General features: G+C 39.8%; 6 protein-coding genes across 9 annotated transcripts; all 6 read right to left on the bottom strand.

Annotated features, from left to right (window-relative positions):
* Positions 1-3,522: 3,522 nt before the first annotated feature.
* Positions 3,523-5,579, bottom strand: LOC106422807. Of its 2 annotated transcripts, XM_013863604.3 has the most exons (8): positions 5,359-5,579; positions 5,077-5,179; positions 4,959-4,997; positions 4,797-4,894; positions 4,616-4,730; positions 4,472-4,554; positions 3,857-4,397; positions 3,523-3,785 (listed from the first exon to the last, which is right to left on the bottom strand). In XM_013863604.3, exons 1-8 carry the CDS (start codon positions 5,470-5,472, stop codon positions 3,724-3,726), a joined length of 1,155 nt encoding a protein of 384 aa, XP_013719058.1. In that variant the 5' UTR covers positions 5,473-5,579; the 3' UTR covers positions 3,523-3,723. The 2 variants fall into 2 exon arrangements, with proteins under 2 accessions (XP_013719058.1, XP_022559718.1); XM_022703997.2 differs by lacking the exon at positions 4,959-4,997.
* Positions 5,580-11,282: 5,703 nt separating this feature from the next.
* LOC125587748 lies at positions 11,283-19,967 on the bottom strand. Of its 2 annotated transcripts, none has more exons than XR_007324088.1 (3): positions 16,470-19,965; positions 16,303-16,387; positions 11,283-16,221 (listed from the first exon to the last, which is right to left on the bottom strand). XR_007324088.1 is itself a non-coding variant. In XM_048758813.1 (3 exons), the coding sequence occupies exons 1-3, from the start codon at positions 16,880-16,882 to the stop codon at positions 15,973-15,975; spliced, it is 747 nt and encodes a 248-aa protein (XP_048614770.1). In that variant the 5' UTR covers positions 16,883-19,967; the 3' UTR covers positions 11,283-15,972. The 2 variants fall into 2 exon arrangements, 1 of the variants encoding a protein (XP_048614770.1); XM_048758813.1 differs by having other exon boundaries at positions 16,470-19,967.
* A 923-nt stretch (positions 19,968-20,890) lies between these two features.
* LOC106422893 (phosphatidylinositol 4-kinase alpha 1-like) lies at positions 20,891-34,370 on the bottom strand. 2 transcript variants are annotated; one of them, XM_048758811.1, is made up of 27 exons: positions 33,162-34,370; positions 32,616-32,957; positions 32,279-32,440; positions 31,984-32,151; positions 31,722-31,880; positions 31,526-31,653; positions 30,890-31,193; positions 30,578-30,746; positions 30,260-30,477; positions 29,892-30,050; positions 29,331-29,513; positions 28,246-28,773; positions 27,779-28,138; positions 27,290-27,504; positions 26,743-26,923; positions 26,519-26,655; positions 26,270-26,423; positions 25,736-26,002; positions 25,219-25,296; positions 25,082-25,126; positions 24,377-24,549; positions 24,093-24,288; positions 23,797-23,937; positions 23,479-23,687; positions 23,237-23,398; positions 22,875-23,154; positions 20,891-21,479 (listed from the first exon to the last, which is right to left on the bottom strand). In XM_048758811.1, the coding sequence occupies exons 1-26, from the start codon at positions 34,110-34,112 to the stop codon at positions 22,896-22,898; spliced, it is 6,048 nt and encodes a 2,015-aa protein (XP_048614768.1). In that variant the 5' UTR covers positions 34,113-34,370; the 3' UTR covers positions 20,891-21,479; positions 22,875-22,895. The 2 variants fall into 2 exon arrangements, with proteins under 2 accessions (XP_048614768.1, XP_048614767.1); XM_048758810.1 differs by lacking the exon at positions 20,891-21,479 and adding an exon at positions 22,331-22,741.
* Positions 21,062-21,494, bottom strand: LOC106422884 (probable calcium-binding protein CML34). Its single transcript, XM_022704257.1, has 2 exons — positions 21,295-21,494; positions 21,062-21,203 (listed from the first exon to the last, which is right to left on the bottom strand). Exons 1-2 carry the CDS (start codon positions 21,492-21,494, stop codon positions 21,062-21,064), a joined length of 342 nt encoding a protein of 113 aa, XP_022559978.1.
* An 8,846-nt stretch (positions 34,371-43,216) lies between the features above and the next one.
* On the bottom strand, positions 43,217-46,736 carry LOC111209343. Its single transcript, XM_022709153.2, has one exon. The coding sequence runs from the start codon at positions 44,538-44,540 to the stop codon at positions 43,425-43,427; it is 1,116 nt and encodes a 371-aa protein (XP_022564874.1). The 5' UTR covers positions 44,541-46,736; the 3' UTR covers positions 43,217-43,424.
* A 10,030-nt stretch (positions 46,737-56,766) lies between these two features.
* Positions 56,767-60,442, bottom strand: LOC106419646 (3-hydroxy-3-methylglutaryl-coenzyme A reductase 1). Its single transcript, XM_048759481.1, is given in 3 exon segments — positions 56,767-59,008; positions 59,010-59,067; positions 59,164-60,442. Coding segments are annotated over 3 exon segments (366 nt in total). The 5' UTR covers positions 59,255-60,442; the 3' UTR covers positions 56,767-58,791.
* Between the last annotated feature and the right edge of the window lie 58,769 nt (positions 60,443-119,211).

Below are 119,211 nucleotides of genomic sequence, written 5' to 3'. Positions count from 1 at the left end.
GCTACAGATCAGTATGATAAGAGGCAAGAGCCGTGGTGACCATACTGATATATCCCACAAAATTATATATTTTTATGGCACGACTGGATTAGCCATCCTAGTCTAAAACTGGATGCAAAGATTGTTATTGAAAGGCACACAGAGTTATCCCATAAAGATCTCACGTTGTGTAACATGTACACAAGGGAAACTCATTAGGCTTGATTGTCCTAAGCATCACGAAATTATAGTATGTTCATGAGGGGGAGAGAGGATAAAACCCTAAATCCATGACCACACTACAAATTCGTGTACCATGGTCTATGACCATGCTATAAACGATTTGGCCGTGCAGGCCATTACCTATGAGGTTCGGACATCCATCCTAAAGCTTAGGGACATCATGAATTTACATGTACATAAGGATAACATGCATCAGGCCATATAAGTGAGCATAGATATTCCCATCTCAGATTGAATACGGGTCATAAACTAGACATACACCATCTTAAGAGACTTTGAATAAACCACCACAAACATATGTGCTGTCTAAGATGGAACCTCAGAAGAGGATTGGGAATATATGTTGGATAAGAATATGTTTTTCTCCCACGATTTCTAAGAGACCTTGAGCCAAAACATGGGTGATCAGATTATGGCTAGGTACACGGATTGCATGACAAATGAATCCGACTGTCTAACATTAGAAGGAGAAAGTTATAAGCTGGTACAAAGAAAAGAATGATAAAGAGAAATAGTATGGTATCAACCATCATTGTCTTGGCAAAGATCCTCGGACTAGAGAATATGATTATAGACGTCCAAACAAAGAAAAGAAAGATTATACAAAGCTAGCTAATCGAGATGCCAGACACTGACCCGAAAAAAAAGAAAAGAATGACTAAGTCATAACCAGCTTAGCACCAAACGAAATATGATGTCCTAGAAAGAGACACAGTCAAGTTGCTACAGAGTCTATACAAGATAGACCAATGTGTTCCATAAGATAAGGAACCTCGGAAAGAAAAGAGAAAGGTGCACAGAATACAGATCCGAGGTCATAAGGGAAACCATACCAGACATTGAGAAAAGGCTACGCAGCTAAACATCTAAGGTACCAAACCATGTAGCTTGGGACGCCAAGCTGCAAGGTAACAAAGGTTCTGGATAATGAAATCTCAAATCGATTAGATCATGTCTGGAACACAATGGAACCATATACATAAGTGTCGACACATAAGAGATATAATTGTATAAAGATACATAAGAGAGTAGCACTTGAGTTTAAAGATATAAACGAGGATCATGAACCCACGAAAGAGTACTCATAAAGATTAAAGATTAGATTGAAAAGATAAACGTGGGGTTTAAAGTATCTAAAGAAGAGATAGGCGTATTGCCCATACATACATATACAGAAACGCCATCTGATATAAACCAGTGAAATAGATGGATCTTGTGAGGGAAAAGAAACCGTGAGATATGGTACATGATCACGTGGTCTAAAGGTGTTCATGTTTCCTACTAACAGCATACAATCATAGCTTGTTACACAAGGATACTCACAGAGACCATGGAACAGATTATAAGGAGATAAACTCCTATGTGGTGGATGCTGCTATATATTTTCGAAATTGATAAAGGTCTGGTCATAAGAAAAAAATTAGATTGACATATAATGATGTAGTAAGCAGCATATGGATCACTGGATAAAGAAAAGCTTTGTTCCTAAGCTGTTCATGGACTGAAACAAAGCAGCTGCATATAGTATGAAATACTAGTAAAGGAATTGTATAAGAACAATCCAATTCAGTCCACACACATATACAAAAGAAATTCGAAATTCCTTGTGTTTACTTTATCAGCCTAAAGAAAGGTAATTTGGATTAACTCAGCTTGCTATCTCATATAGCATGTTCTCTGGATAGACAAATCCGACATCAGATCCCTTAGATAAGGATCCGGCATAGCAGAACAGTTTGCTGCTGTTGTATAAGGCAACTACTCCCACGAGACTCTGTCACGAGGCTGAGAGGAGATATTTAACCTATCTCGATCGGGTACCAATATGTTGCAGTCTATAAGCTCGTGTGATCAAAGTCCATGACCTAATATATATATATATATTCAATGCGTGATATGATACATGGCAAGAGAGGTCATGGGACGCCATCAAGATAAATATAGGACTGCAATGTCTGATGTATATGGCATTACCGAATGCAAGAAAAACCGATAGCCATGTATGAAGTCCACGAGTGTATTTGGCCGCAGAGCCATAGTTTGATAAGATCGTAAAAACTCGTTGCAGCAATGATCATTTGTCACATCATGATCTTGGACACTCATGAGACGAGTTGTGGACATGTATAGACGAGGTCTATGACCCGAACATGGATCGATCAGATTAAAACATTGCCGATGGTAGTGAAAAGGAGAAGTTCATATAGTCCACACTTTATCATCGTCACCAATCATAATAGCCAAAGGGAGCATCCGTGGGCTTGTGTGGTTGAGATCTATGACTCAACATGAATCAATTAGAGTAGAATATGGCTGATGATGATAATAAAGAAAGATCAATGGACAAAGACATTGGTACACATCTGTGTATAGAAGATACACCGGATCTTAGGTTTACGACCTGAGATTATAAATTCATGGTACCATACTTAGTATATTGTCCATAAGTATGTTTAGTCTGTCCGACAAAAGTATAGACAAGTCAACAGCAAAGGTTCACTTCTTGACCTTGCACACACGATGTCAGAAGACATGAGAAAAGACCGGAGAGGTCGAAGTGGTCCAATTACGGTTCAATAATAAACTTGGTCGATTTGTTTACTTCCTACCTGCACGTTCAGGAAGCTCACGCATAAGATGCGTAGACTAAAGAATCTCCACTGAGGTTCACATCAGGGGGAGTAGTACGTGTTGTACTCTTTTTCCTTCATCATGGTTTTGTCCCACTGGGTTTTCCTGATAAGGTTTTAATGAGGCAACATTAAGCGTATTACAATCATGTATGTTTATGGCATCCAAGGGAGAGTGTTATAAATCATTAAGTGGATGGCCCATAACCGGCCCGGTCCATAACCGGCCCGGTCCATAACCGGCCCGGTCCATAACCGGCCCGGTCCATAACCGGCCCACACCTAGAGAGACATGGCCGAAACCCTAGAAAGAGAGAAGAGAGAGAGGCGGCCGACTAAGGAGAGAGGCAGCCGACTTAGGGTTTCTATTTACTAGTTTTCCTATTTCTTGTTGGTTTATGATTTGTAATCTTTTCATTTATGTATTTTCATTTAAATTCCTTTGTAATCCTTATACAAAGGGATGTATTATTCATTAATAAAATACACAGAATTCCCCATTCTTATACAACAGTTTCTTCTGATGACTTTGGTCATATTAAAACTGTGCTATATTTTATATACCAAATTCAAAACCGGTTAAGTTCAAGTTTTTCTAATATGACTATTTTTATCACCATCGATGGTTGGATGAGAAAAGAGATTGACTGAACGTGTTACGACAAAGACATGTAAGAAATGATCTCTCATACACTGATTTAGTAATAATACTAACAGAGAAACAGTGTGGTTTCTCTGTTATTACCTGGTGCAGTAAGCCCTACTAAACAAATGGTCTAAGTTTATCTATTTGACAGTTCACTTATTGATGGAATAGTACACAAACAATAAACAAAAACCAAGCCAAATAAAGAACAAACAAGATCATTCTTCACAGCATTGACTGATGAGCCAACAACATCCTGGCGCCACTGTAAACCAACTCCGCATCATCTGTATCCAAAAGAGTAAACCGGCTCAGACCCAACCAAAACATAATTCAGACAAGAATTGTTAGTCCATACCAGTAAGAAGATCGAGGTTGAACTCAGGAGGCACATTATCATCTGACTCAACCGCAGCTTTAGCAGAAGCAATGCCAACCGCTAAACTCTGGAACAGATCTAAACCATCGCTCAGCGACGCAACCGTACCGCCTACTAGGCAATCCCCTGCACCAGTAAGCTTCTTGACTTTGGCTGGGACGGTTGGGAAATGCATTGCAAAAAGACTCGAGCCGTGACTCAATCCCGGTTCAGAAAACCGGTTCGGCGAACATATAAGTTGTACCCTTCTGAAAATCTCTCCACTAAACTTCCGGTTTATGTTGAGAGCCTTATTCGGGTTGCCCTTTGAGCACAAGAGAGCTCCATTGGAGCCAAGGGTTACAATAACAACTTTAATACCACTTTCAAGAAGAACCAAAATAGCTGGCCTCAACGCACAGAATACATCTTCTGGTAAAAGCTTGTTGTCTTCTGGTTTAAGGGTTTTGAACATGTTCCTTGCGCAGAGAGTGTTGGCCATCGCTATGAGCTCGTGTTGGTTTGGTGATACTACAGTTACCTATTCAGAAAACAAAACATAAATCCTTTTTTATTTCAAGTTAACATTGACGAGTATGGAGACATAACACTCACATACATGGCGATTGAGGCGATTCTCCGGGACTTTGTGACTGAGACGGGCTCAAACCATACAGGAACATTGAACTCTGCAGCCACTTCAAGAAAAAATCATCGTTAGGAAGAGAGACAATCAAACGGAGGAAGTATAAGAAGTACATTTGCAAGATGCTTCCAAAGCAAGAGTGCTAAGATTTGCATCAATCACAAGGACAGGAGCGGAGCTTATGTTTGGTTCAAACCGCTGGATCCACTCAGGTGTCAGAAACTTCTCCTGCCAGAGGAAACATTGTAAGCGAACGATAAAGTCATAACTGGCTGAGAATGAGAAGATACGTACAACAGCATCCACACGGGCAACGCCAGCAGAAACTTCTCCGTGAATGTCATATACAAGAGATACAATGGGAGTAGTGATGTCTTCACGTCTCAAGATTCCTGGAAAGGTCAAAAGACTTTTCAACTAAATCATGCATCAATCGATTTGCTTATTTAATCTAACCTTCAGTAGAGAGTTTCCAGTCTTTCAATAATACATTGGCTGTGAAAAGAAGCCATGTTAAGCTCTCAGAAGAAACAGTTCAATGAAGAGAAGAAAAGAAGAGAGTGCTCAAACAGACCTGGGCCACCGATCCCCAAAGCACCAATCATGAAGGGTCTTATTCCAAGCTTGTAGATGCATTCAGCTACATTTCTCGCTACACCACCAGGTGTAAACAACACCTTTTACAAAACATAAGAAGCATATATATAAACAACTATAGTCACACACATGAGGTTCGCAAGATCATTGACTTATGATTTGTTTTTCTTCCTTCAGATTCAATCATATGCATGATTGGATATTTGATTGCACACGAGAAATGAATCAAGAGAGACAGAGAGACTTATGAGAACCCAACCTGGCCTGGGACGGTGGTTCCGGAGATTGGTGCGGTTGAAGAAGGCTTTGCGTGAACATCCAGAATCAGAGCACCGACTACGACTGGCGAACCCACATCATCTCCCCCTCCCATTTTCCTCAGATTCTCTCGCTAATTGTTAGTATGGGAAAATTAGTTGATTGGCAACTTTTAATTTTGGATTAGAAATTTGGGCATGTTTTTAGGGAGAGAGAGAAGAAAAAGTGGACAGCAATGTTTTAAAACCGGACCGGATACCGACTCGGCGTACTCACTGGTTCACTAGTCTGACCGGTTCAACCGGTCGAGCCGGATTTTTTATTTATTATATATATATATAATCATACATATAAATCATCTAATGAATAATATCTATAAATAGTATCAAAAATAGAAATAGAACAATTGAATCTTGAATACATAATGAACTAAATGAATACATGACAAATTAAATTTAAAAAAATCTGTTGAGGAATGATAAAATATCTCAAACTTATTCAGTGGTATCATTTCATCTTAATGCCTCCACCTCCGCTCTCTTTCCGACAAAAGTCACAAATCAAATTTCTCTTTCCATTCTGCTCAGTGCGTTCTGTTACATGTCTCCAAGCTATGTCATCTTTTTGATGTACTGAACGTTGAACAAAAGAATAATACATTAATATTGTTATATCAAATCTTGCGGTTAAAGAGAATCAGTGAACCAAACGATATTTACTTTTTCTTACAATTGTGCAGTCCCAAAATCTTATAACCATGGAAAATTCAGATGATGAGAGGATGGTGTACGAGAGACAAAGAGAAGATGTTTGGGGTTTTTTTTGGAGAAATTATTAAAAAAAAGACGGCTATTAAGTATTATCAAGGATTAGCCTAATATAAAACCCTAATTAAAATTTAAAATGTACTAGAACCGGATTTTAGTGTCGACCCGGGTTACTGGTTTTGCCGGTTCTGAACCGATTTTTCTGGTTTTTATCTAATCCGGGTTTTGAACCGAACCGGACTCGGCTTACTTAACGAGTCACGGTCGAACCGGTCCGACCGGCCGGTCCGGTTCGGTTTTCAAAACCTTGGTGGACAACTTTAACCTTTTTACCCCACAATCTTGAGCTGAAATTCGTGGGACCAGGCTGTCTTTTGCCCAGAAAAACTTGCCTCAGGAATACCGACACACGCGCGCCGGATGTGCGTGTAAGAGACGAATTGAATATTATATTATTTTAATTTCAGAAGGAAACATGGTATTGGGCTTCGTTTTTGGGCTATTTGACCCCAAAACTTGAAGGCCTTATATGTGATGATTTCTCGCGGGAAACAACGGCTTCAAGGTGGACGAATGGCTATTAATGACTGGTGACTTTGGAAAACATGTGTTTTACTTTAATTTATTAATTAAAAACAGGGCAACTATTAATTATTTAATACAAAAACGTACGAACCCTATCTCTTTGCATGTCTCCTTGTTGAGGAGTAAAAAAGGCTACCGAACAAGGGAACTTGAGGCAGCGAATTTTACACACAGAGGCATGAGCTACATCCGATATGGTGAGGGAGGAAAGGGTATGGCGGATGGTGGGTGTTCTGTATCTAGCATCGAAGGTAAATCATATATAAGCCGTACACCATTTCATTTATGACATTATAGTTATTGCTGAAATCATTTATTACAGATTTGAGGGTGTTCGGAATTCAGGTGTTTTTTTGTACGAAACTATATTTATTGCTTCTGATTAGCACATTGAATTTTTAAATAAATTTATGTTTTATTTTTCGTAGGTGTTCACGATTCATACATCGTTCTAATCTCTGGACGGTGGATTATGTATGACACTGGTGACTGGGATTTTAAACTTGATAGCGACCGTATGGGGAGGGCTGTCTATGCGAAGTTGATAACTTCTGTTGAAGACTTGAAGCGGGCCATTATTGAGTCATACGGTCTAGTTGGAATGTCTGTTGCCGTTGAGATGTCATATTGGCTTGGTGAACACGGATCTTGTGCTGTTGGTGAAAGAGAAGCTCCTGTTCAAATTTCCAAAGATAAGGATTTCGACTTGTTTACTTCGGCACGTAAGGTGGACAAGTACATCAACGTATTTGTCACATTCAAAGAGGAAATAGATGGGAAAATCCATTTTCTGAGGCCAATGGGGAATCTTTTGAAGTCCAAAGAAGTTGCCAGCAGCAACGAAATGCAAGTTGGGAGTACGTCTGCTGATGTGCACACCCGGAATGAAGTTAATGACGGTGAGACTGATTTGACCGAAGATGAAATAATTCTGATGGGAGTTGCGGAAATTGAAGCAGTTTATGCCTCAAATGGTTTTGGGATGCGTGAAGTGGATGGAACTGCATGTGAAGTTCAGAATAAAGTGGAGACGACTGAAGATGCTGCGTTAGGGGAAGGCGAAGATGCCGACGATGAGGATTATGATTACAATTTATGGCATGATTTTGTTGGACGAAATTGCGAATGGGACGATGATAAGGATGAGGATGGAGGGGTAGGTGGTGGTGGTCGAACGAACGTAACATATGGAGGTGTACGTGGTGAGGTGGTGACTAAAACGAGGAGTGGACGAACTAATCCTTCTTCAAACAAAGGCAGTGGTTCATCTACAAACAAACAGCGTACCGCAAACCCACCATCAACTTTTGAAGATTACGTAGATGAGGGTAGAGATTACATAGGCTCATCTAGGATTTCGATGGAGAATATTGAAGAAGCAAGTAACAATTTAGGTGTCAAGTCAAGTGATCAAGTGGCCGACACTGAGAATCATTCAGATCCAAATCAAGAAGAGGACCCAAGTTTGGACAACAGCTCCCAAATGTTGGTTCTCCAGACTCCTCCAAAGCCGTTCAACATGCATACTCGGGAAGTTGACGACAGTGATGATTTCGTTGGGCAGGTCCCTCAATGTGTTTCGTCTAGACCGACACATGATACATCTGATGGAGAAGACGAGGATGACGACTTTGTCGAACCGGTACCTCAGTGTGTTTCGGGTGGTCAGACACATGAAACCCTGGTTGGAGAAGACGAGGATGACGACTTTATCGAACCGGTACCTCAGTCTCGAAGCCGTGAGGAAGACGCAAGAAGACGTCGTGAAAAGGATAAGGCTGATGACGAATCACTCATGAAATCCGTTAGAGCCGTTGAGCTATATGGATTTGAGGATGTAGAAGCTTCGTCTAACAACGAAGCAGTTAACGATTATACCGTCGATGATATTGACTTCACTCTAGCAGATGCTGATATGTACACTGGGAAGCTATTCAGTAGCAAGCAAGAATTCAAGATCAGTTTGCACATTTATGCCTTAAAGCAGGTGTTCAGGTTCAAGTTCCACAAACATGCGTTTAACTACGTCGCAGCGAAATGCATTGATAAAAACTGCAAATTTTATGTTATGGCTAAGCAATTGGGGGAATCTTCGACATATCAGGTGAGGAAGGCGCAACTGAAGCATGTCTGCACATCTGATGCTAAAGCGCAATATAAGAAACATGCGACGTCGAAAGTAATAGCTGCACTAATGAGATCGAAGTATGAAAGGCTCCAAGCTGGACCGCGCGCATCTGAATTACCCGAGATGCTCCGGAGTGAGTTCTTGTTTACGGCCACATATTGGAAATGTTGGAAAGCAAAAGAGTTAGCAACTGTGGCTGCACAAGGAACAGAAGAGAGCTCTTACAAGCTCCTGCCGAAATATTTTTATGTTGTAAAGTATGCAAATCCTGGGTCCATTACTAATATCAAAACTGAAAAAGATGATAAGGGTCAGACAAGGTTTAAGTACGCGTTCATGGCGCTGAAAGCTTGCATTGACGGGTGGAAGCATCTACGGAAGGTTATTGTGGTGGATGGTACTCATATGTTTGGGAAGTACAAAGGGTGTTTACTAACTGCAAGTGGGCAAGATGCCAATTTTCAGGTATTCCCTATAGCGTTTGCTGTTGTAGACAATGAAACAAACGAGTCTTGGAGTTGGTTTTTTGAGAAGCTGACAGAGATCGTAGAAGATGGCTCCGATTTATCTATTGTGTCTGATAGAGCAAATCAAATATGTGTTGCTAAAGATAAGTGGTATCCTCTTTCACACCATGGGTGCTGCCTCGTACACCTACAGAGAAACGTCGACGCAAAATTCAAGAAAAGGAATCAGAAGCAAATGGTTGGCAGGGCAGCCGAGGTATTCAAGGTATCCCACTTTAAGAGACTTTACGCGGAGATCAAACTTACAGATAAGCGCTGTTGGGATTATCTTGAGAAGATCGATCCTAGACATTGGACAAGGTCACACTTTGAGGGCGAGCGGTACAATCTAATGAGCTCGAATATAGCTGAGTCTCTCAACAAAGCACTAGTTCCTGCGCGCGATTCCCCGATAATGGCGCTATTTGAGTTCATCAGACGCATGATTAGTCGTTGGTTTGTGAGTAGACAGCGAAAGATATCGAAAATGAGTGGTGAGATCCCCCCGGCTGTTGACGAGTTGATGGAGAACAATCTAGAAGACGCAAGAGCGTACGCTGTGATGCCTCTGTCTGCTTTTGAATTTGAGGTAACTCTAAAAACAACCGGCTTCGGGAGTTCTGTTAATTTGGAAACCAGGTCTTGCACATGTCTTGAATTCCAGAAAGTTGGAATACCATGTCGACATGCCATTGCTGCGGCTATGTTTCGGGACTTGCAGCACTCAGAGTTCGTTGCAGACGCCTATCTAAAAAAGACATGGAATGAAACAACAAAGGGTGTTACACTCCCGGTTCCAGATCCGCAAGATCTTTTCATACCTTCGGAGGTTAGTGACCTTATCATGTTACCACCAAAGACGAAGAGACCACCAGGACGTCCACCGACCAAGCGTAAACGTTCTGCAGGAGAAATACCGGTACGACCTAATCTCATCTGACTGTAGTCATGGATATTTTCTGAATAAAGGCTGTTATGTTTTTTTCAGGAGGGGCCGAAGAAGAAGAAACTAAACACATGTAGTCGATGTCATATCTCAGGTCACAACAAAAAGTCTTGTAAAGAACCGCTACAATGATGGGTTATGGATGGAGGAGATTTTATGTATTGTTGACAAGGGAGTTATTGTTTAGGTGTTTCCTAATAACACATCTATAATGCTATTTTGCGAACTGATGAGATATGGATTACGCAGTGCTTCTTCTTGAATTTATTAGATATGTATGGTTTTATTGTCATTCCTAAATATGGTGTTCATGTTTATGATTTGATGTAACTTGTTTATAACTTGAGGTGTACGATATCTGTGTAGCCAATCTAGCCGTTAGAAAGACATTTAAATACAATGTAGCCGTTGTATTGTGGTCCAATAATAATATAGCCGTTACAATCTCAATCTATTTAAGTATGACTGCTTGTGTCGTCTATATTTCAGATTTTTAGCGATTCTCTCTTTACTCTATTTTTATACTAAAGATGGGACTTGATTATAGCTATAGCCAGCCTTCCGAATCAGAGGACTATGGTGGGAATGACTCCAGCCACACAGAAGACCGTGAGGTTGAAGATCTTATTCGTCGGGACCAAGCTGAGCTAAATTACAATTATGCTGCGACGGTTCAGTACCCTCCGCAACCCGAGGTCGAATTTGGATTCCCGCAGACATGCTACTGTGGTGGTCGGCCTAAGCTAGCAACATCTCGCACTGTAAATGATCCAGGTAGAAGATACTACACGTGTGATTATGTTAATGATGGAGACTGTCATGTTCATAAATGGTGGGATGAGGCGGTTATGGAGGAGATGAGAGCCAGGGATACGCACACACTTCAATTGTCTGAAAAGGTAGATTATCTTACCTTTTGGAATGACTATGACCCACAACTTAACAAGTTTAAGGATCTCCAGAATGAGACTGAGCAGAAGCTGGTTAGGCTAGAGAAGATAGTGTCTGAGTTAGCTGAAAACAGAACAAGGTTAACCAATGGCTTCGAATACTTTGTTGGTGGAATGGTTATTATATTAGTTTTACTTGGGTTGGTGATCATATTCAAGTAACTCTTTATTTTGTAATGTAATAAATCGGATGAGTAATGAACTCTTGATGTGGTTTTTTGTAATGTGTCATTTTTTTATGATTCTACTAAAATTCTATGAACCAATAAACACGTTTGAAAAAAAAATGGTGAATATATCCCTCTCAATATTATATTCTACTATTTAAGTAGAAATGCTTTTGAAGCAACTTACCGTTAGAAATGCTTTTGAAGTAAAATATAGCCGTTACAATCTTGCACTATTTAAGTAGAATTCAGAACACCCAACAATCTCTCTTCACAACACTCAACAATCTCTCTTCACCACACTCACCAGTACCACAAAATGACGGATCCTTACTATAAAGAGATGAAGCATCACAAAAGGGAGTATGACTGGGTGAGCAATTGTGTCTATGCCAATTACAAAATTCCAACGAAGTGTATCTGCGGTGGAGCTATCACCGTGGAAGCTGATGACAGAGGAAGAAACTATTACGTATGCAAAGATTTTAAGGTAATATTGGAGTTCACAATACTTAAATTTGCCTCCATTGTTAACGGAAATGGTATTGTTTTTAGCTAACAAATCTAATATATTTTCTTGTAGAACGATGGTTTGCACATCCGTCATGACTGCCTTACCGCCCTCGAGGAAGAGCTGGATTGCTTGAGAAGTCAGTATGCTGAGGAGGTGTCGCTCCGCCGTGAGCTGCAATTTGAACTTGCGCAAATGCGTGAGGAGATCAAAGAGCTTAAGCAATTAATTATGGTGGATCGCTGATCTTAGCATTTGTCGGATCTATTATGTAATTTTCGTACTCTTCTATCAAATTTGTACTCTTTATGTTAAGGTTAAGGGATTCTAAGGTTAATTTGTACTCTGTTATGTAATTTTATATTAAGGTTAATTTGTACTCTTCTATCAAATTTTAACTGTTTATCTCATAATGGGCCTATCCATATCCAATTAAGAAGCAAACCCATTTGAATTAATGTAGTTTCATAATGTGTACAAAAGTCATCATTATACACCCTCGGTTAGGGTGTACGAAGTCATCATTATACCCCTCGGTTACGTAAGCTTCATAACGTAGTTTGAAATTAGGGCAACCTTCTGACACGGAAAAGACATCTTCTTTATACATATTTGTACTAATGAATGTATGAACTTAAGGTATTCTCATCTCTCTCTTCGTTGGTGTACGAACACGCGTACACTTATGGTTTTAACACGCCAATAAATTTAAGTGAACTCTGTCTACGACAAGAAAGTTTCCTACTTCATTTCATATGGTCTAATCAGTCGGAGATTTAATTCTACCGAGGAGTCGCAACGATTTAATTCGCATGGTTTAAACCGAGGAGTAGTAATGGAACGCCGCGTCTGTTACCAAAAAATTAATTAATTATTTTCGTAATATATATACTACTCTGTTGTCATTTAATATCTTTTTCATCTTTCTAAACACATTCTCTGCAAACCTCTTTCTCTGCAAAACTCTTTCATTCCAAAAATGGTGTCTGATATCAGCCAGGGCAAAATGACCGTCGCAAAATACAAACGATTCTTTTACAGTTTGCCTATAGTCGGCGAACGCACCGAGCAGCAGTTGATCCTGTTGGCCAAGGCCGGTTTGAAGGAAGAGATCCGCGACGGTCTGGAAACTGAGGAGTTCGCCACACTCGAGGCCCTGTTCGAGGAGGCGGAGGAAGTCGAGGAGGGGTTAAAGGAAACACCTCCATCCAGCCCTCGCAAACGCCGCCGCACAAGCCCCGATCACCGCAGTAGCAAACGTGCTCGCAAGGCGGAGAGAAAAGGTGACCCGGAGGATGAGGGTTATGGATACCCCGGCGAAGGAGAGACGGGGTTAAAGGACGATGAAGAAGGTGACTACTGGGAGTGGATGCAGATGGACACGGACGTGGATGACGACGCTTCCGACTGGACCGACGACACATTGGGTTCTGGGCAGTTCAGGATGGACAACTACCCAGACAGCTCCGGCACCGACTCCAGCACCTCCGACTCCGACTAGGAACCTCCTCCTCTTTTAATATTATTAAATATTTTGAATTTTATTGTTTTTTGTAATTATGTTGATCTCTTTTTTTTTTTTGAACTCTTTATTATATTATATAATAAAATTTATGATTTCTGTTTATTATTGCTGTCTTTTTATGCATGTTTAATATTAGTAAAATTAGGAATTGCTAATTATACGAATACTGACGGTATACGAATACTAACGGTATTCGAATACTGACGGTATATGAATACTGACGGTATACGAATACTAACGGTATTCGAATACTGACGGTATACGAATACTGACGGTATTCGAATACTGGCGGTATAGGAATACTGACGGTATACGAATACTGACGGTATACGAATACTGACGGTATTCGAATACTGACGGTATTCGAATACTTAAGGTCTACGTATACTGACGGTATTCGAATACTTCAGGTCTACGAATAATTCCATTAATTACTCGTTTTTATTACGTAACATTCATAACTAGGGATGTCAAATGGACTGAAACCTATTAAGTCCAAATTAGATGGGCTAAAACCATTTGGACATGGACGTCCAATTTGGAATGGTTTATGGTTCTATTTGGAAGGGTCTGTTTTGGAATGGTCTTTTTTTGTGTTTGGACAATTTGGACTAGGTACAATTTGGACTTAAGATTAATGTCCAATAAACTGCTTTGTCCAAAGGACATACCCATTGGACATGGACAGCCCAATTGACATCTCTATTCATAATTCTATTAATATTTATCTTTACTCACTTTTCATTGATTAAACGGTATACGAATACTGAAGGTATACGAATACTGAAGGTATACGAGAGAAAACATATAACATTGACGAATACTTTAGGTCTACGAGAGAAAACAGATAACATTGACGAATACTTAAGGTATACGAATACTTAAGGTCTACGAATACTTAAGCTATACGATAGAAAACAGATAACATCGAGGATAACATAAATAAAGTCCTAGAGGATGTGAGAAATGTTGCAGCATATCCAAAATAGCCTGCAGTTTTTACAAGAACCTTCAAAATCGACTGTGTAATCATGGCCATAAAGGCAGCTTGGTGACTTGATTACCTCATCATCCGGAAATTTGAAAGATGCACCATATCTGTTCATGTATGGCGCTCAAAATGATATCAATCGCCACTCTAGATCAGCTCCCAGTCCAACTATCGCATCCGAGCGAAGGGTGATTAGCTTCGAACTGCTGAAACAGTTTACTGGCTTCCTTGTCATTGCCAATACACACGTTGAAAATGCCGACTGCTAAAGTTGATAAATCATGATTTGGGACATTTGGTTGCAATATTCTAATACATTTCTCAGGACCTACGATCAGTGCTGCATAGAGCCCTTCATAGTAGATAGCGTTTGTGTTGCCAGTTGTTACGCACTTGGTGAAAAACTCTCGAAACTGACCACCAGTGCAGATTTGACATGTTGCAAAGGTGACCATTGGCTGAACATTACACTTCCTTAAGACGGAGGGTTCGTGGACAAGTGCATAACCGCGTTTCCCAGCCCGCAAAATACCACCAAGGTAGTAGAATGAATCCGCTCCCACCATCTCTATTATTTTACACAAAATTTCTTCTGGAAGATTGGGGATGTTTAGAGATGCCATACTATTGAGTTCTATTGGAGATGTTTATCAGAAGCATTGAATATGTATATATAGAATAAAGAAATAAACAAAGGAGTTTTATGAGTTACTAGGAAAGTTATTGTCCTCTCCCACATTTTGTACCTAACACTCAGAGAAATAGTTATTCCAATCAATTTTTAAATTTTACACTAATACTTATTAAATGAAACAGTAAAAACACCAACTACTTCTGAAATTGTTTTCCTTTGAAACAAATAACTAACACACTATGGTGAGATCTTGCATGGATATTATACTCTAATAACCCTAAACCCTAAACATGCAACCCTAAACCCTAAACACTAAATCCTAAACCCTAAACCCTAAACCCTAAACCCTAAATATATAAGAAATACGATATAAAACCTTCAAAGATAAATTGATCTGTTTGAATTATAGTGTCTGGATGAATGAAAAGATACAATAACCGTTAACAATTCGGTTTAACAAACGAAATGAAGCAGGCAGTATACACGTCTTCAACCATCGTTTTGAACTTTTGCGTTTCCAATAAATTCTTCATAGGTATCCATCGCGTATTTCTGACAGAATATGTCCACCTTTTTGTCATCGATCTGCCCCATATCCTCATAGGAGTATCCCGCTGCATGCATTTCCAGAAATTTGACCGCGCATGGTCCACAGTCGCCAGACCTTTCGTTGAAGTAAATATTGTCTGGACGCACCCATGAAAATGCTTGGTCTTCTTCAGGATGACTACTATCGGAAGGAGGCGAAAACGCAGCTAAGACATGAGGCAATGCGCGTAGAAGATAAGCCATGTGCTTGTTCACCTCATTATCGGACTCATTAAGGGGAATGTTGCAGTCCAAAATCTCCACTTGTCTGCATGTCAAGTTGATCACAAGACCAACCCAATGATCTTTTCCCCACATCATTGGGGCGTACACCCTGTCCACATCAACCAACAACACCTTCTTGTCATTCCGACGCGGCGTTTTTCGGTGAAACTGAAACTGACAAGCCCTCCCCAGTTGAATCCCAATTTATCTGAGGCCTTCTCGAACTCTGCGAACTTTGATATGATGCCCGCAATACTGAAGTAGTCTACAAATCTGCACCTCCGACTCAGATAATTGCGTCCATGTCGCCTTACTAGCATACTAATTAGCACAGAAATGTGCTGAAAAATATGTACAAACCATTAGAAAAATATGTACAAACCACTTGAATAAAACGGATTAAGTTCTGATGAATGGAATACCTCGGTACTGACCCAATTTGTTGGCCGCGCCAACGACAGGAAGAACTTATTTGAGACATGGATCCCAATAACAATTTCGAATTCCCTGAAATTTGAGAACAAACCAAAAGTCAATATTAAACATTTGACAGTCCAAGAAATTTATACAGTATATCCAAACAACTTACTGTGCCGGTTTCTCGCGGAGAATTGACTGAAACTCTTGAAACTGCGCTTTCTCCAAGTCTGCTAAGGGCGTATATTTGGGTTTCTTGCAGCTTTGGAAAAGCTTCTTCAATCTCTTGTCTGGGGTGTACACTCCTCCAATCTTTGTTGAACGTCTCGGAATACGCTTCGTCTGGAGGTCATCTTTTTTGGTTGAGCTTATTGGAATACATTTCCCTTCTAGCTCTGCTTTTTTTAATGACCTAGTCAGATATCGACTCAGCTTCGAATTCCCAACGTCTGGTGTGCGACATTCAGTCATCGGATCATCCTCTGGCGGTGTCTTGTAATCTTCAGAATTTGTCGGTGACGCTTTACCACCTTGTTCCTCCGGCGGAAGGACGTAAGATTCAGGATGAGACCAAACGGTAAGCATCCTACAAGTGTTCTCCTGTGGATCTTTATAGACATTGTCACTCCGTGTCCCCTTTTCAACCTCTTCTGCTAACAAATTTAGCCCTGATATTGGAGACTCATCTCCCCCCTCGCCCTGACAACGTTCAGATATAGCTCATTCAAATACTTCGATTCAGATGTAGTTTAACATTAAAATACCTAATCAACATAATCTGTACACCTGGCAAAATTATCTGAACACTTGACTAACTAATATGAATACCTCTGATCTCTCACCTGAAAACTATCAAACAGATCAGTATACCTGACTACTTAAGCTGAACACCTCTTAAATTAACCTGAATACCAGACCAAACAAATGAGTATTCCTGTAAACCTCATAAATTAACATGAATACCTGAACTATTAACCAGAATACCAGACCAAACAAATCAGTATTCCTGTACACCTCAAAAATTAACCTGAATACCTTAACTAAATAACCTGAATACCTGACCAAACAAATCAGTATTCATGTACACCTCACTAACTAAAACGAACAACTGATAATCTACGCTGAATACCTGACCAAACCAAGCTGAACAGCAAAACATAATATATCTAGAGCCTATATTCATTGTTATAATCTATTTACCTCCAACGGTTCCGGGAGAGTCGGTTTTGCTGGCTTTGATACAATTTCTGGTCCAATAGGCGTTGAAACATCGACTTCTGGAATGTTTGCTGACTTCGAGAAAGAGGGGCCTTCGCCCGCCATTGAATCTACCTACACGTTGAATTTTCCTCAAAAAAGTTAGACCGGGATTCAGGCATTGTTTATCATTAATTACCTTTTCCCAGAAGCGAGCATTTGGCGTACGGCCATCACAATGATTATCATGCATTCTCATCGTCTCATCGTCGCTAAACCCATCGCCGTTGTTCTTCTTGTGTTTCTTACTATCAGACCAAAATATTTCAGCTTCATCATTACCATCACCACTGAACGGACGTCGCTTCTTTAGACCTTCCATGCCGGTAGGGTCAGCGTGACTGTTGTCTCTGTTTGTTTTACCGGCTGCTGTGTTTTGCGGAACCGTGAACGAGCCTCCCCTATCATGATGCAACCAGTCAAAAATCTCGTTCCGCAATTTACCCAACTGGGTTTTCAGTTCAACTCGTATCCACTCTTTCAGCTCTTGCTCCTTATCTGATAAGTTTCCTGGTTCAGCCTGTTTACATATCCCACGACGAGGTCGAATAGGACGCTGAGGCGCCTGAGTCGAACTTCCAGGTTCATCACATGCTTTCCCAAACCGCCTAGACGGCTTTTGACACTTCTTTTTGACACCAACACCTTCAGCCTTTTCGGCTGGCTTCAGAGGTGGAAGGGATGAATCACCTCCTCTAAAGTCTGTTGCTTTGAACTCGTGCCCTTCCCGCATTCGACGAACTAAGTTATCTATTTGGGGATCGATTACTTCTTTCTTCCACTTTGGATCCCCACCTTCATCTGGGATTGAATACGTAACAATAACCTCAAACAAAGAACACAAACATTCATAAGTACACAAAGTTTGAGCGTCTTAACTTCTGTTTTGCAAATAAGATAGACAACAGCATTGTACCTCAGTTTGGGTTTCCACCAGAAGTATGTCTTCAAAATTCAGAAGTGCATTTGTTGAGTCGCATCCTTCTGGTTCTTGCAAGAAAGAAGTGGTTTTATTAGGTTCGGGAATTTTCTCAAGCAATGAGGGGATAGCTTTAAAAGCAAAAAGTTGCAGCGCCAGAGGGAACCCATAACACGCTGTTGACTGCTGTTTCAAACGAAGGCGCATGACCGAAAGGGATTTATCCATTTTAGAAGGATCAGAAGGTTGAGGTGGTCTCAATCTAGACAGAGTGCTGACGAATGCCTCTCTCCCCCATGGATATTGAAGAAATGATCTGGTGTCTTCCAGCATCTCGACGTAAGCAGGCGTCACACGAAGAAGTTTGTGACCACAAACCAGGAGCCCATCTACAAGCGCAATGAGAGCTAGTGGCAACCGCTTCCACTCAGGAAGACTAGGCTGTTCAAGCATACGAAGAACATCTGGTACAGTCACGTCTTCATCTTCAGTTTCAAACAACTCTTTCCACATACGTCCAGGTGTGGCATCGATAGATTCTGACCCGTTTCCAACTTTTTCCCTTTCAGGCTCGCATTTCAGCCCCGTGATGTCTCCGAACTCACGCAGAGAAAAGCGTAGTGGCTTGTCTGCAAACAAGAACCAGAGCTCATATAGGCGCATCGTAACCAGCTGACGGCTGAGGAGAGAATGTACAAGTTTCGCAGAGTTTGAGCAGCGCGATACAGGTAAGTGGAACAGAGCTCCAAACTGACTTCCTAGCAGACAATTCATTTCAGGGGAGCCTCTTAGCAACTTCACTAACGATCCAATGATACTCGCCTTTGAATAGATGTTCAGTCGAGGTTTGCCAGGATAGCAATTACGTGCGAACAGTCTTTCCGGGAAAGTCGGCGTGGTGACAATAAATTCCGGCTCGGTGGATGCAGCTTCGTCTTGTTCAGTGGATGCAGCTTCTTCTTGGTCGGTGGATGCAGGTTCCTCTAGTTCGGACTCCGTGCTAGATACTGAAATACAATGACCAAATCCAGACATTTACCCAACGCTTTATTTTTAAAAACTTTTTCCAAAGAATTTCACAGCGAAGCTTAGCGAAAGGAGATACCTGCATAACGAGACGCAGTTTTGCCTAGTCGGGGAATTTTCTTGGGATTTGCTTCTCTATCACTGGCGCATTGACTACGAGTCACCCTCCTCGAGGGCGTTACGCTGGAGGGGGATACCATGCCGATCTGGGTACAGTCGAGAGTGGTTCTTATGTGGGATTCTTCTTATGTTTGGTTCTCAATTGCAGCTGTTTAGAGGTGGTTCTGGTATATTTTGATATAAGGGATGTTTTGGTTTTTCTAATTTCCTTCTTTTTTATTCTTTTATTAGGTCTTTTTTTTATTTTTAAATAAAAAATCAAGAGGTGGCACGGTCGTAATATCAAGAACCACGCGCGTCCTCTGTCGACATTTCACAAGTCTGGAAAAGACGATTCGTCCAATCTTCTAATTTAAACTCGAGGTCGCCCAACTCCCTAATATCAAACTTGAAATTTGCCCAATTTGCCAATTTTTTCTTGTTAGTATCCAGTACTCAGTAGCCTCTTCCGACAAAACTGATCTCCTTTTTTTCTCTTTTGTCTTTTTCTATTTGTCTCTCTTGTAAAAATGTTATGCTAGAAATTTTTAGTCCAAACAAGTAGGCATTAAATTATAATGGGATTGCCGATAATTACTTAAAACTTGACTTGATTTTGAATCCAAAAATATATTTAATTCAATCGAGCAAACTATATGTATATCCAAAATTAAATTTCTATTTGAAAAACAAAACTTTAATTTTTTACAAGAATAATATTTCACTTATAAAATATAATTACATATATAATTAAATATAATTCATTATTTTCGATAAAATACAAATAAATTAATATACATATATATTATAAATATAATATAATTATATTATTTTGAAAATAAATAAATTATATATCGTATACTAATTTTATATGATAAGTTTATAAATAAATTATTTACTGCACATCCATCATTTTATTAAATACATTTATGAAAATATACTGATTTTTAGCATATTACTACTACTTTGTCATCAACTTTGTCAATCAAAAGCCTAATTTTATTTCTTAAAACATAAACAATAAATCATCATAATCAATAATGTAATTATGCATGAATGCACGGAAGAAACATTTGGTCAAGTTTGTAAGTTGCAATATAAAAAAATCAAATCTCCAAATATTAGAAAAATATAAGTGCATGCATGGAGGAAGCACCTAATTAAGTTTTTAAGTTGCAATATAAGTAAAATCAAATCTCAGCATATTAGAAAAGTACCAAGTACCTACAACAACATGCACTTGAATTTGTTTATAAAGATAAAAGCATAGATATCTACAGTTTGTTTTAACATCTTGTAAACTTCAAAGTTCATTTCGTAATGATATTTACTTTTTAGCAAAAAAAAAAAGATAAAAGTACGGTGGAGAAACCTCTAAACCGATGATAATAAGCATCAATAAGCCTTGCTAATTATTATATAACCAAACACAATTACTACTAAGCAAGCAGATAACTCAAATCTTAAAATTCGCCGATTATCGTAACCATAAACTCTTCGAAGCTCAGATAACCATCACCATCTACATCAGCGGTTTTAAGCATCTCGGCACATTTCTCTTCAGTGCACTCCTTCCCAAGCCCAATCATGGCTGCATGGAACTCACTGGAAGTAATCTTTCCGTCACCGTCAGCATCGCATAAAGCAAAAAGCTTCTTTCCGGCACATTTTTTTTTTTTTTTCAAAAAAAAAAAACATTTTATCAACGGATGAAGCAAACTCGTCGGAGCTGAGCTCGCCATCACCATCCACATCAATCTCCTTGAACATTTGTGTGACTTCTTCCTCAGAAATGTTTAGGGAGAAAGCAAGAACCGCTTCGAGAAACTCGTCCAGCGAGAGTTTACCGTTTTTGTTCTTGTTGTTGAACTTCTCGAAAATCTGTTTTGCAAACATGTTTTATTATATGCTCTTCTTTTGTTTATAATGTGATGTGTGAAATGCGACATACTATGTTCTTGTATTTATAGGATTTGACAACCATAAACCAAGAAAATTACAAAATCTAATAGTTTAAGCCATGATTAATTAAAACAAAAATATTATAGAAAATACTAAATGAAAAACTTTAAAAATAGGAAATATTAGAAAAGATACGCAGATCTTATCCTACCAAATGGATTTGTTTCATCTACTTTTTATGACGACAGATTTGTTTCATCTACTTATTATTAAAAGTTCACTATATTCGTAATAACATATTGGTATAATTTAACTGATGGGGCCAACCTAGAACAATATTAACCTCTACCTTCTTATAAAATAAATATAGTAGATAACAAAGTGTTCATATTAAGGTTCCTTTCACCAAATTAGATGGATTTTTAACACACGGTAAGTTTGTAAGTTGCAATATATAAAAAATCAAATCTCCAAATGCTAGAAAAGTACTAAGTGCAAATTACAAACTTAATAGGGCAATTCTATCAAATAGCAATTTTTAAGTTTTTGTCACAAAAATAGCTCTAAAAAAATAGTCTTTTTTATTTTGAAAATTTTAATATATATTTTTAAAATTTTAAAACTTTATCCCTAAAACTCCACCCCTTAAATCTAAATCATAAGTCTAGATTAGTTTAACCTTAAGGTAAAAAAGTACTTTTACCCTTTAATAAAACTTAATTAGATCATTTTTCATATTTTTGTAACAAAAACTTAAAAATGCTATCCTAGAAAATTTCTCAACTTTAATGTGTTTTTAATATATCTTAGTTATGATAATTTTCGAAAAATGGATGAAAACATATTCATATATAATTGTTTTGAGTAGATATGAAAACGTGTCATGCACATCTCGTAAACGTCCAGAGGAAAGGAGGCAGGTTAGCCCGCTGACCAAGGTTATAAGAAAATCAGAGTAACTGGGGAACAGAGGGCAAGCGATAAAAGAAGACAAGAGGAGGGGACAAAGCTTGACGAAGATCCTCGTTAGTGGTGATTACTGATTAGGGTTTGGGAAGAATCGTTTTTTTTTCCTCTCACAAGCCAACACATGTTAATAATATCATATCCTTTTATCACATCATTTTCGAGATCGTCTCATTAGGGAAATAACCAAACGGGTTATCGTATCAATGAATCAAGCTTGCACCTCAAGTTATCGAAAACTCCCACACCAACCTTTCTTTTGTGCATATCAAAACCTTAGAAACCAAAAAAAAAAACAAGAAACTCAAATGTTCACCTTAAAATAACTACCATTGGGAAGATTCGAAGAGAGGGAGAGGAGAGAAACAAGAATTAGCAAACAAGTAAGATAATTCTGATGAATTTTACCTGCAAATTATGCAACTCTGGTTACTTCTCGATGCCTTGTTGCAGATACTGAATCAAGTCGTATCCAGCAGTGGTCCACTTGTTATACGCATCGGTACAAACATGGATCATGAAATGTGCAGCTTCGCGTTCGCTCATCTCTGGGTGAAATCTCTTCCTTAGGTTTCCAATTGGATCTCCTCTGCTAAAGCAAGGTAAACCACTCTCGAGCATCATTTGCACCGTACTTATGATTCCGTCCATGTACCGGCGAGCAGCTAAGTATCCTTTCACGCACAAGCTTTTTATGCAGACAAGAAAATACATTCATCTCTCACAACAAACATGTTATAAGGAGACAGAGGAGGATTAGAGAAAGTTACCTCACAAATTGATGCCATGTTTTGCTTTTCATAACACCTGAGGGATCTAGCAGCTGAGTCATTTCGTGGCTCAGTTTGAAGTGAGCACTCTCGAACCTCATGTTTCCACCAGGTGAAGTTTCCAATATGAAACCAAAGTCGATATGGACAAGTCTTCCCACGCTACATTACATAACACACATTGTAATGTCCATATCACCAACTGAAAAGAACAAAAGGAGACCGCAGGAGAGGAAACATACTCGTCAAAGAGTAGATTTCCGTTGTGTCTGTCTTTGGGTTGGAGTAAAAGACTAGCCACAGCATAACCGGCACTGCTGATGAGGAAGTTCTCTCGTGCTGTTTCAAAGGTGGCTGAGCCGACTGGTCCATAGTCTTGTTGAAAAATCTCATACAAACCCCCGTCCGTTGTTTCACCCATTTGACTTCTGCTTCGTGTATTAGGCACTACCTGTTGTCAAAGGAAAGAAAAGAGACGTGAAATTTTCTGATGCCACCATATCTAGTTTAACCAGCAAAAGAAATAAGTTTCAGACAAACACATTTTAGCCTGAGTTTACCTCAATTATTCCTCTCTCGTCACCAGTTGGGAGTACTCCATATGGAAAAACATAAAGATTAAGACCAACCGCTTGAAATATGTCTCTAAGAAGAGATATCACTTGAAGCGCAAGAACATCTTGTCGGCAATCATCTCCGACCTGAATACAAGATAGAATCAGACTGACAGTAAATAGATTTATCCTTTTGGGTATTTTGCAAATACTATACGAATCAAGAAACACATGACAGTACAATAGGTTTCATGTCGGCCTACAAATTTAGTAAAATTGTATGAAATCATACAAGGTCTTACCTTGAAAATGCAAGCCTGCGGTTTTACATCACTATGGTCACCATCACGATCAACAACGTTAAAAGTAATCATGATAGGGACTTTGGCAGCTGATTGCAAGGGTATCCCACTGTCTACACGGATACCCCTTACAAGCTTGTTAGGAGCAGTAGGCAAATAAAGGTCATCTCCTTGCATTTCAATTTTCTCTAACTCCCTACATAAATAAGTATTAGATTAATCGTGCTTCTAACATATGCCGACCCATCCATAACATGATATGATTTATAAGATAAAAATTCTACCTCCTGATACCCGCTCTGCGTTCTTCTTTTGGAAGAGGAAATAGCACCCCGGAAATAGATGTAACCTTGTCAAAGAAGTCAAACTCTCTAGTGAACATGTCCAAAGCACTGGGAGTGAAACCATCAATGATATGCTGCCGAACCTCTGGCAAAATTTCATGGAATGCTGCATTCTGTAATTATTCGGAAGAAAATAACAGGTGAGCTCAGAGTTTTACAGCCGACCAGTTCACAGCTATAGAACAAAGTTTCTACCACCATCTCTGTCCAAACAACCTACTATCTCTCTCACTACATCTTTTTCCAAAATATACTACCCAGGAACAATCTCATGCTAATACAGGGCTATGATCAGTCATGCAACCCATTTTAGAGATCTTGGAGTTATGTGCTTATAAGCAGCGGTCAAAGTGCCAAATCGAGAATACTTGCTGCTTTGTGTAACATGTGAAGAATAACCTAACCAGAAGACTTTGCAGATGTTTTCTGCAGGTCACCATATATTGCAACTCGGAATACTGTTTTGCACAATTATGGCCAGTACATTGTACTAGATGGCAACGCTTTTTAATAGTGTGAAAGATTTTTAAGCAATATATCAGCAGTAATATAGATACTCTACTAGCCAACCAGTGTAAGATGCTGACTCCACGTAGAAACTAAGACCAATGAAATATAAGTAGAAAATATAATAATGGGCAAAACCTTATCTATAGAACCCTCCTTTGGTGTTTCATGAACAGCCTCACCCTGGCATTATAAGAAATATTTTAAAATTAACAAATCTCCGCAAAAATTTCAAGCAAAATTAACATCTTGCAATGTCACTATATTAAACTTACCTGCAAATGCCAAATGAGAATATGGGCAAATATGTCGCTTCTTTGGGTAGCTCGAAGAAGATACCCTTCAACCAACCTCTGCATTTAACAAGATGAAAATGTTAAACATCTTAGAAACCAGGAAAAGGGAAAGAACTCAAGCGGGCATCACACAATATCCAGCCCCACTAGAGGTGTAATTTCCGTAGAGTTTGAGGATACTGCGACAAGAAAAACCGCGAGCAATCAAAGGGCCCAATTAAACAAATGACTAGACATGGTTTCTGAAAAGGTGAGGTAGATAATCCAATACTAATCTAATAATAAGAAAATAGTCAGTTTAGATAAAGACCAACACACAAAGGTTTTGATGGTAATCCTTTTTTAGTACCATGGTTGGATAAATTATTCTAGGAAATGGTGCAGTACTCCAAATACACACAAACCGAATGATATAGTTTAAATAGTTTAGTCCCCAAAATGCTTAGAGTGAGAGAGGAATGGGGAGACAGAAATATATATTGTAGATAAGACTTACCCCTTCATCATAGCGCAGAGACTGCACCAACTGCGGCATGAAGAAAGTAACTCGTTCAGGAGGGTAGGACTCCAGAACTCTTAGGACATATGCCATGACACGTGGATGCCCTTTATAAGCAGGAGTGAGGAATTCGAGAGCCTGTGTAATTGAACAAGCAGCCCAGTGTGGTAGCTGCTGCAACAGCACTGAGTCCTCTTCAACATTTTTGGGTGTAACAAAGTATGGCAATGCCTCAGGAATTGTACGGAGATCTACAATATGTGTCTGCATAAAAGAGTTCCAAGTGTGAAAGCTCATATAACATCAGTCATTCAAATAAAAAGAAAACTACATTCCCTTCAATAAATTATTCAACTAGAAGTACCATGGCCGACTTTTCTCCAGTTGCACCATGCCTCACTGGTTTTGTGGGATGGTGCAACACCAGCTCAAGTAAACTTAACACCAGAGGTAACGTATTATCCCTCAAACTATAAAATCGTAAAAGATCCGTCTTTCTACAGTCTTAGAGTAGCATCTGTAAATTCATACCTGAACAAGCTGAGTGACTTCGGATTTCACAGCAGCATTTGCCGGAAATCTTGAAGCGACAGATATAGCAATGCGAGGGTCCACTGAAAAGGCGGTTTTAGCATGTTCGGTCCATTTTTCAGCGCTTACTTTTAGCCGCGAATATGGACTGTCCCTGTAAATACGTTGCCAATTGGAAGAATATCAAAAATGTACGTCAAAGAAATCAAGTTAGAAGCGAAAGCGTCATGAAAGGAAACCAAGTTTTACTTTGAACTAATAGGTTGTGCCCATACGTCAAGCCTGTCAGCTTCATGCTGGCAGAGCATTAAAAGCAACTGCTTCCTTTTTTCTTTTCCCACTGTGTAGTTGTCCATCTCACCCCAGACGGGATGATAGTGATCAGTCTGTAGACATGCAGCCAAAATAAACATCATATCTTGCAGAAAACTGTTACCCGGTGAAAGTAGAAAAATCATGGATGGTTACTGTACCACATCAATCAAGTTTCCACTTTCACGAGGCTTTCCTTTGGAATCAGAATGACTTGAATCTGATAGCTCGCTTGACAAAAAGTGAACAAAAACTGAAACAGATAGAGCCTCGCTTTGACAAAAATTCGGAATGTTTACATCATACCACTCTGGCTGATGAGCAAACCAGCCTAAAGAAGTCCTGGAACAAGTAGAAAAGACGTCATTTGTTATTGACGTGCACAAAAATAAAACAAAGGTAAAACAGAGATGATAAAATCGACCTAAGCAACATTAGAAATTTTAAAACTCAACCTAGAGATAATAAAACTGCCATGTTAAATGACCATAAAAATAACAGACAATAGCCCGGACAGTTCATGCATTGTGCAAAGGCGGTTCATGTTAAATCCTAAGGTGGACAAAACACTTAGAGAGCCAATGATAGTACATAGTCAAGAAAAGAAAGTAAAGAAAAAAACAAATGTTTGCCGCCATATCAAAGATGTATGGTGCAACACTCAATGCCTCATATGAAGGAAAAAAAAAGGAATTAGCAAAAGATAACCTGTATATTCGATCTTCCAATAGCTGAAGCCCAGATCTAAATTTCTGCATATTGCCTTGTGTTTGGCATGAGCAGAACTTCAGTCCAAGGAGCATTAAAGAGAAAAAGGTACCAGCAGCAGCAGGGTGGCGAGTAAAGCACCAGTCAAGGTCTGTACTCCGTTGTAACATCCTACCAAGCAGCAATAGTTGCTCCGTGCTATTATGTCGAACAACCTAAAGAGGCATTGGATAAGAAACTCACTCAAATATCCTTCTATGATTCCTTATTGATCAGTTAGCAAATTCTCAACTGAAACGAAATCACTCCAAGACCACAATTTTGACACCTGAGGTCTTTCATAGATAGAGATATTCGATTTAACTAGTATACTAACGCAAGTCAGCACTAGTAACACTCTAGACCGACTTAACGAATGACTATAAGAATTGAGGTGAACCACCTACATGTTCCTTCTTTATAAGAAAAAGTATAGAGATAAATCCTAACCTCAAAACGGTCAATTAAAAATCCAAGCCATAGTCTGTGCGCGACTATTTGGTCAACAGGATCACTTTCAGGTGATTCTTCTGGTTCCCCAGGGGCAAGATGGGGCCTTAATTTTGCAGCTGGGCCAGAGTACCGCACATCAGACGCAAAGAGTCCTCGCTTTGTATCAATTGTCCATATCCATGCATCAACAAGCTCGGAAAGGACAAGAGATACCAGTTGAGGAGCAGCAGAAACCAACCAGGTCCAAATAAAAATTCCAGTTTCCATAGCATCTGGAGTAGATATATAAGCTGGACACCAACAAAGGAGACGCAGTAATTGAGAAAAGCCTTCCACATTTGTTTTTGACTCAGCCCCCTGATGCAACAATAAGAGAGATTAGAATGTACAACACATAGTAGCTGGTTGATACCCACATACATGTGCTCCTCCACCCATCTATATTTTTGATTAGAAAACCTTACCAGGTTTGACAAAAGTAGTGCGGTTGCTTGAGAACAAGTTTCTCGGAATTGCGACTTGTCCACCTCTCCGCCTTTTTCAGCAGTATTAACAAATTGCTGAAGGAGACGCACAAACCGCGCAATTAACATCTCATTAAATGAGTCATCCTCTGGTTGTGGTGCCTGGGAAAACGCCCCAGATATTAATCTTTGAAGGCCACCACCAAAACCACTAGGCGTCGAGCTAGATTGAAAGCCACCAATACTGTTGTACAACCTTCGCATGCCAGCAATTTCTCCAGCATGGTTGCACTTTACCGTTGCACTGACAACACCAGTACCAAGTACCTCCAAGTTAAAGGATTCAGAAACTTTTACGTTTGCCCCTGATGCTGCAGCTGCTGCAGCCATCACCGCTGGAATATTTGCAGTTCTTATCCCAGACCAAATTTCATTTTTCCCAGTTCCAATCATTATCTCAGATAAAAGAGAAACGACGTCAGTTGTAGTTTGTGCTCGCTGCCATGTGTTTGCCTTACACAGCTTATCCTGAGGTGCATATTAAAACTCAGAGAAGTAACGTGAAACACTATTGTAACTCAAAAGGAAATTGCAAGAACAATTAAAAATAAGCACAAACCACTGAAAAGATCCCTGCAATGAGAATATTTGCAAAATTAATCCATAGAACAATAACTTAAGAGTTAAGCCCCTAGGTCCAAAGCAATTAAGAGTTTGTACGTGGAACAAGAACAGACTCATGACAATCTCAGAAACTAACATAAGAAACTGTAAATGTAAAAGGGACCATGGTACAGAAATAATACAGTAATTACGGTAGTTAAAAAGAGAAAAATTGAATCCGAGCTGCTTGAATCATTTCGAGAAAAAATAGTCTAAAACAAGAAACAAGTTCGTTAAAGACAGTAGAAGGAAGTAAAACATGCCACTGCAAGAGAACATAGACAGGAATTATATCTCCACATTAGGTCTCTGTTTGAAAATGTCAAACTAACAGATTGAACTGGAGAAATAGAAAGCTGTCTTAAAAAGGAAATTTGAATGTGCAAATAGAGGACAGTATGAGTTGGTAAAAAGAAGGAAACCTGAAGCAAACCCTGACTGGTGCATGGAGCATATGAAAGCGATATTATGATCCATTCTCGAACAACTTTCTGGTATAAGGATCGAACAGCAGCAGTCCAAGCGGGATCATTGACAACTGTTGAAGGTGTATTATTATGAACAGAAAACAGTAAACTGTCCAGACACGACGAATGCCAGAGGACCTGCATTTTCTCATTGTCAGTCAACAACGTAGCAGATGGAAAAATTCCTAAAGAACAGTTGAAGAAGGCAAAAGGCAAACATACAGCGCACAGACAGAAGGCAAACACAGAAAGTCAGTAACAGTAGCAAAATGCAGTAATAAAAGAAACAGAGGGAGAAAAATAAACTACTGGCTGTACAACGGAGAGGGATATGTAGAGGACATTAAACAGTTAAATATATATATGATAGACGTTGAAACAGAAATCACAAAATACTTGAAAATCCACATTAAAAACAGACTACACCACTGGTGTATATGAGGAAATTGATCATATGTTAGAGATAGAAAGAAACAGGAAACAGAAAAAGAAACCAGAAAATGTACACCCATTTACCTGAGGAAACTTGTCCCGTAGCTGAGTCAATAGGTTCACAGAGATATCTCGAACGTGTTCATCTCTCTGTGACATACTCTTTATGAGGAAACAAGCATGTGCATAGGTTGTCAGTTCTCTATTACGAGCATCTTTCCCAGTATGAGATATTCGATCTTCCTGAAACCAGATGAAAATTGGTAACATTATACTGTTAGAACTTTTTAAGTGAAGAAGCAGTAAGAAAACAGAAAGGCAGAGCTGGTGTTGGTGACAGAAAGACGAAAATGCATATACAACGGGATAGAAGGAATGAATGCAATAGAGTTGCAACCAAAAAAAACTTGGCCAAAGATGAGCTCAAATAGTACGACCAGGTATTTACATACCAGCCATGAGACAGCTGTTTCAAAGGATCTATGCACAATTGCCGTCAAACACTGGGAAACAGCAGGAGTAAGATTTGGAGTTTTCAGATATTCGAAGACACAGCTGAAGGCACTTCTAGAAGCAGATACACTTGAGTCACCGTTAAGGATACCCCCGTTGCTAATAAAGCGTATGATTTCTAATAACGCAACAGCAAGCAAATAGGTAGCCTTCACTCCTGAAAGAATTTAAAGAAAGAGAGAAATTCTGAGTATCTAAGATAGCCACACTAAAATCCATCAAGCAGATATGGAACAATAACTCCTTGTTTGTTTTACCAGATATGGTGTTCATTGCTGCAACGTCAACTCGGCCACCTAAGGCAGTTGAAAGAGCAAGTCTCTGTGTTGAAGCTACTTTCTCATTTCCATTTCCTCGACGACTACCAGGATTATGAAGGGCGTTGAGTTCTAATTCGTCTTCAAGCCATTTTACAGAACTAACAACCTACAAAGAGCAATGCTCGAATAGTTAAAATTATATTAAAGAGCAAAAGGATCTCCTGGGAGATGTAGACCCAATATTTAAAAGGCTTATAATCGGGTGAACCATAAATTAAACTCTAAAAATGACCTTCTAGACTGACTTACAAGGGGGGGAGTGCCTTGAGAAATCCGCTGAACAGCAAGAGCCCACTGAGTATTCCACATGTAAGGCCCTCCCACAGCTTGCAAGCCACTCATGCTTCCCGAACTGTTCGCTGAATTGGAGGTTGACTTTACAGCTGGTGTTGGAGCTTTCAAAATAGGAGGTGCTAGACCAAAAAGGGCTATATAGAACCAAAGATTACGGAAAAGCTTCAAAAGTGAGGGTTCCACATCCAAAGTGGGATCAAAATCCGAACATATCTCCGCCACAGCAGGAAGAAGAGGCCCTAAAAAATCCACACCACTCCTGGAAGAAAAGGAAACACTGTATAAATATTCCAGTCAATATGAAGAACAAAAAAAACTTTTGAGGTGGAGAAACATGAAGTGGATATTGTCCAATTATTCTAAGCTTTTAGGAAAATTGTGGAGTGAAAAATGATTATTTTATCTATGATGTTAACAGCATGACCATAACATTGATCATCCCTCATGCAATACTTAGCCCTTGCTAGGAGCGTATAGGCCAGCATATTTCTCGTAATTTGTACAGATTTTCTTATGTACAAATACTTTATTAGACTAACCATAAACAGTGAAAAAACTCTGTGTTTATACAAGCTAAGATGATATAATTACCCGCCACTTTTGGACTCAGCAGCCAGGCCTACATCTGAGCATAATGAAAGCAAACGATGGCGGTAGTCCGATCGCAATTTTGTATCCGTAAGACCACTGGCAATTGTAAGAAAACCTGCAGGAAGAGTCTACAGCACAACTGGATCTGTAAGAATCAATGTAATAGTTAAAACCAAAAACATGCACAGTAACTTACCTCTACACGCTCAGTAGTGGCTTCTGGTGCTGATGTTTTGCTTTCTACAGATCCTACACTAGACAGTTTGCTCAAGTAACTTCTGGTCATCAGAACTACTGTCTCACGGTAAGACTTCTCAAACCCTAATGTTGCTATGCGAGAAACAGCATCAAGAAGCTGCACAAAATTGGCAAAGATGCATAAATAAATATGTCAAAAGAAATATAAAGATATAAAGTTCGATAAATACAGTATATTATAGTACAAAATGGAACCATACTTGGAGTCGTAAAAAGCTAGGAGTCGAAGCATCACCCTCTTCCAGGCTTTCAATAAAAAGTGGCAAAATCATGTCTGCTACGTCGGGTTTCTTTACAGCAACATTGAGATCAGCAAGCAGCCGTATCACATTCAGCTGCACAGCAGGCACATGCTTTTCTTTATCAACCTGGACACCAAATTATGAGACTTAGTGGAAAGGTAAAATAACAATGAAACATAACGAATGTAGATAAACCAGCTAAAAGGCAAGGTAAAATGATTTTCTCCACGTTAGGAGCAAGGACTAGAGTTACCTGTTCTTCATAATCATTTCTTTCACGAATACTTGACGCTAACCCCATAATGAAGGTATCCACTGGAGCTCGGTCCTTGTCCCAGCCAGATTCAATAATCTCACAACTAGTCTTGAATATGCTCTCAATCATAGCCCCTTGGTTGCTCGCCCAAGTATCAGGCTGTTCCAACAAACAATTAGAAATACATAGAAACGTTTTTCTGTAATTTAACTTAAAAACGAACTATAGTATCTGTCCAAACTTGTGACAGGATGTGTTCGATTATGCTTCTATAGAGCTCCAGGCGCACTATAGTAGAAAATGCTGCAGGTTTGATTTTTTTTTTTTTAATTACCTGTGAACAGACTGCCAGTACCAATGGTTTAAGTCGGATGAGCAACACACGAAGTGGCTGCCCTCCTCGTGCCACTGCAATCTTTGCAATCCCAGAAAGAAGAGAACCGAACAGCTCTTCACAGGCCTTCATTTTCCGCCAAACAGATGTCAAGCAGGCATCTGCAGCATCTAATAGCAGTGCAAGAGTCTCCAGGACCAACCTCTTAGAAGTTTTTCCATCTGTTTCGAGAGACACTAGACTCTTGATTTTCATTTTCGCTGCAGCGTGATAACCAGACAGTTTGGCATTGACTCTAGTTTTCAGAACCGGGCCTTGTTCGTTCCAATCTCGCTTTCTTGACTGTAAAAACAGAAGGCAAAAACAGAATCATCATCTCTTCCAAGAAAACGAAATCCATACTCCACTCAAGATCCACCGTCATGCTAACCCTCGTGAAAACATGCAATTTTTGACAGTAGGAAGGATTATCAACTAGCGGTTACTTCACCTATAAATCTTGTCTAATAAGGGGGCCCTAAATCTATAACGCGAGAAAAGAGATACCTTGAGAAATACAGACATGGACTGGAGCTGCTTCTTGGCTATAAACCTCACTTGATCCTGAAGTTTAGAATCAATTTTGACTTTATCCAAAATATGAGTGATCAGTCTAAAGGCAATCTCTTGCATCTCCAAGCTCTGGATGGATTCATCCTCAAAAGAAGCCACGTGTTGTCTAAACACAGGGTTAGAGCCACCACTCCCTTCGCTAAATTCGAAACTCAGCTGATCAACACCGCTCTTCCATACGATACTGCCCCCATTAACCACCACCGAGGAACTCTTAGAGGAGACGGTGGAGCCAGGACTAGACTCCTCAGTTTGGCCAGAGGGAAAACGGTTCGTGCTAACTGGAGAGCTCTGGGCGGAAGAAGTCTCGTCCGAGTTGTGCTGCCGCTGGTGTTCCTTGGGAGCACGGCTCACAACAAACTGATCGAGCAGCATTGTTATCAACTTATCGCCATCAGACTGAAGAATCGAGGGGAAATTCTGAGAGAGCGCGACCAAGAAAGCCTTGGAAATCGAGGGATCACCATCGCTCTCGCGGCAGCTCGTGGCGGCTATCACGACCTCCCCTGTAAACCTAGCAACCTCGGTGCCGAATTCCGGCGATAGACCGGACGCACACGAAAGGTAGCTCAAGAAATCACAATAGAAGGCAGAGATGGACTGGGAAGGGAAGGAATGCGGCCAGAAGGAGCGGCGGAAGGACGCGGGAACAGCGCTGAGGAAATCCGTCACGACGGATTTGGCGCGATTGTCGGTTGATTCCGGATTCTTAGAGATGATCCGAGCAACGGCTAATACAGCGTTGAGATGGCTTCGAGAAACTCTGGGGGATTCGGCGAGGAGCCATTCGGTTTGGGGACAACGGCCGCATATCCAAGCTAATTTCTCCGAGAATTGCTTTGGATTCTCCGCTATAATGTCGCAAAGCTCCGTCAATGCCTCCATCTCTGATCAGATAACAACGAAACGCAAAGGAATAACTAGCTGAAAAAGGAAACTTTCGCGATCCGATCTGCGTGAAGACGGAGTCAAAATCTCGATCCACGAACGACGGAGGAATCATAAATGTGAGTGTAAAAATTATAAACTGGAATTCGTGGCTCGGTGTAGGAGGAGGAAGATGAAGCCATGGAAAGGGTTTGAAGACTCATTGTGACGTCACCATTTCTGTTCTCTACCTCTCTCTCTCTCTCTCGTTTAATCATTTTGTCCGTTGCGAAGGATATTTAAAAGGGGTAAATACGTAAAGATACTAAAAGGTTCGTAGAGAAAATCGGTACAACCAAAAAATCTGAATCGACGAGGGATAATGTAATTGAGATTATATATTCGGTTTGCTTATGAACAATGTGGCTATATAATAGATTCATGCATGAATCATGGCCTGCCTTAGATGAAAGCTTTTATCAAAGAATAAAATTACGATATACGGTGTAATTTTTCCAATATGTAAAAGATCTCCGATGTTACACATTTGTTGTTTAAAAAATAATGCAGCCATTTTCATAAGTTGGGCTGAAGAGAATGAAAACACTTCCATTACAAAGATGCATTTTAACAAAAAATTGATTTGATATTTCAAATTTCGAAATTAAAGTCTAATTAATTGTTCTTCAAACGGAAATTATTATGACGGAATTTTCAAATTTATCAAATATTCTATTACGTTAGCTTTTTGAAAATCATCTTCAAACCTCACTGAGCTGACTACTTTTTCTGTGGATTGAAAATTTAAATATGTCCATGATCACATATCTACTGTGTAATCTTCTTATTTTCGTTTGCTGGAAATTTAATCTATTATGGACTATCTAAAATAATAACTTTTTAGAGACTATTCCTTAAATGTTAAAAAAAAAATACATTTACTTAAGTTGAGATACTTAGGAGAAACACTACAAGAAAACACAGGCTTAGCGAGAAAATTTAACGAGGAAAAACAATCCTCGTAAATTTACGTCGATTTTACGAGGAACTTACGTGGAAAACTAAAGTCATCGTTATTTCCTCGTAACATAATGACAAAAGTGTTTCGTCGTAAAGTGGATGTAATTTAACGAGTATTTTACGAGGAAAAACTATTTCCTCGTAAATACGACGTAAACTTTGCGTGTTATTTACGAGGAAATAGTTTACGTGTATTTAGCGAGGAAATTTTGAATCCACCAACTTTGTAGGTGTTACACGTTTTTTTTTGCCACCTAATTAATTTTCGTCGTAAATTCATAGGAAAATTACAACTACCAGATTCGAAATTTCCTATAAATATGGATGTTTGAACATCATTTTAAACACACCAACAACAAAAAACGTGAAAGAAAAAAAATGGCTGGCTCCGGGACTATTTACGAGTTGCGGAAGTGGATGTATATGCATAGAGATGCTAACGGGAGAGTGACGAAAGAATACCTTGCTGGTCTGGAGACATTTATGCATCAAGCAGATTCAACACCGCTCGCCCGAGAAAATGGTAAGATGTTCTGTCCTTGTCGGAAATGCAACAATTCGAAACTGGCAAACCGTGAAAATGTTTGGAAGCATTTAATAAATAGAGGTTTCACGCCAAATTACTATATCTGGTTTCAACATAGAGAAGATTTTAATTATGATCAGAATGAAGCTAGTAGTAGTAATAGCAATTTTCAGGAAAAAGAACCGGTTGATCATCATTTGCATAATGAACATAGTTACCATCAGGAGGAGCTGGTAGATTATGATAGGGTTCATGATATGGTAGCTGATGCATTCGTAGCTCATGATGAAGATGAAGAACCTAATATAGATGCAAAAAGTTTTACGAAATGTTAAACGCGGCGAATCAACCACTTTACAGTGGTTGTAGAGAAGGTCTCTCTAAATTGTCGTTAGCTGCTAGAATGATGAATATTAAAACTGATCACAATCTACCTGAAAGTTGCATGAACGAATGGGCGGACTTGTTTAAAGAGTATTTGCCGGAAGACAATGTGTCTGCTGATTCTTATTATGAGATTCAGAAACTGGTTTATAGTCTTGGGTTGCCTTCGGAGATGATAGATGTTTGCATCGACAACTGCATGATCTATTGGGGAGATGATGAGAAGCTAGAAGAATGTCGATTCTGCAAGAAGCCACGATTCAAGCCGCAAGGACGGGGACGTAATAGGGTACCGTACCAAAGGATGTGGTACCTACCAATTACAGACATATTGAAAAGATTGTATCAATCAGAGCAGACTGCTTGAAAGATGAGATGGCATGCCGAGCATACTCAGACGGATGGTGAGATGACTCATCCATCAGATGCAAGAGTCTGGAAACATTTCAACAAAGTACATCCGGATTTCGCTAGCAATATCCGGAATGTGTATCTCGGACTATGCACAGATGGATTTAGTCCGTTCGGAATGTCAGGGAGACAATATTCATTGTGGCCAGTCTTTATTACTCCATACAACCTGCCACCGGAGATGTGCATGCAACGGAGTTGCTATTCTTGACCATTTTAATACCTGGTCCGAACCATCCAAAAAGGTCCCTGGATGTTTTCCTACAACCACTGATAAAAGAGTTCAAGGATTTGTGGTCAACAGGGGTGAGGACGTATGACTGTTCAACGAAGACGAATTTTACGATGCGAGCGATGCTTTTGTGGACCATAAGTGATTTTCCTGCCTATGGGATGTTGTCTGGATGGACTACACATGGGAGATTAGCTTGTCCATATTGTAATAGAATGACAGATGCGTTTCAACTGAAGAATGGTAGGAAGACAAGTTGGTTTGATTGTCACCGTCGATTTCTTCCCATTGGCCATCCTTACCGAAGAAACAAGAATTTGTTTAGGCACAAAAGGGTTGTGAGAGACACTCCTCCTCCATATCTAACTGGAGAACAAATTGAAGCGCAAATCGACTACTACGGAGCTAACGAAACAGTTCGTTGGGGTGGTAATTGGCATGTCCCTCGTAATATGCATGATTCTTACGGTGTTCATCACAACTAGCACAAGAAGAGTATATTTTGGGAGTTGCCATATTGGAAGGATCTTCTTCTGCGCCACAACCTCGATGTGATGCATATAGAGAAGAATTTCTTTGAGAACATCATGAATACAATATTGAATGTCCCAGGGAAGACAAAAGACAACATAAAATCGAGGTTGGACTTGCCGGATATTTGCTCAAGAAGCGAGTTACATATTAAAAGCAATGGACAAGTTCCCGTTCCGATATTCAGATTATCTTCAGAAAAAAAGTCGGTGTTGTTCAACTGGGTGGCATCAGAAGTGAAGTTCCCTGATGGGTATGTTTCGAACCTCTCTAGATGTGTTGAAAATGGTCAAAAGTTCTCCGGGATGAAGAGTCATGATTGTCATGTCTTTATGCAACGACTACTGCCCTTTGCATTTGCGGAGCTACTTCCAACAAACGTACATGAAGCACTTGCAGGTACGTAGTGTATTATATCACAATAATTTACAAAATAATATAAGACTAACAATGTGTTTAATTTTTTTTGGAATATAAAAGGCATTGGAGCATTTTTCAGGGATCTGAGCACACACACTCTTAAAGAAGAAGTTGTGGAACGGCTTCAGGAGAACATTCTCATCTTATTGTGCAACTTGGAGAAGATATTTCCTCCCGGATTTTTTGACGTCATGGAGCATCTAGCTGTCCACCTCCCATATGAGGCATTGCTTCGTGGACCTGTACATTACGGATGGATGTATCAGTATGAGCGAGCCATGAAATATTTGAAGGGAAAAGCAAAGAACCTCGCCAAAGTTGAAGGTTCTATAATTGCTGGAAGTTTGATGGAAGAAGTTTCTCACTTCACATCGTACTACTTTGCGTCAAAAGTACGTACCCGGAGAAGAGCTCCAAGAAGATATGATGATGGTGGTGTTGCGCCAACATATGCAGTTGCTGGTGTTACAGACATCTTTAGCCAGATTGGGCGACTCGGTTGGAAGTCTAAAGAGGTTTGGTGGTCGAGTGAACAAGACGCTCATAGTGCACACACCTATATTCTACTCAATTGCGAAGATCCAATGATGCGTTATTTTGAAAGGTAACATATATTGACACTTCGAAACACATATAAGTATAATTAATTGTATAATTGCAAGAGATTCATTCCTATAAAATGTGATTTTACAGCCTATTTGTTTCTCAAGTCGAAGAAACATTTCCTGGTATATCCACAAGTGACGTAGACAAAAGAAAAGATCAACGCTTCATTAAGTGGTTGCGGAATCAGGTATTAACTCAAACTCTTTTTTCATACATGATATGTATTTCATTAACATTTTCTTTATTTTTGCAGGTTGATTATGACGACGACGATGCAGATTATCCTAAGTGGTTACACGAAGTAATTCAATCTCCACTTGTAAAGGTCACCACATCACAGATGTATTTCACACGAGGCTATACTTTTCATACATATGAGTATGGTAGACAGCGGGCGACCAGTAACTATGGAATATGTGTGAAAGGGGAAACAGATTTCTACGGGATCTTGACGGAGATTATTGAAGTCGAATTTCCAGGGATACTGAAGTTGAAATGCGTCATCTTCAAATGTGAATGGTTCGACCCCGTCGTCAACAGAGGTGTTCGGTCTAACAAATTCGGTGTAGTTGATGTCAACGGTGGACGAAGGTACAAGAAATTCGAGCCTTTCATCTTAGCTTCACAAGCAGACCAAGTTTGCTTCCTTCCATACCCTCGGATGAGAGATTCAGGTATAAATTGGTTAGCAGTGATCAAAGTTACACCTCGAGGACGAATCATCAGAGGAGAAGAACCACCATTGCAAGAAGAACAGATAAATGAAGTCGAGGAACCTGAACAAGAAATTGATGACATCCTTCTCATTGATCTGCATAATCACGAGTATGAAGATCTTACCGATGATGCCACAGACGAAGCTGTTGAAGACGAGTTTAATGAAAATGATGATGTTTCTAGTGATGACGAGAATGTCGATGTATCTGATTGATGTATTTGTTTTATGAATAAGATGAGGGAGTTTGTTTTATGAATAAGATAATGTGGGGTTTGTTTTATGAATAAGGTAATGTGGGAGTTTGTTTTATGAATAAGCAAATGTGGGAATTGTGGTTTGGAATAGAAATAAAGATGGGGTTTGGAATATATGAAGTAGAAAATAAGGAATATGGGATTTGGGGTTTCGGATTCTAGGTATTTAAACATAACACTCGTTAATTCAACGTAAGCCAACGAGGAAATAACGACGAAATATTAAAATAAAGAACGCATGCTCGTTAATTCCACGTAAGCACAAATCGTCGTAAAGACCACGTATAAGAAATAGTCGTAAATTCCACGTAGGCAGAAATCGTCGTAAAGACCACGTATAGGAAATCGTCGTAAATTTCACGTAGGCAGAAATCGTCGTAAATACCTCATAAGCCAACGAGGAAATAACGACGAAATTTAAAAATAAAGATGGAGTTTGGAATATATGAAAATAGGGAATATGGAGTTTAGGGTTTGGAATATGGGGTTTGGGGTTTGGGGTTTAGAGGTTTCGGGGTTTGAGGTTTGGGGTTTGGGGTTTCATCTTAGCTTCACAAGCAGACCAAGTTAGCTTCCTTCCATACTTCTCATTGATCCGCATAATCACGAGTACGAAATTTAAAAATAAAGATGGAGTTTGGAATATATGAAAATAAGGAATATGGAGTTTGGGGTTTGGAATATGGGGTTTGGGGTTTGGGGTTTAGAGGTTTCAAGGTTTGAGGTTTGGGGTTTGGGGTTTCAGGTTTGGAGTTTGGGGTTTGGGGTTTCAGGTTTGGGGTTTGGGGTTTGGAGGTTTCGGATTTTAGGGATTTAAACATAATACTCGTTAATTCCACGTAGGCAGAAATCGTCGTAAACACCACGTAAAAGGATTTAAACAAAATACTCGTTAATTCCACGTAAGCAGAAATCGTCGTAAAGACCACGTTGGATGAAATCGTCGTAAATACCACGTAAAAGGATTTAAACATAACACTCGTTAATTCCACGTAAGCAGAAATTGTCGTAAATACCTCGTAGTGTAAAAACTAGAAAAAAGGAAAAATGATAAAAATACCAGATTAACATGTGGCAAGACTTCCAGCAATTATAATACGTAAGTCTCGCCCACATGAATTCTAATATCTTATCATTTTCCTATTTTTTTTTAAATATTTATAATTTGAATAGGATTTTACTGAGGAATGTGATTTCGGATAGAGTGTGATTTGGGAGTTTGTGTGTAGTTTGAGAATGAGAGTTGTGGGTATATTTATAGGAAAGCAAGGCTCGTTAATTCCACGTAAGCAAAATCGTCGTTAATACCTCGTATATAAAAACACGGGCCTTTGCGATTCCTCGTAATTTCCTCGTATTGAAAAACACGGGCCTTTGTAACTGCCCGCTATTTCGTCGTAAACTTACGACGAATTTGCGACGATATGTAATCTTATATATACCCCCGAGCGCTCACTCTTTCTTTCCTCTCTACTTCCTCTCCACCTCCTCTCCATTTCGTAGCAATGGTAAGTCTCTCTAATTCCTCTCTAATTTGGTTAGTTTAGGATATATTAGGTGGTTAGTATAGGGAATTTAGATAGGTTTACGGATTTTATGTTATTTAGTGTTCATTAGGTGGATAATGTTGGAAAATATACTGTTGATGTTAATTTTAAAAATTTAATTTTTTTCTCAGGTTAAAAAAGCAAGACTTACTGCCCATTACAGAGAGATCTTCGGTGAGCCGGGTAGTCGTTTAGACCCGGCCTCTTCTTCAGCCCCCGGTTCTTCGGATCAGTAGACTGTCCCCAAGACTCAGTACACTCAGAGAGTCCCTGGGTCTACTTCTTCTAGTGCACCATCGGCTCCTCATGTGCCTTCCCCGATGGCTCATCCGACGATGCCTCCTCCTGTGCCTCCTCCGATGGCACCTCCGATGGCCGCCGATATTCATCCTGATTTGATGGTGCCTCCGAGTGCTCCTTACTCGCAGTACACTGTAGACGACATTCTCCGTCTGCCAGGCAGAGAAGGTTTACCAGTCATCGACCCCGACCGACCGGACGGAACTTTGTCGTATGTTGCATTAATTTTTTTTTAATTCGTTTAAAATTCTTTTATAACATTAAAAAATAATTTATATTTTAAATTTGTATTTCCAGGTGGGGGGTTGACGGATGTCTTGCATCGGACGTAACCGACACGATCAAAGGTTACTTCTCCATGGCACATCCGAACTGGAGTAAGACGCCTCACTACGTCAGAAAGACATGGTTCAAAATTTACGCTGTAAGTTTCTATTAATTAATTATATATACTTTAATTTTTTCATGATTTATATATATACTTTCTAAAAAACTAATTGTTAATTTATTTTTTCCAACAGCAAGAATATAATTGGGCCTTGGGGATCACTGAGAGGGTGAGGAAGAAGTTTAACGCGAAGGCGAAAGTTCGCTTGTTGGATACGGTCTCCAACTGGAAGGGTGACTGGATCATGAAGGGGTATGAGTGTGGCAAACCCGCTGAGCTCACCACGGATGTGTGGGATGGCCTCATCCGTTATTGGCGCCTTCCTGATTCCATTAGAATCGCACAGACTTGCTCTAACTCCCGTAACACGGTCGATGAGCACGGAAACGGGCCGATGCTTCACACTACGGGCCAAAAACTCCACGCCGGTGTCCGTTTGGAAATGGTAATTAAATATTTTATTAAATAAAATTTTTAATATATATATTTTTATTCTAACTTTCTTAAATGTTTTTTAGGCCAAAGAGACGGGACATCTCCCGTCTCTTATGGAACTTTACGAGAGGACCCACAAGAACAAGGCGGGCGTATTTGTAGATGGCAAGTCCGAGCAAATCTACAACGACGTGGTTGCTCGGGTTGAAGACCGCCAGAGTCAGCTGACCCAGGAGTCTACCGACGGATTACCCGTCACCTTATCCACACTTGAAGTGGATAAGATTTACGAGGAGGTAAATTTTCAAAAAATTTAGTTTTTTATTATTCATTTAATATAACTTTAAATTTTTACTAACAATATTTATTTTTTGTTTTTAAGATTGTCCCTAAAAAAAGGGACGGACGTTGGGGATTGGTTCCGTCAACGATGTTCCGAGAGCGACATCGTCTTATGGTCAGCGACGGGATGATGAAGTCACTGAGCTGCGTAGAGAGTCCGCTCAGCTGCGTAACGAGTTGGCCGCGACAAAATCTCGTATGGGTGGAGTCGAGGGCTTCTTGGACGTTATAGCGGCCACAAATCCGGAATGGGAGTCCATGTTGAGGAACATGCGAAAACAACATCCCATTCGAGGCGAGTCATCCGACGTACATAACGAGGCGGATGTGACGAGGAGGAGTGATGAATTCTACCAGGCGATGAACGACCCTTAGGTTTTTTTTTTCCGGTTGTTGTATTATAAATTCAAAACTTATTTATATATAAAATATTTTCATATTGATTTATTTTTATTTTAAATTTTAATTTTATTAATAAATTAAATAATTTTAATTATTTTTTAATTATATTTTTAAATTCTGTAAAATAATAAAAAGGAAGTAAATTCGTAGCTAAGGTACGACCTATTTACGTGGAAACCTTACGAGGAAATGACGAAAAATTATAAACGAGTATTTTACGAGAAAACATTTACGAGGAAATAACGAGGAAAGATAAACGAGTAGTTTACGAGGAAACACTTTCAAGGTATTTACGTGTAGTTTACGAGGAACTTGTTTCGAGGTATTTACGAGGAAATATAGCGACCTCATTACGTGGAATGTTGACGTGGTCTTTACGACGAAATGATCTACTTCGTCTTTACGACGAAATATATTCCTCGCTACGTTACGACGAATTAGCGAGGAAATATGTGTTACGACAGATGAGTAACGAGCAAACGTGGTTCCTCGCTAATTCGTCGTAAAGCCTCTTTTACGACGAACTCACGAGGAAAACGCCCTCGTTAAGATTATGTTTTCTTGTAGTGAAAGAAATCATAACCCATGCAGTTTTAGACATCGTAGAACTATAATCCCTTAAAATATATATTAATGAGATATTAAGTCAAAATCCAAATAACACACAACAAAGAAACGACAAAGGGATCAAATCCATGCAATACAATTGCATTTTTCACCCAATTATTAACATAAAATGTACCGAATTAAAAAAGCAACAATCCAAGTAGAAGAAAAAGATAGAAACAACCTTACCACCTTACCAGTTACCAGCTTACCACCTAGAGGTTTCACGGTTAAAGAGCTCACGGTTAGGCTCAAGCATCCTGCAAAGACCCAGATACGTCAAGTAAAGCACACGATCCTTAGCTCCGGTCCGGTGACTCCTGGAGTGTTTGCAGAAATTCTTGAGTTGCTCCAACGTACAGTAACCCAACATCTGTCCGAGAAGCAAAAACAACCAATTGATCTGACTCTTCCGTTCAGCAATGACCGGCTTCACGGCCTTGTCACGGCCACAAAGGTCGCATCTCATCGGGTCTGGGTTAGTCCAAAACGTGGGAGCTCGTTCTCTCATGAGCCTCTTGCGCGTCACGAAGACGTTCTCTACTTGGGAGAACTTCTCCCTCAGATTGTAACTTATCTGATACACTTTATCACAGTGCTTGCATTGTACGTCGCCGGTGATGGTGGTGATCTGCTTCGATTCGAGATTCTCTAGGCTTTGTATCGTTCCACGTTTGTTAGTCGCCCATGGATACGGCGGCGGGATTGTTTCGTCTTTTCGGTTACGGCTTGATTGCGATCTGTAACTCCGCCGTGTACTCTCAACCGCTGTGGCTACTGGTCTTGCCGGAGTGAGGAAATCAAACGACGGAGCGTACGGTGGCTGAATCGGTGTTGACGATCCTCGAGACAGTGTCGAGTAGCTGAGCGACGATGACAACAGATACGACGGCGATGTCACGAAATAAGGCTGAGACGACGGAGGGAATCGCGTCATCAAGTAACGTGGCGGCCACGTTTGCATCACAGGCGACGGTGGTGCTAGACGAAGCGGCGGCGGCGACGTCATCGGCGCGATCTGAGAGGAGTACGATGTTGGTGGTCGCAGACTCAGTGAAAGAGGAAGGAGGCGTGCGTCGTCATCGTCACCAGTCTGTACGCCGTCGTTTCGAGGCTCGTTCATCACCACCACTTGATTCGTTGCCCGATCGTCTTCCCAAACTCTTCTTCCGTTCCAATTGTTGTTGTCATCTTCAGACTGGACCCGTTCGTTTTGAGGCTCGTTCGTCACCATTACCGCTGGGTTATTTCGACGGCGTTGATTGCTTGTCTGATCGTCTTCCCCAATAGCTCTTCTCCTCTGGATGCCGTTGTTGTTGTCCATGTGGAAAGGGAAACGACGGAAATGGTGAGAGAAATTAGGGTTTCTGTACGAAAACGAATGAGACAAAGCGTCAGAGTGCGTGTGCTGGTTGTTGGTCTATGGGGAGTAAAGAAAATGACGAGAAAGGACTCTGAGAGAAAAAGAATAAAGACAGCGAAGAGAGGAGAATCTTTTCTGTTATGCAATCAACTTGATTTTCTCTCCGCTTTTTCGAGTATTAACAGTATTTTTTTTTTTGTTTTTTGGATAATCAAGTGCTCAAATTATGATAATTAAAACTGTATTAGTAATCATTTGCATATGTTGTTTTCCGGTGAAAAAAATAGATATAAACTAGTGGTATTCCGACGCTACGCGCCGCTACGCGCCGGATTCGTATGTTTTATTCTTACATGAATTGTAAATTCATTTTATGGTTTTAGTAAAAAAAATGTTCAAAAATGTTTAGGAATATGAAAATGAAAATATGTTGAGAGAAAATGATCTTTTTCTGATCCAATTGATACTGGTTAGCGATCCTAGTGTATTACTTTTTTTTAAAAGTTACTTAGTTCAAAGTGAAATAGCATAAGTGGTTGTAACTAATTGATTCAATAAAAGTATAATAAAAAGCCGATAGTCGTAACAAAGTTAATTTAGTTGGAATTTAAATATAAAGTAAAATTGATGTTTTATTTAGAGAACATACTTATACTGTTAAGTACCATGTGGACAATATATAGAAGGAACGACATTTGAAATTTTATTTTAGTGACTAATCTGAATATAAACATGTGTAATGAAGTTTTGTTCATATATGTTTTTATCTGATTTTTGGTTTAAAAAAAACTAATTCTGGTAATGGAACATATTAGGAAATGAAGAAAAAACATTTATATATTATATTGTTTAAAAATTTAAACGAAAATCAAAAGCAGTATGTAAATAAAACTGAAAATTGGAACATAAGAAACCCCCATATAAATTGTAATAATGCTGAATCATAGATGAATTTCCCTACATATGGGAAATCTTATATTTGTACGAAGCCATTGATCAATGCAGCGGAAATGGAAAGTACGGCGTAAAAGAGCAAAGATAGTTCCATTGTTGTAATTTCTGAAGTACACCGTGCATGTATCATTTTTTTTTTTTTTTGTAGTTGGAGGCCTATTAGTTGTGTCAAGATCGGTGATGATAAGGTTGACGTCATGTCTTGCAGTCACGTTTTGGTTGTAGTTTGTGATGGTAAGAGTAACTTGAAGATCATCAGTTACGTTATTCTCTTTGTCTGTTAGTAATTTCATCACGTATTGGGTTGTTTCTTGAATAAGTAGGGTTGAGTCGCGTTGCTCGATTTCATGGTATGTTAACATGAATTTCATGCCATCAGTTGTGGAGTCGTTAAAATTACCTTGATAGTCGGTGATAGATGGTAGCTGGAAATTAATAATAGATTGTTGTGTGTTGGGTCTGTTGATGTAGACTTGAACTGTGTTGGTGTTCGATTTCATGGTATGTTATCATAAATTCTATGCCCTCACTTTTTGAGTCATTAAAATTATCTTGATGGTCTGTGATAGATGGTAGTTCGAAATCAATGATAGATTGTTGTGTGTTGGGCCTGTTGATGTAGACTTTGAGTGTGCGCCGGGGATTTGCTCCTTAAGATCTTGTTTGGTGTGAGAACTCATAAGACAAAAGTGGTTCGTCATTCATTCTTTGGTTATTTGTATGAGTTCAAAGTTGTAAGAAGTATAAGGTGTTATAGCTATATTTTTTTTATAGATGGTGAGTTTAAATTATCGATTTTCTTGATTTCTTGTAACATTTTGTTTAAAGGAAATTTAATTCAGAAGCGTTTGGTCTTTTGAGTCAATGGTTTGTAATGAATTGATTGTTTGTTTTATGTTAGACTGTTATCAAGATTATCTATAAGCGAAGATAAGAAGATACAAATCAATCATTTTGCAACCTTAAAAGAGTAAAAGTCATATCAATAGTTTCTATACCAAAGTTCCTAAACCATAAACCTATGGACAAGTGAATAAAAGAAAAGTAACAAATTTTTTTATTAATTTTGATATTCTAATATTTAATTTATCCAGTTGATATTTTAACAATCTGTATTTGTTGATCTTGTTAAAAAGGCATAGGTTTTTCTCACCACTAAAAAAGTTATCCTGTAATTGTTTTACATTTTTCAATATTTATTATATAGTGAATAAAAATAAATTAATATATTACAGTTGATATTCAACACAAACATAACAAATTATTATCTCTGTTTATATTTTGAATTTATTGATATTTGTTTTTAAAATATTGTATTTTAAACTTATTATGTTTAAATAATATGAAAAAGAGGAATTGATTCCTCGTATTTTTTGTAAAAACATTTCCTAGAACCATACAAATATAATATTGCTTTTAGAAATATATGTACTCATTATTAAAATGTTATTATATTATAAAAATAACTTCTGATATTGATTTTTCTATTATATTATGAAAATAACTTCTGATATTGATTTTTATATTATCTTATAAAAATAATCTAATATTTTATATTGAGGTAACTTTATTATAAATTATTATTTAAATAGTTTTATTTATTTATTTATTGGATATTCTTCTTTTATCTGAAATAGTGTATATAATGTTTCAGATTATTCTCAGTTAAATTATGTGCTAAAAAAGTTCTCTTGTGGAAGTCAATAACCCGTCGTTAACGATGTGTCTGTTCTGAATGTTTACTTCTAATCAGATCGTGGTGGTGAAAAAAATTCATCAACTTCGACCTCTCAAGAAATAGAATGTAAAGACAATGAGTTGTTTAAGGTGAACGTCATCCTATAATACATATTCAGGTCTATACAGGTGGATGTCTTACAACCTTAGCGAAAGTATGGGTGGGCCTTTTGGTCCAGCATCAGTATGCCGTATAGATGAACGTTCTCATGATCATCATTTTCTTTATATTGTTGTAGTCTGTGTATCAAAGTAAAAATGGGTGCAAGAGGTGGCAGTCAAAAATAACTGGGCTGCAGAAGAATTGTATCAGTGATGTGGTTTATGGAACTCGCATTTACAGTTTTTCACAGTCTCATAATGGTTGCCATTGTTACGATTCAGTAGTGGTAGAAGGAGAATCACCACCAACGATTTTTGGGTTAATGCTAGTGGCTACAACTACATTAGGAGCAACAATAGAACTGTCTTTTTTTCTGAAACGCGATGGCTAACTTGTGAAAGACCTGAAGACAAACAGAAAAATCCATGTGACGTGGAATTACGTTATTCATAAATGCGTAATGTTACACATAACTGTGGAAAAGCACCTGTCAAGGCGAATGGTTGCATTGTATGTTGAGTTGTATGTGTTTCTTCGTTCAATGTGATCCTGAATTCCTGATGGCGCACAACTCACCAGTAATGTCTTGGCAAGAAAAACATAGTCATCAATATTGATAATGCTTGAAAGCAGAGGTTAACATACAGAGGATGTGAGATTAACCGGGTAGGTGGGTGTTGATATTTGCCAACGGAAGTAGTTTTCGTGGTTGCAGAATATAAACATCTTCTCAAGTATTATAATATCCGTATGTCAATGAACGCCGCAACATCTTCTCAAGTATTTATCAAGGTGGTGATTCTCCGTGCTACGTCAAACCCACTTATTGAGTAAATAGAACCTTCCTTAAACAGATCTCAAAAAGTGTTCAGGCTTTTCATATTGATGGAACCCTCTGATCAACGTTGCCGGTATAGAACATTCATATTAATTTCTGGCTATAATTAGAGAGTTGATGGTAGACGGTCATTGTAATCTGAGAAGCCAAAATATATTGCCTTGAACTGAGATGTGTCTTCTAGACCATCTCCTGAAACTTAAGATTTATCTATCTGTTGCATACATATATGTAACCTCTGTATTCTGTATTCATACCTTTTGCATCCAAAATCAAAGGGAGTAATGGTAGGGGCATCATCACCATCAAACTTGAATTCTGCAGCTCCTTGAAGTTCAACCATGGCTTCACCCACAATTTCGCTTCGTAAAGCTTCTTCTTCTTAGGATCTCCAAGGTCAGATGATGTATCATTGCTGCTACAACTGGCTAATCACATTCCTAAATACGATCCGTAAACATGCACACAAGTTTAAACATTGAACTTAATTTCAAACAACATATCACAGAATATCTAAATAATTCTACAGGAATTGGAGAGGCCACTGAGAAAGTATATATATATGGTTAAACACTGGAAAAAGGTTTAAGAACAATGGATTGGTTAAGTACCTCAGATACATTTGAACCGAGATCCTTAGGATTGTAGCTAATGTTGAAGAAGAATAACCACACTGGACCCAAAAGATACAAATCAGTCACAACTTTCTACAAATGGAAAAGAAAAAAGTTGAAAAGGTTGGGAGTTTTCTTCTTACAGTGAAACTGAATGGAATATGACCAAGAGCAACGATTAGAACACATGGAAGAACATGGATAGAGCTGTCTCTGATAACTTGAGACGAACCCATCATACTCGACTGTCTTGAACCCATCCGGTACCAACTCCCTGTGTGAATGAAAGGTCATCGCAGATCATTCTTAGCCTCCTCTGTATCACTCTTAATCCTAATCTATATATCAAAGCTTCAAGCTTTAGCTTAATTGTCTGCACATGGAAAGAAAAGTTTACTATTGTGTAGAGAAAGAAGTTAAAACTCTTGGAAAAGAGAAATACTTACATACTAAGCATCTTCCTCACTAAGGAACTCAATGAATCCATAACCTTGATGAAGATTTGTCATCCTATCTTTGGGAAGATAGACATTAATTGATAAAATCTAAAAACAAAAAAAAGAGCCTAATGTCAGAGGAAGACCAGTTCTTCTAAGTATAACCAAAAACCATAAGATAGAGAAGAAGAAACTTAGCGAAGATTGTTCATATGAATCAAAGCGTTCAACTTACCAACAGGGCATGCTTGTACTAACAATTCCCAAAGAAATTCTTCAGATAGCTACGATTCACAGATAAGAGAAACTGGGAAACACATAGAAAATCTCCCGAATCAATCTGAAATCTAAGGTTCGTGCGAGGGAGAGAGAGAAAGGAGAAGAACCTGGGGGTCGAGATTCCCAACGTAAACAGTAGCTTCTTAATTCCTCTCAGCGAAGTGTTGGCCTAGAAGATTAAATCCTACTCCAGGATATATTAGAGTTGTCGTCTGCTTCTCGTCATTTGTTTCCGCTACTGCACCAACGTCATAAATATCAAATTATGTTTTACAATTATAAACAGTGTTAGTAGTGGGAGGGTGCGATGGATCTAGTCATTTACTTGTGTTCTCGAACCTTCCTGCTTCCTTTGTTCCTCTTTGGAACAGTTCAGATTGCAAAGTAGGGTGAAGAATTCACCATTGTTGTAGCTTTGTATACGCCGGAAAAAGTTTAAGAACAATGGATTAAAGGTACAATGAAGAGATGATAGTGGGATTAACGGGTTTTGTTGATTGAATGCCATAACTATGGAGCGTTATTTCATCGGGGGAAGTGGAATGGGATCGTTATGTTGCAGGTTAGACAATAATGTCGATTAGAGAGAAGAAAGGGCATCATTTGATGGGCTTTATTTGAAGAGAAACAAACGAAGCCTATAAAAAGGTTGTTTTACTTAGATCCTACAAACTGAGATCTGTTAAGTCAATGAAGCAAACAACGTAAATGAGAGTGGACAGGTGTCACAAATAGCCTCATTCAAGATGATGAGGTGGAGAGCTGTATGAAAAGCACAACTCTACTTTATATATATAAGATATTAGGGACTTTTAAAACAAAATATCTTGATTACTAAAGATACATTTCGGTGGAAATAATCTCGTTTTTGAGTTTTGAAAATAGTACTGTTTTGAGGGGAAAATGATCATTTAATTCCTGAAGTATTTGAAATTAACACTTTTATTCTTCAACTATCTATTATGCAATTTGATCCTCGAATGTTTGTTGACTTGGCAACATTACACATAAGAAAAGTCCACGTTAAAAACAAAACGGCAAACGTTAATTTTAAAAGTGATCTCTATTTATTTCTTTTCTTGTCACCTTCTTCCCCAAATAAAATCTTAAACTCTAAATCTTCTACAAATCAAAAGCCAAACCCTTTGATTCATTTCCCCCTAAATCAAACACGTACATAACCTTGAATCTATTTTGACAAAGTTCTACCCGCTTATTTTCTGATTTCAAATTTTTCTTAACCAAAGTTTTCAAATTCTCATATGAATATGAATTTTAATAAACAGATTGAAAATTTTGTTTCTCAGATGTCTTGGAAAACAGAGTACCAAATTAGAAATCTTAAGAAAGAAAACAAACAAATCGTTAAGAAGACAAATGAAACCTAAATAGCTTTGGGGGAAATCCCGGATTTTCAAGCAAAACTAATCAACAAATCTTTCTTCTTTCTCAAGGTTATGTGTTACCAACATTTTTCTCAATTATTTGTGTTCAAGTACCAAGCTCAAGAGGTATATTGTCTCTGCAACTTTTTATTCTTGTTGTTCCTCTTATTTTACATCAGAATCATCTCTACCAAAAAAAGCTACCATAGAACATCTCACTTAGCTTTGTTTATCATCACTTCCTTCCGCTTGTTTCATTTTCTCGGTTCAGATTGGTGTTCCTTCAGTTTACGTCGTCGAAACTTTCGACTTTGAACTACAGACCGTAATAGTGTGGAAATGATTTAGGATTCTGAGCTTCTTATTTGGAGTAAATCTATTTAAACATTGAGGTTTTGATTTGGTGAAGAAAATTGGAAGAAGATAAAAAAAATTATAGAAAATTAATTCTAACGTCTACCTTTATGTTTTTAACGTGGACTTTTCTTAGGTTTAATGTTGCCAAGTCAACAATCACTTGAGGAGTTAAATTGCATAGTAGAGAGTTGAAGTATAAAAGTGTTAAATTTGTTATAAAAGCGCCGTGTTGAAAATGGAGGAGGCGCAGAAGTTTTTGACTTTATAATCAATATGGGTCCCGCTGTCACTATGCACGCATAGTAACTTCAACTTTTTCACTTCTATATAAATCGATCATTTCGATCGATTGTAATACACAATTCCTTCTCCTTCTAATAACAAATCTTCTCTTGTTATCAGTATTATCTTCTCCTACGGGTATAAATTTTACTCTTATTTAAATTTCTCAATACTATAAAATCATAAGTTATTTTATAACACGTTATCAGCACGATCACTCTGCGATTCGGTAAAATTTATTTGTATCATTTATACCATGTTATAATGGTCGGTATACCGCCTCTACTATTATTTATATCATGTTATAATGGCCGGAATACCGCCTATATTATTTACTTGTAATTTAATTTATTTATTGGTCGGCCGAGCCGTCTTATATCCTGTTTATTATTTATTGGTCGGCCGAGCCGCCTTATATTCTGTTTATTATTAATTGGTCGGCCGAGCCGCCGTATAATTTATTTATTACTTTGCATTGATCGGCTGAGCCTTCGCATGATTTGTTATCATAACATAAATATTTCATTGTCATAATTTTTTTTTACTTTTATGAAATTTTATAGATTTGATTGACTGTTTAATACGATATTTTCGGACTGATTTTTGAAGCACTCGATTTAACACCAACGGTCACAAAGAAAATTTTTCAAAAATTTCCCCTTTCTCCAACGGTCATGAACAGTGATTTTCATCTAGAAATACAACTCATTTTCACTCCATTTCATCATCCAAAACATTTCATCTTCTCTCAAAAAAAAAAATTTCAAATCGCTCTCCTCCGATTTTTCATTTCAAGAAAGATGATTCGCGCACTTTTGTTTTTATGTGCCATTTTTATTTGTGTTTCTATTTATGGTTTATTCGTTGGAGAATTTACTCAGAGTGAATTTAAGATGAATATCGGTTTAATTTTCTTTACATCGCTTCTCCTTGTAATTGCGTGTATTATCAATATAAATGGTTCGTTTTAAAATTACGAAATTCTAATAAAATATTTTATTTTGTGTTTTTTTAGAAATACAAATGACAAACATCGAGAAACTCCAGTTCCCGGCCCTGAAAATAACTGGCGAAAATTACGTCGGGTGGGTCACAAACGTGAAACCATATCTGGTGATGAAAAAGATAACCGAAACAATTGTAATCGGTAACAAATCACCACCCGAACATATAGCCGAAGCGATAATCTTCCTGAAGAAGCATTTAGATGAAAATCTAACGCACGACTATGCAAACGTCGAGGACCCAGCTGAACTGTGGCAAACTTTAAAAGAAAGGTTCGATAACCAGAGACAAATCAACCTCCCTCACGCTCTAGAAGAGTGGAAAAATCTGAGGTTCCAAGATTTTCAAAAGGTTGAGGATTACAATTCCGCTGTCCTGAGGATAGTTGCACTCCTGAAGTATTGTGGTAATCCTGTCTCTGAGGCAGAAATGATGAATAAAACATATATCACTTTCCACAAACAGCTTCACTTCTTGCCCGAAATTTACAGAAAATGCGGGTACACGAGATTTTCTGAACTGATGGTTGCGCTCATGTTAGCTGAAAAGAACAATGAGCTCTTGATCAAAAACCACAATTCCCGACCTACGGGAGCCAAAGCATTCCCTGAAGTGAATGCTACGGCGATAGAAAATTCGGAAAGGAGAAACCAGGCCAATCGAGGTCATGGCCGCCGTTTCAACAACAAATGTGGAAAAACTTACAATCCCAAATGGAGGGGATCTAACAAGTGGGTTAGACCCGGGCAAGTTTCCAAGGGTAAAGAAACTCAAGAGGATACCACCCAGAAGCGTGAGACAGTGTGTTACAGATGTGGTTGTAAAGGACATTGGTCCCGTACCTGTCGTACTCCTTCACATCTCTGTAAGTTATATCAAGAGTCCACGAAAGGCAAAGCTAAAGAAGTGAACCTCACTGAAAACTTTGAAGGGACATCGTACCTCGATGCCTCCGACTTCGCTAATGAGCTGGACTAGATTACTCCTGAAGAGAGCCGAAATGTTTATAATAAGACTATTGAATAGTTTTCAATATTGTCATGTATAATTATTACATTTCCTGTTTTAAACAAATAATGATGTTTTAACATCACCTTAATGTATAATTATTGTGTGTTTTCCTTATATGAATGAATTTTATGTTTCTTTTTATATTTATGACAATTTCAGAATTGGATCAGAATGCTAATGGAGCAAAATCTAAGAAACGGATTCGTGAAATATGCATACCAGATAGTGGAACGACGCACACTATTCTGAGACAAAAGAGATATTTCTCTGATATAAAACCGACAAGAATTGTCGTCAATACAATATCAGGTCCTGCAGACATGATTGAAGGAACTGGTAAAGCAAACTTTACGTTGCCAAATGGAACAAAATTTTCCATAAATAATGCTCTATATTCTCCAAGTTCTAAAAAGAATTTGTTGAGTTTCAAAGACATATATCTTCACGGATATGATACTCAGTCTGCAACTGAGGATGGAAAGAAATACATGTATGTAAGTTCTGAGAAATGTGGCAGAAAACACATATTGGAAAAGTTTCCAGAGCTTCCTTCGGAGTTACATCATACTTATATCGATGAGATCGAATCAAATCTTGTAGTAGAACGGAACCCAGAAGAGTTCACGTTATGGCATGATCGCCTTGGCCACCCAGGAACTACAATGATGCGTAAAATCATAGAAAGTTCACATGGTCATCCACTGAAAATCCAGGAGATTTCTCAAGGGAATAAAATGACATGTGTTGCATGTTCTCTAGGAAAATTGATCGTAAGGCCATCGCCAACCAAAATCGATAAAGAATCACCAAAGTTCCTTGAAAGAATTCAAGGCGATATATGTGGACCTATACACCCACCTTGTGGACCATTCCACTATTTTATGGTATTAATTGACGCATCCAGTAGATGGTCACACGTTTGTCTATTATCATCTCGAAATGTGGCATTTGCGAGATTTCTAACTCAGATAATCAAACTGCGAGCACAGTTTCCTGATTATACTATTAAAAGAGTTAGACTAGACAACGCTGGTGAATTCACATCCCAAGCATTCAATGACTATTGTATGGTAATGGGAATTGAAGTTGAACATTCGGTTGCTCATGTTCATACGCAAAATGGTTTGGCTGAATCTTTAATTAAGCGTCTGCAATTGATTGCAAGACCATTGATCATGAGATCAAAACTTCCAACCTCTGTATGGGGACATGCCATTTTGCATGCAGAAGCACTCATTCGGATCAGACCGAGTGCATACCATAAGTATTCCCCACTACAGTTAGCGTTTGGTCGAGAACCAAACATTTCCCACTTTAGAATCTTTGGTTGTGCGGTATATGTGCATGTAGCACCACCACAACGTACAAAGATGGGACCACAAAGAAGATTAGGAATATATGTTGGTTTTGATTCCCCATCAATTATAAGATACCTAGAACCACAGACTGGTGACGTCTTTACAGCACGTTTTACTGATTGTCATTTTGACGAAAATGTATTCCCAGTTCTAGGGGGAGAAAACAAAAATGTTAGAAGTGATATAAAATGGAGTGTACCATCATTGTTATATCTTGATCCTCCCACTAAAGAGTCAGAACTAGAAGTTCGACGAATTATGCATTTACAGAGTATAGCTAACCAGCTACCTGATGCATTTGTAGATACCAAGACAGTAACTAAATCTCATATACCAGCTGCAAATGCTCCTGCTCGTATCAAAATGCCAAATGAACAAGAAAAGGAGGATGACACACGAGAGCCAAAAACACGCCTGAAGCGTGGTAGACCTGTTGGTTCTAAGGATAAGAATCCTAGGAAACAGAAGAAAGCTGAAATATATGATGCACCCAAAATAGCAGAAAATATTTTGGAAGAAATAAATGATAAGGATTCTGATGAATCAGAGCATCATGAATCAGAGCATCATGAATCGAGAGATAATCATGAGATTTCTATTAATTACATCCATAATAAAAGGATATGGAATAGAAATGAACAAAATGACCTTGATGATGCTTTCTCATATATTGTGTCAAGTGAAATAAATGAAGAAATCGATGATCCAGAACCAAAATCTGTCTATGAATGTCGAAAGAGACATGATTGGGAACAATGGAAAAATGCAATACAAGCTGAACTTGATTCGCTTAATAAACGAAGAGTATTTGGATCTATTGTGGTCACACCTGCAGATGTGAGACCAGTTGGGTACAAATGGGTTTTCGTTCGAAAGCGAAATGAGAAAAATGAGATTACGAGATACAAAGCTCGTCTAGTGGCTCAAGGTTTTTCTCAAAGAACTGGAATCGATTATGAAGAAACGTATTCTCCAGTTATGGATGCCATCACATTTAGATTCCTGATGAGTCTAGCAGCTGATAAAAATCTAGAGATGCGTCTCATGTATGTTGTTACAGCTTATCTATATGGATCATTAGATACTGATATCTACATGAAAGTTCCTGATGGATTTAAAATGCCAGAAGCATTAAGTTCCAAACCTAAAGAGTTATGTGCAATAAAATTGCAAAGATCATTATATGGGTTAAAGCAATCTGGACGTATGTGGTATAATCGTCTCAGTGATCATTTAACAAAAGAAGGATATGTGAATGATCCTATATGCCCATGTGTTTTCATCAAGAAAACAATATCCGGATTTGTAATAATCGCGGTATATGTTGATGATCTTAACATTATCGGAACTCAAAAGGAAATACAAAAGGCATCAGACTATCTCAAGGGAGAATTTGAGATGAAAGATCTTGGACAGACACAGTATTGTCTTGGCCTACAAATAGAACATTCACAAAATGGTATATTTGTGCATCAATCCACATACACTAAAAGAGTGTTGAAACGATTTAACATGGATAAATCAACTCCTCTTAGCACCCCAATGGTCGTTAGATCACTTAATATTGAAAGTGATCCATTTCGACCACCTGAGGAGAAAGAAGAGATACTTGGTCCGGAAGTACCATATCTAAGTGCAATTGGAGCACTGATGTACCTTGCAAATTGTACACGGCCTGATATATCATTTGCTGTGAATCTTTTGGCAAGATTCAGCTCATCCCCAACTCGAAGACATTGGAATGGGATTAAGCATGTTTTTCGTTATCTCCAAGGGACCATTGATTTAGGCTTGTTTTATCCTAAAAGTTCAAAAGGTCAAATGGTTGGTTTTGCAGATGCAGGATATCTTTCAGATCCACACAAAGCCCGATCGCAAACAGGATACGTTTTTACGATCGGAGGCACTGCTATATCTTGGCGTTCTCAGAAACAAACGCTCGTGGCTACTTCTTCAAATCATGCTGAGATCATTGCACTCCATGAAGCAAGTAGAGAATGTGTATGGCTAAGATCAATAAGCCGACACATCTGTTCAAGCAGTGGAATTGACGAAAATATAGAACCAACTATTTTATATGAAGATAATGCAGCATGTGTTGCTCAAACAAAGGATGGATATATCAAAAGCGATAGAACGAAGCATATTCATCTGAAGTTCTTCTCATACACTCAAGAGCTCGTGAAGAAGAAAGAGATTGAAGTAAGATATGTCCAATCATGCGACAATGCAGCTGACCTCTTCACAAAATCACTTCCGACTTCGGTATTCAGAAAACATGTTCGTAACATTGGAATGCGTCATCAAAAGGATCTATGACTGCTCATTCGAGGGGGAGCTTACGTAGTTGTACTCTTTTTACCTTACTATGGTTTTTCCCATTGGGTTTTCCTAGAAAGGTTTTTAACGAGGCAACATAGACGTCAAGCGAGAGATAATAGCGACACCGGTCCCCAAGGGGGAGTGTTATAAAAGCGCCGTGTTGAAAATGGAGGAGGCGCATAAGTTTTTGACTTTATAATCAATATGGGTCCCACTATCACTATGCACGCATAGTAACTTCAACTTTTTCACTTCTATATAAATCGATCATTTCGATCGATTGTAATACACAATTCCTTCTCCTTCTAATAACAAATCTTCTCTTGTTATCAGTATTATCTTCTCCTACGGGTATAAATTTTACTCTTATTTAAATTTCTCAATATTATAAAATCATAAGTTATTTTATAACAAAATTCAAATACTTCAGGAATTAAATGATCATTTTACCCTGTTTAGAGACTGCTATTATATAGACTAGGGGTATAGCCCCCGCGCAAGCGCGGAGCCGGATAAGTTATTGATCGTTGTGTAGTTTTGTGTACGAGATTTTGTCGTTTATTTTTTTCCACTTTTGTTTTTCCGTGTTGTATATAATGGTGATGAACATAACATTTGGAAATCACACATTTTGATTAAGTTGATATAAGAATGACTGGCGAATTCATATGCATTATTTTCGTAATGATTTGATCGATCATTAGCGTTATTAGCGCTTTCATGTTCAAAAGATAAAGTTTATGAAGTTGTTTAGTATTTACTTAGGTAGTTGTTAGTATATAAAACAAATAGTGTAAGGAACAAAATATAAAATTTGAATTCAAAAAATTAAACAATTTATCGAACAATAAATTAAATTATTTTCTTATTTTACCTAAATTAAATTCAAAAATATAGAACTGTAATAAACTATTTTTTTTAAAAAAATTAATAACTCTAGAAAAATTTATAAAATTATACGGTTGCAAAATTATTTATTTTTAGAGTTTTACTCGACTTTATTAAAAATAGTTTATGGTGGACAAAAAAAATGTCACAAATAGGTAAACCAAAAAAATACACCACTGACAAATCTTGTATGAGTTAGAACCCGTCGACGTTTCATTAATAATCCAAAATAGAAATAAAATCTCCGAACAGAGAAAACATGCAAGCGAAAAAATATCCAAAGTTTATGATGGGAAACAAAGATAATAGCAGTTTTTAAAAATGCATAAAAAAGACGTTGACGGGCTGATAGGAATATAATAGATATTTCCAATCACTCACGGTAGCGCTTGCGGTTGTTCTGAGCGTCTGAATTCTCTGGAGGATCTGCTGCAGCACATTCCTCATCGACCTTGTCTCCCAAAACAGACGGGCCCGATGATGATGTCAATCCTACGTCACCTTCACTACTTGGAAGAATGTTCTCACTGTGCTCCTGAAATACATGAACGTGATGACAAGTAAAATTAGACAGCCTTGCAATGGTTCTCTATGATGGTATCTTCAGTGATGGTGGAGATAGTGAAGGTACGGTGATTGCTATTAATGGCTTCCATCAATTTGAGAGCTCTCCATGTTTTGGGCTGGATTTTGGCAAGTAGCTATGAATACATCAAACACTATGTTGCTGGCATGAGATTTGAATCGACCTAGAGAGCCTGAAACAACATAGACGGTGAGGTTCTTGAGTATATTGAGCTCCACCAAGCCAGACACACTCATTTTCAACACCTTGTTCCCTATCTCTCTTCTAATTACTGCCATGTCCCTCGATGCAGTTCACCGCAGCAGGTTTGTTAATGTCGGAGAAGAAGTTATCTGACCAATAAATTTCAAGTTTGTAAGTATCAAGATGACACTAAGCTAAAAGACATTATTTTAAAATCAAACCAATAACATACAAAAGGAACTCACCAGAGATTCCGATCACATCCATGTCAGGGGAATCATCGCTGAGGAACTCAATAACATTATGCACACCTTTGGTTACCATGTCCATCCCCATTGCACCACACCGGTGTTACAACTGAACCATACATATCCATTTTTTCCCTGCCAATGTACAGTGTACAGTTTGTAGCCTCGTAAATCTAATTGACATGCATCCACAAAATCATTATTTCATCAGCAAAAGTTTCAACCTTGAGTCGAACCACACCACAAACATAAAATTTTTTACATCTTGGTGGTACCTGTTGAAAATGACAGCTGACGTTTCGAAGTGATCTGGATTCTCCTAGGAAGGCTTAAGTTTCATAGCACGTTGGCACGACAAAAACCGGACAATAGGCGCTCTAGTTGTACCGTCCTTCAGCTCCGCCTGAGACGTACCCAGCCTTGCAGCCTCTGTTAGTCCTAGCAACCAAATAACTTTCCGTTATAGCCCATCAAAACAGAGTTTACATCATATTAGTTAATCGGACAACTTCAAAGCGATCAATCAACTTTCACGATCGACCCCCTATCGTAGCGATGAATGGTAGTGATTCACACGAACTGGGATAGAACCGTGGATCTCAAAATTCTGCCCAGAGAAACATACGCTTAAAGTATTAAAACTGATAGCTTGAATATTGATTAAACAAATATGATATATAGTATTCCATAGAAAGTCAAATTGTCAATACTTTTTCCTGGGTACTATGTTCTAGGCGGAGGGGACAACGACCGATTAAGCAACAACAACACTGGAGGCTGACATCTTCGAAGGTTGGCTAAAAGCTGCGACAGTTCAATTTAGGAGTAATTTAATAAGAGATATGAGCCTCAAGGTTTGTTTGAGGAATTATATATACTGAGACGGATCGTTTCAGAGGTGAAACGGTACCATAACTGATCGTTGGAGATATAGAGAGGTGAAGATGAAAAATTTTAGAATTTTTTTTGATAAGCTAAAAGGGTAACGCTTCGCTTTATCGGTGGAGAAAGAGTACTATAAAAATCCTAGATATATACAAAAGAGATTTAGCCCACTTATAAGTTTTATTGGGGCAGAATGTGGATTTTACTAAATAGGTTTCGATGATCAAAGTTACACGTGAGTATTGAAACATTACAGTTATGTGTGGGATCCATTATAAGAAATCCTTCATAAATATATATTAGTTTCGGTAATCAATGTACTAAGTATCCTTTAGTTTAGTGGTATAAATGTTGATGTTTATATCACAGTAACCCGGGTTCGAGCCACAGACTTGACAATTTTCACACTTTTTAAAAATGGGGTCCACTTTCCTGCTGACGTATCGCATGAGGGCTCATTATAATGTAGATTTTTCTACGATTATTTCTCACTTCATTTACGCATATGTTAATGACCCAGTTGTTGTAATCAAAACTTATTGTGCGTTCCCTACAGATATATTTGGTTTACATTGACTTCGAGTCTTCCAAATCTCTCTATGATTTTCCATAATGATAATTTTATGATTTTTATAACTTACACAAAATTTTATATATACAACTGTGAAAAATAATTGCAAACATACAGCATTTGATTAGTAATAATATTTTTTTTTGATTAACCAAGGGTTTCCGGCGGGTTTTAGTAATAATTTGCAATCGTTTCATGTGAAAAATATAAATTAGGGATTTTACCTATCATGAACATTGATAAATCAGAAATTGTGGAAGAATTTTGACCCAAAAAAAAAATTGTGGAAGAAACACTAATTTCGTTTCAAATTCTGAAAAACTGTTATGTCGACATATTTTCTCAAAAAAAAAACTGTTATGTCGACATATATGAGACTTCTATTTTTTAGGTCTTGTGTGCGATTATTTCTTAGTTCAATTAAACATTCAATTATAGCCCAGTTGTTATAATTACATTAATTGGATATTTCTTACAGAAATAGTTTGTTTACGTTTACTTCGAATCCTCAAAATTCTATGAGTATTCTATGCTTTTCCAGGTTTTCATTATGAGAAATTGTATGATATTTTTATAACTTATCACAAAACATATAGTTCTAGAAAAAATACTTGAAAATGACTTAGTGAAACACTTAGCCCACTCGCATATCGGTAAAACTTGTTTCTTGTTATTTTTCACCTTGGTTGACTAATTTAAAAATTTTGCATGGCGGATATATTTTAGAGATGCGAATTTTGTAGGCAAAGCTTTTCAATAATATTTTTATTATATAAATAAACTAATAACACATTTTCTCAACTCCTTTTCAAGTTTTTTTTTCAACTATATGTTTTGAGATAAGTTATAAAAATATCATAAAATTCCTGATAATGAAAACCTGGAAAAGCATAGTATTACCCATAGAATTTTGAGGATCGGAAGTAAACGTAAACCTAATATTTCTTGTAGAAATATCCAATTAATGTAATTATAACAACTAGTGGCATAGCCCCCGCGCAAGCGCGGACCAGGTTCGGAGTTGATGCATTTGGTAGTTTTGTGGACCGATGTTGTCGAGTTTATTTTTTGAAATGTTTTGTATTTTCGTGTTGTCTATAATGGTGATGAATGAAACATCGTAATGAACACACCGACACTTTGATTCGGTTGATATAAGAATGGCTTAAAATTCATATGGTTTGAGTTTTTCAAAAAAAAAAAAAATTTAAGTTTTTATTGCCCAATAGCTTCATTAACGCTATCAACTTCATGAGATTAGGTTTATGGGCCGACATGTGTTTACGTAGGTGGTTGTAAATTTATATTTTTTAAAAAATCAAAGGGAAAAGATATTTAAATTGTTTCATTTAAATTAAAGATTTATTCGAGCAATAAATATAATTTACACTTATTTTTTCCATAATTAATAGGGGTGAGCACTTCGGTTATTTTATTGGTTCAATTTGGATTCGTTTCGGTTTGGCTAAATCGGTTCTAGAATTTTTAAGTAAACCATGATTAGTTTAGTTTGGATCGGTTTCGGTTCGATTTATATTCGATTCGATTTGTATTCAGATTGGTTTGTGTTTCAGTTCAGTTCAATCGAGTTCCCTTATTTAGTTATTTTAAAAGGAAATCTTATATATTAAAACAGAAGTCACAATATTGATTCATGTGTGATTTAAAAAAAAATAGAACTAAGAGCATCTTTTTTTTTTTTTTTTTGATTAACCTGGGGTATCCCAGGCCCATGGAGAGGCCCAGACTAATCCCCAAGGGGAGATGCAGCCCATGGATAGACCTTCTCTTCGGGTATTCAAATGGGCCCTAAAGCATAGGCCCATATCCGTGTTAGGTGACCAGGATAATTGTGACTTAGTTTCGCGCAGCAGGTGGATCGAACCTGAAACGTGTTGGCGTCTCAGTCCCGTCTCCTTACCACTCGACCACAATCACCCGGTCAACTAAGAGCATCTTTATCGCTCACTTTTGAGCGTCTGTAAAGAGGGGGGGGGGGACCACGTTTCAGAAAAAACCGTATGCTAAGTGTGGAAAATAAGAGACGTGTGCTGTGTGCTTTTTGCACTGTTCGCGGGCCCCACCGACACGTGGCGGCCCGCGATTTGTGCGCTTTTTAATTTTTTTTTTAATCAGAAAAAAAAAGAAAAAAGAAAAGAAAATAAGAAACCTTAGGGATAAAGATGCCCTAATGGACCTACTCCTAGAAAGTCATGTTACATTTAATCTCTAATCTTATCATTTAAATTTTGGGTCTAACAGAAATTTTTATTGGGCTATCAATAATTGAATTTAAACAATAGATGATCCACTGAATTTATAGATAGTATAAATTAAATATATATAATTTAATGTTGTAATATTGTACCTCCATATGTTAAATATTTAAATATTTGTCGATGTTAACTTTTAAAATTATAAAGATTTTTTTTAAATAACAAAAATCATATTATCTAACAATGATTAATCTTTACTACCTTAAACCAATGAAAACAAATTTTAAACTATATAGTTTATTTTAAAAATTAAACAAAAACTAAATGTTTAATTATTTACTCGATAATATAAATCTATGAAGCGAAAAGTTTAATTTTTTAAAAACTTTCTAAAGTTGTGAAATGTTACAATATTTTTGAATATGACAATAAAACAATATTTTACTAATTTTTATATATATAATTACGATTTTAATAATGAAATAATAATCCAAAAATATATATATAGAAGAAGATACAAATACATGTGAAATTTTGAATAAATTTATTCAATGAAAAAATATACCGTAAACTTATTATGTTTTAAAAATTGATAGACACATATATATTATAATATATACCAATTTAGAATTGAAAACAAAATATTTATATAAAAATAAATGAAAACAAAAACCCGCGCGGTTGCGCGGATCGAGATCTAGTTATGTTTAACATAAACGCATGGTCATGAAATCATCGCGCTGGTGACTATGAAAAAATAAAACATATAAAGTAATTCCAATATAAAACTGAAACAAAAACTTTTAAAAAAACTCAAAATTTATAATGCCTCTTAAAAATTAACTATACAAAAAAAATCTATATAATTATAGATGTCACAACTTCGTGGATTTACGGATAAAAGTTTTCGTGTATGCTGATCAGAACGCTTCTCAGATGTTGGACCGGAAACAGGCACCTTCAAAAGTGTTTCCTTAGTATGTGGCACTGGGTGACCGCTGGCAGTAACTTTACGTCTATACGTACTCATCTGTCCAATTTAGAACCAGCAAGAATGATAAAGATAACATGGCAGAGATAACATACATACATCCAGTAACAACTCAAAATGTAGCAACAACAACCTCTTGTTGAGCAGTGTAGGAGATGGATTACATCCCTCCACAAGGCCCATCAAATAACAGGCCGCAGCCCGTCAATTTCGACTGAGTTTAGTCGGCTTAGCGGCTAAAGACGTCGGCTCGACTCTAGAGTACTTTAAGCCAGTCGGCTAAGATGATCAGTTGTACTCGGCTTGGACGAAATAACACCAAGGCCCGCATACTCGGCCTTTGGTGACAGGGCCCAAAGGATAAGTGCGATTAGGGCATCACGAACAGAGGCACTATAAGAGGGGAGGAGGAGGCAACGAGCCAAAGGACTTTTGGACAACCTACACACTAAGCGGCTAGATCTAGGGTTTCTAAACGATCATTCTGATCTTGTTGCTTAGACCTCAAATCTTGTCTCCTTATTTCCCATCAATCTTGTAACCCTTTGTCGGATTCTAATAAAAACGTCTTTAGTCACCCATCTTGAAGTTCATCATTCCGATCAACTGAATCCCGTACGAACAATTGGCGCCCACCGTGGGGCGACTAAAGTAACGTTCTAGATCTACATGGCTCAAGACGACGCCGCCTTCGGCGCTCCGGGCGAGGAACCGACCCCTACTCCTGCAGCCGCGCCACCCATTACCTCAGATTTCATGAGCTCCGTCATGGCTCGACTCGCTCGCCAAGACGAAGTCCAAAAGACAACCAACGACCAACTCGCTGCGTTGGTCGCGGCGCTCACAGCTCCTGACGGACAGACGAGCCGTTCCCAGCAGATACGACGCCGCCTCTTCAACACAAACCCTACGGCCACCGGAGCCGACCATGTCTCCGACGACTCGGAGCCCAACGAAGCCCTTCTCGCAGATGCTCTCCCAGCAGGTCCAGATCTCACTACAATACGCGAGCTCGCTGAGCTCAAACTCAGCCTTCAACAAATGGGCGAAAAGATCCACCAAGTAACCAGCGCAGCTCCCCAAATAGAGAGTGTACTCGCCGCAACCTCACGTACTCCTTTTACTCGCGCGCTGACTAGCGTGCAACTCGGGAAGATAGAGAAGCTGCGCCTACCCGAGTATAAGCCCGGCGGAGACCCAGTGGAGCATATGACAGCTTTTAACATCGCGATGGCGCGAGCTCGACTCCCTAACGACGAAAGGGACGCAGGTTACTGCCAGATGTTCGTTGAGACTCTTCACGAGCAAGCCCTGACTTGGTTCTCCCAGTTGGAGGAGAACTCGATCGGATGTTTCCGCGACTTATCAGCAGCTTTTCTCAAGACTTACATTATGTTCACCAAGCGCAGCGCCACTGCCTCTAGCTTGTGGAACCTCAACCAAACTAAAGACCAGAGTCTTCGCGACTACATGGAGAAGTTCAAAGCCGTAGTCTCCAGGATTGACATTCCAGACGGTATTGCCATTGACGCCTTGCGAAACACTTTGTGGGTTCGTTCTAAATTCCGGGAGGATTTATACCAAAATCCAACTACGTCGCTTCAGGACGCTATCGCGCGATCCGACAACTTCATCCGAATGGAAGAAGATACCAACGCCATTCTCAGCAAGATGAACGCACCCAAAGCGCCAGCGGCTAAAAACGCCAACACGCGACAAGAGCCGCGCCAGCACGCTCCAAACGACAAAAACGGCCGCAAAGACGGATACATGTATGTCGTCAACGAGAATAACGAACCGATCTCTACTCTCGTGGTTCGCGGAGAGGGGTGGAACAAGTGGGTAAGAGAACTCGAAACATCCGACAAACAAGTCGACACTGTTTGCACCACCCAACCTACGGCGGGAGCCGGATCAGCAGCGGGGCCTTCCAGGACCATCGATCTCACCAAGCACTGCAAATATCACGACGTCAAGGGACACGATACAACGGAATGCAAATCTCTCTACGCACATTATCTCTCTTCTCTCGCGAGCGGCGGGTTTAAGTTCGAGCCCTTGAAAACTAAACCAAAGAACGGTAAAAGCTGGAGCAAGAATAAGGAAAGAAGAGCCCAACGCAAAGCCACAGGAAAAGGACAGCAAAACGATGCTTCGCGACGAGATGACGAGGAACAAGCCCCGAAGGATAACGGCGAGGGAGATTCCTCAGCCGACGAAGAGCACCCGGCTAACCGCAGACGCATCGAGGTGATACTCTCTCAGCAATCCTTGTCGTCCGATGAAGAGAACGACGATGCTCTTGTATTCGGAGATCTGAGAGACGTCCTTAAACGGAAGTTCGAATCAGAAAACGAAAGCACTTCCAAGCACAGAGATCTCCGAACAATGCTGGATGCACGGAAGTCTCGACGCATCTCGGCAAGCGACGCTAACGACAACGAAAGACCAGTTAGCGATCTCCGAGATAAACTCAATTCCGGCGCATGCGATCTTCGCGTAAAGCTCAACCGTTCAAAACCAACAGACTTACGACGACAGTTGGAGCGAGTTAAAGGTCAGTCTCAATCTTCACCACCCGAGACCAGCATATCCAAAGACCTCCGCGCCCTACTGGACTCTAAGCGAGTACAAGCGGGGCAGTCTTTGAACGTTATCATGGGAGGCTCCCCCCCTAACGGGGACTCAGTCCGTTCCGTGAAAGATTATCGTCGACAAGTCGCGACGTCCCAGAAATGGCCGACTAAACCGACAAGTCATCCTCCGATAACCTTCTCACCAGATGACGCTGTGGGTGTCCACACGCCCCATAATGATCCACTCCTCGTCGTCCTTGGAATTGGAGAGTACGATGTCACCAAAATCCTTATCGACACCGGAAGTTCCGTCGATCTCATCTTCCGAGAAACCCTGCAGAAGATGGGAGTCGACCTCGATGACATAAAAGCGTCCTCCAGAACGTTAACCGGATTCAACGGGTCTTCAGAAACTATCTTGGGAACGATCCGCCTCCCGGTGCGTGCATGCGGCGTTACTCGAACAGTCAAGTTTGCCGTCGTAAGCACGAAAGCTCCGTATCACGCTATACTCGGTACCCCTTGGTTACACTCAATGCAAGCCATTCCTTCCACTTACCACCAGTGCGTCAAGTTCCCTGGCACGGACGGAAAGATTAAAACGTTGCGCGGGGACCAGAGAGCCGCCAGAGATCTCCTAGTCGCCACAGTCAAACTTCAGCGGTCGTCATTATCCGTAAACTCAGTATCTACTCCAACCTCAAAAGTCTGCTCTCAAGAAAGCGAAGTCCTAGAGTTACCTATTGACGACGTCGACCAGAGTCGAATTGTGAGGGTTGGCGCGTACCTTTCTGAGGAAATGCAGCAGTCAATTCTGGATTTTCTCAGAAAGAACATTTCCACGTTCGCATGGTCTATGGCAGACATGAAAGGCATTGATCCGACTATAACGACTCATGAACTAAATGTCGATCCAACTTTCAAGCCCATCCGCCAGAAGAGACGCAAACTCGGTCCCGATAGGTCTAAGGCTGTAAATGAAGAAGTCGACCGGTTACTCGGTGCAGGTTCGATTGCCGAAGTCCGCTACCCCGAATGGTTGGCGAACCCAGTAGTCGTCAAAAAGAAAAATGGCAAGTGGCGCGTCTGCGTCGACTTTACCGACTTAAATAAAGCCTGCCCAAAGGACAGCTACCCTCTTCCCAACATCGACCGTTTAGTCGAGTCTACGGCTGGAAACGAGATGCTAACCTTTATGGACGCTTTCTCTGGATACAACCAAATAATGATGCACCCGGACGATCGCGAGAAGACAGCCTTCATCACAGATAGGGGAACCTACTGCTATAAGGTCATGCCGTTCGGCTTAAAGAACGCTGGAGCAACCTACCAACGGCTCGTAAACAAGATGTTCGCAGATAAATTGGGTATCACCATGGAAGTATACATCGACGACATGCTGGTTAAGTCTCTCCACGCCACTGATCACCTCAGTCACCTGCAAGAATGCTTCGAAACTCTCAACAAGTACGGCATGAAGCTGAACCCGGCAAAGTGCACGTTCGGAGTCTCCTCTGGCGAGTTCCTCGGCTACATTGTCACGCAGCGAGGAATTGAGGCGAACCCGAAACAGATATCCGCGGTCCTGAACCTCCCGAGTCCAAAAAACAGTAGAGAAGTACAACGACTCACGGGGAGAATAGCCGCTCTAAACCGGTTCATTGCCAGATCCACTGACAAGTGCTTGCCTTTCTACGATCTCCTGAGAGGAAACAAGAAGTTCATTTGGGACGAGAAGTGCGAGGAGGCATTTACTCAACTCAAGCAATACCTGACAACACCTCCTGTACTCGCTAAGCCGGACGTCGGTGACGTCCTGTCTCTCTATGTCGCAGTATCACAAGCTGCCGTCAGCAGCGTCCTGATAAAGGAAGACCGCGGCGAGCAAAAGCCCATCTTCTATACGAGCCGGCGCATGACCGGGCCAGAAACGCGATACCCGACTCTGGAGAAGATGGCCTTAGCAGTCGTCGAAGCAGCGAGAAAGCTTCGACCCTATTTCCAATCGCATTCGGTAGAAGTGTTGACTGATCAGCCTCTCCGAACGATACTCCAAAACACCAACAGGTCTGGAAGACTCACAAAGTGGGCCATTGAACTTGGCGAGCTCGATATCATCTACAAGAACCGCACTGCAGCAAAGTCACAGGTTCTTGCGGACTTCTTGGTCGAACTGGCCCCAGAGTTGGAACAAGATCTCGCACTCCCAAGTTTGAACTGGACGCTGCACGTCGATGGATCGTCGACCAACAAAGGAGCAGGCGCCGGAGTCCAATTACAGTCTCCGACCGGAGAGCTAATCAGACAGTCTTTTAGCTTTGGCTTTCCCGCTTCAAACAACGAGGCAGAATACGAATCTTTGATCGCCGGACTCCGCTTAGCAAAAGCCGTAAAAGCTAAACGACTAAGCGCCTATTGCGACTCCCAGTTAGTCGCCAATCAGTTCAGTGGCGACTACGATGCCCGCAACGATCGAATGGACGCCTATCTCAAAATAGTGCAAAGCCTAGCAGCAGAGTTTGAGTCCTTCGAACTCATCAAAGTTCCCAGAGGCGAAAACATCTGCGCCGACGCCCTCGCAGCCCTTGGTAGCAAGCTTCATGACCAAGTTAAACGAACAATCCCGATACATCGTATCGAGAAACCAAGCATCGATATTCTGACCGACAAAACCCTCATCGCCCAGGTTGTCGAGCCCATTGCTCCAGACGACGACGGATTTGGCCCAGATTGGAGAACTGAGTTCATCGACTACCTCTCGAAGGGGGAACTCCCAGCAGAAAAATGGGCAGCCCGCCGGCTAAAAACCCGCAGCGCCCATTACGTCGTTCTCGACGATGAACTGCACAGATGGACGGCGAGTAAAGTCCTCCTCAAATGCATCCATGGCGATGAGACAGCAAGGGTTATGGCAGAGACGCATGAAGGCGCTGGCGGAAATCATTCGGGCGGACGCGCGCTAGCAATCAAAGTAAGGAGCTTAGGGTTCTTTTGGCCGACAATGAACGCTGATTGCGAGTCATACGCGAGAAGCTGCGACAAGTGCCAACGACACGCCCCCAGCATCCATTGCCCAACCGAGATGTTGCGCACAACCACCGCCCCTTACCCGTTCATGCGATGGGCGATGGATATCATAGGACCGCTTCCTTGTTCCCGCCAAAGACGCTTCATCCTGGTCCTCACCGACTACTTCACTAAATGGATCGAAGCTGAAGCATACGCTCAAGTCACAGACAAAGAAGTCCGCGGTTTCGTCTGGAAAAACATTATTTGCCGCCATGGTCTACCTTATGAAATTGTCACCGACAACGGATCGCAGTTCATGTCAGGTAATTTCAAGGAGTTCTGTAGCAAGTGGAACATTCGATTAAGCCCCTCCACCCCTCGCTACCCGCAAGGTAACGGACAGGCAGAATCCTCAAACAAACTCATCATCGATGGCATTAAGAAGCGTCTGGACCTGAAAAAGGGTCACTGGGCCGACGAACTCGACGGAGTCCTATGGAGCCACCGCACAACCCCGCGAGGATCGACTAAAGCGACACCTTTCTCCCTCGCCTACGGAGTCGAAGCAATGGCTCCTGCTGAAGTTAACGTTTCAAGCCTTCGACGTTCCAAGATGCCTCAATACGTCGAGCTCAACAAGGAGATGCTACTCGATGCCCTCGATGAGATAGAGGAACGACGAGACCAGGCTCTGCTGCGCATCCAGAATTACCAACACCAGATCGAAAGCTACTATAACAAAAAGGTTCGAGCCCGACCTCTGGAACTCGGCGACCTCGTCATGCGCAAAGTGTTCGAAAACACTAAGGAGTTAAACGCCGGCAAACTCGGCGCCAGGTGGGAAGGACCTTACAAAATCATTAAAGTCGTCAAACCTGGCGTATACAGACTCCAAACGTCGCGCGGCGAAGAAGTCCCACGTTCATGGAACTCAATGCACCTACGACGCTTCTACCCGTAGGAGTATGTCTTAAAAAAAAAAAAAAAAAAAAAAAAAAGACACCGAGTAGATGCACCCTATGGTCACTTCTACTCGACCGAGTAAATGCGCCACTCACGGCCACTTTTACTCGGGAAAAACGAACTACGAATGGCTTGATCCTCAACCGAGGTACGTAGGCAGCCTTAAACAGGTTCAGCTGTAACAAAAAAAAAACCGAGTAGATGCACCCTATGGTCACTTCTACTCGACCGAGTAAATGCGCCACTCACGGCCACTTTTACTCGGGAAAAACGAACTACGAATGGCTTGATCCTCAACCGAGGTACGTAGGCAGCCTTAAACAGGTTCAGCTGTAACAAAAACAAAGTCAAAATCTTGTTCTTTGTCTCAACTTCCACTGAGAGGATGCCTGTCATCGAACCCAACGGCTCCCGTGTCTCCAGCAGGAGACACGCGGACACTATCGTTCCATTTCCCGGCTATGTCCTGATCAGACATTTAGCCTGAGAACCCAACAGTCGCTGGTCACCTATGCCTAAGGAGCATTGACCGACTAAACGGAGTGAATCTTCAACCTTTCCTCGACTAAACGCGTAATGGACTAGCTACCCAATTACTCGACTGTCAATAGTGAAACGGACAAAAGAACCTTCCACTTTTAGACCCAGCCCCTTGTTCTCGATACAGAACGACGCGTCTAAACGTCGTCTCAATCGAAACGCAACAAGAGCTGAATAAACCTCCCGCGGATCATTTCCTTGTCTATTTGCAAAGACCAAAGTTGCAAGTACAGACGAGAAACACAATTCGCAAAATCAAAAGATCGCTTATATATATATATATATATATAAATATGTCTAAACATACAACAACAGGGCCTATCGAGACCACAACGGACAAGACATAAGTCATACATCAAAGAACAGAGTCTTGGTCGCCACGATCCTCGGCAACGGCGACAGTCTGGTCCTCCGCCCGAGTAGGAATGGAAACGGTAGAGTCAATAACGGGACGTGAAGAAACGTCTATATCCCCAGCTTCATAGGTCGTCTCCTCCTCAGCGGGACGCAGCAGCGACGCTTCCTCGATCTCGGTCTCTCTCTCTTCCTCTGGGCGCTCGTCAAAACCGCTTCCCACCGGGGACTTGACAGGCTTGGTAGGGACAGACGTGACATCAACAAGTGGCTCCTCTGACGGCTCCCCAATAACTTCAAGCGAGGTCACCAGCTGAGAAGCCGTCTCTGGCCCGATCGAATTCACGTTCGATCCATAGGGATCGAATGATGTTCTGAACCTGTCCTCGACAAAACGGGAAGAGAGGACCAACGGAGAAAGAGTAAGGTCGCTATCTGACAGCGGCTCTACTCGGAGTTTCTTAACCTCCGCCTCATAAAGTTTCTCCTGCTCGGCGAAGACATCGATCATTTCTTGGGGAATCTCCGTTCCACTCGCCTTTATGGCCTCGAGGCACCTCTTCGTTCCCAAAGCTTGACCATACAGGTTCTTCGCCTTCTCATAAGTCTCCAGACGAGTAAAATGGTCGCGCACGCGATCAAAACGGTGACTTTCCTTCTCAGCCATGATAGCCTCGACTCTTTCCCTCTCTCGAGTAACCTCCAAACGCCGGGAGTCCCTCAAGCGCTGCCCCTCTCTGACAAGTTTGTCCACCGCAGCATCTCTCTCTTCGATTATCTCTGCCTTCTCCTTCTCCAGACTCGCAGCCGTTTGCTCCAAGTGACTGTTTTCTCGAACGAGCTCTTTCCTCGCCGCGCTAGAAGACTTAAGCTTGCCCTCCAGTTCTTCGAATTTTACTCGAAGAATCTCTTTCTCCTCTACGGCCTTCTCGTTGGCCTTCTTATGCTCCGCCCTTACTCTCTCGATCACCTTCAACCGCGTCTGGGCAAGCTTCTCTGAAGATCCCAACTGGATCATCGTCTGTTTCAGAGCGCTGTCGTATTTCTCAACGAGAAAGTTCATACTCCCATCACTCTGCAAAACGACAAACATGAGCCACGTAAGACGAGTAAAACCCGATGGATCGAATGATGAGGTAAAGCATGAAGGATAGCGCAGTTACCCGAGCTCTCGAAGAAGCAGCGTCTATGTATTCGTTCCTGAAGTACAGGTCGTCCAGCTGTGGCATCTCCTTCGTCCCGCCACGAATCTGGCGCGTCAGCTCCGCACAACTAAGAGGGTTAAGGATTAGGGGGGTCGTCTCATTGTAGGAAAACTCGACCCGATCAGGGAACTCTATCTTCTTCCCCCTCGCAGTAGAACCCTCCGAACGAGACCTTGCTCTTGCGGACGGATCGGGAATGGGTCTATCATCCGCAACAGGATCACCGCCTCGCGCTGAGACCTCTCTCTCCGCGGAAGGGGTCTCAAGGGAAATGTCTCCTCCCGCGACAACTTCGACGAGGCCCACCTCCGCATCGGAAGGACGCGGCTCAGTCTCAACGGACTTCTTCTTCTTTTTCTTTCTGGGACGATCTTCAGGCGCAACCTCGGAACGGTCAGCCTCGACAGAACCCGCTTCGAAAGGCCTCTTCCTCCCTCTCTCTCTCTTCCTCTCCTCCAAACCTTCGGAGGTTTCGTCAAGAGAAGCCATCTCTTCAAGAGGAAGCTCTTCGGCTGCTTTCCTCCTGGCTTTCTTGCTCCTCTTCCTCTTTTTAGGACTTGAAGCAGGAGGCTCCGCCTCAACGTCTTTGTCGACTAAACCAAGGGTCCCTTCCAAGGAAGCTCGACCTGCGTCAGAACTAGCCGCCCCTTGCATATCCGTAGTAGTCGCTTTCTTCTTAAGACTTGAAGCAGGAGGCTCCGCCCCAACGTCTTTGTCAACTGAACCCAGGTCTTTGTCGACCAAACCAAGGGTCCCTTCCGAGGAAGCCCGACCTGCGTCGGAACTAGTCGCCCCTCGCATATCGGAAGTAGTCGATTTCTTTGAAAGCAGTTGCAGCTTCCCCCTCAGCAAAGCACTCAAATCCGGTACTCCGTCCATCTTCCTAGCTTCGTCTAAAATTTTCTGCTGCTTCCGAGTGAAAAGAGACAGACGCGACTTGCGGGGTCTGAGTACGACAGGGAGCTTCGATTCCCAATCAGCTGTAAATAAAAAAAGGAGAAGAGAGACTAAGTGTTGCTACAACTTCTCGGAGAAAGACCGATGAACTCACCTCTAGCAATCCGAGCTTCTTGACGTCTTATCCACTCTCTACTAAGGTCAGGCCAACGGAGATGACTGTGAGCCGCAATCGCATGGGCACTCTCGAAGAAGTTCTCCGGGTACGCGATCGTATTCGGGTGACGAACTGCAATAACAAAAAAAACACATGCCGTTAGGATACTCGAATAGAGCGTGGCGACAACAAACACTATCTACCAAGTGCTTTGTTCCACAGAACGCGGTAGTCGTCCCCAGGAGGCTCTGCGAAGGCATGCTCGTCAGATTTAACGTAAAAGTACGAGCGTTGCCAGTCCTTCGTCTTGTTCGGGTGTCCTGACAATACATTGTAGACCGAGCGCATCTTCACCGAAAATATCCCATGTGGCTCCGCCTTCGTGAAAGTCAACTCTTCGAATACTCTCACACTCATCGAAACGTCTATCTCCGCCGCCATCACCATTAGCATTACCGCGGTGCGCAATGACCCGTTGAGCAACTGACAAATGGCAATGTCCCGACGAAATGCGTACGACGTGATCAGTCGGGGAATTGGAAACCAGAGTTTCGTTTGGTCCCCAAAATACGACTCATAGACGCACTGATAGCCAATCGGAGGCGACCAAGGACGCTGTCCCCTAGAAGGAATGACGTATGTGACGCCGGCACCTCCACTTCGCCTCAATAAGTCCTTCACCGTCTTGTGGGAGGAGCAAGAATCGAAGACATTCTCCCATGACTGAGCCTGCGGGTCACGAAGCAATTCGGACGGGAGAGGCCCGATTTCTTCGAAGATCCCACCAGGATGATAGATCGTCGGCCGGCAGTCTATCCGATCGAATGGAATCTTCCGACTAGATCGTCCCGACAACCCTGAGGCTTGGCTAGATGCTTCAGAGCCGCTACCACCCCCTTCACTGTTCCCGACTTCAATGCGACCTGCCCTTTCTTCACGAATCATCTTATGAGCGTCAGCGACCAAAAGGCGTTGAGATAGGGTCATGTTGTCTGAATCCCGAAGAGCGTCGCGATGAATCAAGTCGAAATCATCCAGCGGGCTGTCGGCCACCTGCTCGTCTCTGGTCGGACTCGGAGAATCCGCGACCCCTTTTCCTTTTTCTTCTCGCGACAAACGACTTCTCAGGGACATGATTCGGATTTAGGGGACGACTACAGACGCCAGACGATACCGACGGAGTCTATGCGGAGAAAGACGTACCTAGATAGAGAAAGTAAAAGTAGAGAGAAGGGAGAGAAAGCGGAATACCTGAGTTTGCAGAGATGAATGATGAAAGTGAAGGAAAGAAGCCTATTTATAGCAAAAACGAGGCGCATTCTTCGAAGCGCCATCATTAGGTCTACAAAGGCCTAAATGGGCCTCAAAGGCCGCCTAAATGCCCAGAAACCTACTCGCGACGGTCCAGTTTCTCGCTCAAACCGGTTTTCAATTCAGAAAATCGGACTGAAGTTAATCTCCGGTTCTGGTCTAAACCGACTCAACAGAATTAATCATCCGAAGACCGCCCGGGCTCTAAACCAGAGAACTTTACTTCCCGAGTAAAAATACAATGCTTCATGAAAAGACGCAGCTCGGAGCGACTAGACGCGACAGGCGACTAAAATCACACGCTGGCAAAACAAGTTGTCACTGGCATTAGTTCCCGCCCGGGCTCTAAAACCAGAGAATTCTACCTCCCGAGTAAAACACAACGCATCATGAAAAGACGCAGCTCGGTGCGACTAGATATAATAGGTCACACACTGGCAAAGCAAGTTGTCGCTGGCATTACGTCCTGTTATATGAACGAACCTGACCCACAAATTCACTGAGACCGACAAGCCGCTCACAAGTGAACTGGGGGGGGACTTATTGTAGGAGATGGATTACATCCCTCCACAAGGCCCATCAAATAACAGGCCGCAGCCCGACAATTTCGACTGAGTTTAGTCGGCTTAGCGGCTAAAGACGTCGGCTCGACTCTAGAGTACTTTAAGCCAGTCGGCTAAGATGATCAGTTGTACTCGGCTTGGACGAAATAACACCAAGGCCCGCATACTCGGCCTTTGGTGACAGGGCCCAAAGGATAAGTGCGATTAGGGCATCACGAACAGAGGCACTATAAGAGGGGAGGAGGAGGCAACGAGCCAAAGGACTTTTAGACAACCTACACACTAAGCGGCTAGATCTAGGGTTTCTAAACGATCATTCTGATCTTGTTGCTTAGACCTCAAATCTTGTCTCCTTATTTCCCATCAATCTTGTAACCCTTTGTCGGATTCTAATAAAAACGTCTTTAGTCACCCATCTTGAAGTTCATCATTCCGATCAACTGAATCCCGTACGAACAAGCAGGTTCTTCTGTCATATCTTTCATGAGAGATGTATTCCGAGAAGATGTTTCTGCGGCTGCAGTAGCAGCAGCTAGAACAGCCTGGGCTTCTTTGTGTCTTTTCTCTTTCCTACCTTGCTTTCTTGCTTCCCTGACATCATGGAATTATTTATTGACCAGAACATCATCCCATCTTCGTCCATGCTCTTCATCAATCTCCAGAGGCAGCTTTTTGGTAACTGCGTAGGCTAGATCGTCTGAGAAAAAAAAGGATCAACTTTAGAATAATATAACATAAGTTATTATACAGGGCATAAAACAATGGGATAAAAAATCACCTGACATTTGCTTTCTTGAAACTGCGGTGCCAAAACTGAAGTTGATAATATAGAAGCTCTCCTTCCACTTCATCTTTAGGAGACATATCTAGTATGCCCACTTTTCTAGCTTTAGGTAACTGACAAAAAGTGTGTCCGCAGTCTGCACACTTTGGTAATCACAGCAGATAGTGTGATCGCCATCGTCCTGCAGATGTTTGGTTCCTACTTCAGAGCCTGCCAAAAGTTTGTAATGTTACCAAATGTCCTAAACGCTGTGCCATAAATTATAAAGTCTCTACCATCAGGTTCGGTTGTCATCCTATCCATAGAAGGCTTTTCACGGTCTTTCCCTTGTCCATCTCTGACAATTCTTTGTGTAGAAAAGGATGAGGACTGAAACCAGGATATGCTTCATGACCACTTAATCATCATAGAATAAAAAGTGATTAGTAGGTAAGAATGTTAATGTAGCCAAGAGAACAACCAGAGGCTGTCACCCAAATGTGTTTGGGAGCTTACAGGAGATCCAAGATAATAGGACTTGGACAGTTAAAAATTCCACGGTTTTGAGAACTATTTGGTCCTGAGGAAAAGGCATCATCCACCACTCCAGACGAACTGGGTGACGACGGCATTAGCTAGTCGACTTAGTAAAAACCCAGAAAATCTAATATTTTTTTGTAAAAATTGATTTACTTTTTAATCCCTGTTAAGATTTGAGAGAAGATTTGTGAGAATGTGTTGTATATTTCTTATTGTTTACACCACTATATATAGTGGTTCATATAAGGTGGGGTCAAATGGAGAATTGATTACAAAGATACTCTACATAATGACTTGGTCAAACTCATAATGACATAAGGTTGAATGGTTCTTCCATGTAGCTGGATGTAAACCCCCAATGGACTCTAGTCTTGAACTTGTATGGTCTAGGTTATGGATCATCCACTTCATGATTCATAACACTCCCCCTTGGATGCCATAACCATATAGGGTTTGTAACATGCTAATGTTGCCTCATTAAAACCTCTCTTGGAAAACCCAAAATCCAATGTGGTAAAAGGGGAAACCAGAGAAAGGAAAAAGAGTACAACACACATTACTCCCCCTGATTTGGACATCACTGAAAGTCCTTGAGTCTACGCGTGCCAATCTTGTTGCGTGAACTTCCTGAATGTGCAAGAGGGCAATGATTTGGTGAAGAGGTCGGCTGAGTTTTCACTAGACCGGATCTGAAGGACGTTGACCTCTCCAGCTTTCTGCAACTCATGGGTAAAGAAGAACTTGGGTAGAATATGTTTGGTTCGGTCACCTTTGATATACCCGTCTTTGAGTTGAGCAATGCAAGCTGCATTATCTTCATATATGATGGTCGGACCCGTTGGGTCGCATATGGACGCATAATGTGGTCCTATACCTTTTGTTCAAAGATGAACTTCGATCTTTTAGCTTATCTTTATGATAGCTTATTCATTCATACCACAGCTTGGTTGGTTCATGCTGAGAATTCAACCAACCATAAGTATTACCAAAATTTGGCTAATTTGTGGTGATGGTCTATAACCTTTTTTAAAGTTTAATGAATAACCATTTAACCTATCTTAGGCTGGTTAGTATAAAACACAAGGAATTTAAAATTCCTCTATGGACTGATTTGAACTGTTCTTATAGAACTCTTCACTTGCTTACATGTAGTAATTTAATTCAGTCTATGAACAACTTTAGGAAAATGTTGTTCAAGAGAACTTCTTTTCTCATCTTTTGATTCTGAGCTCAATACCGTTTAGTAAACTTTTTGGTACCAATAATATTATCATCATCATCCAGTGAGTCATATATAGCATACTACATCTTTTGAATTTCTTCCAGACATCATATGTAGTGAAATATGTAGTAGCATCCACCACATTGGATTATATAGACCTTTCCCGGTCTGTCTCACGATTTATCCTTCTTTCAGGATTTTTATATTCACTGGGCATCATATGGCGTTTACATATTCATGGCCAGTACAATACGCCTTTTAAATATCACTTTAAACCCCACGTTTCTTTCATTATTCATTATGAGTACTCTTGTGTGGGTTTATGATCCTCGATACATATCTTTGTATTCATGGGCTACATACTTGCGCATTTTCTATGAATGTATGTGTCGACACACTTATATATATATATATAGTTCCTTTTAGTTCCAGACATGGTATAAATCAATTTGACATTTCATTATCTAGGACCTTAATAACCTTATAACTTGGCGTCCCAAGCTATATGGTATGGTATCTAATTGTTCAGCTGGTCAGCCTTATATCTCAATGTCTGGAATGGTTTCCTTTAATAAAACTCGGATTTTATCTCTTGCACCTTTCTTTCTTTCCGAGGTTCCTTAGAATTTATGGAACTTTATTTGGAACATTTATTTGGTCTATCTTATATAGACTTTGTAGCAACTTGGTTGTGTCTTTAAGACATCAAAACCGTGTGGTGCTAAGCTGGGATGACATAGTCATTCTTTCTCTCGGGTCAATGTGTCTGACATTTTATTTTGCTATCATTGTAGCATATGGACGTCTATAAATTATTTTCTAGTACGAGGATCTTTGCCAAGACATTGATGGTTGATACCAGATGGTAGATATCATTCTTTATCATTCTTTATACCAGCTTATTACTTTTCTCCTTTCATTGTTGAATATTCGGATTCATAAACCTTATGTAATCCTTGTTCCTTGGCCTATAATTAGATCACCCATTTTGGCTCAAGGCTTCTTTTAAACTTATGGAGAAAGTATATTCATAATATATATCCAACATATATTCCCAATCCTCTTTATGAGATTCTAAGATCACATGATCTTAGATGGCACATATATTTGTGGTGAATTCTTTCATAATATCTTAAGATGATATATGTCTGGACTCATGACCCGTATCAGTCTGAGGTGGGAATATCTATGATCACTTATATGGCCTGATATAATTACTATGGCCTGATGCAAGTTCATTCTTTTATAACTCATGGTGTCTCCAAGCATATGGACTTTTAGAATTTGAACCTTATAGGTAATGGTCTTTATATCAAATTCAACCAATATGTAATATGGTTGTGGACCATGTTTCACGGATTTTAGTATGGTCATGTATCATGGGATTTGTCCTCACTCCCCCTCATGAACATACTCTAATTCGTGGTGCTTGGGACAATAAATTTCCTTGTGCATAGATATATTGCACACACGTGAGATCTTATGGGATAACATTTGTGCCCTTTTAAATATTTGCATCATAATCCGAATGGCTAAGTATGGTAATGCCATCTAAGTTATAAATTTCGTGGGTTAATCAAACATGATTGCCCTGGCTATTTGCCTAATATCATATTGATCACTAGATCAATAGAGAATGTAGTCTCGACCACTTAGGCGATTTTAATTTAGGTACTCTTATTCCCTTTTGTCCATTGTTGGAAACCATTTTCTCTACTTAATTCAATGGACCTTATAGGGTGAATATAATGTCATTTAGGCAAAGCCTTGGTCGAGCTTCTTTTCCTTTCTTTCAAAGAATGTCCAGTTGAGTTCAAGAGTATTTTATAACTGAGCCTGGATGGCAGAGCATGTCGTGCCATTTGTGAAAGGCTTCTTTGAACTCTTTGGAAAAGTGAGTTGGGGTATTAATCCTCAATCATATTTATCTTGGCACAATAAAGGCATATAAATATAGTTTCTTATCAAATAACAGTTTGAATAAGATAATGATCATGAACTCAAAGCAATTCATTTTATTAATGAAGTCATGTATAAAGCAAAGTATCAAAGCAATTCATGAAACTTAAACTCAGGAAACATGAAAATAAGAATGTCAAAAGACAATTATATAATATGGCCTTCACAATGCATGTGTTGCCATATGGCGCTCAACTTCAGCTTCATCAGCTATAGGAGGCCTCATCTCATTATTCTTTAGCTCAATGTATCTTTTCTGAAGCTTGTCAAATCTGTTGATGGTATCTTTGATTTTCTGCTTTCTTTGTTCAGAAGCCAAAAGATATGACAAAAGGTCATTATAAGTGGTGAACTTCTTAGCCGTGTGTAGCAACAGAACATCCTTTGGATGGAATGTGGAGTAGGTCTTATATAATAAAGAATAATGTGTTATCCTTTCACCACATAGTTCAAGACTATAAGCAATATCCATCAGAGCAGAATTATATTTGTCCACGGATTCAAAATCCTGGAATCTGAGGATCTCCCATTCATGGTTGGCCTTTTGCCACGATACCGGTTTGAACCTTTTCCTTAACTGTAACCAAAGGTCACAAGGATCCTCAACATGGAGATACATGTCTCTTAGTTCCTCAGTGAGATGATAACGAATAATCGTTATAGCTCTATGCCTTTCACTGTCAATGATATCATTGTACTCATTGATGCATTTTCCGAGTCCTCTGGATCTCAGGGCAACAAGAGTATTCTTTACCCATTCTAGGTAATTATCTCCAGAGAGATTTATGGCAGAGTAATCTGAGGGTTCAAATCTCGACATCTGAATATTTAACGAGTAATTCAAGCACTCAGAATTCTATGTAAGCAATAGAATAAATCAATGTATATGATTTCAATAAGGCTTTCCCCCAAATCATATAATCTATTTGCTTAAGCAATCTTAGTATGAGAATGATCAATTGATCATTGCATCTAGTAATCCTTTTAATTATAATTCAAATTGGATTGATTATATATATAGGGTATTAATGCCTTTTAGAATTTGAATAAGGATCAATCATCATTTTATAAAATGAGATCAAGCAAGATGGATGAAATCAAGCAAATGCATGGATCAAGAAATAGCTGAATGCATGTTCAGAACTAAGCATTGGACTTAAACAATCTATATGTGATTCCTAATGCATGAGGATATTTGGTTTTTAAAGAGCATAAAATAAAACTGATTCCTTCCCCCCTTTACAGGGTAAACAAAGACAAGGAAAAATTATAATTTTCAGGATATGTCTAAACCAAATTCAATTAGATTTTCAATCAATTTGGTTTCAAGGCAGGTTTATTATTTTAATTAAAGCAAACATGCTTAGTTTAAACAATAACCGATTTAATCTAATTAGATGCAAGCAATATGAATCAATTAGATGCAAGCAATATGAATCAATTAAATTTTAAATGCACCATGATCAGAATAGTCAATGATATGCAAGCATGCATGATCGGTTTTAGCAAAATGACAATCAGATGCATGGAAAAAGGTTGGTTCAAAATAATCCAAGTTTGATCTAATGATTTACTAATCTAATAGATGCTACCAGGTATGCATATAAGATCAATATATAATTCAATCATCACAAAATCAGTCTTCAAGGATGGTTTTAGATCAAGATTAATTTAACAAGCAACTATGTGATCAATGTTCAGTATATGATTTAATCATCACAAAATCCGGTTTTAAGGTTGGTATTAGATCAAGATAAATTTATATCATTTGTTCAAAGTATAATGAACCGATTTCAAGGCCGGTTAAGATATAGATAAATTCTGACAAACAATAATGTGATCAAATGATATCAAACCATAATTTATTTTATCTTATGACATATTAATTTAAATCAAGACTATAGGTTATAATATTTAAAATACTACCTAGTCAAAGATATGCATTTATTAAAATCAAATATGCATTTATAAAAATTAAATATGCATTTATAAAATCAGAAAAGTTTTTTATAATTTTATCAGTTACAAAAACAAACATCAATGGTCAAAGATATGCATTGATTATGATTTATTTCGATTTTATTTGGTTTGACTGATTTTCAAAGAATCTGGCCGAATATGGCTCAGGATGTTTTTGATTGTTTTGAATTTTGGATTTGCTGGTTGAGAAAACCAAGCAAGAAGGATTTAGGGGATTGATATGTGTAATGGCCATCAAGATACATATTTAGATTTAAGGATTTTGATGGTGAGGTTTTTGATGGCCGGCTTATTCATCCTGCTAGAATAGCTGGTGATGCGGATGATCAAAGGGTTTGATTATGGGTTTTGATCCTTTAGACAATCCGGATTTAAGGTCGGATCAAATAGGAGAAAAAGGGAGAGCCGATTTAAAGGCTTATGATTTTATGATTTTCTCTAATATTTTTTATGATTCAAATAGTTCTTAGAATCAAGATTCATATAGATCTTTAGATGATTAATAAGTTTTATAAGTTTTTTTTTTTTTAGAGATACTTAGATCTTTAGAGATTTATAAGTTTTTAGGATTCAAATAATTTTAGAATCAAAATTCATATAGATCTTAGATTCAAGATTAATATTTGAGATAATTTTAGATCTATAGATTTTTATAAGTTTTAGGATTCATATAGATCCAAGATTCAGATATATGATGTTCCTAGATCTTTAGGTTTTGATTAGTTTACCTTTTACACCACAAGGATTCTGAATGGACCACCGTGAGAGAGAGGGAGTGATCCGCGGATTGAGGTGGTGGAGAGAGAGGTGGAGGAGCTGGCAGGAAAACCGTGAGAGGGATAGACTTGGCCGGCGGAGCAAGGGAGGGCCGGAAGAGATGGCTGGAAAAGAGATGATCGCCGGCGGATGGGATTGCTCAGGTGGAGAGAGTCTCGTGCTGATAACGTGTTAAGATTTGAGAGAAGATTTGTGAGAATGTGTTGTATATTTCTTATTTCTTATTGCTTACACCACTATATATAGTGGTTCATACAAGGTAGAGTCAAAAGGAGAATTGATTACAAAGATACTCTACATAATGACATGGTCAAACTCATAAAGACATAAGGTTGAATGGGTCTTCCATGTGGCTGGATGTAAACCCCCAATGGACTCTAGTCTTGAACTTGTATGGTCTAGGTTATGGACCATCCACTTCATGATTCATAACAATCCCCTTCTTATTATTTGAGAAGCATTTTAAACAATTAACCTTTTCACCAAGTGTGATTAACAAAAATGTCATTTCCTATGTGTCATCATTAGAATCATTCTCATAGCATTTGTTAAATAACTCTTCATTGTCTAGACTAATTACATATAATGCCATTGTTCATTAAAATTTAGTAGTATGAAGAGATTATATTACTATAATATATGAGTCGTGATTGCATTGCTAAAAACATGGCGTAAGCTGACGGTTATAAACAATACCCGAGATAACCATTGCGTGGAAACATCGGTTAGCTAACTTCCGTTCTTCTATTACGTCAAAGTGAGACGTAACCGATGGTTCAGACATACAACATTATCTCTCTTTGATCAGTGAGAAGAAACCCTACATAACATGAAACATTTCATGGTATAATTACTCACTGCAATGGATTTTAATCATTATCGAACAAAACACATATAGCCACAAAATGAACAGCGAAATATAGTTATCTATATTCTTAGCATAATATTAGTGGATTCTTCGATGTGTATGCTATATTATTTCATTTCATAGAAGTTATCATACATTATGTTTTTTAATTAAAACTGATGGGGTTTTGACTATATACAGACGATTCATGTTTTTATAAGATTAATGTTCTTTACAATTCATAAATGATACATGACATTTTTTGGGACTGGGAAAAAGAAACAATTCATAACTATGTTCTTCTATAAAATTTCCTTACGTGACATTTTCTTTGATTAATGTTTTGGATTTTTATGGGATACATGACACTTATTTTGGGAATCATCAATATAAACGGTTTTATATTGTAAAATCAAAATGTTGAAATCTATGGAATATCTTGCGTGATTGTAAAATACATCCAGAAAGGAATTCCATATAAATTTTTTTTCAATCGCTTAACTTTTGCAATAAGACTTTTTGATTTTGAAATTATCTTAAATGACGACAGACATTAAATTTGGAAATTTATATCATTATTTTCTGATTAAGTTTAAAGTCAAATATCATTTTATTATGGACTTCTTTTATTTTCGCCCCTTGCATATAATACTTTCTATAATTGTCTGAAAATCTACGATTATAATGTTATACAAAATTAATAGGATTGTCTGATATTTATATTTACAAGTGATAGGGTTTTGACTATATATGATTCATATTGTTATAATATGAATCTCTTTTATGATACATGACATTTTTTAGGGACTGGAATGCTAAACAATTCATAATTATGTTCTTCTATAATTATTTGGTTTGTGACATTTATTTTGGTTAATATTTAGAGACAATTATATATGTGAATAAAATTTATTTTCAGACTGGACAATATAAACTGTTTTATTATTGTAAAATCAAAATGTCGTATATAAAAATTTATAAGCAATTCCACAAAATACATTCAAAAATGGTGACACACATTAAATTTACAAAATTTTTAAATTCTTTCCGATTCAGTTTAAGGAAATATCATTTTAATGTAGAATTCCTTAATTTTCGCCCTATGCATATAATACTTTCTATTTTTGAATGTATTTTAAATGACTATCATTTAATATGACTATCACCCGTATCTCGTGTCCCCTCGAGATTTTTTAGTAAAAACACTTTTTTAAATAAAAGATAAATTAAAAGAGACCCATATGTATTTTGAATCATAATATTAAGGTTCAATAATGGGTCTCTTTTACAAATTTGAGTCCTAATCAGCCCACTAAGTCTGTAAATTCATATTATTTACTTTTTTTTTATTATTTCAATTTATTTTTATTCTCTTACAAGTTTTATGTACTCCAGAACCAGTATAATTTTAATAAGATATAATGATAAAACTTCGATAATAGGACAATTACTATTTCTCTACCATAATAAGATTATCGTCACCAGGATACTCCATTATTATTTTTTTTTACTGAAAACTCCCGTAAACTTCCAATCCCAAATTGTTTTTTTTTGCATCAATCTCTATATTAAACGTGTACTTCTGCTAATCTATACCATGTATAATATCTCACTTTTTCTTTTACCTTTTCAATATTTATATATTAAAATTTATAATATTTTTAGTTCATTCACTCCGCGCAGGACGCGGGTCATCACCTAGTAATACATTAGAATTGAAGAAAATAGTTTATCAAGTTGTTGATTAGCTTAGCTTGTTTTAGTATGTAGTCCATACACTTATTCTACATATATAATAAAGATTGGTAGGCTGTTACTCCTTAATTCGATAAATATCCGAAATGAGTAAGCAACCCAATTTTGTATTTTGTAATCGTAATTAAACCAAACCTGCCAATTTTTTATTTTGATTTTTAGTGTATCGATATATGGTAGGCGATTTTTTAGGTAAAGAGAAAAATCAGATGATCATTTTGCCATTAATATGGGTGCTATTAGTAATAATCTTGTATAGTTAGAGATAAATAAGGTAAGACCAAAAATTAGTTAGCTAATGAATAGGTCCAACAATCTTATATAAGTAGATATTTTAAGAATCTTTCTCTTTTAATAATATAGATTAGATAAAATTATGAGAGAGAAGAGGAAAAAGTGCTCTTGTTAACAGTTCACTAACACCGCAAACTGCCTCCACTATACGAGAAATTTGAACTTTCTTCGGAATCGACTTGTTTCGGAAGCTCTTTCGATAAATCGTAAAAAGTGCTTAAGTCGGAAAACGGCCCGAAAGGGTCCAGAACACGGCTAAAAACTCACGACTTTATACAAAATCAAGCCCTATCGTTATGGCGGTTTATCTTTTATTCTGCAGGAGAAGATAAATGTCAAGTTCGGAGGATAAATGTGAAGTTTCCAAAGATAAACACGAAGATCAAAGGAAGATGGAATATTTCCGCGAAGCGATAAAATCGACCGAGGGCAGAAAGGAAAGAGCAAACCGCCTCTAGAAAGAGTACATAAGGACATCGATGTTGAAGATACAGAGAGACGCATAATTTCTACCCACAGCAAAATTAGCACTTAGAGCAATAGGCAACTTTCCGTTTTCGTTATCGAGCTGCGACTCAACTAGGTTTTGCAGTCTTAGGTTATTAGAACTAGGGAACTCGCCAGCAGCTCTTGCATCCAAGGCTCTTACCTTGTTGTAATTCTCATACGCAGATTCGGAATAAGACATCCTTTTGCTCTCTTTTCAATTCTCATATTTTTCGTCTATATTTTCGTGTTTCTGATTGTTTGGCGTGTGGTTTAGCAGATATCTGGGACCTCTGGGAAATTAGAATTTTCCTAACTTTCCTAATTTCAACGGAAATCGACAGTGCGGATTTTGGTTCCCACAACGTTTCTACCAGATCACAGTTGGCAGGCATTTTTGCAAAATCTTTGGGAAACAAGGCATTTGACACTTTATCTCAGTAAGAAGAGTGTATATCCATTGAGAGAAGGTATTGAGATTAAGCTTTAGGTCTGTTTTTATCGTTATGTAGGTTAATCGTTGTATTACTCTTCTCTTAAGACAAACTTCAATTGATATCAATAAAAATCCTCTTAACCACTACTAAAAGATCTTACAATCTGCCCTCGTGATCCCTATGAGAATACACAATGGATCAGTGGTCATATGACCCATGTGTTTAAAAAAAAATTTACTTGTATTTTGAAAAAGCGGACAATATTGCAAATTTAGCTGATTGACCTCTATAAAAATAAGCTTAATCATAAGTTTGACCCATGTAAACAATTAGGCTGGCTCCGCCACTGCAATGGATGTGTTCTTCCAAGTGTTCTTAGATTTATAATAAAGAAACTAGATTTTGACCCACGCTTCAAAAACGCGGGTTTATTTTTGGAATTAAATAAATACTTCTTATATGAATTTCTATATAAGATAGTGTATAAGTCTAAAAATATATATCCGGAATCGAAGAACCGAACCATGCCAAACCGAAATATCAAAACCAAAACTAAAACGAATTTCATAAATAATCGACAAGATCCTATATTTTTGGAATAAAAAAACTGAACCAAATCCAAATCAAAAACAGAATGAGTACCCAAATTATAAACCTATAAATATTAATTATATTTAATTTCTAAATAACCAAATATCTTAAAATATTCTTTATAAACCGAATTACCCAAAAACTAAATTACACAAATATATTTTATCGAAAATATTAAAATTTATCCAAGTTATCTGATATTTTTATCCGAACAGCCCAAATTCCCCCCCCCCCCCCCCCCCCACAATTATCTGATGTTTTTACTTATATTTTATGAAATTACTGGGAAACCAAACTGGAACCGAATTTGACCCATTTTCGGATATTACATGGTTTCTAAATTTACTACCTGAACCGAACCAAAATAACCAAACCGAACTTTGTAAATATCCGAATTGCTAAACTTAATGGTTCCTAAATATAAATAACTGAAAACCCAATAAAACAAATACCTGAACATAAACTAAATGCTGAGGCGTAATTGTTTATCTACATTTAAATGATGCGAAGAAAGCATTCTATTCGTACAAATTATTTATTTCGTTTTAGTGGAGTATATAAATAATTTATAGATGAATTAAGATATAAGAAATGTTTTCATATTCGACCCAAAGCCGCAGTCAAATTGCTAAACCCGATGATCCATATATAATCCGGTTTAGATTTAATAAAAAACTGTTAATTAAAATTTTGGGAAAATCTAAAAATCCACCTTTTACTTGTGACATGATATGATGCTAGTCGACCTAGTAAAAACCCAGAAAATCTAATATTTAAAAAAAAATTGATTTACTTTTTAATAATACATTAAAATTGAAGAAAATAGTTTATCAAGTTGTTGATTAGCTTAGCTTGTTTTAGTATGTAGTCCATACACTTATTCTACATATATAATAAAGATTGGTAGGCTGTTACTCCTGAATTCAATAAATATCCGAAATGAGTAAGCAACCCGATTTTGTATTTTGTAATCGTAATTAAACCAAACCTGCCAATTTTTTATTTTGATTTTTAGTGTATCGATATATGGTAAGAGATTTTTTAGGTAAAGAGAAAAATCAGATGATCATTTTGCCATTAATATGGGTGCTATTAGTAATAATCTTGTATAGTTAGAGATAAATAAGGTAAAACCAAAAATTAATTAGCTAATGAATAGGTCTAACAATCTTGTATAAGTAGATATTTTAAGAATCTTTCTCTTTTAATAATATAGATTAGATAAAATTATGAGAGAAAAGAGGAAAAAGTGCTCTTGTTTGAGAACATTTTACACAAGGAGAAAAGCTATGTTTAATATGTCATTATATTTTGGGAAAATTCCATAAAAATACTCCAACTAAATTTTGTTAAGTTTTTTAATACTCAAACTTTTTTCTACCCAATTTAATACCCCAAATAATTATTTTGTCCATTTTAATACTCAAACTTATAAAACTAGGTCTAACAATCTTGTATAAGTAGATTTTTTAAGAATCTTTCTCTTTTAATAATATAGATTAGATAAAATTATGAGAGAAAAGAGGAAAAATTGCTCTTGTTTGAGAACATTTTACACGAGGAGAAAAGCTATGTTTAATATATGTCATTATATCTTGGGAAAATTCCATAAGAATTCCAACTAAATTTTGTTAAGTTTTTTAATACTCAAACTTTTTTTCTACCCAATTTAATACCCCAAATAATTATTTTGCCCATCTTAATACTCAAACTTATAAAACTAGGTCTAACAATCTTGTATAAGTAGAAATTTTAAGAATCTTTCTCTTTTAATAATATAGATTAGATAAAATTATGAGAGAAAAGAGGAAAAGGTGCTCTTGTTTGAGAACATTTTACACAAGGAGAAAAACTATGTTTAATATGTCATTATATCTTGGGAAAATTCCATAAAAATACTCCAACTAAATTTTGTTAAGTTTTTTAATACTCAAACTTTTTTTCTACCCAATTTAATACCCCAAATAATTATTTTGCCCATTTTAATACTCAAACTTATAAAACTATGTCCATTTTAATATTCAAACCTTATTCATTTTAATCAAAAATATTAGTAAGTTAAAACGAAATTTAAAATTCTCTAAAATCTAAAAAAAGTCTTTAAATTCCCACTTTTATTTTAAGTTATAGGAAAGAAAGTAACTAAATAATGGAGAAAATTTTAAATTTAGAAAAAATAGTATAGAAGGAAAATGTAATTTTTTTTATTTCCGAAAATAAATTAAATTTGATGTTTACAAATTAAAATTTTTATTACACAATTAAGATTATTTTGACAATTTAGGTACTATTATTTCTAAGAATTAAAATAAATTAGAATTCTTAAGATTGTTTTGTGAATTTTAGAAATTTTTTATAAAAAAATATTTGAAACTTATTAATATTTTTGATTAAAATAAATAAAGTATGAGCATTAAAATGGACATAGTTTTAAAAGTTTGTGTATTAAAATTGGTAAAATAATTAGTTGAGGTATTAAAGTGGGTAGCAAAAAATTTTGTTTAAAAAGCTTAATCTTTTTCCATCGCTCATATCAGAAACTCAATCGGCATTTGTGCCAGGACGATTGATTTCTGATAATATTCTTATAGTCCAAGAAATGTTTCATGGATTACGGACTAATAAGACATGTCAAGGAAAGTATATGGCAATTAAAACGGACATGAGTAAAGTGTATGATAGGGTGGAGTGGGATTTTATTAAGGCGTTACTACAAAAGTTGGGATTTGATTTGCATTGGGTTAAACAAATGATGGAGTGCATTTCATCGGTTCAATATCGGGTTCTCTTAAATGGTCAACCACGTGGTCTCATTGTTCCACATAGGGGTTTACGTCAGGAGGATCCCTTATCCCCATATTTATTTATACTATGTACTGAAGCTTTAATTGTAAATATTGAGAAGGCGAAGAGAGGGAAACAACTAACGGGAATGAAGGTAGCCAGAGCACGTCCATCGATATCTCATCTGCTTTTTGCGGACGATAACCTATTCTTTTGTAAAGCTCAAAAAGAAGAATGTCAAACCATTATCATGATTTTAAAGGAATACGAGGTAGTTTCAGATCAACTCATTAATTTTGATAAATCTTTGATCCAATTTGGACACAAGGTGGAGGAATCAACCAGACAGGAGTTACGAGATATTTTGGGAATCCAGAATTTGGGAGGCATAGGATCTTACCTAGGTTTACCAGAAAATCTTGGGGGGCTCCAAGATAGAAGTTTTTAGCTTTGTGCAAGATCGGCTAAATAACATGGTCAATGGTTGGACTTATAGGTTTTTCACAAAAGGAGGAAAGAAAGTGATCATTAAATCAGTAGTTACGGCATTACCGAATCATGTGATGTCTTGCTATCGATTACCTAAGGCAACATTTAAGAAACTGACGAGTGTGGTACCTCAATTCTGGTGGAGTCCAGGAGGAAGTACAAGAGGTATGTACTGGAAATCATGAGACAAAGTATGCATAAAAAAGGATGAAGGAGGGCTGGGATTCAAAGACATAACTGTTTTTAATACAGCGATGCTTGGTAAAAAGTTATGGCGTCTGATAGAAAAGCCAAATACTCTATTTTCTTGAGTTTTTAAAGGTCGGTATTACATGAATGCCTCACCCCTAGAACCGAGCGTTTGTACTCTCTGTCATATGGCTGGCGGAGTATCGCATCTGCTAGATCTCTGGTAAGCAAATGACTAATCAAACGGGTGGGATCATGATCATATATATCTGTATGGAACGATCCATGGCTCCCAACCACTCGCCCGAGACCAGCTAATAAAAATCAACATAATTATTATCGAGACCTCACAGTGGATTCTCTCATTGATTCTACTTCGCGAACTTGGAATTCGCTGGCACTCCGGACTTTGGTGGACCCTCAGGATGTGATAATTATAGAAAGCATACCACTGAGCAGAATCCAGATGGTAGATAGACATGGATGACATTTCATAAATAATGGGAAATACACGGTCAAATCAGAATATCAGGTAGAACGGGTTTACCCAGACAAGGCAAAACCACCATTAATATTTGGACCTACGGTTGATGTTTTGAAGGCGTTCTGTTAGAAAATACGGTGTCCACCAAATATGAAACATTTTCTATGGCAATTGGTGACGAGGTGTATAGCAGTTAAGAAGAATCTGCAAGCGTGTGGGATACAGGGGGATATATGTTGTGTAAGATGCGGAGCTGACGTGGAATCAATAAACCATGTGTTTTTTGAATGTCCTCCAGCACTTCAGGTTTGAGCTCTCTCAAAGATACCATCGAATCCAACTATTTTCCCAATAAGCTCTGTCTTTACAAATATGGATCATCTATTCTGGAGAGTTTTTCCGCAGATGGAGGATCATCAATTTGCATGGATATTATGGTACATCTGGAAAGGAACGAATAATAAAGTTTTTAGTAATCTGGATATTGACCCTAGAGACACACTCAATTTGGCAGAAACATAATCAATACTTTGGGCAGAGGCACATGTATTGAATGAACAGAGGAGAGTACCACAAGTAGAGATTACGAATTTACCGTCAATTTTAGGAAGATGGTGTTTTACAGATGTTTCCTGGAAGGAGAACGATATATTTTCAGAACATGGTTGGTTGAGTACTTTAGAAGGATTTAATGGGCTGATGGGGCAATGGAATGTATTACCTTTACAACGGATTGTTCTCAATTGGTGAAGATGGTTTCGGAAACAGAGGAATGACCAGCTTTTACAAATTATTTGGAAGATATTAAAGTCATGAAAGAAAGTTTCCATCGATCAGAGATTATCTATGTACCAAGGACGCAAAACACAAATACGGGCCTAGCACGCAGTGTCAGGAAGCAACCGTCTTTTGTCGTTCATATGGATCAAAATCTCCCGAGTTGGTTCACAGAGTCAGTATGAGTCTATATAAATTGATGAAAAAAAAATATTTAGTTGTGATATTTTTATGGAATTTTCCCTTATATTTTTGCTCTATTTTTTGAAATATTAAGTTTAATTGTAATATTAATTTATATGATTTTTTTATCCATAAAAAACTTTAATATTAGCTCTCTTACCAATGATGATGCTCTAAATCATTAAATCTTGCCGCTTGTCATTCAAAAAAATAAGAAGTCGTAATTGAAACTCTGCTCGTCGGTCGGATAAGTTTCAAAAATTTATAGACTATTATTTGTCTTAAAACAGGTCCATTGGATGATATTTAATGGGTATTTAGCACTAAAAGAAAAAAGAAAAAATTAAGGAAGAGACGGAAGAGGTTCACCTGGGAGACACTGCCACAGCCCCTCTATCCACGTGTCATTATTAAAACTAGATAGTTACTTGCGCTACACTGCAGTTTTTTGTATAATTTTTTTTGTTAATGTGATTTGTTTTGATTTTGTTAAATTAGAACTCACAACTTGGTAAGGTCTTCTATCCACTCTCATCCGGATCAATCCAAGCTAAAAAAATCACAACAGAGTTCTTGACATTGTCCATCCCATTGTACAGATTTGTTGACCCCACAAAACCAAGACCTTTCAAGATCTCAGGCACATCTCGCAACACAACATCACATAACTACCACTTATGTGTGTTGTCACAGCAGATCACATCAGATTGTCCATCTTCACCATTCTTCCTAATCACACTCGCTAAGCACCAAGAACTTAAGGTTTTCTACCTCTCTCGTAATGTAGATAGCGATGTCAGTGCTTAGATCAAGTGTGCATCACGTAGATGCAAAAGTATCCAACCAGATAACAGCTATATCTACAAGTTTAAGACATAATTAGGGAAGAGAATATTTAGTTAGAGTCAAACGAGATGTTTATAGACCATGGATTTGATCCATTTTTACCCATGGTTTATAAGTGTTTTAACTACTAGTTATTATATTATAGAGTCTATTTAGAATATTTATAGGATCAGGAGTGATGGGGAGGAAAGTGATGATTTTGGAGTATTTTGGAAATATTTGGAGTAAGTACCCGATATGACCATCGAGCTCGATCATCGGTCGATATTGAAGAGGAATAATCGATCGATGTTCACATCTTGACATCGATCGACAGTGAAGCGCGCAGAAAGCCCGTTTGGTCTCAGCCGACTTAGAGCCCAAGTCTTTACCAATTTACAATATTATCCCTGACGAGTTTTAACCTAATTATATAAGCTTTGCCAACATGTTAGAGGTAAAGTGTGCTTTCTTGTTTTACTATTTTCACAGCAAAGATTTTCTAGGATTTTTAGTAGATTGGAGAGAAGATCCAAAGAGATTTGTGATTGGAACTTCATTGATATCTATCTATTAATCTATGCAGTTTTTATACCTTATTGCTGTTATGAATTGCTTGACCATGTCTGAGTAGTTCTTTTGTTAGATTTTAGGGTTTAAATAGGTTATGAGAGATTAACCCCAACTATAGATTTCTAAGTTGTGATATTCATCATTACGATTGTCATTAATGCTTGTTTCTAGATTAGCTACCTAAAACTTGCCCTAGGAATTGTAGACATAAGCGATAGCTTGCATCTCACCATGAATTCATCCTAACTGAGCTAAGACTTGCTAGAATAAGCGAGAGCTGATCTAGTAACCTTAGTGAGCATATTCAATCTGTGCATTAACGCTTGACCAAGCGCGTCGATCGATATTCCTATCGAATAATCGATCGATGTTTCAACAAGTGTATCGATCGATATTCCTATAGAATAATCGATCGACACTGGTCAATAGACAAACCTAGAAAGCGAAAGCCTAAGGGTTTGTTATTAAGTGTTGAGCTCTATAATATCATGCATACAACTTATAAGGCATCTGTAGGATTATAATCATGATTTCCTGAATAAAAATCCTAAGTCTAGCTATTTCCATTTAAGTACCAAAACCCCAATCAATCAATCGAGCAATTACTTGCTCACAAACTTGCAACTTTACATTTAAAACATTAAAACAAACTAGCTTAACAATTTGATTAGATTTATTAGGTTCCCTAGCTCCTTGTGGATTCGATCCCTAAGTACTACAACTGAACCTCTTATTTGAGAGAGTAATTCCCTCCTTAGGGTAATTTGAGTGATATCAAATTTGGCGCCGTTGCCGGAGAGCTTTGATCGCCTTATAGATTTAATCTTGATAAGTTTAAAACCACTTTCTGACACAAAATTTTTTATTGGTTTTTCAGGTACATGCCCAGCAGTACCATAAGTAACAAGGAAACTCAACTGCTATTCTCATCAGATCCTGCAAGCTTGGAGCATTCAATCCGCAAAGGAATACGTTCCTCATCGATCGACAAAAACACAAGTTCATCGATTGATTCTCGTCAACCACCGTCGACCCCGACACCAATCTCGTCGACCAACACTCGCTTTCCACCGTCGACCGAAGACACTCTTCCGTCGACTGACACCTTCCATCCGATATCGATCGATACTTCAGTCCGAATATCAATCGATACTGAGCCGCGAGACATGGTTGCGACCTTGATACTTGTACATGATGAGAGGGGATACCTGCATGACCAGGAAGGTCATCTGCGTAATGCACCAAGTCAGAGGATATATGCTCAGGGGGCTGCTATCCCTGAGCCTGATACTGATGCTACAGGAACTACTCTACCTGTAGATGAGGCTGCTCAAACCAGAACGTTGGCTGACTACAACCGTCAAGATCAGTTCTACACCCACAGATCAGCCATTCTCCCTCCAACTATTCAGAGGGGGAATTTCGAGTTGAAGCCGCAGTACTACACACTCGTGGGACATACAACACCCTACTATGGTTTATCTCACGAGCATCCTATGGACCATCTGGAGAGGTTCGAGGATCTTATATCTGCTATTAAAGTCGAGGGAGTCTCTAAAGACTACCTCCTATGCAAGCTCTTCAAGTACTCACTTGCTGAAGATGCTTCGTATTGGCTTAAACAATTACCACCAGGATCTCTCACATCCTGGAGCGACATCAAGAATGCATTCCTATGCAACTACTTTGATGAAGCGCGTGCTGAAGACTTAAGGAGAAAGATTGCTACATTCACTCCGGAGTCTGTAGAGTCATTCAGAAGCTCCTGGATCAAATTTAAGTTTTATCAGAGAGATTGCCCACACCATGGATTCAATGAAGTACATTTGCTCAGTACTTTCTACAGAGGCATCGCGGTGCAGTACCAGATGGCTCTTGATGCTTCCAGTAATGGGAACTTCAACACCATGAATCCAGAGGAGGCTGTGAAAGTTATTGAGAACTTAGCATCTAGCAGCAACACCAATGATGCAGCGGCATCATGCTTGACCGACAAGTAACGCAGTTAACGTTATGACTTATGATTTTCCTATTTTATATTATTTATTTATAATTATGATAATTCTGTGGGATTTAGGTCTTTTATCTTAAACATGTTTATCTTAGGGTTTGGTGTTTAGCTTTGGCTTATATATAGCCTTCTTTGTCGTTGTTTATCAACTAGACTTTTGATAATTAAAAACAGAGTTTTTGCTTTATACCTTGTTTGATTCGATTAAATTCATCTACAAGAAGTTGGTCTTAAAGAAGCTATCGCAAGAAACTCTTTGATCTATCCAAGAATATGTCTCTAGAACCCTAAAGGTTCCTTGATCGACCGTTCAACAGTTTGTACGCTGCGCCAGGTTGGTATCAGAGCCGGGTTACGCTACTACGATTCAATGGTGAGGCTAAAGAAAGCTGTTCCTCCAACAGAGACTGGAATCACGCAACGAGCTGTCGCAGATCTTCAAGCTCAAATCGAGAACCTTACAGCTGCAGTGGCCGCCTTGAGTACACAGCAAGCAACTTCAGTAATTCGCCATGAACGCAACAACCAAACTGCTATCGACGACGAATTTGAGGAGGACAAAAATCCTTTGTCTAGCCTTCGTGATCAACCCCCTATCCGCAACAACAACAACAATGATTCATACTTTGATAATAAGTATGAAAACTTTGATACAAAAGTTTATGACACAAGAGATAATGAGAACTCTTATTTTGTTCAACTTGGAGATCCAATTTTTGACGTTTCTGATAAAGAGGAAGAAGGATAAATTTTAAATTTTGATCCAATATTTGATGTGTCTGATCAAGACAATACATAATGTTTTTCAACCCATGACGTGGCTGATGAAGACGTTGCAGAAACTTCTCCAATCTATGACGTGCTCGAAGAAGAAGAGATGAACCAAGTCGGGGGAGAAGTAGAAGATAATATCGTCAGTTTTAATGAGTCCGTATATGCTCAAGAAACTTCAACGCTTTCTCATGAAGATTGTGCGGCAAGTAATGGTGTCTTAAAACACTTATATACCATGGCTGAATGTGGGTAAAATCCAAGGTATATCAACTCCCCTAGACTTACCCTTTTGCTTGTCCTCAAGCAAAAACAGACGGTCAGTCTCTCTGAAAGAGGTTAGAAAACAACATGGACTCACATGATTTAAAACTTAGAATCATCACCTCTGCAATATTGCAATCTACATCTAAGAAGTCCTAATCACAAAAGCACATTATACCAAATCTTAGCTTAGCAACCAAATTCACCTAGCCTACAACTTAGCAAATCCCGTCTGACATTCCCCTCTACCAACCTCATTTCTTAACATAAATAAAAGTCCAGGCCTTACCTTGGGAGTATCGATCACAGGATGCAAGGATTTTCAAACAAGTATTTCGATCTGTAGGTAAAAGTTAGTTCCTATCTTTTCTCTCTACTAATTTATCTTTTTAATCAAAGTCTGCTTCCATTGCAGGATCATTGACCAAGATTTGACAGGCTTCTATGAATCAAGCCTTAATGGTGGTTGCCACCAAGTCATGTTCACTTCTTTTTGACCTATATCGAAGAATTCAAGTTAATCGAACCTTGATGATTGCCACCACCAAGTCCCGTTCGAATTCTTTTTGTTGGAATCCTTATGAAGCAAGCCTTAATGGTTGTAAGCCTTAATGGTTGTAGCCACCAAGTCTTTTTCGGATTCCACCTAACTAACACCTATTATATATATATATATATATTTTTATTTTTTTATTTATATATTTTTTTCCTTTTTCTTTTTCTTTTTCTTTCTTTTTTTTTTTCTTTTTTCTTTCATGGTTTATAGGTGTTTTTACTAATAATTATTATATTATAGAGTCTATTTATTATATTTTTAAGATCATGAGTGATTTGGAGATAAATGATGATTTTGGAGCATTCTAGAGATATTTGGAGCAAGCACCTGAGATGATCATCGAGCTCGACCATCGGTCGATATTGGAGAGGAATAATCGATCGATGTTCATATCTTGAAATCGATCGACAGCGAAGCGCGCAGAAAGCCCGTTTGGTCACAAACGACTTGAAGCCCAAGTCTTCACCAATTTACAAGATTGCCCCTGATGAGTTTTAACCTAATTATATAAGCTTTGCCACCATGTTAGAGGCAGAGTGTGCTTTTCTTGTTTTATTATTTTCACAGCTAGGTTTTCTAGGATTTTGATAGATTGGAGACAAAATCCAAAGTTATAATTTGTGATTGGAACTCCATTAATATCTATTTACTATTCTAATGAAGTTTTCTTACCTAACTACTGTTATGAATTGCTTAGGCATGTTTGAGTAGTTTCATTGATAGATGATAGGTTTTAAATAGGTTAGATGGGATTAGCCCCAACTATAGATTGCTGAGTTGTGGTAATTGTCATTAGGATTGTTCATTAATGTCTGTCTCTAGATTAGCTACCTAGAACTTGACCTAGGATTGATAGATAAAAGCGAGAGCTTCATTCTCATCCTGAAAACGTTCTAACTGAGCTAAGTTTCTTGCTATGAGTAACGCGAGAGCTGATCTAGTGAGCTTAGTAAGCTATCATTCAACCCGCGCATAAAGATTAACAAAAACCGCGTTGATCGATATCATTATTGAATAATCGATCGACGGAGCGAAAGGTGTATCGATCGATATCCCTATAGGATCATCGATCGACACTTTCTATTGGTCGACATACGATAGTTGAGATCATTAGATCTAGTTAATAGACAAGTCTAAACATGCGAAAGCTGATAGACTTGTTGACTAAGTAGTTGAGATTTACATTATCATGCATACAACTCATTAGGCATTTGTAGGATTACAATCTCAAGTTTCCTGAATAAAAACTCTAAGTCTAACTATTTCCTTTTTAAGCACCAGAACCTCAATCAATCTATTGAACAAACACTTGTTCAATATAAAACTGCAATTTACATTTAAATCTCTAAAACCATCTAGCTTAACAAATCATATTAGATTTTTTAGGTTCTCTACCTCCCTGTGAATTCGATCCCTAAGTACTACAACTCGAACCCTTATTTGAGAGAGTATAAATCACTCCTTAGGGTAATTTGAGTGGTATCAAATTTGGCGCCGTTTCCGGGGAGATTTGATCGCCTATTTGATCTAATTTTTGTTAAGTTTCTGACACAAAAAAAATTTCTTAGATTTTCAGGTACATGCCCAGCAATACTAGAAGCAACAAGGAAACCCAACTCCTATTCTCACCAGATCCTGCAAGTTTGGAGCGTTCAATCTGCAAAGAAGCGCGCTTTTCATCGATCGACAACAACACCTGATCGTCGCTCGATTTTGTTCAACTACGGTCGACCCAGACACTAGTCCCGCCGACCGATACTCGCTCACCACCGTCGACCGAAGACACTCATCTTCCATCAACCGACATCGTCCATCCGACATCGATCGATACTTCATCCCAAACACTGATCGATACTGAGCCGCGAGACATGGTTGCGACTTTGATACTTGTACGAGATGATAATGGTGACTTGCATGACCAGAATGGTCATCTGCGTAATGCAGCAGGTCATAGGATAGATGCTCAGGGGGCTGCAATCCCTGAGTCTGATGCTAATGTTACAGGTACTACTTTACCTGTAGATGAGGTTGCGCGACCCAAGATGTTGGCTGACTACAACCGTCCAGATCAGTTCTACACCAACAGATCAGCCATTCATCCTCCCACCATTCAGAGGGATTTTGAGTTGAAGGCGCAATACTACACACTTGTGGGACAAATGCCCTACCATGGATTGTCTCACGAGCATCCTATGGACCATCTGGAGAGGTTCGAGGATTTGATATCTGCTATTAAAGTCAAGGGATTCCCTGAGGATTATCTCCTATGCAAGCTCTTCAAGTTCGCTCTTGCTGGAGAAGCTTCGCATTGGCTTAAGCAGCTACCACCAGGATCTCTAGCATCCTGGAGCGACATCAAGAATGCATTCTTATGCAATTTCTTTGATGAAGCACGTGCTGAAGACTTGAGGAGCAAGATCGCTACCTTCTCTCAAGGGCCTGCAGAATCATTCAGAGGCTCTTCGATCAGATTCAAGTCTTATCAGAGAGACTTTCCACACCATGGATTCAATGAAGTACAACTGCTCAGTACTTTTTACAGAGGCATCGTGGTGCAGTACCAGATGGCTCTTGATGCTTCCAGCAATGGGAACTTCAACACCAGGAATCCAGAAGAGGCAGTGAAGGTGATTGAAAACCTAGCATCTAGCAACAACACCAAGAACACTGATTTTGAGAGGAAAAAGTCTGCCACCATCCTTGGGAATGATCAGATGGATGAGGTGAAAGCAAAGCTGGATAGTGTTCACAAGCTTCTTAGGAAGCAGGTCTGCTTTGTTGAAGATGCAGAAGTTGTAGACACAGAGGGTAGTGCAGAGGAAGAAGAAGAAGTGAACTTCATTGGTGGAAATGGATTCCAAGGTTCTGGAAACAAGGGTGGAGACAAAAATTCCTATGGAAATTGGGGTAATTTCAACCAAAGTTCGCAATACTAGAAACCCTACAATAGCAACTACAACAACAACATGAATTATGGAAGTTCCTACTACCAGAAGCCACCGCCGCCTACTCAAGAGAGCAAGATTGAAGAGATGCTTGATAGGGTTCTTGAGACACATCAGCGAATGACAATGGACTTCAATAGGAAGATTGATTATGTCTACACCAACCTGAACACAAGTTTGAGACTTTGAACACTCATGTGAAGAAGCTGGAGATGCAGGTTGTGCAGACAGGAGATACTGTCAAGAGGCAGGAAGCCTCGACAAGAGGGGTAGGGGATGATGTGATGAAACACCACGTGAATGCCATCATTGAGGATGATTTTTGGAAAGTGGTGAAGGAAGAGAAGGTGCAAGAAGGAGATTTCGAAGTAGAAAGTTTGATGAGTTTCAGCGGATCGCATTGGTGTCGATCGACGTCAGACTTCGAATATCGATCGACGTCGGCCAGTCCAAATCGATCGACAGGATCTCTAGAGCATCGACCGATGACACCAACGGAGTCAACCGCATCTTGCAATGCCGTGAGGATTCTGACTCACGAGGAGTTCACAGCGAAACACCCACATCCGCCCAGCCCTGATAATGTAAGAATCGCTCGACGAGCTGATACCTCCATTGATCGACATGGAGAATCTACTATCGCTCGACAAAGAGATGTCAATATCGATGGACAACCTCCAGCGCCCATCGATCAACGAGCACCTATTACCTACCGAGTGCAGATGCCAAAGATAGATGTTGCACGTCGTAATGCACTCAGGCCCACACCCAAGCCTTCAGAAAACCCACCAGAGACCGTCAGGACACCTTCAGATGATGGAGAAGATCCTATGGAAGAGGATAGGGTTCTTACTGGAAGAACCCTAAGGAGAAGAAAGGAAAAAGTGGCAAAACATCTGAAGAGGGGGACTAATGAAAAGGAAAGGGGGGCTAATGAAAAGGAAAAGGAAAATTTCCGAAAGAGAGTCTTCAGGATTCCTCTAGATAAGCCATTCGAAGAGACCTATTATACCCACAGATTGTGGATGTTCTTCAGAGAAACTAGAGAGAAAGAAGAAGACATCAAGAGAATGTTCTGTGAAACTAGAGAAAAGATGAGGATGAGGATTACTTTGAAGAAGAAGAGTGATCCTGGGCAATTTGCAATACCATGCACGGTGAAGGGTATTGAATTTCCACATGCCTTGTGCGACACAGGAGCATCAGCCAGCATCCTACCTAGGGTTATGGCAGACCATCTGGATCTACAGGTGGAGCCTTCGCAGGAATTGTTCACTTTTGTGGATTGTTCCCAGAAGAACTTAGGAGGAATTGTGAGAGACCTGGTTCAAGTTGATTTCCATGTCCTGGATATCAAGCTAAACTGGAACTCTTCTCTACTACTTGGGAGACCTTCTTGTCAACAGTGGGAGCAGTGTGCAACTTGCAAACCAACTAGTTGTGTCTAACACTCATCGATCCTAATGCCCACTATGACTCCATTCCAGTCAAGAAGCCACATATGTCCTCCAGAAGAATCAATGATCAAGGAATCATTGCACCTTGCCACTGTGGAGCCGAGTACGAGACAGACTACTCAGCGTCGATCGAGACTCAGACAACAACATCGATCGATTGTGGCCATCAGAAATCGACCGACACACCACAAGAGGAATCGGTCGTTAGTAGTCCAGATGATTCGGAGAATGACTACTACAACCCCACTATTGCCGCATACACCAGACAACACATGCATACATAAGAGTATGATGAAGACTATGAGGATGAACGAGCTAGTGAGTACAAAGCCATCCTTGATGAGGAGGATATACTTCTACATCATTCCTCTTGGAAAAGGAGTGCACCTTCTATCGACATACCTGGCTCACCATCGATCGATACTCAACCTCCTCAGAGAAACCGGAAACGAACATCGACCGACATTGCCAACTACTCATCGATCGACGCATAAGTGAATCGAGTGAGAGAGGGAGATTACTCAATTTTCAGTTGGGCAGATGTTCACCATCTCGAAAGCTATGCAGTAGAAACAACAATATATGAGTCAGGAGCAGATGAACTACATGAAGGTTTCACATATGAGGAACTTCTCAACATGCAAAGACGCAATGAAACAGATCAACATTGATCAGATACTGCTTGGGGAAGAACACGATACACGCATCCGATCGACAGGGCACACCGTCCATCGATCGACATAAACCCTTCAACATCAATCGACGTTGACGTCCCAACATCGGTCGACAGACAGCCAGAATTCTGCAGAAGAGATTTTGATTCCCACGGTACCAGAAAATTCTACTGGGAGGAGAAAGATGAGTATGGCGTCTACAGAGATGAACAAGGATACGCCAGAGATATAGATGAAAACACCATTCTTCTTCACAACATGGATATCAGAAGAGTTCTGGAGAGAGCTTCGAGAGATGAGCCAAGCTACATATGTCTTCCTGAACATGCTAACGTATTGACACAGACCAAGCTGGTACCAGAGATCTACACCAAGGACGAGATCAATGAGATGTTCTATGGAGTCTGTGGAGAACAAGAGAAGAACAAAGAAGCTTTCCAGATGAAACTTGATGGTGTCTACTACCCATTGAATGACAGTATCAGTTGGCTAACTACTTGCATGGAAGAGATGAAGCAAGACATAGCCAGAATTCAGCATGCTACCGACGTTGCTCGATCGTCATCGATCAACAAAGATCAACACACATCGATCGACAATCGGATGCCAACATCAGTCGACGACAATCCACCACGCCCACATACGATGAAGTCTCAAGAAAATTTTCACACCAGGGAAGAAATAGATCAGTTGAAGAGATCTATAGAGCTCTGGAAACTACAGAAGAGAGGCTTGATGGGAGATGTGATGACATCTATTTCCCAATGGATCTTAGCATCAGTGCTTTGACTTCCAAGATTGAAGCTATGCAAGGGGAATTGATGGAGATTCAGAGTTACATTACCCGTCGACCAGAAGCATCGTCATAGATCAACAGACGCAACAACAAATCGACCAACATTCATCATCGAACATCGATCGACGACGCTGCAAACAGAGGCCGGCTAGTACCAAAGATGACATCAGACATGTCCGACACACATTACCATGGAGAGGAGATCTCAGCTGACACTTACGCCACACTTAGAAAACATCAGTTCAACCTTGAGAGTCTTGAAGAAAGATTGCAGAGGATGGAAAACACAACTGCAACAATGAAAAAAAATGGCGTGGTGGGGATGAAGCAATGAGAGATTTCGCTGGTACATGGTTCAACAAGCGCAAAGAAGAGATGGATACTTGTTTTCCAACAAGTCTCAATGCTCAAAATTACTAGCCCAATCACCTCCAAAGTCAAGCTAAATGACTATAACAAAGCGCTGAGTGGGAGACAACCCACTATTAGGTAATATTAATTTAGTTTTTATTGATATATTATTTATTTTGGTTTTTAATTATTGCAGGTCATATAAAAAAAACACAAAAGAGATCCGAGTAGACGATTGCCGTGAGTATCGACCGATGAGAAGCTGTCTACATCGATCGACATTGCCTAACCTGCCGCGACCGATATCAACATCCTTACATCGGTCGACATCCATTCCGGTCTGGTATATCGTTCTAACTTGTTACATTGAGTCCTTATGATTTAGTTATCACCATAACACCAACAGAATTTACACTAGGGACAGTGTAGTTTAAGTCTGGGGGGAGGGGGTTTACTAATGGTAATTTATTTATGAGTTTTATTAAAAAGTTTTTCAAAACGTTTTATTGAGTCAAGAAGGGGATAATGAACTAATAGATTTTTGCTTGTTATCTAACCACTCTTTAGCACCATTCTAGACTTACTGATTGCAGATAGTACTAAAGATACTAAAATGGATCCACCTGTCAACTATTCACACTTGCTGAGATTGTTTGAAGGAACCAAAGCTGACCTCCAACACTAAACTTGACCCAACTGCTTGTCTTGGGGCTTGGTATGCATGGGATCAGATTCTTCAAACAAGTCTAGAAGGTAAAGCCTTGTGTAGATAGATTAATCACCCTTTCTGTCTCTATTTTCGAAATATAGTTAATTAATTTTTTTTTTAATTTTACTATTATATATATCTATTAGAGAATTTATTAGGAAGGAATTCGAACATGACTTGGTGGCTACAACCATTAAGGCTTGCTTCATAAGAATTCTATAGGTAAAGGATTAGAACATGACTTGGTGGCTACAACCATTAAGGCTTGCTTCGCAAATAATCTTAGGATATAGGTCAAAAAGAAGTGAACAGGACTTTGTGGCAACCACCATTAAGGCTTGATTCATGGAAGCCTGTCCAATCTTGGTCAATGATCTTGCTAATATAAGCAGACTTTGACTAAAAGAGAAAATTAGTAGAGAGAGAGGATATGAACTAATGTTTACCTACAGGTCCAGATACTTGTTTGAAAGTCCTTGCATCCTGTGATCGATACCCCCAAGGTAAAGCCTACCCTTTTATTTATGCTAAGAAATGAGGTTGGTAGAGGGGAATGTCAGACAAGATTTGCTAAGTTGTTGGCTAGATGAATTTGGTTGCTAAGCTAGGATATGGTATAATGTGCTTTTGTGATTAGGACTTTTTAGATGTGGATTGCAATATTGTAGAGGTTATGATTCTAAGTTTTAAATCATGTGAGTCCCAGCTGTTTTAAAACCTCTTTCAGAGAGACTGCCTGTTCATTTTGCTTGAGGACAAGCAAAATGGTAAGTCTGGGGGAGTCGATAGACTATGGATTTGACTCATTTTCATCCATGGTTTATAGGTGTTTTTACTAATAATTATTATATTATAGAGTCTATTTATTATATTTGTAAGATCAGGAGTGATTTGGAGATATGTGGTGATTTTGGAGCATTCTAGAGATATTTGGAGCAAGCACCCGAGATGACCATCGAGCTCGACCATCGGTCGATATTGGAGAGGAATAATCGATCGATGTTCATATCTTGACATCGATCGACAGCGAAGCGCGCAGAAAGCCCTTTTGGTCACAACCGACTTGAAGCCCAAGTCCTCACCAATTTACAAGATTGCCCCTGCCGAGTTTTAACCTAATTATATAAGCTTTGCCACCATGTTAGAGGCAGAGTGTGCTTTGCTTGTTTTATTATTTTCATAGCAAGGTTTTCTAGGATTTTAATAGATTGGAGAGAAAATCCAAAGTTATAATTTGCGATTGGAACTCCATTAATATCTATTTACTATTCTAATGAAGTTTTCTTACCTAACTGCTGTTATGAATTGCTTAGCCATGTCTGAGTAGTTCCATTGTTAGATGATAGGGTGGGTTTAAATAGGTTAGGAGGGATTAGCCCCAACTATACATTGCTGAGTTATGGTAATTGTCATTAGGATTGTTCATTAATGCTTGTCTCTAGATCAGCTACCTAAAACTTGCCCTAGGATTGATAGATAAAAGCGAGAGCTTCTTTCTCATCCTAAAAACATTCTAACTGAGCTAAGTTTATTGCTATGAGTAAGGCGAGAGCTGATCTAGTGAGCTTAGTAAGCTATCATTCAACCCGTGCATAAAGCTTAACTAGAAGTGCGTCGATCGATATCATTATTGAATAATCGATCGATATCATTATTGAATAATCAGTCGACGGAGCGAAAGGTATATCGATCGATATCCTTATAGGATCATCGATCGACACTTTCTATTGGTCGACATACGATAGTTGAGATCATTAGATCGAGTTAATAGGCAAGTCTAAACATGCGAAAGCTGATAGACTTGTTGACTAAGTAGTTGAGCTTTACATTATCATGCATACAACTCATTAGGCATATGTCGGATTATAATCCCAAGTTTCCTGAATAAAAACCCAAAGTCTAACTATTTCCTTTTTAAGCACCAGAATCTCAATCAATGTATTGAACAAACACTTGTTCAATATAAAACTGCAATTTAAATTTAAATCTCTAAAACCATCTAGCTTAACAAATCATATTAGATTTCTTAGATTCCCTAGCTCCCTATGAATTCGATCTATAATTACTATAACTCGACCTCTTATTTGAGAGAGTATAAATCACCCCTTAAGGTAATTTGAGTGGTTTCACGCAGCCATCGTCGATCCTCGTACAAACTCGTCTTCCTCGATCCTCGTGTAAACTCGTCTTCCTCGGATCTTTTCCTTTTACCTAACATAAATAAAACACTAAAAGTTAGTAATAGATAACTAATAAAACCAATTCAATTTTTTTTGATGAACAGTGACTACTACAGTAGCCCTGCTACAGTATTACAGCTACAGTAACTCCCGATTTTATGTTACTGTGTCGGTCGATGTTCTTGCTACAGTGTCGTTCGATTTTCTTGCTACAGTGTCGCTCGGAGCTGCTACAGTACCGTCGTTACGGTTCACTTATTTTTTTGACCTGCATAAAAATAAAAACAAAAATCAGAAACAATCTAACATAAACTGAATGAAATTACCTAATAGTGGGTTGCCTCCCACTCAGTGCTTTGTTATAGTCTTTTAGTTTGACTTTGGAGATCTGATTTTGTCCGGATGAGAATGAGAACATGCTCCAAAATAAGTTTCAATGTATGCTCTCTGAAGCTTTATCATTCTTGTGTGAAAGCTTCCTCCATTTACTCTTCTCCTTTGTCTATCATCTCAGCAATAAGGAGTGCTCGAAGCTTTGCAAATGGCTGTGAGAAGTGTAAGACCCGATCCTGGATTCTTCAACCCAACCAGACCGCAGCTTACCTAACAATTTCATTCAGTTTGATTCCTTTATTTCCGAATTCAAGTGCTATATTTTTCAATGTATTTTTCAGTGTTCTGAGGTTCATCCATTCTAACTTAGACAATCAGATTCATATAAGGGCAAATCGATATTTTATAGATAATAAAATAGATCCATACATCATTCTTTCGTTCATCATACTTAAGTTGCACACTAGGCTATCATAAATTCACAACAAGCACAATAGGTTACAAGTACTTCACATCTATCAACAAAGACCCAATCACCACACATCTTCCCACGGCTGGAGTCCTCACAGTCCCTTTCTCTTACCACGGTCCAAGTCTCTACCTGGAACCACAATTACAACACACAAGCATATGATCAGATAACTTAACACAAAGATCCATCATTGCATGATAAGATCTTCATCTAGGCATACAAACGGCTCATCAGGCCCAAGTCTGGCCAATTTCGAAAATGCTCCAAAAACTAATTAAAATTCATGACAATTTATGATAAATCCGAACTAAGAGAATGGTCAAGTCAAATTTCACAGAACCGGTCTTGATCCTATAGATCTCGACCACGGACAGCCAAACCGGCCATACTGACCATCTCTAAATCAATTCGGTAAAACTCATTAAAAAACATGATAATTCATGATAAATCCCAACTAAGAGATTGGTCATGTCAGAATTTATCAGTTCAGTCTCGATCATATAGATCTCGACCATGATCAGTCCGGCTTAGGCCATGGACATCATTCCTGAACCGGCCAAGGCCTTGGTTCAGTGCCATCAAGTCTGATCCATCAGACCACACAATAGTTACCCAGACTATTAGATGAAATAATCAGAAAGTGGAAATGGGTGTAACCAACAAAACGGATCGGACCATAGGCACGGACGGATCAACCGCCGGCTATGTCCGATGGTTTGCGAACCACACCACTGACCTTAGGCGTACGCTCTCTTGGGCCAAGTCCTTCTCCTTCTCCTTCTCTCTCTGTCGAGTATCCATCACGCCTTGCTTCCCACGGTCAAACTCTCACCGGAAATGATAAAGAACCACCACACACGGTTGTAACTGCCAAACCGACAATCTCTCTCTCTTTATCTTTCTCTCAGAATTTTGCCAGAGTTTCCCCAAGGAAAATGATGATGAATTCGACTTCCAGAGACAGGTATTTATAGGTGGATGTCAGACTTAACTGTCCGTAAATGCCCAAGGCCGAATCGGTTCTAAAGGATTGGCCAAGGAGATGCCATATGTCCCCTTGTACCTTTTCGCCCAAAACCGCTCAGAACCTCTCCCATAACCGCCCCAACTGCTCCCCTGGCAGTTCCCACATGGAAACCCACTCCCCCAGGCCTTTTTCTCATTACTTGGTTCAGCCAAGATCGCACCTTGTCTCTTCGTCCCACACGGATCATCGGGAGGGCTCGGTAACCGCTCGGACCCGACCACACTGGTCTGGAATGGAACACTCCGCCAAGCTGAGGTGAGCTGATTGCCAACTATCCCCAGCTGAGTGAGCTAGTCCATCAGCTCCCGTGAGCTGAACCAGCTCCCGTGAGCTGAACAACACTGAGTGAGCTGATACCACACTCTCTTGAGATGATTGAGCTTGATTCGGACCTCGTCCAGCTACCGGATCACTCGTCCAGTCCTAAACAACTTGTCTCCATCATATCCAGGTTAAGTCTCAGCTGTCTGACATCCTTACCCATCAATTTGGACCATGGCACACTTGTCTCAAGGCTAGATGACCTGATCAGTGCATTGCCTCGCGCCACAGTCCGTCCGGACGATCCTATCTAGGATCGGGGACATGACAAGTCTCCCCCACTAACAATGGATTCGTCCTCGAATCCAAGTCAAGGGTTCTATCAGGAAGGAACTGACTGTACCACTCCGGATACTCAGCCTTCATCCTTGCCTCCGTTTCCCAAGTGATGACGTCCTTACCATTGAACTCCCACACCACTTTAATCATGGGAAACGTTTTCTTTCTCATTGCCTTCTCTGTCCGATCCACGATTCAAACCGGCCTAGTCTCCAAGGTTAAGTTCTTACCGAGATCAGCAGGAATCTCAGGCAACAAAATGTCTTGGTCCGCCAGACACTTCCGGAGTTGGGATACATGAAACACATTGTGATATGCATCCATGGCCGATGGCAAGTTCAACTTGTATGCCACGGCTCCCACCCTCTCTATGATCCTGAACAGACCCAAATACCTAAGATCCAGTTTCCTCCTCCCAGAAACCCTGGTCCTACCCTTGAACGTGATCATCTTGAGATACACCAGATCATCAACCTCGAACTCAAGATGTTTCCTACGCCTGTCCGCATAGCTCTTCTGGCGGTCTTGCGCCTCTTTCATCTTTTCCTTGACCATCCTGATCTTATCAGTGGTCTCTTCCACAATCTCAGGACCCAACATACTACGCTCCCCCACTTGGGTCCAGCATAGAGGTGTCCGTCAACGTCTTCCATACAATGCCTCATATGACGTCGTGCCAATGCTTGTGTGGAAGCTGTTGTTGTAAGCAAACTCCACCAAAGGCAAGTGTTTCTCCCAAGACTCTCCCCTGTCCAAGACACACGCCCTCAGCATATCCTCCAAGGTTTGGATCGTCCTTTCCGACTGTCCATCCGTTTGCAGATGATATGCTGTACTCATGTTTACTCTGGTACCCAAGGCCTTTTGGAAAGCCTGCCAGAAGTAAGAAGTAAACCTTGGATCTCTATCCGAGACAATGCTTGCTGGAACACCATGCAACCGCACTACCTCATCCAAGTAGATCCGCACAATCTGGTCTACACCATCTCCTTTCCGGATGGCCAGAAAGTGTGCAGACTTGGTCAAGCGATTGACCACAACCCATACCGCATCCTTCCGGTTCCGGGTAGTGGGAAAACCAGTCACAAAATCCATGGTGACGTGATCCCACTTCCACTCCGGTATGGGTAGGTTCTGAAGTAGGCCACTGGGAACCTGATGCTCTGCTTTCACGAGTTGACAGGTTGGACACTTAGCCACCCATTCAGCCACATCAGTTTTCATCCTCACCCAATGATAATACCTCTTCAGATCCCTATACATCTTGTTCAACCCCGGTTGAACTGAAAACTTAGACCTATGACCTTGTCTCATAATCTCCTCCTTCAGTTCCTTATCATTAGGAACACTAATCCTTCCACTGACCAAGATGGTACCATTGCTTGCCGTCTGGTACTCTGTCTTGTCATTGGTAGCAACCTTCTTGAGGTTCTCGTCCAAGCCTTGTGCTTGACGAATCTTGGTAAGAAGATCGGACTGGTCCACTGCCTCCAACCCCAATGGCTCATCATGGCTAACCAGGGTGTTGAGATGCAATGAACGTACCATCCCTTCCAACTCATCAGCCTCCCTTTCAGCCGATACCTCCGCTCTCCTGCGGCTCAAGGCATCTGCCACAAGGTTAGCTTTTCCTGGATGGTAAGCTATGTCCAGATCATAATCTGCAACAAACTTCATCCACCTCCTCTGCCTAAGGTTCAACTCAGGCTGAGTGAAAATATACTTCAGGCTCTTATGGTCCGTGAGTATCTGTACCTTAGCACCATACAGATACGATCTCCATATTTTCAAAGCAAACACCACAACCGCCATCTCCAGGTCGTGGGTTGGGTAATTGCCTTCATGCTTTCTCAACTGCCGTGAAGCATAGGCTATCACCTTCCCGTGCTGTGTCAGGACGCATCCCAATCCAGTGATTGATGCATCAGTATATACCACGTAAGGCTGATCCGCCTCAGGCAACACCAGGACCGGTGCGCTGGTCAACATGTCCTTCAGGGCTGTGAAACTCTTCTCACATGCCTCAGACCATGCAAACCTCGCGTCCTTGCCTGTTAGTTGTGTCATGGGTTGAGCTATGCTCGAGAACCCCTTTACAAACTTCCGGTAATAGCCGGCCATCCCCAAGAAGCTTCTTACTTCCATAGCATTCTTTGGCTGCGGCCACTCCTGTATACACTTGATCTTCTCTTGATCAACGGACACACCTTGGTCAGACACAATGTGCCCAAGGAATCCAATACTCCTTTGCCAGAAGCTGCACTTTCTTAACTTCGCATAGAGCTTCTGGTCCCTCAAGCGTCCCAGCACTGCCCGAAGATGCTTCTCATGGTCCTCCTTTGTCTTGGAGTACACGTGTATATCATCAATGAAGATGATCACAAACTCATCCACGTACTCTCGGAATACACCATTCATCATCTTCATAAAGGCAGCCGGTGCATTGGTCAGTCCGAATGGCATGACCATAAACTCGTAGTGGCCGTACCGAGTTTGGAACGCCGTCTTCTTCACAACACTTGGCTCGATTGGAATCTGATGATATCTAGAGGCCAAGTCAATCTTGGAGAACCACTTAGCTCCCCGGAGTTGATCCAACAACTCATCAATCCGAGGCAATGGGTACTTGTTGTTCACAGTGACCCGGTTCAGCCCCCGATAATCAATACACAAACTGAAGCTTCCATCCTTCTTCTTCACAAAGAGGACTGGGGCTCCCCAAGGTGATACACTAGGACGTATAAAGCCCTTATCCAACAAGTCCTCAAGTTTTTTCTTCAGCTCGGCCATCTCGGCAGGAGCCATGCGGTAGGCCGTCCCTGGTTCCAGTTCTATTATGAACGGGTCAGCCCTATCAGGGGGAATGCCCTGTAGCGCCCGAAACACATCCTCGAACTCACTGACCAGCGGGATCCCGTCCGGGTCACCACCCCCAACGACCTCCTTAGTGGTAATGGTAGCCAAATAGGCTTCACAACCATGCTCAAGCATCCGTTCCGCTCGGACTGCTGACACCAGTTTATTTCCAGGGGTCGGACATAGGCCTTGGAAGCTAACCGGGGATTCACAACCCATCTCAAACTGCACTCTTCCACGGCAACAGTCAAGGGTGGCCCTATGCTCTCCAAGCCAGTCCATACCTAAGATCACTTCATGATTCTTTAGGTGGACAACAATCAGATCCGCAGGCATTACCCTTTCTTTGATCACAACCGGAATCCCCTTAATCCGCCTTAATGAATGCATATGTTGGCCACCAGCTGCATTCAATATGCAGGGTTCATCCTCAGTTCCTACCCAGAACAAACCCTTTTCGATCATTCCTGGGCTCACAAAACTATGTGTAGCACCAGTATCGAAAAGTACATGTGTTTCCACACCACCAATACTCAAGGTCCCTACACAAGGTCCATTCAAAGTATCTAACCATCCTAGGTTCCTTACCATGCAATTCTATTGAATTGAAAAGAATAAGTCAAGAGTTTTACCAGTGATCGCCTTGAACGGTCAAGCCTCATCTGTGTCCTTAGAGAGCTCATACACCCTTGGTGTGGAGGACTGACCCCGGTTCTGGCTTGGCTTGCTTGCCTCTCCACGGCTCTTGTCCTGACCATCCTGTAACTTGGGATAGTCCCTACGGAGATGTCCGGCCTTGCCACAGCCATGGCAGTGAAAGGTACCACCACCACCCGAACCCTGTCCCCGGCCTTACTCCGGTCCCGGGCAGTCCCAAGTTGCATGATCCATCTTACCACAATGAGTACAAGCCCTCATGGCTCTCCAGCACTCGCCTCCATGGCGTCTTCCACACTTAGAGCACTCTGGCCTACCACTTGAGGTTTTACCCTCTTCAGCCGTGTCTCTCTTTCTCTTCTGGTCACCACCAGATCCACTAGAAGCTGCGTGACTTCTAGACTTCACCTTTGCCTCATCAGCAAGGTTAGTCTCAAGGATTGCCATCCTCTCCACCAACTAAGACACAGTGCGGAAGGTGCAGACCGAGCAGTAGGTCTTGAGTTCGGCTCTCAAGCCCCGGATGAACCTGCGGACCTTTACTACCTCGTCCTCCAACTCCCTTCCCACAAACCTCCTGAGCCGGTTGAACTCCTCTTCATACTCACGAACTGTCTTACTGCCTTGGGTCAAGTCCAAGAACTTAGACTCCAAACGATCCCACGCCTCTGCAGGAAAGTACTTGTGGTTGAACTCAACCTCAAAAGTCAACAAAACGCTCAATGGTGCCATTGGTACGCTTGTCCAGTGCCAACCACCAGTTGTGAGCATCACCTTCCAAGAAGTGAACAACTATGTCCTTCTTGTACTCATCAGGACAGCGAGTAGAGCAGAAGTTACGTACCAATCTGCTCCTCCACTCGTCTGCCTCAATAGGATCAACACTGCCAGCAAAGTGTTTGGTCCCCAGCATGGAGACACGCTCCAAAATCCTCAGGTAATCAACCTTGTCCGCCACTCTGTCCGGTGGATCGATCTCCACCACTTCAGCCACTGATCTCAAACGTCCTCCAGTAGCCTGTGGAGCCGCACGAACCAGAGGAATAACCTGACCCACAGAGGAATTCACCAAACGTGTGAACACCTGGGTCAGAGTCACCATTTGTGCACCCATGAGCAGATAGCCTCCAGCACATCCTTTATGGACGGCTTTGCCACTTCCACATCCGGACCGGTCTCATCATCAACCGCAGCACCAGTGGGGTTAAGACCAACCCGTTCTTCAGTAGGGGAAGTTTCCCCTTGTTCTCCCTGGTCCTGGTCACGCTGATCCCCAACGTTCTCCACCTGAACCTCAGTTGGAAGGATTGGTCCCTGCGGCAATCCGACTTCAGTGTTAACCGTCCCCAACTGGGTTGGCAATACCTGAGTCTGATTGACTCCAACAGCCTCAACATTTCCGGATGCTCCAGCAGCCTCCTTTCCTTTCTTTGACTTCCTCTTAGTACCCTTAGGATTCAAAACACACACCAAGGTTAGTTCATAACAAAAAACCAAAACCTCAAATCAATCCTAAGTTCAACCAATCAAGCAGTCAATACTAGTCAACAAACAACCTTACCGCGAGTATCAATAGCCGGATGTGTGGTGATCCCAATAACCCAAACAAATCCTAGAATCAAGCATGCTCTGATACCAACTTGTAAGACCCGATCCTGGATTCCTCAACCCAACCAGACCGCGGCTTACCTAACAATTCCATTCAGTTTGATTCCTTTATTTCCGAATTCAAGTGCTATATTTTTCTAAGTATTTTTCAGTGTTTTGAGGTTCATCCATTCTAACTTAGACAATCAGATTCATATAAGGGAAAATCGATATTTTATAGATAATAAAATAGATCCATACATCATTCATTCGTTCATCATACTTAAGTTGCACACTAGGCTATCATAAATTCAAACCAAGCACAATGGGTTACAAGTACTTCACATCTATCAACAAAGACCCAATCACCACACATCTTCCCACGACTGGAGTCCTCACAGTCCCTTTCCCTTACCACGGTCCAAGTCTGTACCTGGAACCACAATTACAACACACACGCATATGATCAGATAACTTAACACGAAGATCAATCATTGCATGTTAGGATCTACATCTAAGCATACAAACGGCTCATCAGGCCCAAGTCTGGCCAATTTCGAAAATGCTCCAAAAACTAATTAAAATTCATGAAAATTCATGATAAATCCGAACTAAGAGAATGGTCAAGTCAAATTTCACAGAACCGGTCTCGATCCTATAGATCTCGACCACAGACAGCCAAACCGGCCAAACTGACCATCTCTAAATCAATTCAGTAAAACTCATTAAAAACCATGATAATTCATGATAAATCCCAACTAAGAGATTTGTCAAGTCAGAATTTATCAATTCAGTCTCGATCATATAGATCTCGACCATGATCAGTCCGGCCAAGGCCATGGACATCATTCCTGAACCGGCCAAGGCCTTGGTTCAGTGCCATAAAGTCTGATCCATCAGACCACACAATAATTACCCAGACTATTAGATGAAATAATCAAAAAGTGGAAATGGGTGTAACCAACAAAACGGATCGGACCATAGGCACGAACGGATCAACCGCCGGCTATGTCTGATGGTTTGTGAACCACACCACTGATCTTAGGCATACGCTCTCCTGGGACCATGTCCTTCTTCTTCTCCTTCTCTCTCTGTCGAGTATCCATCACGCCTTGCTTCCCACGGTCAAACTCTCACCGGAAATGATAAAGAACCACCAAACACGGTTATAACTGCCAAACCGACGGTCTCTCTCTCTTTATCTTTCTCTCGGAATTTTTGCCAGAGTTTCCGCAAGGAAAATGATGATGAATTCGACTTCCAGAGACAGGTATTTATAGGAGGAAGTCGGACTTAACTATCCGTAACTGCCCAAGGCCGAATCGGTTCTAAAGTATTGGCCAAGGAGATGCCACTTGTCCCCTTGTACCTTTTCGCCCAAAACCGCTCAGAACCGCTCCCATAACCGCCCCAACTGCTCCTCTGGTAGTTCCCACACGGAAACCCACTCCCCCAGGCCTTTGTCTCATTACTTGGTTCAGACAAGATCGCACCTGGTCTCTTCGTCCCACACGGACCATCGGGACGGCTCGGTAACCGCTCGGACCCGACCACACTGGTCCGGACCGGAACACTCCGCCAAGCTGAGGTGAGCTGATTGCCAACTGTCCCCAGCTGAGTGAGCTATTCCATCAGCTCCCGTGAGCTGAACAACACTGAGTAAGCTGATACCACACTCTCTTGAGCTGATTGAGCTTGACCCGGACCTCGTCAAGCTACCGGATCACTCGTCCAGACCTAAACAACTTGTCTCCATCGGATTCAGGTTAAGTCTCAGCTGTCTGACATCCTTAACCATCAATTTGGACCATGGAACGCTTGTCTCAAGGCCAGATGACCTGATCAGTGCATTGCCTCGCGCCACAGTCCGTCCGGACGATCCTATCTAGGATCGGGGACATGACAAGAAGCATCTGCTGCGCACTCTGGATTTTCTGACACCATCTGAGAAGTGAGGGATCAATGATAGCTGAGAACCTCCCTTGGTCCTTTTCCTCTTCTTCCAATTCCTCCTCTTCTTTCCCCCAGTCTTGTCTGATCGCGTGGTGGTTTCTCCATTAAAAAGATTTTCACACACATCGAACTCCTTCTGCTCTGATATGTGCCCAGTATCGATCGATGGAGAAGTGGTAGCATCGATCGATGCCGTCTTGTTGATGTCGTTCGATGATATCCGGTCGGTGTCGATCGATGATATCCGGTCGGTGTCGATCGATGCTGCTTCTGCTGGGCCTTTATCCACTTCATCTCTAAATCGCAACCCTCTCTGAGAAGCTTCTATGTGATGATGATCATCCAACAGCTCAACGTAAGAACTCAGATGTGCACCTTTATCTGGTGGGATAGGAAATTCAACTTCAAATACTGCACAAGGAACCACAATCTTCACAGGGTCATGTATCATTTTCACTCTTTTGTGAAACCCAGCAGCTTCTTCTGCATAGATAGGTGGTCTCTGATGTTCGTGGACAGCAGGGTGTGAGGCCTTAGACATGTACATTCCTTTCCTCAACTTGTTCCAGCTCGACTATTTATCCTGGCAGTTCATCCAACCATGGGTGTCGATCGATGCAATCGTGTGGGTGCCGATCGATGATGGAGTGTGGGTGTAGATCGATGCTATCTGCTGATTGTCGATCGATGATATAGGGTGGGCGTTGATCGATGATGTAGGGTGGTTGTCGATCGATCTCATCACGTTGCTGACGATCGATGCTAGTCTTTGATGAAGTCCCCAGATCTTTCCTCTTAGCGTTCTGTTCGTCATCAAGCTTCTGCTCCGAGTCAAGCCATTCATCCAGCTCCAAGTAGTCTTCCATTGTGACTTCCTGAGGACAACTCGATCTTTCATGGATTTCGTGTGGTGTCGATCGGAAATAGGAGTCCCCATCGATCGATGCTGAGATTGTTTGGGCGGTCGATTCTGAGGTCGTACCGTCGATCGACGTTGAGGTTGTACCGTTGGTCGACGTTGAGGTCGTACCATCGATCGATACTGAGGTCGAGTCTTCAGTACCAGATTCCTTTACTCTCCTCAGCTCTCCAGATACATGTTGTTCATCACCCTCTACCTTATATCTCCTCATATATTTCATCTCAATCTCTAGATTTGCTGCAGCATCATAGAGAAATTTGTTGAGGAAAGCATCTCTCATGTCATTCCAGGTAGTGAGTTGCATCTCCAGTAAGGGAGTATGGGAAGATTTTGCAGAGGTAGTGGTCTTCAAACACTCCATTGAAGATAAACAATATCAATTCCTCAATCATGTTGATGTGATCCGTTGCTTGCTCATGAGGAAAGCCATGAAAGGGACGCTGTTCCATAAGAGTTATATACATAGGTTTCAGCTCAAAGTCCTCCCTCTCAGCAATATTTGGTATGAGTACCTCTATCATCTCTGTCTCCCTGCAAGTGGTGTCGTTTTTCACCGGATAAACAGTGTCGGAATAAACAGTGTTCGGATGAATAGTGCCCGGATGAACAGTGTCACAGTGAACAGTATTGCGATGAACAGTGTCGATCGACTGGGGATGAACAGTGTCGATCGACTGCGGGTGAACAGTGTTGATCAAAGTCGGATGAACAGTGTCGATCGACAATGGATGAACAGTGTCAATCGACGGTGGATAAACAGTGTCGAGATGAACAGTACCGTGATGAACAGTTCTGGAGTGAACAGTTCTGGAGTCAACAGTGTTTGGATGAACAATGTTGTCCAACACAAGCTGAATTGTGTCGTTCGATGCTTGGTTCACGCTGTCAATCGATGCTGCTTGGAGGGTGTCGATCGATTCTTCCCTGGTAGACTTACAGATCGTGCGTGAATCAGCGGGCTCCTTCTTTGAAGAACCCAAAAATCCTCTCTTCATTGTTGTTCCTGGTACTAAGATGTATGTACCTGAACAGAAGAAAAAAAATTATTAGTTTTTTTTTTTTAACAGTAGTAAAACCTAGATTAAATCTAACTAAACAAGATCTAATGACGATCAAAGCTCCCAAGCAACGGCGCCAAATTTGATATCACTCAAATTACCCTAAAGAGTTATTTATACTCTCTCAAATAAGAGGTCGAGTTGTAGTACTTAGGGATCAAATTCACAGGGAGCAAGGGAACCAAATAAATCTAATCAAGTTGATTAAGCTAGGTTGATTTAATAATTAAATGTAAAGTTGCAACATTTGTGAGAAACTTAATTGCTCGATTGATTGATTTGGGGTTTGATGGAAGGATGGTTGCTAGATCTAAGGTATCTATTCAGGTAATCAGGATTATAATCCTACAGATGCCTAACAAGTTGCATGCATGATATTGTAGAGCTCAATACTGATAACGAACCACTAGGCTCTCGCTTTCTATTTGAATATCGATCGATACACTATTCGAAACGTCGACCGATTATTCGATTGGAATATCGATCGACGCTCTTGGTCAAACGTTAATGCGCGAGTTGAATATGCTCACTAAGCTCACTAGATCAGCTCTCGCCTCACTCTAGCAAGTCTTAGCTCAATTAGAATGGTTTCAGAATGAGATGAAAGCTATCGCTTATATCTAACAATCCTAGGGCAAGTTTTAGATACCTAATCTAGAATCAGGCATTAATGACAATCCTAAAGATTAATATCACAACTTAGCAATCTATAGTTGGGGCTAATCTCTCATAACTATATGAACCCTAAACCTAACATGTGGATCTATTCATACATGAAATTTGTCACAGAAATCATAGATGAATAAATATAATAGAATAGATAAAAGCAATAAAGAAACCAAAGGAGTTCCAGGAGGACTCTGAAGAAGTTTCTCCTTTCTTTCCTAACTAAGAACAATGAATAAAATAAAGCTTGGATAGCGTGTCCGTCAACAATGGCTTATAAATAACATTAATAGGGTTTCTGGTTGTCCAAGGGTATTCTGGTAATTTGTGGTTGCTTCTGGACTTCAATCGGTTATAAAATATGCTCAGCCCATATTCTGGCATCACCTTCGATCAACACCAATGCTGTTTCATCGATCGACAGTCATTCATCTCCTCGACAGTTTCTTCTCGCGAGGCAGACTGACCACTTTTCAGTAAAATGGGCATAACTTCTGCCACAGGATGCTGATTGACCTCAAACAAGCGGAATTAGAAATCTAACTCAAAGATATATCTTGTATAAAGAGATGGGCTGAATCTAACGGTGGTAAGGTCTCCATCCATAGCTAAACATCTGACGCGTCTGTGCAGTTCTTCACCTCAAAAGGCTCCAAAATCACCATATTTCTCCAGAACGTACCTGAACCTGTAAATACTCTAAAAAGACTCTAAAAATAATAATTTTATCATAAAACACTTATATACCATGGCTGAAAGTGGGTAAAATCCATGGTATATCAACTCTCCCCGACTTACCCTTTTGCTTGTCCTCAAGCAAAACCAGACGGGCAGTTTCTCTGAAAGAGGTTTGAAAACAGCAGGCACTCACATGATTTAAAACTTAGAATCATCACCTCTACAATATTGCAATCCACATCTAAGAAGTCCTAATCACAAAAGCACATTATACCATATCCTAGCTTAGTAACCAAATTCACCTAGCCAACAATTTAGCAAATCATGTC

Source organism: Brassica napus, chromosome C5, assembly GCF_020379485.1.
Source record: "Brassica napus cultivar Da-Ae chromosome C5, Da-Ae, whole genome shotgun sequence".
NCBI lineage: Eukaryota > Viridiplantae > Streptophyta > Magnoliopsida > Brassicales > Brassicaceae > Brassica > Brassica napus.
Note: the sequence above shows the minus strand (reverse complement) of the source record. Positions and strands in the feature narration are given on the sequence as shown.

Bases quoted from the DNA above. Each gene is read 5' to 3' on its own strand.
- LOC106422893 (XM_048758811.1), bottom strand. From the start codon at position 34,112: ATGGAGGCATTGACGGAGCTTTGCGACATTATAGCGGAGAATCCAAAG. The intron at 30,478-30,577 runs GTAAAACAAACA...AAATTCTTTCAG, and splicing joins AGCAATGAACACCATATCTG to GAGTGAAGGCTACCTATTTG. The intron at 28,139-28,245 runs GTAAGGTTTTCT...TTGTTGCATCAG, and splicing joins CACTACTTTTGTCAAACCTG to GGGGCTGAGTCAAAAACAAA.
- LOC111209343 (XM_022709153.2), bottom strand. From the start codon at position 44,540: ATGGACAACAACAACGGCATCCAGAGGAGAAGAGCTATTGGGGAAGAC.
- LOC106422884 (XM_022704257.1), bottom strand. From the start codon at position 21,494: ATGTTTGCAAAACAGATTTTCGAGAAGTTCAACAACAAGAACAAAAAC. The intron at 21,204-21,294 runs GTTTTTTTTTTT...GATTACTTCCAG, and splicing joins GCTTCATCCGTTGATAAAAT to TGAGTTCCATGCAGCCATGA.
- LOC106422807 (XM_013863604.3), bottom strand. From the start codon at position 5,472: ATGGGAGGGGGAGATGATGTGGGTTCGCCAGTCGTAGTCGGTGCTCTG. The intron at 4,895-4,958 runs GTTAGATTAAAT...TGACCTTTCCAG, and splicing joins CTGGAAACTCTCTACTGAAG to GAATCTTGAGACGTGAAGAC. The intron at 3,786-3,856 runs GTATGGACTAAC...TTTTGGATACAG, and splicing joins CAACCTCGATCTTCTTACTG to ATGATGCGGAGTTGGTTTAC.
- LOC125587748 (XM_048758813.1), bottom strand. From the start codon at position 16,882: ATGCTTACCGTTTGGTCTCATCCTGAATCTTACGTCCTTCCGCCGGAG. The intron at 16,388-16,469 runs GTAAGTTGTTTG...CTCAAATTTCAG, and splicing joins CTCCGCGAGAAACCGGCACA to GGAATTCGAAATTGTTATTG. The intron at 16,222-16,302 runs GTATTCCATTCA...CATATTTTTCAG, and splicing joins CAAATTGGGTCAGTACCGAG to CACATTTCTGTGCTAATTAG.